The sequence below is a fragment of the Apteryx mantelli genome, chromosome 2, assembly GCF_036417845.1.
Source record: "Apteryx mantelli isolate bAptMan1 chromosome 2, bAptMan1.hap1, whole genome shotgun sequence".
Lineage (NCBI taxonomy): Eukaryota > Metazoa > Chordata > Aves > Apterygiformes > Apterygidae > Apteryx > Apteryx mantelli.
Window position 1 is genome coordinate 2,160,763 of NC_089979.1, and position 142,176 is coordinate 2,302,938.

A 142,176-nucleotide genomic window follows, 5' to 3' on the forward strand; every position below is an offset into this window, starting at 1 on the left:
GGCCCTTGTTTTCCCTCACTCAGGGCTTTTCCACCAGTGATACAGAGGGACCTATGCTACCTTCTGCTCTCCTTGAATAGTTTGGTCTTAAATTTCTTCCCTTTCTTTCTGAGATCAGAACAACATCCAGTGAATCAGTGACAACAAAAGATAATATGGATGCGTAAGATCAAAACAAGGTCTTTACTGGGACCAAAAAGCTTCTGGAAGCCATGGAAAATGGCAAAAGCAACCTTTTTTTCAGAAATAAATGCTGCTTTATCATCATTTAGTCAACTCATGGCTCCATTCTGAGGTCTATTTTAGTTTTCCCCAATTGTTAGCACATTTTCATTTTCCCAAATTGGTACTGATGGGATCACTCTACAGAGGTGCCTCAGTTCCCTGTATTTTTTTTACAATCTTACTTCCTACCCGGTGTCTCTGCCTGGCCTGTTGCTCCAGGCCCTCCTCCAAGACCACAGCCAGGATGCTTGTCAGCAGGAAACGCCCTTTTGACTCTGTCTGCTTAATTTTTGCTTCTGACTGTTCTGAGTTTTGTAATCTGTCCTATTGAGAAAGAAGGAATCACTGTGACCTAGTCACTGTGCTGCAAAATTAGCGCTCTTTTTAGATGCTGGGAAGAGGTCATGCTCCAGCATTACGCTACGTCTAGGTACTAACAAAGACTTTAATGTCCTGGGGACAACTTCCAAATAACTGTTTGAAATGGAGGAGCTGGTTTCGTACCTGAATTTCTCTCCTTACGCTCAGTATACATTTGTTGACAGTGCTGGGGGTGTTTCAGCCTCACTACTCTCTCAGAGCAGACTTGCAAGTTGGAGACCTGATGAAAGGACTGAGCCAATGCACCATTGCACCAAGGCCCATGTAGAAACAGTGGGTGCTGGAAAGGTCATCAAATGTGATGGGAGATATAGCAACAATTTGAGGCCTGTTTCCTTCATGGAGGAACAGGAATATACACAGTAGAAGTTATTGGGATAATTAATAGAACAAAAAAGGAAAAAATGGTGCTTCCTTTAACTCTAATTGCAAAACACCAGCAGGAGGAGACACCCACTAATTATGAAAGGCAACCTGTTTGTAACCCACTTGGGTTGTACACCCAATGGCCTCTGCAAAACAGAAGGGTCGATCTGATCATTGCTATGTCCCCTGCTGACCTCACACATCTCCAGACATAGGAGCGAGGATGTCCTTTTTCATATCGGGCTTGCATAACTGTGGAATTCACCACTGAATGATACCATTCCAGGAAAAGTTTTAGGAGGACCTAAAAAATACCAGCAACTCACATGGATAATGAAATCATACAGTGTTGAGAGGATTAATATTACACACAGACAGAAAGAAAACAACCCCTTGTGTTGCAAAGAACAAACAAACAAGTTACCGGTGGCTGCTACCAGGGAACCACCTGTTATGTTATTCCCTAGTTGCCAGCAAAGGGGTTTTTTGGCAACTTCCTCTTTTGCGTGTTCTGCTACCTGATGTCCAGGACTAACCTCAGCTTGGAGGAACTGTCATTCTGAGATGGCAGCTCGAACTCTTACAAGATGCATCTCCTATTAAGGTCTATTTCCCAGAACATCGTAACCAGAGTCATGCTCTCAGGTTTTAAGGGATTCAGAGGAGAGCAACATGGAGGAAGAGAGGAAAGGGACCGATTTAAGAGGAGAGATTGAAAGAGATACGTTTTAAAGGATGGCATTTTCAAAGTAGACTAGTAATTCCAGGATGCCAACTTGTGATATCTTAAATGGAGGTCTGATTTCCAGATGATGCTAGGCCTGGAGAAAAGCAGACCCTCTAATGGTTCCCTGAAATAGGAGCAAAACGTCATTAAATAAAATGTGTTTTGTACTTGAAAGGTATTTGAAAAGTACGACCAAGAGAGAAGGGAGAACAGAGATTATGTATGGGTAATGGAAAAGTGAAAAAGAAATGAAGACTGTCATGAAAATTTGAGGAAAATCTGTTTAACTAGCTATCAGCTAATTTCATACAGTGTAAAATACACTGACTTCACTGGAGCTAAACCAGTTTAGGCCAGTTGAGAATCTGGCCTTCTGATTATGTGGAACAATTAAACAAAAAGAACAGCACATCATGAACCCTGGTACCTCCACCATTAACTATCCAAAGGGGCTAGAAAAAATGCACTGCTAGGACTAATTCTCCATGCCTCCAGGCTCTGCTATTTCATCATGCAACTGCTGCTGCCAGAAAGACAGAAGGATGTAAAAGAAAAATCTCAGAGGACAGAAGAGCAGGCTCTCATTCCCCATTACTTATGAGACCGGAAGAGCAAGAATGTGGGGTTAGAAGGACTTTTCACAAAGGTGACCGTGATTTCCATGGGCTCCAGCATGGAGAACTCCCACATGTACCTTACACACCCTTGGGTTGATTTCATGTCCACCTGTGAGCCACCTGGAACCTGTATAACTGCTGCTGTTCAAAAGGTATATAACCTGCTTTCCAAACACCTTCCCAGTCCAGCTGAGAGGATCTGATGGAGATGAAGACTACTCTTGCCACCTTGCTGGCTGCTGTCCTGTGTGTGGAGCAAGGTGAGCCTCTATCGTTGCTACTAGTTAGAATGAGGTTTATAGAGAAGCTGGAGAAAACTTTGTGTTTCAAGAATTTAGAGGGTTATCACCAACTTTGCAGTATTGCAATGCTGCAGCCATGCTGCTGCTAACTTCCTTTCACACCTTGGTCAACACTGAGTTTTCCGTTTGTTGTAGAAATCAGACCAGTTTACAGAGCATGTCTGATAAAGTAAGTCTTCTTTCCAGCAGGCAGTACCAAGTGATTTAACTCTAATTGTACTTCACTGGATGATGGGTTATATCCATGCATTGGTCTATGACACCGTTCCAAATTATGCAAGTTAGAAGGGCCAGAGAACATAACAAAACATATTTTTTTTATCCATATCATTTTTGGGTATTTTACAGACTTTTCTGTACTGCTGCTTCCTCCACTGGAGTGAGCCATGTGGTTTACCACGTATCTTGCTTCCTAGGAAATGCAGCCAGTAAGAAGTTTTATAGATGAAATCAGAGACAGAGGTGAAAGAGCGTTTCCGTGCATATGTCACGTTAAAGGCATCCTTCCTCCCAAAGGGAAGTCTGAGGTACTTTAAATTAGTGTTTTCCTTCTGGGACTGATACATGTGCATTGCTACATTGCTACTTGCATGTAGGAATAAGGACTAGGTTGCCAGTCTTTCCCACGTGCCTGATAGTTTCCCAGAAACCATGATACATATCTAGCAGACGTTGAGAAAGAGACATCTAATTAATTCTTGCTCTCTGATGTATCAAACCCCTCCTCCTACATTTTTTGTACATATGGTTCTGCAGCCTGCCTGGAAGATCATAACCTTTGTGAATTTTGGGGGTGGGAGAAAGGGGTATACAACTGTACCAAAGAAAAGGGACTTTGTGTCCATAATTCCTGAATGAAGCAACACAGCATGGCCACTGGAGAGTAATTATCAAAGGCAACATCTTCAGTGTTCCCTAGGGTGAAGGGAAAGGCTAATGGAGATCCAAGACTCTGGCAGAAGACATTTATGGTGGGATATTTTATTCCTCTAGTAGGCTGATGACATTTTATATTGGCTTCAGCTTCCAAATGTACTTAAGGTCAATCTTTTATATAGCATCTTTCTGTAGCCCAGTCTAGATCAGAGAAAGTTAGAAATTCTAATAGCAAGGCTTCCACATTCAAATGTAAAAGATTGCAACCTCCTGGCCTAACACATGAAAAAAAGTAATCTTGAAAGCAACTGCTATTTGATTCTTCTCATGTATCTGGGATTCCATCCAAGACCCCAGTATGCAACCTTTTGATCAAAATTGTTAACACAGCCCACTTTAGAGGGTTTGTTGTCATTTCCTTCCCTGAACTCACCATTACAGAAATATCACGGCCAGAAGAAATCTTGAAAGGTCACGGTCCTTTTCCTTGCTCCAGTGCTGGACCAAATCAGGCAGATGTTTGTCTAATGTATTCTTAAAAGCTTCCAGCAAAGAAGATTCCATAGCCTGGAATTGCTCAGACACCCTTCTCTTTAGAAAGTTAGTCTTAATGTCTAACCCATCTCTTTTTCTGTACAGCTCTCCTGTGTTATCACCATAGAACATGACAAACTGTTTGTTACTTTCTTCTTTGCAGCTACTTGTCACTTGCTTGAAGAAGGCTACTGCATCTTTCTTCAGCCCTTTTGCATTTTGATTAAACAAATTAAATGCTTCCAACCTTTTCTAACAGGTTGTTGTATTTTCAAGATCTCTGACAACTTCTCCTGTGGTGTCTCTCCAAATGCTTCACATATTTTTTGAAGTGCTGCATACAGATCTGGATATCGGTGTTGCAACTGAGGCTTTGCCAAAGTGCAAAGGACATTTTGCATATCTTGCACATGACATTGTTGCTTGTGTTCCCTACAGTAATGCTTGTTTTTGTTGTTGTAGCATGACACTGTTGCCCTCCCTTCCCCTTCCCCTTCCCCTTCCCTTTCCCCTTCCCCTTCCCTTTCCCCTTCCCCCCCTTCCCCTTCCCCTTCCCCTTCCTCTTCCCCTGCATCAGGAACTTCTTATTTCATGGTCTCTCTGACCTACGTCGCCCTTCCACTTTCTTGCTTCCAACTTCTTATTGGGCAGAACTGAATTCATGAGAACAAGCCTGCCAGTTGCTTTCTGCACTTTCTGTACTGACAGATTGTCCCCAGACTTACCAGGAACTTAGCAAGCATTCTGTGTTGTGATTCCCTTTCCAAAAATGCCTGTGTTTTTAAAGTAACTCATCCCCTCTCTTACACAGACGTGCGTATTTTGCTCTGGATGATTTTTCTAGCTTGAAACCCAATCACCACCTCCAAACCCATAAGTCACTTAATTTCCCTAGTTAGGGGCTGTCCTGCACACACTTTGGTGTGTTTTTCATCCAGACTGTGTTCTTGCTCTTGTCCCTTTTCATCATTACTTTCCAGAGGCTTTCCAGAGGTTCATCCTACCTCCTTCTGGATTTCAGGGCAAGCATGTGCATTCTTGATAGAAAAGACAACTCACCTCTGCCTGTCTTTGTTGTCTGTCCTCTTCTTCATCTGTATTGCAGATGTATGAATTATCCCTTCAAATCCGTGTTTACCAGTTAAACCATAATTTTGGTTAAGACTTCCCATTTATTCTCTGTCTTACACAGTAGTATGAAGTTCAACAGAACATCTGACTAGTCTCCTCAGACTTCCTAGCACTGAGGTTAGGCCAGTTCAGTTAGTGGTGTTCAACCACAAGAAAAGATCCGTGACAGCACTCTCCAGGCCAGATGAAAGAGAGGTAGGACGCTGGGAATTGCCAACCTCCTTGAAACGCTCCAGGCCCCAGGAATCCTCAGGTCCTCTCTGATTATCCCTGTGTACTGCTTGCATAAGACAAGTGACTGTGCAGTAATTGGTAAGTCACGTGACAGGGCTCCCAGGACACAGAAGCTATTGCTAAGCAATAATCTCCCTCATAGAAGACCCCAAATCCTTGAATTCCACTCACATCTACTGCTGTCAGAGATTGCAAACAAATCGATAACTCTTCACAGTCTGAGGCACATGAGACAGAGAGGGATTTAACATTGCTACCGTGGGTCAAGGGGTAAAGAAAGTCACTGGTCATTCACACAAGCATTCACCAGGCTACAACTAGGAAAACGTAGCTATCAAGAGTGTAAGTATCACAGTTTCTAAACCATGAAATGTGCTCCTTTTGTTCCCTTCCCCCAGCCTATGCATTTATGTGCTACGTGTGCCAGGAACAGGAGTCCAACAAGAACTGTTTGACCATTTCCATGTGCACAAAGGAAGACAAATATTGTGTGACTGTCCGTAACAACGTTGGAACAAGTACGTTTCAGAACAACTCCTTGTTTGTGTTGTAGGACAGGAGCCCCAGTAGTGGGCCTGAGGAGTCAGGGGCAATGCCTGTACTATATATAGCAGCACCAGAGAGCGACCTCAAGCCTGAGACTGTATGCACTGCTTCACTGTTAGCTCCCACCCAGCTTTGCTCTGACCGCTCCAGCTAGCTCTCTCCATGACGGTACCTGAGCATAGTTCAGTAGCTCACTCCCAGGGTTGTTTTCAAAGAAATATGGACAAAACTGCACCACAGCTGATTCCCTCTGCCCTGCGCAATCCTTCACCTCTTTCCACTGGGGCTCTGCACCCTCAGACACCTCCATGTGCTCTCATGCTGAGTCCCGGGTCATGCAATACCTCCCCCTGGTTTTATGCTGCACGAAAACCATCCTGGTGGGCAGCAACCCAGACTGAGCATTGCCTCAGACAGTTTGAACTGAAACCCACATCCACATCCTAATTCTGTTTTAGGCGCAATCATAACATGGAGTCCAGGGGAGACCCAGCATCATGTTCCAGCAGTGTGGACATGACCAGACTGCTCTAGATGGGGCAGCTCCTGAGCAGAGGACGTATTTGCCTTGGGGACTGGTCCCTGTCCTTTCATTCAGCAGTGCATATTTAGTGAGGGAAATATTTTGACAATAATTCTTTCTTTTTGTTCTCTCTTTCTTTTTTTTTTTAATCTCTTCTGCATTAGAGCCCAACAAACCTAAGTATGTCTTCTCCAAGATGTGCTCTCCAACATGTCCAGCCACAAGTCAGCAACAAAACCAAACATATCAGAAGGTTTCTTGCTGTGAGAAACCATTATGCAATGTGAATGGAGTCAGCAGCAAGCAAAACAGCTATGGAGTGATGTCCCTGGGCATCCTAGCTAGTATCACTTATATCTGTACATACGGACTGTGACTGTTGAGGAAAAGCTCCACATGACAGCATTGTTTGAAATAAAAGTGTGTTGCTCTAGGACAATTCCTACCCTTAAAGAGTCATGCTTTGCAGACAAGCTCCCACTGGGTTTTTCAAGAGAGTTTAAATAAGTTAGGTGCTGAACTCCCATTGATTTCCTAAGCCTACTTGAATCCTAAGTATCCCCAGACATCCAAGTCACCTCAGAAAATACATAAAAGGCAGCCCTTTTGGCATGTTCAAGCTTCAAATCAGTATGGCTCTGAAGAAATCCTTGAAGACATATTTTTGTCTCTTTGTGTTTCAGAACACTGCAAGGAATAACAATCCACCCTCACAGAAACACAGGTTTCTCAATAGCTCAATAGCTCAATAGCTATGCCAGCACAGAGTTCGGTATCCTCCTCCATTCACGGCAGGTCAGTTATCACATGTCAGTGAAGCAATTCATAAACAAACATGTAGAGGTAAAGCTCATTTCCAGCAGTATTTTGGATACCTCTCCAGCTTTGGTGGGAAACAATTTCTGGCTCTTTGCTTTTGTAGCGGCATCTCATTTTGAAGTGAGTATCCTTCATCGCTCGGCTCCAATGGGTTGGCTGAGCTGGGGGAAAAGGCAGAGAGGACCAAATGTGGCTGAGAGAGGAAAGGCAACCACAGGTATCAGAGGGGAGACAGGAGGCAGCATGGTGGACACTGTCCTGGAAATTGGGCCCACACTGCCTTCCTCCTCACAGACCTTTTCCAGGCTGGAAAAGACAATGCTCCCACGTCTATTCCCCTGTTCTGCTGCAGGGCCAAACTACTGTGACAGCTGTTGCCAACTCCAGGCATTTAGAGATTGTGATGCTGGCGTAGAAATGATTGAGTCTGCTGGGCTTTATTTGGTTACGAGCTTCAGGCTCTTTGCTCCCTCCTTCCCCTGCAAGAACTGTTCAGCAGCTGTGGGGAGCCAAAAAAGCTCTGTAGGAGGCCTACGGGTGTCCATAGCAAAGTAAGAAGAATGGCAGGCAGCCAGAGACTAACACGCACCAATAGTTCAGAGCCTTTTGGTCATAGCCCCTGCCGAAAGCACACTTCTCAGGACAAAAAATAAAATAAAATTAAAAAAAAAAAAAAAGAGTTGGCAGCATCACTGGCTCCGTTGTGTTCTGGGGGAAAACAGATCTTGTCCAAATAATTCAAAGCCTTTTTTTTTTTTTTTTGATGAGACAATGTATTTGGTGGCTAATAGGACCTTAGGCTTGCCCAAAGCACTTGCCTTGGAAATCTGCCTTTTTTTTGGTTGCATCCATGGAAGGATGCACATTTGAGATGTTTCGTGCTGCCTGGATTAAAAAGCAACCAGTTTCCCAACAGGACGATCAGCAAAGTCGCCCCATCAACCCAGTGCATTTGTACCGTGATCCATGGAGTCTGATGCTTGGCTCATGCTTCAAACATTTTGTTTAAAGGGCAGGAGAGGAACGAAGCAAATGAACCAGGTGACACCAAGGTGCCGGGCAGGGACAAGAAGCCACTGACACCCGTTGGTCTGGGCATACTGGTGAGCTGGGCCTAGGGATGAAAGACACATCTCAAGAGAGCCAGAAGTGAACTTGCTTTCTGCTGGCAGAATTTACAGTTAATTTCTCACACCAAAGACAACCACAAAAGGGAAGGAGGGCTGTGGTGGAGAAGATGGAGGGAAAGATTGCTTAAACAGAAAGGAAGGAGGAGATGCCTGGCTGCTGAGTGGAAGGGGTTGGCAGCATCGACATGGGTTGTGGTAGTCGTGTTGCATCCCGCTGCCACGAACACGTGTTTTATGAATACCTGACACAAAGGGAACTCACTTCTTCCAACAGGCCCTGCAATATAGCGGATGCTTTCAAAAATCTCCAGGAAAGATGGGCTTCAGGCCAAAATCATTACTGTTTTTACCACCAGGCAAGTTGGCACAGGAAAGGGGAAGCAGAAGGAGCGATCTATATCTCAACCAGTTTCACTTGCTGTGAGAGGGCAGAGACTTGGTGGATGAGGCCAGCTGGAGGAGAGGGAAGGAGTCAAAGGCCAAGTCAAGTGCACTGAGGCTGGCGGCATGCAGAAGACCAGGCTGTGCAGAGCAAACGAAAGAGAGGAAACCGCAGTCAGATCTTTGGTTAGAGCAGCAGAGGGGGAGTTGCTGCAGGGTCCAGAGGGAGAGCAGGTCAGCTCAGAGCCCGGCAGCTGCTGCTGAGGACCATCATTCAGTGCTTTCTACTTCTGCGCTGGGATCCCTGGGAAGAGGAAGACCATCAGCAACCAGATGCTCTTGAAGGAAGCTGGTTGGTTCTGCTCACAGGGAGTGTTTCCCTCCTCTCTCCTCCTGGGAGATATCTGCACACATCGCTGCGTGTCTGCTTGCAGGCTGCTATTGCCTCCCCAGCACTTCCCTCCTCTTCACCACGCCAGTTTAAGGGCTGCCTGTTAATAACACCTAAATGGATGTTACTGCCAACAAAAAAAACGAATAGAAGGGTTTCAAGGTCTCCGTATCTAGATATTTACAGGCTTCCTTTTCTCCCCTGACATTTCCGAAAACCAGAGCACTTGCCTGACTGTACCAGGTTTACCCTGATTGCTTTTTTGGAGAAGAAGCACCTTAAGGTTTTCACTGTGTTTAAAAGGAATTTATTGGTTGCATTGCTAGTCATACTAGCACCTGCCTGGCTCCGGGAGTGAAACCCCACAGCCATGAATTAGGGGCTGAAGGTCTCCGAATAGTGCATGGATAGGATTTATGAATTGAATTTGTCAGAGCTGATGCTCTGAGTGGGAAGTCGCCGAATCTCTTTGATAAGAAATAAAGAAGGAAAGGGGAAACTTAAAGGCCTTCCTACTTGGATGGTGGTGAGCAACATGGCACATGCTGGTCCAGCTACTGAAAAGGCCACAGCTCCTTCTCCACACTTTACCTGCCTTCCCTGGGCTGGAGGAAGGTGCAGGTAGAAGATCAGGGTTCCTGTGGCCCAGGAGTTCGGGCACAGAGCTGCCTCCTCTTCAAAGGGAAGAATCCGTCACGTTTGCCTTTTCAAATGAATTTGCAGTGCGAGGAACAGTTGATGGTGCTCTCCAGGCTGAGCTGTGCTTGCTTGAGAGCAGGTGATGCTTGGAGGTGCCACTTCAGCGTTGAATTTGTTGTGCAATATCACAACAATTTTGAGTTGCACACCCAGAGTCAGAAGACGTGTTTTCTTTCCAGTTTGCAGGTACATGCACAGTAAAAGGAAACACAGGTACAGAGACATTAACCACATCTAACACATGAATAACAGAGCCATTTTGCTGCTGCAGATGTTAATAAGATTAACACGTTATTAGCCCACTAATACATCAAAAGCAAGAACATGAAAACGAAGCAGGGCACAGGTCTAAGCAAAGAAAAGGTGGTGTTTTCAACATAAATATGCACATCAGCAAGGGATATTAGCCAAACTAAGTAGAGTCCAGGCACAGAGGCATCAGGAAAACAAATATTTGGCATCACAGCTACCAAACGCAGCCTGTCTTACCTGCTCCTGGTTTCTTCACAGTGGGAAACATTAGGGATTTCAGAAGACTGCATACCATCAAACACAGCATCCACACTTATAAAGAGGATGTGGAAGTACAGAGCAGTCAGCCCAAGCCCCAGTCTTGGAAAAAAATCTGGAATAAATCAAACAATTTGCAATGATGTAGGGGATATTGAGGAGATGGGGATGAACAGTAAGAGCGTTGTATTGAATGAGTCAATCCCACCCGTGACAAGGTGGCAAAATCTGTAGTTAGGGTAAAAGCAGTACCTGTCACATATTTTGGTGCTAATAAAGCTGTTGGCACTGTATCACATGACAGTCTCCTATGCAAACTAAGAAAACACAGCCTAGATAAAATCACTGTAAAGCAGATATAAACTGACTGGATTGTGTTTTCTAGGAAATAACTGTCAATGGTTTGCTGTCAAACCGGAAGGATCTATTAAATGGGGCCCTTTGTGGCTTGCCATGATTCTGGCATGATGCAATATTTTAATTAATGGTTTGAATGACGGATTAGAGAATAAGTTCATTGAGCTTTCAGGCAACAATCTGGGAGAACCTGCAACTAGATGGGAGGTCAAGGTGAGAATTCTGAGTGATGAATAAAGCTAAGCGGTGGTCTGAAGATGAGGATGCAGTTTGGTGGGGAAAAACACAAGGCTCTACAGTTAGCGGGGGCCAGTCATCTGCACAAGTATAGGATGAAGAAACCTCTTCTGTAGCAATTTGGCTGAAAAAGAAGTTGCAGTGGGTGTTATACCAGATCACAAGATATGTCAAACCTGGGGGAGAAGGGAAAAAAGGCCTTGTTGGAACTTTGCAGTCCATTGCAAAATTGCACACATCACACTGGAAAGTGCAAACTGGCATGTGATGTGATGTGATCCTTCCAGTCTCTTCTCCAGTGGGAAAGTCTGGGCTGGTGTATTCTCCTTCCTTTTTGCTGTTGGGTTCACATGGCAGTAATGAAGCCTTTAGATAGGATCAGAAAGGTTTCCTAGCATCTAAGGGATGGTGAAGAGCTGGAGTCGACTGCCTGGAGAACAGCCTCCAGCAGCAGCAGCAGCAGCTTGAGCATCATCATCAAGACGCATTCAAGTATGAAAGAAAAATATCTTCCTCAACATCTGATTGGGTTCTCCATAAGGGCTGGAGAGCAAACTCAACTGCTGCTCCTGGTCCCCTCTAGTTCTCCTTTCTGTCATTCACATGTACCTGTTGTGGGTGCTGAGTCTCTTTCCTTCATTAGAGCATAACCGTAAAGCAAAGCTTAACTTTGATTTATACATGATGCTTATCATCAAACATGAACCAAAGATGCTCTTCATTGACATCTTGTAGGAATCTCATTCCAAAGGACTTTCAACCCCTGAAACACATCTTGAGTTCCCAGGATCTCAGTCAACAAGTATAAGCAATAGATGTGCTGAGCAGGTAAGTCAGCTCTGCATGATATGAATGACATATTACCCTCTTCAGCTCATTTCTCCGCTAGGCAAATTCCTTAACACCAAGCAACATGTTGTCACACAGGGAGGTGACAAAGGTTTCAATTTTACTTACCTGGTCCAGGAGGGCCAGGAAGCAGATGCTGATTTTGTGTCCAATGCTCAGAATAGCTCATTTGGGACCTGCCCCTGACTCCAAGGCCTGCCCAAGCGTTAGATGTTAATCAGCAATTAGATAACATGCAGATGCTGCCCCTGGGAACAAGAAACTCCCTTCTCCGGTCTAGAGGAAATGAGTGTAATAAAACTTAGTGCAAGATCTGCTGGAAGACGAAAGTGATTTTATTATACCAAATCTCCAAGCTAAACAATTTTGTCCTCTCACACTTGTTCTTGCAGAGTTCATTTAATCAGTCTCTCACATGCACCAAGATGCGTGTGCCCAGGTGATCTGGCCAGTGTCACTTGTGTGTGACATGTGGACAAGGGACTCCAATTATGTAGTCCTCATCATGCCTCTGGAGTTCTTCTCAGTAGAAGACAACAAACTGATTTTGGACTTGCCTTTTACAGCCTTTAGGAAAGAATGCTGTTACACTCTTTTGCCCCTTATTTTGCCCTTCTTAGGCAAATTCCCTGAACTTTACAGTTCCTTTGTTTTCCTTATCTGTTCTTCATCCTCCTGACTCCTTATCTTAGGTCAGTTTGTTCTTCCTCTTGATTTGAATGAAATCACAAACAGGTAGGTGCTCTAGAGCAATTAACACATACCTTTCCTTTTAACCCTTGTGCTGCTCTTTCTTCTAGGTGCTTTCACACACTCATACATTTCCATTCTTATTTCATTCATACCAAACAATGTTTCTATTACAAACATCCATAAGTCCTGAGCCCCTGTGCGGAGGGTTTGGACAGAGATCCCAGGTGAGGCTGGTCAGGGCAAGTAAGGCCTATGGGTGCACTCAGGAACTGACACCGTGGGTCCATTTATAGGGGAGCCAGTTTGCAATGCCAGAGGGCATCATTCTAGAGCAACCTTTCTTCGAAGACAGTTTATCTTTCAGCACATTCCCAGCAGCCTGGAGAGATCACGGCAGCAATCAGAGCTTAACTTTTTGATGGAGTAATGATCTCTGCTTGAAGTTTCACAATTCTTCTGTCAAAAGACTAGAATAAACAAGCAAGACAGGGTGAGTCATGCAGGCTCTGGAAGTGAGGAGGTGTGAGAGTACTGACTTCTCCAACACAGACTGAGCATGCACCAGCCAGCAAACTGCCTTCATATTAATGGCTCTGGGAAAGAAAGAAATCTGAAACATTGACACTAACCAGAAAAGAAAGTTCATATATTTGACAGAGCCTGACTGTGATTGCAGGCTGTGCTTTAAATGAGCAAATGAAGGTCCTATTCCAGTAGATACTGCAGCCCAAAGGTATGCCTGATTATGCACCCACATTTTCAGTAACCTCAGTAGCTAATTGCGAACTAGTTCAGGTCTGTCCTCGTGCGTTGCAGGAGAGACCAGCCTGTCAAGGTGATGGAGGGCAGGGAGCTGTTTGGCACTGTAGACAGCAAGGAAGCCTAAAAAAGCAGCACTTGGGGCGCTCAGACCTGCAAGCAAAGGCTGAATTATTTAGCACAGTGTTTTGCTGTGTGTTGCTCTGGAACAGAAAGCCCTGCCATCAGACACTTGCTGTGCTAGTTTCTCAATCTGCTCTATCACACCATAGTCTTGGTAAGGAAGTGAGAGATGCGGGTCTCGTCTGGCAAACATTTCAGAAGAGCTTCCTAACCTGGCACATCTTCCACGGTAGAGAAGTGGTCCCCAGTTGCTCTGTCCACTTGTTCTGTTTGTATCATCCCATAGTTAACGCTGCCCCTGCCCAGTCATTTCAGTAGTTCTGTGATGACTCTAGATCTTGTGGTGGGTTGTGTTCTGTCACTCTTAGGTCCTCTTTCTTCGTTCCTGGACACGGTCAGGGTCATCTCCAGGAAGCAGTGGAACTGCTACTGTTAAATTTGTGAGGGAGAAAAACAGAAAGCTGTAGACCTTTGTACACTTTTCTTGGGGATGGGGAGAGGGTACAAGACCATGAAGCAAGAGAGGAGCTGAAGGAATGTGCTATTCCTTCCCAATACCCAGAAATTAAATCTCGAATGATACACAGCAAAACTAAGAGACGTGCTGTGAGGTTGGTCACCTGTAGTTTAGAAAATGCCAGACTGACTGTTACAGACACAACTTGAATTTGGTCTTTGTGCACTGTATGACACAGGGGTCTTGTGAGTGCATCTGAATGACGGTGCACCGAGAGACTGAGTTACAGTTGCTCAGGCTACTGCAAAACTGAAACTTCCCAGATTTTGAGCATTTGATTTGCAAACCAGAAAATAAAACAGTCCCAGCAACCCACTCCAGTGGAAAACATTAGACCACAGAAACACAGTGTTCACAGCCAGTTCTTGCTAGAATAACTGGCAATGACAAATAGAATGAGCTGTGGGAGAGACCAGGGAAGCGGGGGTTTGCAAGCATGGATTTGTTTCCTGAGTAGAGGACTCTGAGTGCATTCCAACAAGAGAGGAGCTGGAATTTCTTCTGACAGACGTATTTGCCAGAAAATGCTGATTCTGCAGAATTAAACCCATCTGTGGCATAGAGAGTTTGTCAAACCTGACTGTTTCTTGCTGGCTCACCAGCCGTCTCTTCCATTTCCACGCTTCCTCCCCCAGTGCCCTCAGTTCAGCTAATTTGCTGGAGGCCTTTGCTATTTCTCTGTGACCTACTGAACCTGTGTTGCTCCTGCAAACCTTCCCAGCGGGCTCCCTCACGTAATGAAGCCCCATCCTGCTAAGCAGGTGAGGCTGCCCCATGCCTCCCCAGCTGCTGAGCCCTTGTGCCTTCAAGCTTTCCAACCCTGTATGTCTAACCCCATTTGGGCTCTGGGAAATGGCTCAGGGAGCTGAAAGCTACCTCCTTGGGACTGGGGTGCAAGGGACTATGCGCACAGTGGGGTTGTACAAAGTTGGTTGGGTATGAGGAGGGGTTGTGCATGCCAGGAGGTTTGTGCATACAGGGGGATTGTGCAGGCAGGAGCGTTGCAAATGCAGGAGTGTTGTGCATGAAAGGGGGGTTATGAATGCAGGGGTGTGTGTGCATGCAGAGGGTCTGTGCACGCCAGGGGAGGTGGGAGGGTCATGCATGCAGGGAGTTGTAGATGCAGGAGAACTGTGCATGTGCGGGGTGTGTGTGGGGGGGTGTTGCACATTTAGCTGGGTTGCGCTTGCAGGGGATTGGAGCATGAAGGGTGCCATGTGTGCCCAGGGGTTGCACATGAAGGGAGTCGTGCACGCAGGGTGATCGTGCATCAGGGGGGGTCCTGCATGCACGGGTTCCTCCTGCTCCTGGCTCTTCCCCCACGGAGATGAAGGGGCCCCAATGCGGAGGCACGGGGAGGGGAAAAAGAGCCTTTGGGCTGGCTCTGCTCCAGCGGGGCTGCCCAAACCCACAGCGGGCGGAGCGCAGGCGAACCGCGGCGCTCCAGGGGGCTGCGCCGCTTCCCGGCCCCGGGGCTCCGGAACGGGGAAACGAAACTAGGCGGGGCCGGGCAGGCGGCGGGGCGAGGCGGCGCGGGGCAGCAGCCCGGCCCGCGGGGCGGGGCCGACGGCCTTTCCCCACCCCCCGGCGCCCGGCCCTGCCGCCAGCCCTGCGCGCCGCCAGCCTCCCTGCGCAGCTCGCCGGCCCCACCGCCGCACCATGAAGGCTCTGCTGCTCGCCGTGCTGGCTGCGGTGCTGTGCGTGGAGAGAGGTAAGAGGAGGGGGGACACTCCCCCTCTCCTCCCCCCCCCTCCCTCCCCCCAGGCCACCACCATCTCTCCAAGGTCCTTCCACAGTTCCCGGTTTGGGAGCAAATTGAGGGGGAGGGAGCTGCGTCTTGCAGCGTGTGAGCTCTGGAAGTTGCGGGGGGGGGGGGGTGGGGGGATCGGGGTTGCAAAGGGGCTGGGGGAACAGGGTTGAGCCCTGCTTGGGGTCTGGTAGGGGCTCTTCCCAAGACCTGCCTCTCCGCAGTGTCCCTCTTGCAGCAGGAACTTCAGGGCTGCCGTGCCTGTATGTATAGGTGCATATCTCCAGCTGTACATATTTTGGAGCTGTTCCCAGTTGCAGCTCGAACAAAGACCAGGGCTGGTTCTGCTCCTCCCTTTCAGTACAGCTAGCCGGGATAACGACGCTGAAATGGGCTGGGATGCAGCGGAGGGGAAGGCGGATGGAGCCCAGCCCCGGCAATGGCTGATGGAGCCAATTCTGGGTAGAGCCACTTGTGGTCCTGGCTCCTGCGGTCCCTCAGCAACATTTAGGGGTTGCCAGCGCATGGGGAGGTGACCCCCAAGGGACAGGGCCCTGTGCAACATGTCCTGGGCTTGCCACTAAACCTGAGGAGAATGTGTTCCCTGTTGCTGAACGTTAAACTGCAAGTTGACCAAGTCGCAGATCTCTTATCTTGCCTCCCTGATGTCTCCATTTCTGGCTATCAAAACTCCATGGGGCCGTGCAAAACCCTGTATTGTTTCCATATGTCAATGCTAGGAAAAGCCAAACAAAGAGCAAACCGGAGAGTTCCCGGCCATCTGAGCGTCTGCTCAGAAAACACGGACCCTCCCTATCTCCTGAGAACATCAGTGAGAAGAAACTAGTTGTTTGCTGCCCATCCCATGCTCCCCCTCCCCGTGGGGTCCAAGGAGGCAACTGGCAATTAAAGCGCTGGGTCAGAGCCCAACTGGCACATGCTGTATTCAAGCCCAGAAGACGGGCTGTCCAGGCCCAGGCAGGAAGGGGTTTAACCTTCCCCCTCCCCCAAAAAGCTTTTAGCATTAGATCAAGTTCTCCTTAGCTGCGGAAAGGGGTTTGTTGCAGGTAGCTTTAACCCCAAACACTCCCATCGTGTCCAGGACTCTTTCCCTAAAAAAGCTTTACCCACTGTTGAAAGATCTGGCACAGGGTGTATAAGGCTCTTGTCTGAGAGCAATGGCAAAGAAAAGAGCATTTGGCATAGGGACTGAACGGAAGAGCTGCTGAAGCAACAGCATTTTTCACCAGTGCTGCTGAGCTTCAGAGCAGGCTTTTAAAGGCTTTTTTGTACATTGCTCCTTGCAAGAATGGACCCAACATGTCTTATCTAAGGAATTCCCCCAAACGATCTGCTCTCTTTCATGAGTTCTTTGTTCCTTCAAGGAGCTGAGCAGCAAACAAATAAACACATAAATACTTCCTGTAGAAGAATACTGCATTTTCTAGTTGGTGAAAACGAGGCCTCCCTTTTACATTGTTCAGTCTTGGTTCTTTTTTTTTTTTCTCTTTTGTAGCCTTGAGCTCCAACTCTTTGCTTTGTCTCCAACTGCGTAAAATAATTCTGCTCCCCTCTTGTGTCTTATGTCTAATTCAGCCTGTTTGCTCTGCAGTGATCTGTAGATTGGGTGGTTCAGTTATCTAATTTGCTGAAATAGGAAGTGACAGTACTTATAATTGAATATTTCCTCTCTTAAACTATGTTGAAAGACTCACCTTTCCTGCAGAGATTCAGTCCGTGTCTAGTATCTATTACAGGTGTTACAGGTTATAGGTGTGACAAAGAAAAGGATGGGGGCAGTTTGGAGACACAGTGGTAGGAACATAGATTTAGCCACGTCACAGAGAATTTCATGGCTAACAACACTTTTATGTGCACATGCAAATATTTCTGATGTTTTTATATCAGTAGTCTCTAAGGCTTAACGAATAGCACTGCACCACTCAGCTTGTGTGTTCAGTGTAGTGACATAATACGTGTGGGGTCATACGTGCTAGCATAATGCCCACAAGAAGCCTGTAATCCAGTTCATTCCTGGTTGCAGACAGTTTGGGTGAGATGGGGTGAGTCACTTTGCTTCTTCGTGCCTCAGTTTGCCCTCAGGGTGGTTGCAAGGAGAGGTGTTTGGGACAGGTCATCTGAGACTTGAGAGAAGAAACACATGGGGTAAGGGGACCAGGAGAGAGCTGGGCTTGAATCCAAGGTCTCAGGTTGACTTTGTGGCATTACCAGCGAGGTCAAAAATGCCACCCATGGAAACTGTGGGCTCAGCAAGGAACATGGACAGTCCTTTGACTCAATCGCTGGCTCAGTCCTCCTCTTCCTCTCCTAGATCCAGAGGCAAGGTCTACTGGTGGATATTTCTTGAGGCCTTTGACACAGCTGATGGCCATGTAATCCTGGGTGCTGTGTGTAGGTTGTAGCTGCTGTGTTAGCTTAGTCAGGTAACTTCTTTCTGTTGCAAGGATTGTTGGCAAATTGATGATACTTTGAAGTGGTATGAGCCGGTCCAGGAAATTCTTGCTAGGGAGTTGTGGTATTGGCTTTGTTTCCAAACCAAAGTCATCTGGGTGTCCTGATGTGACATTCTGGACCTCCCACTAACCTGCTTTATTCCATTTTCCTGAAAAATGCAGTTGTGCTTTTGTTTTCATCCTCTGCCTTGGCCGTGGCAGCTTGGAAGTCATTCCTCAGAGCACAATTGCTATTTTTTTCCAAATTTCCTGTAAAATGTTTTTTCTGAGAGAAACAGAATGGAGAAGAACCTCAAGAGGTTATGCAGGCCCATGGCGGAATGGGACAGATGCTGGCAGATATTTGTCCAAATAGCTCTTTAAAATAGGCCATGGCAGTGCCTGCTGAACCTGAACAACTTCTCCCAGAGCTTGGCTGACTTCCCCTTGTTTTGGAAAACTGTTTGTGATGAAGCCGAGAGGGGTAGGAGCAGGAATAACACTGCTGAGTCCCTAGCATCTCCCGTCCTGAATCGGATCCCCCTCTGCTTTGCATCGTGTAGACGCAGGAGAGACAGGCAGTGCCTCGTGGAAGGGTTTGCAGTCTGAGTGCTCAAAAATCAGAGCCCGTGAAGCACTGGGAACAGACCTGAGCTGTCTGCGTATGTAGGTCAACAATTGCAGCGTGGGTATGATGTACTTATATGTAAAATACAGAGAACACCATCCATCCATCGTGAAGTGCGTGTGTCCCTGCTGAGTCACTGGTCCAGGCTGTTTCTGTGATCGTTTCCCCCGGCTGAATGCCATTCCCCAATCTTTACCTTTTCTTGGGCAGAGCTAGAGGAAGCGCGATGCGAGCTACCTGGTGCAATCCATCCTGTTGGTGCAGCGTAGGCCATTTTAGGAGACCCACCGTGGAGGAAGGCATGCTTTTTCGCTAGTGCCAACACCCCCCACCCCAAATTAGAAAGGTTGGAAATGTGTGCTGCCCTCATAGTGCTATGAATCCCTGGACAGCAGGACTGTGTAAGTGTGTAAGATTGCTTCCTAGGAGCAGGTCCTGTGGCAGAGGTGCGTTGGGAGAAAGCAAAAGGCAGCTTGCTGACACCCCCTTCAGTGCAGGATGTTCAATTTTGACTTGAAAAAAAGAAGTGGTTATAAATGGGACCTTAGTCCATGAGCTCCTGCAACCCCCACAGGACTGCAAGGTGTAGGTGAATCGAGTGGTTTTAAATGTGGGTTGTTGTCTTGGGGTCACGGAGATGCTGTGGCCGGGGCTATGAGACAGGTGTGTTGCTGTAGCTGGACAGGTAGAAATCTTTGCTGCGTTGCTGAAGGAACTGAGTTCAGGTGCTGCCGAATACCCTGGGGCAGGAAAGGGCTGTCAGTGGGTATAGTAGGATGTGGGGGTGCAGGTTGCCAGACATGCTGCTGAGAAATGAGTCCCCTATCATCCCATCCCTTTTCTTTCCTTTGCCACTGACTAAAAAAATTATTACCAAGCATGCTTGGAAAACAAGAGCAAACCACCTGGTGTCCTGTCCCTCTGTAAATAACCCACGGGGTTACTCATGGCAACTTGTCCGGACTTCTATCTACACCTCCATCTCTCCATTGGCCTTGTCCTCTTCCTTGCAGGTCTTGCTACAATGCTGAGCTTACTCGAGCTGAGCAATTGTTTTTTCCACCGTGTGCGTTAGCTCAAGCGTCGTTTGAGCTTCGTGCCCTGCTGCCAAAGGCAGGTCACAGAAAGCTCAAACCTGTGTTCTTGCCTGGAACATTTCCCATCAGTGTCCATGGCAGCGGAGGTGAATTAGCGCAAATCTCCAACTCCAGCCTGCGGGTCTGAACTTGTCACCGTTGTTCAGTTTCAGGTTAGCAGCTGTTGCTTGACCCTACTCTTGGCGCAAACAGGCGCATGGTGACAAACATCAGGCTGACCTATGATGGCATTGAGGCTTTTGTCAGCAATTGGTCCTGCCCAGAGCTCTGTGGAAGATGTTCAAAATATAACCCATAGACTTGAACCCTTTACTTGGCCAAGCTTGGGGGGAAAAATCCTGTTGCAGGTTGACACAGCCTGAACAGCGAGCACCACGCTGCGACCGGATGCGATGCATGCAACGTGTCGGAGGTGGGGACTGCTGAGCGGGGACATCTCCTTGCCAGCTTCTAACGGAGGTGTGCCTTTCCCTTGCAGCCCACACGCTGATCTGCTTTTCGTGCTCGGATGCATCCTCCAACTGGGCCTGTCTGAAGCCTGTCAAGTGTGGGGAGAATGAAAACCACTGTGTGACGACGTACGTCGGAGTGGGAATTGGTGAGTGTTGACAGGACCTTCTTTCGTCCGTCCTAGTTGCTTTCCCTGATGAGCTGGAGAGGTGCAAGAAGGTTTTCCTTCCTTTGGCTGGAAGAAGGAGAAATTTCTGCTCGGCAGCTGTGTGTCAGACCATCCTAGTGTATTTTACAAGTGCTGCCAAATGGAGTCACGTTAAAGCCCACGTGCCTGCACCAAAGCCAGGAGTCCAAGGGGAATTTCAGGGTGGGGGGGGAAGTTGCTGATGAATCAGTGAAAGGGTGGCAGATGCTGCAGGCTTCCTTGACAGGAAAGCTTCAGGGTTACCCTTCCTGCTTTTACTCTGTGTTGGCTGATGTTTGGGTTGTTTATCCCTGACTCCTGCCTTTGCTGCTTCTCCCTCTGCGGATGCGGTGGGGATGCCAAGAAGGGAGATTTCCAGATTCCCTCCGTAAGTGCCTGCTTTTCTCAGAAGGGGGAGAAAGCGCCGAGAAAGATCTGGGGGCCTCTGCTTGTCAGCAGCGCTTCCCAGGAAAGCGGGCTCCTTTGCCGGGTCTCCTTGACGCACTGCAAAAACCCAACCTAGCCTGCCTTGCTGTTCCCTGCCCTCCCCCAACCCTGACCAGGCACCGGCGAAACCCTCCGCCTCTCTCTTGCGGGAGGGAGGGGTGTTGCATGCCTGAGTTGCACGGTCGGCAACGTGGGCGGACTGTGCATGCACAAATGGAGACCGGGAGCTTATATAAGCCTGTTGTCTTAGCACAATGCTAACGGCTTCCTATTTCCTGTGCTTGCTGCTAAATGCGTGCCGAGCCTCGCAGTCAAGGCTCGTAACACCGGCGCACGCTCGCGAGCCTCTCGCTGGTGCTCCGTACGCCCCGTGCTCCCCGTCTTGCTTGAAAAGTCCCAAGATCAAGCTCAGGTGGGATGTTTCAGGTTCTCCTCTTGAACCGTAGCAGCCAAATTTTGGCCAACAGCCTGAAAGAGATGTCCCCGGGATGCTATGCCATCTCTAGGAGCTGTGTGAAAGTCTTGCTGGGGCGTTCTTCGAGATGTGTGGGCTGGCTGAGATTCGTGTTGGAGCCTAATGCTGAGAAACGTTTTTACCCTCTCCTTGCTACCCTCCATAGGTCATGGTGGTTTAGCTATTTCAGTACTGTTATTTCCTTTGCAGAACAGCTGATCAGAATGCCGAGAAACACTTTAAACCTGTCCTCCTTCTGCTTTTCTCTCTCCTCTCTTTGCTCCCCCCCCACCCCACCCTACATTCAGGCAGCAAGTCTGGGCAGTCCATTTCCAAAGGATGCTCTCCAGTTTGTCCCAGTGCCGGGATTAACCTCGGCATAGCGGCTGCCTCCGTTTACTGCTGCGACTCCTTCCTGTGCAACATCAGTGGTTCCAGCAACGTGAAAGCCAGCTACATGGTCCTGGCCTTGGGGATCCTGGTCAGCTTCATCTACGTCCTCAGGGCTCGGGAGTGATGGGGCTGGGCGAGGAAGACCCGGCGCCCTGGGGATGTCGCAGGCTTCCCCCGGTGCGACGTCAGCAGCCCACCTCTGCAAAGCTGTGCTGTGACCGCCTGCGGTGCCCCGTCTTCCAAGTGCCATCTCAGATCTCATTAGCCAATATCTTCTCTGTCGCTGTCCACAAGGAGACCCTGTGCTTCTCAGCAGGCCTCAAAGATGATCGTTTCCCAGACTTTATGCTCTTTCGGCATCAGAGACCTGGGAGGTTGGGCTGAACAGTTCTCCTCCTTCTGTGGACATACCCCACTGCACTCTTACACCTCCTGGCAAAGGTGGATTGTTTTGGAAGGGTTTCTGCTTTTATACCTGTACCCCTGGTTTCTAAGAGTGATTAAAACAAGATTGGGACTCGCCAAGAAACAATTATCCACAAACATCACTAAATCAAGTATTTAGACGTTCCTGCCTCTCGCCTCTGCAGAGGTTTCTGGCACTGGCGTGCCCCAGCGCGAGGGTGGCCCGGGCACTGGGAATGCATGACCCAAAGGGGGACACATTCCCGGCCCCTGCAGCTGGAGTCTCTTTTTATAATTCGTGTCATTTCTTCCAATCCTGGGCTGACTTTTCTGGAAAACGAATGAAGTGTACCTTGTCCCTCTGAGCTCTGTAAGTGCCAGACCTGAATAAACATACTCCTGTTGTTACCTGAGCCGGGACGTGTGCTGTGTTGTGTGTTTCCTTGCTGAAGCCGGGGAGATTAGAAACGCCACTGCGGAAAACCCAAATTGTAGACCCAGCACGAGGGCCTCTTAGGCTCTTGAGCGGCTTTCGTGTGCTCCACCTTGGTAGTCCCTTCGGTTCACATTGTAGTGGCAACTCCAACTCCTCCCTGTTCCTCTCCCAGATAAACGTCCCTCTAGGTCCAGATAAGCTTCCCTTTGCCAGCTTGTTTCGTGTCTCTTGGGAAAGCCTTTTCCAGGTGCATTTTAGTGAAAAATGCTAGGGGTTAGGGTCTGATTCTGCTCTGTTGGACAAAAATCAGCTCTGTTGCTCCTAGCTGAGCAAGCACCCTGGGAGTAGGACCTGTAAAAATTAGTCTGCCTGTTACAGTGACTTGGTGCCTCAATCTCTCTGCTTACGAAATTGGAATAACGATAGACGATAACTTCAATACCTACGTGATCCAGGGTGACAAGTTGTGTTTGCAAAATCTAGTGAAGTTGCAGGCGAAGAGATCAGTACTCAGATATTTAAGTTCAAACTGTAATCTGCACCGGATGGGCTGACGGTGTTCCTGGACTACAGAAGGTGACTTCATCCCCAAACCTGCTGCTCCCACTGTCCCCCCAGATCCCCTGATTTCCCAGGTCTTTTGTGCTTCGCTCTCCTCCTCCCACCCTGGTGTCCCAAGACGGCCTCTCTTGTTGCAACGCTGCTGCAGACCTGCTAACCTCAAAGCAAGCCAAAACGGAGCCTTTAAACTGTTCGCTAAAAGCATGCTGTCACTCTGTTGACTGATCAGATGCTGCACTAGGCTTTTTTCTAGCAGCAAAAGACAGGGGTAGCTTTGGCACTCTAGCCTTGCCCTCCTCCTCTCCTCCTTTGCATGTATTTCTCTTATTTTGTGTCAAGGAACAAACAACAGCCTCCCAAGCTGCACAGACCATTTAATTATGCTTTTATCCCCTCTTAAACGAGTGATAAGGAGGTCCTTTTCTGTGAAAGATCTGTGCAGCTGTAGAGAAATAAGGGATATTTGCAACAAAAGCTTTTGCACGTTTTTTTCCCCCTCCTCCTTCTCCCCATCTTTTAATTAAAATTACGCAGATGTTAATAACAGCTATTAACAACAGGAGTCACTGGTCATCGTGACGTGGCCCGCAAGAATGCACAATGCGCCATTATCTCGTTGGGCCTGAGCCAAGCAATCCTCTGATTAGTACATCCTCCCTCGCCTCTCTGTGTTGGCAGGGCTTCATCCTTCTGGGAACGCGGGGCTCGAGGCACGACCCAGCATCCAGCCCTTTGCTATGCACGTTAAACAGCACAGGGCGATTTGGGGAAAACGTTATCAGAAGCGGGTGAGTTCATATTCCCTAGCTTCACTTTCGAGAGACTGTGCCTGAGCCTTCTTCCCGCAAGGGTTAGAAACCTCGTTCCCAGGGGGAATTCGCTCCAGGCCAGTGGCTGTGACTAGACACATTAGTTCTTGCGGGATTGCTGCAGATTGGAGGGATGAGAGTGGCCAAGACAGGACCCAGAGCCCTCCACTTTGCAAGCAATGAGACTGCGGCTCTTTTTTAGCCCCCTTGAAGGTAGGGTTTCTTGGTTCTGACCTCATTCACCCTCACAACACATCTGCTACGAGCAGGTTGGGTTTAGGAGCCGTCAGCGTAGTTGTGTCTTAAAACCTGTTCATGCCTTTGCAAGGCTGTCCTGAGAATGCCGCACTTGAGAATCCCATGGCTAAAGTCACAAGTGGGATTATAAAACCTGGTTGCCTGTTGCAATGGCCCTTTCCTTTGTATTTCTGGATTTTGGCGTTTACTCGTGCCAGGGACTTGATCATGCACGGGAGCAAAGGCTGGCAGAAAGAGCGTTCAACAGGCTACTTACCCTGTACAGATAACAAATAATATTAAGGGTATTGCCAAAGGACAGGATCTGAAGGTCAGTTCAGACATGTTTTGGAGCCTATAGGCAGGATGAATAGATTGCATACAGAAATCTTTTATTATTCACTATCTTTTTGTCTTTCTTTCCCTTCTCATGTACTATATTCTTGCATACTTGCTGCATAGAAGAAGAAATATTTGCAATTTTCCTTCTTCCATGTGTGGCAAAGATCTCCTTGCTAGATAAACGTGTATTTGAGAGACAGGGAAGGTATGACAGCCTGTCAAATGCAAGAGATGAAATTCAACTGTTTAATTGCAGGCATCATATGATCAGTTCTGCCACCTCTCACAATTTCTGGTCCTACTGTAAATACTTTTCCTGCAAATCTGCAACACCTGAAGTCATGTGAGAATTTCAGCTGTCATAAAGAGCAAGAGTGAAAGGCCAGAAAATGTGGAACTGTAGGAAAAAAAAAAAAAAAAAGAAAAAAGAAATAGCAGGCACTCAGCATTTGGAGAGCTTTAAAACTGGTGGCTTGTTAAACCAGAGAGCTGGAGCTGAAGGGCTGTGGTGGGACACTCCTTAAATGCTTTGAATGTGTTTACTTAGGCTGTGGAATTAAAAAGCTGAATCTCAGCAGAAAACTCATATATTCACATTCCCTGACAAGACAAGAGGTTAAGAGGGGAGGCAGCTTTGCTCTGTATAAGCATAAAACAGCCCAGTATGGTTTTCACTAGAAAATGAACAGCTTAGGTCAAAAAACGGCACACTTTGGAGTGTGCTAATGAGAAAATGGTTTCTGTGCTTCCGTCCTGGAAATGGCCGTGTTTCAACGGCAGCTGCTGCCGTCTACCACTACGTTAATGTCACAGGGGCTCCCATTTTTGTGTGTTGTCTGTACACGCTCAAAGCTTGCTGCAGCACTAGTCTTTTCAGCTCAGGGTCACTGTGTTTGCCGTTTCGCTGAAAGGAGGACTTAAAAACGAGCAAAGTCCACCCGCCAGTTTTTGAGACGCTTTTTTTGCGAAAGGGCAGAATTTCTCTTTTAGGAAAACATGGCTGTTATGTGACTTCCTTCCACGCACAGCCAGAACAAACAAGACTAGTTACTTAAGCGGGACTCGACATTGTTACTCAAACAATGTCCTTGCTTGGTTTTGCTTTACTCAAGTTACAGTTGTTAGAAATGGTTCTCCTCCCAGAGCCCCTCTTTGCAGTGAAGAAGGTCCCCCCACACGGGAAGCCTCGTAGCTCCGGTATGGGTGGCTCTGTCTCCGTGATGGAGTGAGGCATGGGTGTCCTCTTCACCCTTCTCTCGTGGAGGTAGAGTTCCCGGTCTGGATGCTCGGAGGCTTTGAGCACAGCTGGTGTTAACGGACCCTCCCCACCAAGGACCCGTGTCCCCAAGTCACGGATGTGGGACATGTGGCAGTGACATGCCTCAGGTGCAGAAGCTGCGAATCTCAAGATCTCTGCAGTGGAAGGGAGACAGGAATCGGGTCTCCAAGTGGAAACGGCTGGATGCACCACAGCAGGAACCTGCTGGCACAACCACCGCATTTGGTCCCCTGTCCCAAGTCCCTCTGTCCAGTGTTCCCAATGCTTTTACACCCTGAAGTGCCAGCAAAGCCAGTCCACCAGTGCTTCCTCACCTGGGCTATGCTTTTACCATTATCCTCAGTGTTGAGGTGCTGGAAGGGAAGGTCCTGGAGAGCCCTGAATCCTCCTTTGCTCCTGGCGGAGTTATTTGCCCCCTGGGAAGCTGGTGTCGGATGCTGTGAGGCCGGAATGGGGATAGTCATACCCAGCCTTGCACTGTGCTGGGAGCCTTCGCGGTGCAAGGGAAGCAAAGCGCTGGGTAGGTCCTGCCATCTACTGGCTTTTGCCAGACCTGGGAGAGATGTTTTAAAGCATCTCCTCATGGGTCAAGGAGAAACCCTTAACGCAGCTGTAACTGCAAGCACAGAGCCAAAGGCGTGCTACGAAGGGCAGGCTTTTAACCAGATAATTGCATGCAAAGTAGACAATCAGAGACATTAGAGACAAATTGAATGTGTTAATTTGTCCAGCTCTGCTCCATTAGAGTAAATTGAGAAATCAAAGGCATAACAGGTTTCCCAGGTCCAACGTTTTCCAAGGGAATGTTTTTCCAGACAATATCCTACTGTTTCATCAAAACCCAAAACATTTCATGGAAATATAATAAGCCCAATAAAGTGTTCCAGGAAAAAAAAAAAAGAAAAGAAAAGATTGAAACATTTTATTTCAGTATTGTTGAATAATCTCATTTCATTTGGACGGTTACATTGAAATATTCATTTTACTTATATATATGTGAGATTTGTAACTGTGCGTTACATAGATAGTAGCAGAATAAGCAGAATAAAGAAACATTGATTTCTTGAAATATATCAGTGTAAGTATAAGTACAGTGTATGCTACTTATTGTTTGATATTTAATAAAAAGTACATGGAATTAATAAAAAAGATACATTTGGAACAAAATTTTTGGACGGTTCTGAGTTACAGATATTACAAATATTACTTCTCACTTTGTGTAAAAGAAAGAGCTTGGATCTGAGTCAAAACCCAGGGCTGGGGGTTGCAGGCCCAGTCAGAAGAAGGACAGAGGGGAACAGATGTATGACCGAATATAGGGACAGTAAGGGAGGGATAAATCCATTCTTGCACTCTCAAGGCCATGGGAGTCTCTTCCTGTTGATGGATAAAGAACAGGGATTGTCTTTGCTTTCAATACCGCTGCTCATAAATATCTTGCACTTGCCCATGACCCCAGTGGGAGTGGATAGGCTTTGGTTTTTTTTGTGTCTGCGCTCTCTCTTGTTGGAGGAAACGGCTATTTTGGGCACATAATGGCCCCTGTGTGGCTATTCGTGGGCAGCTGCTGCTCTTTGCACTCCTTGGGCTGCAGGGGCTGCTCTGCCCCCTCCCCTGCCCCCGGGTGACGGAGCGGATGAATGAATGCACAGGCAGGGGGCTAACTGCTCTGGAGGCTCCCCCCCAGCTCTCCTGGAAGTGGGAGTGATCCTGCTTCTTTGCAAAGATGTGCAGTCATATATTTTTGTTTAAATCTTTGCTATTTTGGTGGGCCCAATAGGCTCGAATCCATGGGAGAAGGAGATTAGGATCCCAGGGGAATATAAGGTAAATGAAGAATAATAGCTATGGGCTCTGGGGAGTTTCTCAGGAATGACCACAGGCTGTTTGAAACAAGCAAATAAAAATATCCTTTCTTCTCTCATGACAGCTCCAGTCTGGACTATCTCCTTGGTGAGAAAGGGGTCTTCTCCACTGCGCTCCCTCTTTGCAATCAGTATTTTGCAGCTTTGCCTACATCCTTCTCTGGCTTCTGGGCAGAACGGGACAACTGGACCGAGCAGCCTGCAGTGACAGGGAGTGTTTTCCGGATGGGAGGGTGCTGTGCTGGCCGGACACTGCTTTGGGACAGAAGAAACCTGCTGCTGAAGAAGCTACGCCTCCCTCCTGCCAGGTGCCCCTCCATCCTTTCCACTCACATTGCCTTCCATGTCCCTGCTCCTGCTCATCCGTGGGTGGGGTCTCCCACTTTTCAGGAAGTTCAGGTAGATGGTGCTGCTTCTCCAGTCAGAGAGGGGACGCCCCTTCCAACCTCAACAATTCTGTGATTCTGTGATTAATGTTTTGTCTCGGAGGTATCAGAGATATTTCCTTCATTAAGGTCTACATTTCCAGGTGAACCTGGTTAAGAGATGCAGTGATACCAACGTCTGAAAGTACTTCTTGAAACAACACCACACCGGTTGCTCCCAGTGTTTCAGTTTCAGTTGGCTATGCAGGTGTTTCTCAGTGGTATCCCAAGAACGTGTTTATCATCTCAGGAAACAAGACACCGTGTACTAGAGAACAGGCCTGAAGCAGAAAAACTCCTGCCTCCCCATCCCTGCCCTTGTCTGTTCCTCCTCTGGATGAGAAACTCCGACCTCTGTTCTAGCCAGGGCAAATGCAGGTTTTGGGAGGAAGGAATAGCTCTGTGGCATCTCCAGAAACCAGGTTTATTTGCTAGCTCTGAGTCAAGATCCTCCTGAATCAAGATCCTCACCTTCCTGCCAGTGCTAACCTTCTCCACCTTTCTTTGCCCCCCTGGTTCCTTTAGTCTCCCTGGTTCACAGTTTGTGAATATAGTAGACCAAATCAGAGGCTGTGGGGAGCAAGGGGGAAGCTGGCACCCCAGGCTGGGATGCTGAGCCCATGACCTGAGCTGCAGCCACGATGGGAGGAAGCTGGAAAGATGGGAAGCACTTTGCAAGGCTATGGGAACTTGCTCCAATCCTTCTGCTTAACATATTCTGAGAAAAAGAGGTTAAAAGCCATGCATAATGTACCCTGGTCTCCCTGGTCTTGGCAGCCTGGTCTCTGGTGTGACATAGGGACACTTGGCTGTCAAAGCTGCTTCCTGCTTTTAGTATTTGTGACTGAGACTTCTGCTTTAATTTACAGCTCCAGCTAAGTTAACAAAGCTAGTTCTTCCTATAGCAAGAGTTAAACTAACACATCTAAAATGCAAAACATAAAGCACGAAACACGTGGAGAAAGAGGTGTGAGCAGAGTGCCTTCCTCTCCTTCTCCTTGCCAATTAACACAAACAGCCACCGGGTGTGTTGTGTTTCACACAGGTTCTTGTCGTGCCCCCATCACTGAGAGCACTGTTGTCCCTGAAAGCTGAGCACTCCTGCCTCTGCTTCTGTTTTCTGGTCGGTAAAATGTCAGGGATGCAATCATCCATTCTGTAAGAGAGTCTGAGCTTCATATGAAGGCCTCATCCTGAGCCTGGACCAGCTAAACCTGCTGGTTTCAGCAGAGTCACCCACTTAGTATCACAGCTACAATCAGGTCCAAACTGTTAGAGGAAAGATGGCAAAAAAACCAGTTGAAACAAATGCAAGCACTCAATAGGTGTGGGATTACGGCACCCTGAGCGTGACCACTTTGAATGCTCAGGAAGTTTATCAGGGCAAGGCATCTCTGCTCAGCAGTTGCATATTGGAGTTCAACTCCTGGTTTGTTCAAGGTAGCCTAGACAGGCTGGATTTTTCTCCCGTTTTATTTTCACAGGGATGCAACTCATCCTAAGGCTGGTTGGAACCAAATAAATATGAAACCCAGCTACTGGAAATAACCAGAATGGAAGGCGACAAAAAGAATCCTAAGAATTCCTCCCTCCCTCACTCCCTTCCTCCCTTCTTTTTTCCCTTCCTTTCCTGGGGAGATGGGATGGGACCAGGAATTTGCATTTTCTTCTCTTGCCAGAAGGTGGCAGTGGCAGGCCCCAGATCTGTCCTTAAACAGAGTCTGAGGCGGATGCCCTCGGATGGGTGTATTGATGTATCAGGGCAACAAGCCCCTCCTGCTAAGGGCCATGATGCAGCAAGAAGTTCATCTGGAACCTGGAGACGCCAGAAGAGGAACTGCATTAGCTCAGTGTAGTCTTCACTGCATCCGTAGCTCAGCTTTACTGTGGTTCTGTGGAACTATAAAGCACCGGTGAAGGTTACAATCCACCTACTGTCACTTAATCCATAGAAACCATCTCTGGCTGGTTTGGCCAGCTGATAGATCACTGATAGGTGCCTTCCATATCACTTCCTTAGAACCACCAAATAACTGGAGTTGGAAGGGAACTCTGGAGTCTCTAGTCAAAACCCTGCTCAGAGGGCTACAGTGCTAGATCAAACTGCTCAGAACCTTGTCCAGCTGAGTTTTGAATATCCCTAAGCTTGGAGACACCACAGTTTCTGTGCCTCATTCCAGTTTTTTAACATCCACATGGGTAAAAATTTTTCCTTATATCTGATCGGAATTTTTCTCCCTGCAACTTGTGCTCAACGTTGCTTGGCTTTTCCCTGTGCATCCCCAAGGAGAGCCTGGCTCAGCCTTCTCTTTGATCACCCTGAAGATCCCCTTCAGCCTTCTCTTCTCCAGGCTGAACCCCCCCCCAGCTCTCTTGTATCTGCTTGTATGTCCTGTGGTCCAGGCCCTGGCCAAAATACTTGCAAACTCGGGATCATGGAGATGTGGTGGGATAACTCACATGACTGGTGTGCTGTGATGGATGGATACAGGCTCTTTAGGAAGGACACGATGGCAAGGAGGAGGAGGAGGAGTTGCCCTTTACATGAGAAAGCAGTAGGAGTGCATGGAGATCTGCCTGCAGACAGAGGAGGGGTCAGCTGAGAGCTTATCACAAAGTCACACAATGGTTGAGGTTGGAAAGGATCTGTGGAGATCAGCTAGTCCAAACCCCCTGCTCAAGCAGGTCACCTAGAGCACATTGCACAAGATCATGTCCAGGCGGGTTTTGAATATCTCCAGAGAAGGAGACTCCACAACCTCTCTGCGCAACCTGTTCCAGTGCTCTCTCACCCTCACAGAGAAGAAGTTTTTCCTCATAGTCAGATGGAACTTCCTGTGTTTCAGTTGGTGTCTGTTGCCTCGTGTCCTGTCACTGGGCACCACTGAAAAGAGTCTGGCTCCATCCTCTTGACACCCTCCCTTCAGATACTTGTACACGTTGATAAGATCCCCTCTCAGCCTTCTCTTCTCCAGGCTAAACAGGCCCAGCTCTCTCAGCCTTTCCTCACAAGAGAGATGCTCCAGTCCCCCCATCATCTTTGTAGCCCTTCGCTGCACTTGCTCCAGTAGTGCCACATCCCTCTTGTACTGGGCAGCCCAGAACTGGACACACTGCTCCAGATGTGGCCTCACCAGCGCTGAGGAGAGGGGGAGAATCACCTCCCTCCACCTGCTGGCAACACTCTTCCTGATGCACCCCAGGATACCATTGGCCTTCTTGGCCACAAGGCCACATTGCTGCCTCATGCTTCACTTGGTGTCCACCAGCACTCCCAGATCCTTCTCTGCAGAGCTGCTTTCCAGCAGGGCAACCCACAACCTGTCCTGGTGCATGCCGTTACTCCTCCCTAGGTGCAGGACCCTGCACTTGCCTTTCTTCAGCTTCAGGAGGTTCCTCTCCGCCCACCTCTCCAGCCTGGCCAGGTCTCTCTCAATGGCAGCACAGCCTTCTGGTGTATCGGCCACTCCTCCCAGTTTTGCATCGTCAGCAAACTTGCTGAGGGTGCACTCTATCCGTTCATCCAGGTCATTGATGAAGAAGTTGAACAAGACTGCACCCACTACTGACCCCTGGGGGACACCGCTAGCTACAGGCCTCCAGCTAGACTCTGTGCCGCTGATGACGACCCTCCAAGCTCTGCCATTCAGCCACTTCTCAAGCCACCTCACTGGCCACTCATCTAAACCACACTTCCTCAGCTTGCCTAGGAGGATGTTATGGGAGACAGTGTCAAAAGCCTTGCTGAAGTCAAGGGAGACAACATCCACTGCTCTCCCCTCAACCAGCCAGCCACTCATTCCATCAGAGAAGGCTATCAGGTTGGTTAAGCATGAGTTCCCCTTGAGGAAGCCATGATGACTACTCCTGATCACCACCTTTTCCTCCACGTGCTTGCACAGGGCCTCCAGGATGAGCTGCTCCATCACCTCTCCAGGGATGCAGGTGAGCCTGACTGGCCTGTAGTTGCCTGGGTCCTCCTTCTTGCCCTTTTTGAAGACAGGGGTGACACTGGCTTTCTTCCAGTCTTCAGGCACCTCTTCTCTTCTCCATCACCTTTCAAAGATGGAGAGTGGCCAAGCAATAACATCCACCAGCTCCCTCAGCACTCGTGGGTGCATCCCATCGGGGCCCATGGATTTGTGGGTGTCAGCTTTGCCTAAATCATCTCTAACCCCATCCTCCTCAACCAAGGGAAAGTCTTCCATTCCCCACACTTTCTCTCTTGCCTCCAGGGTCTGCCATTCCTCATGGCTGGCCTGAGCAGGAAGCACTGAAGCAAAAGCGGCATTCAGCAACTCTGCCTTCTCTGCATCCTTCCTCACCAGGGCACCCGCCCCATCCAGCAGCGCGCCCACATTTTCCCTAGTCTTCCTTTTGCTGCTCATGTATTTGAAGAAGCCCTTCTTGTTGCCCTTGACATCTCTCACCACATTTAATTCCAAATGGGCCTTGGCCTTCCTCGGCGCATCCCTGCATACTCTGACAACGTTCCTATAGTCCTCCCAAGTGGCCCGTCCGCCTTTCCACATTCCCTATACTTCCTTCTTCTGTCTGAGTTTTGCCAGGAGCTCCTTGCTCATCCATGCAGGTCTCCTACCTCCTTTGCTTCACTTCCTACTCAGAGGGATGCTCCCATCTTGAGCTTGGAGGAAGTGATGCTTGAATATTAAACAACTCTCTTGGACACCCCTTCCTTCTAGGGCCCGAACCCATGCGATTCCTCCAAGTAGCTCCCTGAAGAGGACAAAGTTTGCTCTCCTGAAGTCAACGGTTGCGATCCTACTTAGTGCCCTGCCTCCTCCCCGCACCATCCGGAACTCCACCATCTCATGGTCACTGCAGCCAAGGCTGCCCCCAACCTTCACATCTTCAACCAGCCCTTCTTTGTTTGGTAGTACGAGGTCCAGCAGCACACCTCTCCTTGGTGCCTCCTCCAACACCTGTGTCAAGAAGTTGTCATCAACACTCTGCAGGAACCTCCAGGACTGTTTGTGCCTAGCTGTGTTGTCTCTCCAGCAGATATCAGGCTGGTTGAAGTCCCCCATGAGAACCAGGGCCTGGCATTGTGAGGCTACTTCCAGTTGTCTGTAGAAGGCCTCATTGACTTCCTCTTCCTCACCAGGATCCTCTCACATGGATGTTCCTTCACCTGCCTGCCAGGGTCATCAGTCAGGCTGACCTGCTCACCTGGCTGGGAAACATTGCACTGCCCCAGCAAAGGGCTATATCCCTCAACTTTACTAGGGAGGAAAGCTCCAGGAGCCAGAAGCATTGAGTTATGAGCATTTTCCTGAAATCTTCAGGCCTCTGGATGCTCCAGGGCCAAACCTCAGACATTTTTTGCAGCTGATGGGAGATGGGCTGAGCCTCTCACCAGGGCCATGGAGATATCTCCAAAAAACACTCAGATCTTGCTACTGATCCAGGCAGACATAGCCCTGAGGCACGCTCCTGCCAGGCCTCAGCCGGAGGTAGGCAGATGTTTCCAGCTTCAGTGCCAAGCAGTGCAGCATTGCATGGAGATGAAAGGGACCTGGAGGCAAAATTGCTTACTTTCAGTCAGGCCATTTACTAGCTTACATGCTTTGTCCTTGTTCTTCCCTTCTGGGTCAGCGAGAAGTGACTCAGATAGGAAAGTATCTCTTGTTCATTGGATTAAGACTTGAGGGAACGTAGGGAATAATTAAACCAAATGACAGCAAAGCTGGGCAAGTGATTTATGTTCCTGCATCATTAGCCATGCCTTGGAAAGCTGGTTGTAGCAAATGATCTTGAAATGAGTGATTCCTCCCTGAGTCAGTCTGGGCTGATGGGAAGGGATAAGTTACTAACTTAAAAACAACAAAAAAAGGAACCTAGAAAATTTTAAGAGAGAAAGAAGACAAATTCCCACCAACTATAAATACATGATAGAGTCTTCCCATGCACATTATAAACAGAGAAGGAGAACATACGTTGTTGGTTATTAACTCCTGGAAAATCCCTCATAGTAATACCATCTCCATATGCTGGCCACTGGCCAGACAAATGATAAATATGAAGGTCTCCACCCAGAAGGAATTAAGTGCTAAATAGCTATTAGTCTGAATAATAATCTAGGGGTAAGAGGTACCTGCATCAAGTTCAAAGCAAGAAAAAGCAAGTTGCAGGAAAAAAAAAAAGGTGAATGATTACATACAGGAAATAGGACTCCTTATAAATATAAATAAGCTGGTTCCCCTACCTCCGTACCCTGGTGCGTATGCAAAGCATCACTCATGCTGAGGCACAGTGCAAGATGCAGGCCTGGGACAGAGAGCATGAGCTATAAAGTTGAGATCCAGTAGGAATTTGGGAAGAGCAACAGAATTAGGGAAACTTTCCAGATCTGGGCTCCAGTGCCCTCTCTCTGCCCCAGGTTCATCACTGGAGCATCTGCATGATACAAACCCACCCATGGATCTTCTGTCCATGGTGTTTTCCTGAAGTTTACAAATGGAGTGAGTGGAAAAGGCCCCATCTGTCACAGCTGGGCCCAAGCCCAACCTTGCATCTACCTCCACATGGTCCATGCAGATGAGGCTGGTGCAAAGCTCTGGAGTAGCCCAACAGGAAAATGTCAGCAGGAGCTTAGGGCGGGCTGTTTATTGCATGGGTTGGATAGGCCCAGACAGAGCTGAGAATAACCTGTAGCTGTCCTAGAAGGCCACAGAGGGGCTGGAGGAGCGCTGCTTGGGTCTCCCCACGCTCGGCCCTGTGCTCCCACCAGTCTCACAGTGCCAGTATTCCCCATGCCCCAGTCCGGTACCAAGGTGGAAAACAGTGTGGAGAGAGCTGCTGAGCTTTGTTTTCCCATTTGCAGCTGCAGGCTATAGCAGACTCCATCTACTACTGGGTGTGAAAGCCACAGCTGCCTGCTCAGCACAATGCTCTGGGCTTACGGCACGTCAGGTTGAGGGGACACATGCCCTTTCCCCCACAGGCATGTGCCAATAACTCAGTTCCAGGAATCACCTGCCCTCTACATGCTTAATCGGCATGAGGCAGGGTGAAATGTCTTGCAAAGCTTTGCCAACATAATGGTTTTAAAGCCAGCCCTAGACACATTGGATCTTGGCCATACATTGTAGGGAATTGTAAAATCAATTAGTAGGAATAAGGCTGCTGTGACTAATGAGCTAATGAATGATGCCTGAGTGGAAATGGCTCCAAGAGAGCTGCAGGGTTGGAGTCCTGATGCATTATTCATAGGAATAGGGCAGATTCAGGCTTTGTGGTGTTTATTTTTTTTCTTTATTTCTCCAGGCTTCCCTTTAACTTTTAGAGTTGATTCCCATCACAGGAAGAAATAGAGGAAAGCAAAGGTGGCTTTTAAATTTCTTTCTTTCTCAGTGTGAGGAAGCTTCATTGTTATAGACTCCTGGTTTCTGGGAGAGGCAGATAGGGGAGATTATGCATCACAGGTGAAGTTCATGGTAATTTAATCCCTGGCACTCTGCACACCAGCAGGTTTACTGATTAGACCAACCCATCCATGCTGCTGGCTTCCTTAAGTGACCTTCATTAACTACATTATTTTGAAGTTACCGGGAGAAAACTATGAACTCTTTGAACAAATCTCCTTTTTAGCCTTTTTAATACATCACTTAAATAATAATTATGATTAACCTTACAACAGGCCCTAACAGTATTGAAGATGAGGAAAATGAGGGTCATTTTCCAAGGTCAGCTAGCAAATCAGTAATAAGGTTAAGAATAAACCTCTAAGTACCTGTCTCTAAGGCCTGTACTCACCCACGTTGCTTTTAGTAATTCGTGCATGTCCTCCCAGGGTTGCACAAAAATAGCAGAGGAGCACTGATAAGGAAGGAGCATTAACTAACAGTTAAACCATATGGAATACAAGTCTGGCTTCTGTTTCTGGTGTTGCTACCAACTTACTCCCTGAGCCTAACTAACCTCTCTGCGTCTCAGCTTCCTTATGTCTTAACTCAAGATAATAATGTTTACCCACCTTACAGGGATGTTGTCAGCTTTAATCTATTCATATGCATGCAACAAAAGCTTAGCGCTAGCATATAACAGCGTCACATCAGCACACCTCCAAAGCTACCTTTGAATCCACTTATAGCTTTTGTCCATACATCTTCCTGCTCTGGCAATCTGTGGGGTTCCTGCAGATATTTGCAGAATTGCTTAGAGTCAAGAGAAAAGAAGAGTTTCAAAATTATCAAGTCAAAAAGGCTCTGAATCGAAAGCAGTGCCTGTGCTTCCCTAAGCACACACTCACAGCCCGCAATCCTTAACCTCTGCCCTGGAATCAGGCAACAAAATACCTTGTGAACCAAAGCACTGTGCACATCTTAAGACTTTTCAGTGGGACCTACTCAGTCTGGTAATTAGGGAGTGCGAGCAAGACTTAGGAAGGTTATGGGATTTGGAGGCTTTTTCCAGCATGGATGCAACTTTTGCAGGATTTCTCACATCACATGAAAATGCCTCTGCCAGGAGAATGTCTCAGCTGGCCAGGTAGGAGAGTAGAGGGGCTTGGCCCAGGTTTCTTAGCCCAGAATTGAAAAATGGACTCAACATTTCCTTTTTTTTTACAATAACAAATTCCTCCAAGTACAGAGAAATCTTGTATGAGCTTGCATTTGAACACACAAACTAGAAAATATCTTTTTTTTTCAAAGCCATCTTGTGGGTTGGTGGGGAAGATTTATACAGTTTGCAGCTTTTTTTCTCTTTAGTTAATAGAAAACTCCCAACACAATAAGCTGTAATTACCCACAAAAGAAGAAAAGGAGTTCGATGAAACGCTGTTAGGATGTTCCTATTAGTTCTTGTTATTTCTTTGGTGGCTTGCCAAAACTGCAAAGCAATTGCATAAGGTGTGCATAAAAGAGCAAACATTTCAGGTGATGCTTATAGACATGCATAAGATCAACTGAAATGACAAACAAATGAAGTATGTTATTCATCCCCCCAAACAACCCTCCAAACTGATGAAGTTCAGCAGGGTGTCAGCATTATAAAGATCCTTCCATCCAAAAACCTGTAAAGTAATGAAGATCATGTTTCAGTAGTGCATGTGAAACCAATCATCTAGCATGCATTGTTCAAGGCCACTTAATACCAGAAAACCAGAAACCACACCCCTTTCTGTGTTTAGGCTTTTCCTAATAACAAAACAAACACAATCAACATATTTGCCCTTTCTTAACAGCATTATAAAAGTCTCCGCTGACCATGAAGAATGTCAGGCAAAGAAAACACCAAAATGTTTTTCCCTAGATAATTAAGAGCTGGAAATAACTGTATAACTCTCATAGACAATATAATGAGTATTATGAAGCCAACAGGAGAATGGTGGGTCCCAACTTGTGAGAGTGTAGATCACCCAGAAGTGTCGTTAGTAAGTGAGGCTAGACTTGTTAAAATTATGAGATTGTGATCGGAACTTTAGGTTATGACAGATGAGGACTGGATTCTTTATTTGAGAGTAACAGAAAACCTTTTACTTTTGCTGTTTCAAGAATTTGAGTGATACTAACCCTGAATAAAGTTCCTCCTGATGGTGGGACAAATAATAAAGACCGTGGGAATGTCTCCAAGAACATCTTCATTTCAGATTTCCCATTTCTTTCCTTATTAAAAGTAGGGGGCATCCGCATAGTCACGGAAAGGTGCGTCCTGACTGGTTGCTGCAATCCCACATTAAAATATGTACGTCACTCTTAGTAGAAGATAAGGTTAATTAACACAGGGGGTGACTTGAGGCACAGGTGAAACAGGCAGATGTCTGGGACAGCAGAGTTTGGGGATGGGAAAGCCAAGGTGTTCTGCAAGCAAAGAAGTTGTGGGCTTGCCACGGTGCTTGGCGAGGGTTGGCTCAGTGCGGAGCCGAAGTGTCTTGCTTCTCCAGGCATCATCTCCCCCCCCTTGGCCCAATCTTCTCTGGCTGGGCCCTGTTGTCTTCCCAGTGCACCCAGTTCTGCTCCCACCACCTGGGAGGAAGGAAGACATCCACCCCCTGCACCCCCAAAACCCCACTTAAAGCTTGGGGAGAGGCATTGCAACACCAAAACCCCCAAACGTACCATTTCCACTGAGTAAAGGATTGGAAGTCAGTGTTTCCCTTCTCCTTGCAGTATGAAACTCTGGTCCCTGCTGAGGGTTAAAAATGCAGATGGGAAAAGGCCATGGGATTTAGCCCCTTGCTGCAGATTCTTCTTACCAAACTGAGCAGAAACCAACGATCTCTCTTCTAACCACTACAAAAAAAGAAGAAATATCAACAAGCTGCAGGGCAAGGCAGAAACAGTGGAATTATTTAATCCTGCAGGCTTGCACGTCATGCCTAGATACAAGGAACCTGGTTTAAACAACCTCAGCTTTTGTCCACCATGCAAAACCTCATTTTCTTCTCCAAGGAACATGAAAAGAAACAAATGGTAGGAGGCGGGGACTGTTTGGTAGATTGTTCAGTCCATTTATAGCTCAATCGGACTTGTTTTTCCAGTAAAATTGGATCTTGGGTCAAAATCAGTGTATGGTAAGCCACCAGGAGGCGTGTTGATAAAGCCAGCAGTGAAGGCAGTGACAGACCAGTGAGCAGACGAGGGTCCGTTCAAGATGAAGCTGTTTCTGGCTCTTCTGTTTGTTGCTGTCGCTGGTGTGGAGTTTGGTAAGGTTCTGCTCTGACTTATCCAAACTCCTGCAGGGGATGGAGAGTGATGGGATGGGCTGTGTCCTGCTCCCAGTGAAGTCCATGTCTTTCACTTTGAGCAATTTTAGGCAAAGATCTGTCTTTGGGATATTTCCAACCTGTTGGATGTTAAGGATCACTGTCGTATAGCTGGGATTGTTACTTTAGGCTCTTTAGGAAGTGTTACAAGATGAAATGTGATTATATGGTATCATTTCTTTAATCCAAGCTTCAACTCTCACTTTTAACATGTTTTCTTGCTTAATCTGACTCTCCTCTTCTGTCTTTTTAACTTTCTGTTCTGCTTGTGAGACAAAGCGAGCTAGCCTGTTTGATGCATTGTGTGTAACGGCTCTCTCTAATTATATGTTGCATATGTAAAGATCAGCCATTAGAAGTGAGAAAGATGGGCTAGGACACAAAGCTGGTGTCCTAGGTACTGCAGGTCTGATTTTTCCAGTCCATCATGGTCTGAGTGGAGCCAAGGACAATTTCAGCAGTCCACCTGTGAAAACATCAAGGGTGAAGTGTTTTGGAGTGTTTCCTCATTCACAGGTGGATTTGGGATGTTGTGCTGGAGTTTGCCACTATGGGGAGTGACCCCCTACCATCCTCCTGCCTCCTTTCTGTTCCGATTGGGCAACCCACCATCTCACTGGAGGGGGTGGGCTTGAAGCACACCATCAAGTGGGCAGACCAACAGCAGCCTAGCATTGGGGGTGACTCTTCTGGGACGTGGAGGAAGGGAACAAGCCCCATGAGCCCTGTCTGCTCAGGGATACCACACAGACCCGATCCCTTCATTTCCATCAATGGGATTCAATTGATTCTCTTCCATTACCAGGTCCATGAGTCCAGGTACGGTAGGGTCTTTGGGATATGGGTGTTTTCTTTCCCAAGGCAATAGGGAGTCTCTGCATTGCAGGCAGCCCAATATGAGCAGTGATGCCATAGCCGTAGCCTCTAATGGTGAAGGGTGACTCACAGAAGGAAAGGACATCCTGGCACAGACTCCCCCCTCCCCCTGCTTCCATCAGTGTTGCCACCAGGTTACCTTCTTGCCCAATAACACTTTTTACACCACTGAACCTAAGCTTAGAGCTGGGGTTGGCCTGGGGCTTCAAGGGAAGTCCTATGCAGGATAAATACAGGTCTCCAGAGAAGCTGTGGATCTTATTGGGATATTTGCATGCTCTAAACATTTTCTTCAGGTCCAGCCAGTGCAGGGTCTCATTTTATCACTGCCTGTTTGAGACTAGGAGCTATGTAAGGATTGCCCATCTGAAGTCACCCACAGAGAGCGGGTGCAGATCCATTAGAGAGAAGGACAGTGCATGATTCCTCTGAGAGGCTGCTATACTGTAGGACATTGGATGCTCTGGAATCAGAAGAGATAGCTATTGTATTTCTTTTTTTATGTGCCTTTCCTCCTCCAGAGAAGGTCTGTCCTGCTCTGATCATTGGTAGTCCAAAGCCTCTATGGGCTTGTGTTGTGCAAAGAGCAATGGGTGCCTCATGCTCACCAGAGCTGCTGCAGCAGAGACCAGTCATCAACAGTCTCCAGAGCAGGAGATATTTTCTTTCATCACTGCATCCTATTTATTCTGGTGTGTTTGTTCTTCAATGGAGAGACAACAATTCAGAGAGGAACATCACTAATCAGTAGAGGATGGCTTGGAGAGAAAGGACTCTGTGGTCAGATCTCCCTAAGACTAGGGAAAGGATCATCTAGAAGGAAGAATGGACAACGATGGGGTGGGACACAAATTTGGTCTAGGATTCACTCACCAGCTTAGCTTTGCCAATCTGTCTAATGAGAGCGTGACAAAAGTTGAGCAACTGGGGAGCAGAAGCTCCTGCTGTGGCCCAGTGCTGCCACATTTCTCTCTCCTGTCCTGTCCCACCTCCCTGTCCCATTCAGGTAGTCATGGACAGGACAGATGCTCTGATTTGTCAGGCAAATGCTAGCAAAACTTGGAAAATGCAGAGTGGATTCTGCAGAACAAAATTTTTCTTTTACACACTCTCACCTCTGCAAAGCTGGGATAAAACTTTGACATATCCACAATTCCTTCAAGCTTTCTCCTGGGCATGAACAGAATCTGTGTAATTTTGGCATTTTCTAGAGGGACAGTCAGAGGTGAAGGATGAAAGATCTGACAATATCCAAGTGAAGCTGGTAAAATCTTCTCTAAGAAATTCTGCTAATTTATCGTCCCTCTGCTTTCAGCTCCCCTAAAAGGATGTGCTGTCACTAAATTGAAATACTTTAGCCTTTTACATTTCCCTCTTCTTTTAAAGAAGCCTCACAATTTGTCTCAATCCATTTTCATACTGTGATTTCCTTTTTAATCTGTTGCACGTCTGCTTGTCTATGTGTAAGTTCATAAGTTCTTAAAACGAGAAGGAACCACTAAGTCTGTTATCTAACTCCCTTCACAAATAGGCCAGATAGATAGATTTTCCTGAGCTTGCTTAAAACAAGGCTTTTAGACACCACGTCTTAAAGTGTCCAAGTCACAGTGTCTCCTCCCTGCTCTCTGAGATGCCATGTAAACTTTGCTTCTGGAGAGCTGCATCACTTGCAAAAGTAAAGTTGTTCCATTCCGGCTTATTGTGTTAAACATTTCTCTATTTGATATCTTTTCCATTTCTAAAGAAAGCTATTCTTATGACTATAGCTACTATTAAATGTATTTAACAATGTCTGAGTAAGGTCAATGAAAATATCTGGTTTGCACATGTTGGGGTCAATGCTTTATTTATTTAAGGTTCCTTGGTGCATATTCTTTGGTATTGACTTTGACTTGTCCGATGTTGATTATCAAGAAATGAGAATAATGACAAAGCTTCCTCCCTAAAGCTGTATTTAACAGCTGTCAGATGCAGAATTAAACTGTAAGCAAAACATCAGACCACAATGAGGAAAGCAGAATAATCAGGCAAGCTTTGAATAAAGGCAGGAGAATTGCTGGGTCTATTTATATAAGGACTCCTTCTGACTTACTAATTGGGATGAAGTTGCAGGTGGTGTCTATTTACATAAGGTGGATTGCTTGGCTCTGCCTGCTGTTATAACACCCTACTTTAGCTGGGCTGAGCTAGGCTGAATTTTTGGTGGGGTTTAAAGTGATGTCATCAGGGCTGTTGCACAGATGGAGTGAGAAGGATTTTTCAGACAGGACCATATGTGACAAACAAGGGGCTGCCAGCCTGCGATGGTACCAAAAATGCCTTGTTATGTCTGCAATGCCTGACACTGAGGTGTCCAGTTGGGGCTGGAATTGAGGACCTAGACCAAGTGTTGGGTTCCTCAGCAAGACATGTGGAGAGTAAAGTGCTCTAGAAAGTTTGTCCAAAAAAGGCTTCTGTTGGCTGGGAATCTTTGAGCTGTGTGACAAGAAATACGAATCACTCCTTTGACTTGAGATCCTTAGCCTGGAGCAATCTTGGAAGGTCAGGAATGCTCTGGAAATACTCACTGCACCACAAGGCTCTGAGGTCTTCAGTGTATCTTTCTCAAATCTGTCCATCCCAAAATGCTTTAGGCACTAAGGGACTCAAGCTGAGGTTGTTCTGCACATGTAGGAGCCAGTTGGCACCTGCAGCCTTGCAGGGGCCTTTGCAGCCCAGCTGGGAGGTGATAAAGGGCATCTAGGAGCTGGTGAGGGATAAGGCAGTGTGAGCTACCTTGGACTGGATTTTGGGACTTTGGCACCAAAGTCTTCTGGCCTCTTTCTATAGCACAGTGGGCCTGTGTCTTCCCATGTGATCTATTATTATGTCCACAGTCTTCTTTTTCAAATAAGTTTTTGCGCATTCTTTTCTTGAAACCAGTATCTCAGCACAGGGTAAGTGGTAGTGCTTTATTTGCTCTCATGGCTCAGCAAATTTGATGGAGACAGTTCCTCCTCTCTGGAATGATCTCCTGCCTGACAGTTCCCACCCTTGGGACCTGGGAAAGGGTTGATGGTGTGGTCAGCAGATACTGCTGTCCTTGTTGTAACTGACATTCAAGTCTGACTTCTCTGTTCATCCAGATTGCTTTCCAATGCTCTGTTAAAACAAAGACAAGGAGGAAAGCCGTTGCAGAGTAAGACAGAGTTGGGGTAAACTAGCCACAAGTGTGTTTACTTTCCTGTGGGAATAAGGCAGACACAAGGAACCTGGGGGTGTGGTTGGTTGGCAAGCAGAAAGCTTAGACACTTGGCATAAACATGTGAAGCAGGGCCTATTAGCTAACCGTGATAATGATTAAAAGAAAAACATCTTGCAAATTGCACAATTGAAGAATTGGACTTCTCCGCGGTCCCTGCATGTCTTAGCTGGTTGCTGGCATCTGGGCCTAGAACTTCAAAGAATTCAGGCATTGAAATGTTGCATTTTGCAATGCCCATCTTCTTGGCATCCAGCCACCCTGCAGAATAGTCAGCTCTGTCTTAGGTAATCCAATTGCTCCCATGGTGATAAGGGAGAAGCAGGTGGGTCAAGCAGCTCCTCCTCTGTCTTTTTGTGAATGTAGTCCTGATTTTTTTCTTTTTATCATCATCATTTTTGTTATTTAGAGTTGGAATGCCCCACCATATTCAGCACATATTTACTGCGTGCTCCAGGGTGCGTAACCAAAAATTAAGTAAAATCCTCCCTTCTTAAACCCTTTTTTTCAGACTACTTAAAACCTATCTGCAAAAAAATACCAAAACTACCAAAAACCCTGATAACAAAGCAAGAGCAGAAGGAGCATCTTTTTGCCCCAAACATTCAGCAACCTAGTGTTGATGGGACTTTCCTGTATTTTGGGGCCCCTTGATTTTGACTCTGTCATGCCTGACTTGTTATGGGGGGAGCTGAACCCACATCTAAGGCTGTGATTTGAGCACCACACTACTGTATTTCTCATTTGCCTTCTTACAAATACCTTCTACTATTCCACCCCTATTCCCAGTATGAGTATTGTGGAGAGATACCTTTTGCAGAGGTACCTGGAGGGGGATTGACAGCACCACACTAATGCCAGCCCCATGTTGCTCCTCTTTGCAGCCAAAGCCTTGAAATGCTACACTTGCTATGAACCTACCACCAGTCCAAACTGCCTGAGGGTTCAAAACTGCACTGAGAATGAAACCATGTGCAAGACAACCATGTATTCCGTGGAGGAAGGTAAGGAAGAGACTCCCAGAGGAAGAAATATCTGTTCAAATTTATGGCAGAGCGGGGAAATCCTTCCAGGTCTCACAGTAGGAGAAGAGTGGGGGAGCATGATAGGCCAGCAGCAACCTTCCATACTGCAAAGGCTAGGAGGATTCTAGTCTGCTAGTCTTGCCTTTGTTAGTAGCCCAGTTTGACTTAAGCTCGGGAAGTAATTTTATCCCATTACTCTGGCTGCAAAATGGGAGCATAACACTCTTTATTCATATTTGTAACATGAATTGGTGTCTGCCCGGGGAAGACTGCTGGCATGGGGAGCAGTGCATTTCCTCGCTTAAAAAATGTAAGCCTGGAAGAGAGCTCTTGAGGGCCAGAGAGCAGTCCCCTGTTGTCACTGAAAGCAGCTTTCACAGGAGTGAGCACTTAGTGAATGCAAGCTAATAGCCACCATTCAGCCTTGAGTGTGTTTAGGGAAAATGTGTTGGCATGATTGTATTCTGATGTTCAGGTAGCTTTCTCAACTAGAGTCACAGAGCTAGAGAGAATTCTGGCTCTGCAGACCATTTACGTGATTCACACAATGGGTATGGGTTTAACAGTGCTCTCCTGACTCCGAAACTGTTTATGAAAGCTGGGTGGAGAAGACATAGCAGTAGAGATGAGCAAACCTTAGTGTGGTGGAAGGCCAACTTCTGATCACCTGGAAGCAAGCAGAAATGCCCTTGAATTCTCTAGAGCTCTCAGGAAGACTTTGTCAGTCTGATTGGTGACATACTGGTCATAATCTGCCAAAAATAAGAGACATGGTGTTTGAACCGGACCTATGACCTTAGTGTTGAGTGTAGCTAGTGATTCCCCTAGGGACAGGGAGCTTTTCTCCTCCATTCCTCCTATTCCTAATTGTTCCTTCTGTCTTGCTTTCCAATGCTGTAGTGTATCCCTTCGTGGGAGTCTCGACTGTCACCAGGATGTGTGCTTCCGTCTGCATCCCATCTGACGTGGACGGGATCGGCCTGACGCGTCCTGTCTCCTGCTGTTATTCTGACTTCTGTAACGTCGATGGTGCAGCCAGTCTGAGGATAGGCTTTGTACCGGTTGGGATACTGGCAAGTTCCCTTTGCATCCTCTTCTGGACTAGAATGTGAGGAGCTGTGGGGGAGGTCTTTCCTACCGAAGAACCCACCTAAGAGGAGAAATAACCCCTACCAGCCCAGCCTTCCATTTGGGTGCCTCATGGACAACCTTCAACAGCTCCCAGAAATTGCTTTTTCAGTGCCTGCCCTCCTGCCATGACCAAGAGAGAAGCAAAGCTCAAGAAGCCCTCTCTAATCTTTGGGTTGACTTGCCCACAGCTCCCACAAAACTTACTCTGGAGTTCCTTTGTTGTGCTGGTCTGGATGGTTTTGAACTTAAAATTCTGCTGTACAGGATATATTTAAAGTAAAAATCCTGGAGCTAAGAGCCTTCCACACCACCTTAGACCATTTTTTCCCCCCAGGTGTTGGCCAACAGAATAGCTGAATTGACCAGTCTTCTCAGTTGAAATTCATTTTTATGTGATGGGTCCTCTCCACCCCACAGTTTTGTGCTGGGCCTTTGTGCTGTCTAAATTTCCCTCTTAGCGCATAAGAAGTTAAGGAGACACTTCTCTGCTTCCAAAATATGAGGCAGGAGACTAAACTTCCCATGCCATTGATTCGATCCAAGGAGGCTGAACTGTCTTTTGTTTTCTGTACCCTTTTGACTTGAATAAAAACAATATTGAATTAAGTCTGTAGTGATTGCTGAAGTTATGTATGATGCACCCATCCTGTGAGGAAATCTATGACATTTTATTTTATTTTATTTTATTTTATTTTAATTATTTATTTTCAAACTCCAGCTCCACCTTTCAATATCTGTTACTTGGTGGGGTGAGTTAGGTTCCGTGGTCAGTCTTGCAGCAGATTTGTAAGACAGGCCCCATTATCCCCCACTGCCAGTGTGAGCAATCACACCAGAACATTTCATGACAATACTGGAGGGGGTTTGCTGTGAGACCATGCACTGGATCACAGAACTGCTGTCCATGATACACAGTCCTGTGTTCTGCCACTGGGCTTTTTTTGCTGTTGATGCCTATACTGTACTGTTGCTCTTCTGCACTTCTCCTTCTTCTGGCCATCCTCAATTCTCTGCTCTCCAGACTTCTGCACAAACCAGGATATCTGTCCTTTCATCAACACATCTGTCACCAACTCCACTGGCATGAACTTGCCCTTACTGGGGAGACTGGGTGACTTGTCTAAGGGTTTATTCAATCCTGGCCTGAATTTGGAATTCTGTGGAATAACTTCTCCCTTTGCTTCAGTCCTCCAGAGCCTCATCTGCAAGTCCTTGTGCGTTGCTAAGGGCTCCTGCATTTTAATGTTACTCATCCTGGTTCAGTTCTTCATGCTCCTATAATCCCCTTTACTGGCAAAAATGTCCTCAATTGTCACTCTCCTTATGATCTTTCAAATCACCCCAAAAGATGGGATTTAAGGTCTTCCACGTAGCATCTGCATTGGAACAGGTTTCCAGGAGAGGTGCTGCAGTTTTTATCCTTGGAGGTTTTCAAGACCTGTATGATGCCCTGAGCAACCTGGGCTGATCTCAGAGCTGACCCTCTTTTGATCAGGAAGTTGGACTGGAGACCTCCTGATGTCCCTTCCAACCTGAATCATCCTGTGATCTTTTGATGTGAATTTGCACACGCTGAGGTCACCAGAGCACAAACACCACTGTTTCAGGTACTCTGCAAAGTCTAGCACACATTTCTGCAATGGTTTTCCCACATTTCTTCCCATCACCAGACTGAGAGCAAGTTTGGACGAACTGCAATTCTGGATCCGTACATAGCTCCCAAGTGGCTCAAATGTGGTTTCTTCGCTGGAACGACTTCATGTAAATAGCCAAGGTGCTGCACTAGCATGGACGTGACTGTATGAGCCAAATCCCCGGTGGTAGGAAGACTTTGAAACCAGTCGCGGGCTTGCACTACCTGGCAATGTTTCCTTCATGGCGTCCTCTGCCTGTGAACCATGCCCAGAGCTTGGTTCCCAGAGGTGTGCAGTATGATTGCGGCTTTCTGCTGTACAAAGATGGTACATGGGGCTTCTCCCTTTATATCTGCCAGCTCTGGCAATCAGTGGTCTCAGGCTTCGCTGGCCCAGGGGCTGCATCGGGAGCTCTGTGTATAGTAGCCAGCAGTGAACCACCCTCAATATGTCTTGTCCCATGTTGAGTTTATTCACACTCCCAACCTTCACAGCACCCTGTTAGCATTAGTGACACCGTTTCTTTAAAGGTAATTTGAAAAATGACTTCTTTCTTCTTTTATTCTTCTTTTATTTTTCTTTTTAACCCTCTGCCTCAGAATTTCATTCAGTCCCCTCGTTCCTGCAGCATGAGCGGTAGCGAGATTGCTCTGTCTACCATTTCTGCATCATATATGTTGTACAACCCTCTGCCCCATGTCCTGCCTGTTAGCTCTTGTTCAAGCTGAAGAGCCCTTGTCTAAATCCACTTTTCACTCATGAATGCATTCTTTGCCCTTTACTTGCTGAAGTAAATATGTACCCCAGGTGCTCGGGTGCAACTGAGAGAGGACTGCTTTTCACCATATCACGGAACTAAGTTCTTTTTATCCAAAACCCCAGGGCACCTTGCCAAGGCAGTAATGCCTGATAAATTTCTTCTATAGTCTGAAGAAATTGAGGTATGCCTGAAAGGAAAGCTATAGCCCAGACATATGGATAAGTATTTCAGCATCTTTGTTCCTAGGCATTTGTGAAGAACCTTATTTTATGTTCTGTCTCCAAGAAAAACACAAGAAATGCCACATTTATTTTGCATTCTTATAAAAAGAGGGTTTATTAGAACATAGTCAGAATATCTAGTTACCGCCTGACGTGTCAGGGCTAGAAAGACTGTTAGACATTTCCCATTCACTGGCCATAAGTGTATCTCAGCACTTCTGCTCATGATATCAATGAGTATGTGCTAGTATAACTCGAAGATAGCCTGCTCCCCTTATTTGTTTTCCACTGCACAGTACTGGTCTTTCTCAGAAATAAATTACCATGCTCACTCTACCTTGTCCGTATCCTGCATTGGTTGATAAGCAATGAAGCCATGCCCCAGAACATTGCAAAAGTATCACATCAAGGAGCATTTAAAAACAAATACATCAGGAGCCAGATTATTATATTATGTTGTCATCTCAGTGAACACCACTAAAAATATCACTGCAGTCATGGGCACTGGAAGAGTGAATCATGGGTACAAGATACTGAAAATGCTTGAAACCAAGCCACTGCTGGCCTTGGGAAGGTGAACCGAGGAACCAGGACTTCACATGTAGCTGAGGAAACTAAAGTTATGTTACCAGAAAGCTGCACAGAAAAAAACATTGGCTCTCAATTGAAAGAGATGAAGATATAGCCCTGTAGCCCAGTAAATACGTTACTGCCATTGTTAGTAATAGCCCACAGTCTTTTTACTGAGTTTGCAAGGCCTCAGGGCTGAGGCTTGGTAGACTTGCTGTGTCTGAACTTGCCTTTACCTGCCCAAAGCTTTGTTTTTACCTTGTTTAGCTCTAACAGCATTTTTTTTTCTAATTGACTAGGCAGCTATGGCTAATTTGCTTTACTTTTGTTTATCTGGGTCTGGTACAACCATAGTTTTATATAGATAGCTGTAACAAGCAGTTACTCTATGTAAAATGAGATATTTACCACTCTAACAGAGCAGACAGCATAGGATGCTGCATAGAGGAGTCCTTGCATGGGATGGTAAGAGATGGAGCACAGGCTTGGCACTGGAGATCCCATGGATTTAAACAATTCACCAATGGTCAGTCAAAAAAATGCAGACCAGGAGCTGAGCAAAACTGGCTTTGTGGATAACAAAAAGAACAAAGAACTTGCATAAAATGCATCATAACTTAGTAAATTCAGATGTAAGATGGACTTGCAGACCAGTGAAGAAAGAGCAAGGTGAAAAAGTGCTTTAGCAAACAATATCAAAATGACCCCAAGTGGATCTTAGATTGAGGAAGAAGACTGCATCTCTACCAGCATCGTGCTCCTCCCGGTGAAGGTCTCGGGATGCTGGTGATTGACTGGAGTTACTGCACCCCCATAGAACGAAAGCCGCCAGCATAAGGACCCAAATGGGCAGTGGAAGACCGAGCACCAGGAAAAGGGCTCGAAACTAGGAAGTATGTGTATAACAGTTTTAACTGTATTGTTATTACTGAAACTTTTTCTGTAATAATACTAATTTTTTTCTTTTTTTCTGTAAAAATTAGAATTTTACAACTAGTAATTCTTTGATTACACTGTTAAGATTTCAATAAAGTCTTATCTTTAAGTATGAGATGTATTTTCCTTTTGCCCACAACAAGGTTTTGAGCATAGCAAAAATACAGAGATTCCCAGCAGGTTATGGAGAGATGACTAGGTATACCGACATTTATGTAGGCCTCATTTCCAGTACTGCAGTCTTGCTTGGTCTAATTGAGAATGGGGTGCATGTAGACATCTACACCAGAACTGTTCCTCCTGTCTCCCCTGAGAATCAATGGAAAGACAGAGGGACTTCCAGGGCACAATTAATTTGTCCTGTTGTTAACATCTACTCCATAATGGAGTAGGCTGGAAAGGGCTATTTATTACTGGTGTCAGTACAAGAAGCTTGAGTGACTAGCTCTGGTGGAGATTCCCGCGTTAAAAATATCCAAGACATGGTGTGGTGGGCCTCACAATCAATGTCTTTTCTGACAGGTCTCCAGTTCAAAGAAAAATGAACTCTTGAGGTCTGTGCTATAATGAAGATCAGCTTAGACCGGAATGGATGGGAAAGAGAAGTGTTGCTTGGCTTAAGTCTCCCAAGCTCTTGCGAGAAATAATACGGAGAAAGACACTATTTTGGAGGTTGCAGAGCAACTTTGTCCCTTTATTTACTAAGGGGAGAGCTGAGAGAGACTCTTCTCCTGAAGGGCATTTTAGCTAAGTGCTTTCAGTTTGGCGGTTTTGGCAGATCGGGGTTGAGATGAAGCTCGCTCCCATTCCTGTACTGTTGGTCATTATACTGTATTCCTAGCAATGAACCTGGGCCTTTAGGAGCTCTCATATTGCCCAAATGTGGTCATTTCCTTACTCTCTTATGGCCACATCTGAACGCCTGTAATGTCAATAGGAAGACCTATATTCTGTTTGGCAGCTTTGGGTGAGGTTCACTGGAGAAGCCTTAAGCACTGTGCAGTGCAGTTTGTTCTTGGGAAGTTTCCTTGGGCAGCTGGCCAAAAAACATTCATTGCTCGTACACTTGGGTGATGGGCAACTTCCTCTGAACTGTAACGATTTCAGACTGTTATTTCTATCAATAATCCTTTTATGGCAAGAAATAATTCTGGCCAGGGTGGCTCATACCTTGATAACAGTAAGGTCCATCCCCACCAGAGCTTTCTGAGTCTTATTTTCCTCGTTAGCTAAGCGTGGATGGTGCATGTGTGAGTACCAAGCCTGGCATCACAACGCACCAGAACAGGAGGTGGGGATTTCTCTGGCTACCCTAAAGCTGCAGAGACAGGCATGTGGCAAACTGGGCTGAGCACAAAAGGTGGCACCTGGGAGAAAGTTAAAATGTCTCAAAACCCTGACTGTCCTGTGATTTCATTTGTGAGGTAAATGGTGAGAATTCATTGTACAGCTGTGTGCTTCAGCCCTCCCTTTTATGATGCAGTTGAAGCAAGATTTTTCGAGATCCTCATCAGCTAAAAAACATTAGACACAGCTGATTGCAGCCTCCTTCTCAGTGCTCATGCTCCTCGACTTTAATTTGTGCATCCATGTAGCTGTCATCACTTTGACAAGCCACAAGCGGAGGAGACTTATCTTCCTCTCCCTTCATTGGCCATGGATGTTTCACCTCTTTGATCTCTGGCCAGTTTGTCAACATATTTTCTGTATTTCAGCTGTTATGGCAGGGATCACAGCTCCTGGATGAGATCTAGTCTGAAAAGCATAAAATCTGTGCGGGTGAGGCACTGTGTCCCACAACTGCACCCCAGGCCCCAGAACAGGGCCTGGACCTCTGAAACTACAGGGTAGTGCTCAAACCTGAGCCTCTCCTGTGAGGAGCAGGTAGCACAGTACGCAGAACTAGTTAATGTAGCTCTGTTCCCACAAGTCTGGTGTAAAAGCTGGCTGCTCCCAGGCTGCTCCTGCAAATGCCATCTCTGCGCATAAATCACCCAAAGAAAGACTCAACAGAGTCTTTTTCTTATTTTGCAAACTCCTGTCTAAAATATAGTTCCCTCCTCATGCGGATCCATCTGTTTTTCTCTCGTTCTTCTCACTCTCAGAGGCTGTTTGAGATTTATGGTCTCCCTGAAGCTTTATATTCATTTAAGACTGAGTCTTTTGCCCATGGCCTCTGTTCATAAGATCTCCTGATATCTTGTGTCTGCTGCCTCTTATTCTATTCCTGTGCACCTTCAAGAAGAGTCCAGTTCCGTATTCTCTATACCCTCCCATCAGGTAATTTTAGACTCATAGCAATGAGGTCTCGCCTTCACCTTCTCTTCTTCAGGGTGAAGAAATCCAGTTCACCCAGCTTCTTCTTGAACCTTCTGTGCTCCAGCCTCCTGAATAGCTTTGCAGGACTCACTCTGGTATGTTGACATCTTTTTGGTCCTGGGCTCCCAAAATAGAGGTATTTGTTCTGATTTTCTTAATACTGCAACTCCTGTTGTTATAGCCAAAAAAGCTAAATGATATTTTTCCCTTGGTTTATTTTCTTTCTCTCTCCTTTGAGCCCTGCTCTGAAGATAGGAGAGTACATGGGCATGCACCACATCATCCATCTCTCCATCACAGCACCCACCCTTGCCGTCCAGCAGTGCCTAACTTAAGCCCCACATGATGAATTGTGATTAACAACATTTCTAGAATTACCATGAAACCCAGAGGCAGCAACACGAACCACGTGAGCTAATACCACAGCAAACATGCCCTTTGGTTTCCCACAGCACTAGGTGCTTAAACTGGGAAAGAAATTTTATCAGGGCAGGAATGTAATAACATTTGCTTTGCAGTGACAAGGTAGAGTCACCCAAACTCAGACAATAGCAATAGCAGCCTATCTGCTTACATGTTACTGCTTCACGATCCCATATGGTTTTTCCTGCACAACAGCTTGTAGTTTGAGATGAGCGGAAAGAAGAGTTTTGTTTCATGTAATTACCCATCAATCTGATTTTTTCCATTCCCCTAAAAAGATTTCGAACCCTCCCCTGCTGATATTTTGGGTAATATTTTCCACAGTAATTCCTAGCAATATAGTCAGACTTTGATTGTCATTTTTGAATAGAAAAGTGAAAGTTTTCCAACTTTTCCCAACAGAGAAAAATAATATATATATTTTTTTGTTTAGAAGGTCTTCTCAGTAAAAGCCAGGAACTTTTGATTCTGGAAATAGCAAAGAACAGCCCAACAGATCTCATATCTGAACACTATATAAATACTTCATGCGGCTGCTTTGCCAACACTTTTCAATACTGGCAAAAGTGAAAGAAGGGCTGTTTATTTTAAAAAAAGAAAAAGCTAAGTAAAATATCTTAGCAAAGGTTTTGCAATGCTGGGAGGGACAACAGCTCCCTTTTGCAGACAGGGAGCAAAGGTATGGAGAATGTTAGGGAGAGATGGATAACTTGACCTGTCCGAAAGCTGTGAGGAAATCAGATAGGATATTTCCTTCATCAGTGGAGGGAGACTGGCTCCGCCACTTGCATTGGGCTGTGATGAGCTGTGGTCTGATTTTCTGGTGATGTGAATCTCTCCCAAAGTGATCCGCATTCTTTTTCTAGCTCAGCTCCGCTATGAATTTTAGCAGATCAGCTTGGCCTTAGCTCCATGTTTCAGCTGCCAGCCCATGAGCCCTTCCTCTGGGACTCGGTGATGTCTGAGACAAGCTGCCCTGGAGAGGAGGAGGCATCTAATTTGACTCTTGAGAAACACATCACCCTACTCAGAGCTTAGCTACCTACCGGATAACAAACTATGCCCCTGCATAAGCATGCACCATTCTGCTGCTGGCATCATGGGTCACCGTCTGCAGTTCGAGCCATGCCAGTGCTGTCCCCTCTGGAACAGCATCGCTCTTGGGCTGAATTCCCTGTTGTCCACAGAGTTACGCAGTGGGGATCTAGTCTGATCTGCTGTTTATTTATTATTCACGGCTCTTCTTATTTACTGTGTTTCCCCATGCACCTTTCTGATCAAGCTGGAGAGACAGACCTTCAGCAGCGTTGCACGAAGTTATCCTCCTGGAGAAACTAGATGGTTGTACCCAGAATGAGCTCCACAGTTTGCAAGCAGATACGCCTGTGTGCACAGGCGAGTTGTGTATGTCTGTAAAATCCAGGAAGTACTTTATAAAACTTATTTTTAAAACAAATCTAGCTGACTTAATTTAATCATAGAAGAATATCTGGGATTATGTAACAAGAAGATTATCTTTCACTTAATGCATAGGCAAAGATGACTCATGCCCTTAAGGGTAAGGTTATGTCGTCACCAGTGAATGGTCATGTACTTACAAATCCTTGCTTCCTATGTCAACTTTGCCTTCGCCTTTGCAGGCAAACTGTGAAGGACTTGGATAGAGCACAGCCAGATGTGGGCACAGTACAGCACAGCCACTGCTGTAGCCCTCAAAAGAGGCAGAAAGGTAAGTTATTGCTGACATTCAAAAAGACATCCAGCTATAGATGACAGCAACTGGTATACAGTGAGAAGTGTTTTGAGCGTAAAGCAGAAAATAAGGAGTTTCCCGCCAGGATGGATCCAGACTGCAGAATTATAAAACATCTGTGGCTGGAAGGGAACCCCCTCGATGTCTCTGGTTCAGACCCCTGCACAAAGCAAGGTCAGCTTTGAGGACAGATCCAACTAAGCTCTTCATCGGCTGCTGCCATGTCACCCAGGAGCAGACCACGTGTGAAAGCAGATCCATCCTCTCCTTCCCCAGACTCAAGAGAGCTGCATGAGCTGTGGCATTTCCTCGTTCCACAAATGAACAGCTGGGAAACGCGTAGGTTAAAGTCCTGATCCAAAGCCCACATCAAATTATAGAGGTTGAGAGACTTCCCCCAGGCTACAGTGGCACGGGGGTGGGATGGGAGCTAAACACCCTTCGGAGCTGTCCTGAATCGTCATCTCACCGTTACTGATTAGTGGACAATACTTCTTGCAAACAAAACTGTTTCTGTTATTTGAGATGTATTTGTAACTTGCTTTCAGATTTTCTTTGGAGTAATTTGTCATTTGAAACTGTTCTCAAACCACACAAAGTCTCTGTTCTTTATTTTTGCAACGGACTTTGGCTTCAGTACCCTGTCTAGGGACAAGGATTTAAAGCACAGCTTCTCTGGCTGCAAAATGGGGAGAATATTTATCACCTAGCTTTGGTGTTCAGCCTCTGAGATCCTCAGACAGGCAGATGTTATAGAGCTTCAAAGCACTGTTTTTACAATTTGTTAGGTTGGTAATGAGTCATTAACTGTGCTCCCACTGTGATTTACATCCAGGGAGCTTAGGACACTTTCCAGATGCAAAGGAATATGTTTTCCTGAGATAGAGAAAGGCTACTTTCATAGGGTGAAATAATCCCTGTAAAGGTCTTACAGAAAGTTTGAAGCTTGGCTGGAAATGTTGCAGTCTTCATCTCCTAAAACCAAGGTCTAGCTGCCCAACACATCCTTGTCCTAGTTAGCAGACTCAATTAGAATACGTGGCTATTTATAATGGAAACCCAACCTACATCTCAGCACTGAAAATAGAGGGGAATAAAATCCCATGAGGAATTAAAAAAAAAATAGAAATAACACCGCCGAATTTCAAGAGCTGCAAATATCTCTTGGACCTGGCTTCTTTAAAAGCTGTTTACCCCTGTGGTGGCTTATTCTGCTGCATCTTTCCAGGCCTCCCCTCATGGCAGGATTCAGCCCACCTTTGGGCCTTGGGCAGCTATTGAATTTCACTAAAAGAAGTGGTGCTATGAAGTGAGGAATGGGAGCAATTTCCCCTACTCCTCCTTCTTTTGAGAAGGAAAAAGGTGAGCCCACCCTGTGCTGAAACTACCTGGGCTGGAGAAAGGGTTAATGCACCACATGCATTAACCTGCAACCATCAATCAATCACTGTGGGACACTTAGTCCCTCATGAGCAGGTGCACCCAGGACACGGAGACACCTTTCCCAGGGCTCTTTCTGCCTGAGTGTTGGGGCTGGGAGGAAGGAACCCGTGTTCACATTTTCTCCCTGAAAATATAATTAAAAAACAAAAACAAAAAACCCAAGTGTCCTGGAGACAGGCAACTGCAGACTTCTGGGGATGTGTAGGTAACACTGACAGCTAGTTGGTGCCTGAGTATAAACGAAGCATCTTCTAAATCCCTCATTAGTCTTAGATGCACCTACTCCCCTTTAGTAAAACAATCATGTTGTCACATGTCATTTCAAGCTTTGCCTAATTACAGGATACCATAAAACCTATTAACTCTCCCATGGCCTCAAGGGCTGTCCAGATCATGCCAAAGAAAACAAGCCAGATTATTGAGCAATGAGGGAGAAACAATAACACAGGTGCATCCATCCACCCACGTGTACAGTCCCACATTCACGTGCTCCAGCCATCCTGGCCATTCCAAAGTCCACCACAACACCCCCACACAGCTCTTGACCCAGGCACTGCTCCACAGCAGCAGCACTGCCAAGGATCAGAGGCTGGAAGGAAGACTGTGCCTTCCCCGGATGGATCCCACCTCCCTTGCTCTGGTCTCAGTGACTCCTCAGCTAGGTGGCTGCTTGGAGAGGTCCTCCATGTCTTCCCACTGTGCTCCCACAGGTTCTCCCAGTTTGCACCCAGTTGGGATGGGCTCCTTGCTGGGTGACTGACTGCTGGTTGGCTTTGGGTGCCACGTGTGAAGCCCGACCTACCCTATGCATGGGCTGTGTGAGGATCAGCTCCACTGCTCCCTGGTCTTTTCTCTCAGCAGCACTCACTGCAGCCAGCTGCTTTCAGCTGTAGGATCAGGATGGGCTGCAGAGGGTGGGCCTGATGTGGTCTCAGGACTCCCCAGCAGATCTCAGGAGCCAGTTTCAGCCTCTTCTTTGCAAGTTGAGATAGCAACTGTGGTGGGATAGCCTCCACTGCAGGCTTTGCAGAGGGGGGTATTTCCAAGTGTTTTGATGCTAACAGGTAGTTCCCAAGATCAGTGTTGTCTCCTGGCAGCCTTGGGATCCCCTGAGCAACATCTGTGGGCACAGCTCAGACCTCATGGCTTGCTGAAACAGCAGTCAGTCAGCAATTATATTTTATTACCTGCGAAAAAGGTTCCATGTCTGCCAACCTTTTCCCAAGGAGTTTTAGAGGATTTTCATGAGAAATCCTGAATGCCAAAACTCAGCCATGTGCTGAGGTGATGAAGGGATGGTACTGCATGTACATGTGTGCTCTGAATAGATAACAGAAATGTCTGCACATCACCATTTTCCATTTGATAAAAAAATACTTTCTTTGCCTGCCTCACTCAGGAGAACTGACACAACAAAAGGACTCCAGCGAGACCTTCAGCTGTATATCTCCATCAGATAATGACTCATGAACTGCCTTCCTAAAGGGGTAACATTGTAATCCAGCAATTGCCTACCTAAAACACCTCTCAGCTCCTTTAGCCATCCCAGCCTTGCCCCGTGAGAAAGGTGGAACAAGAGACCCTCTAAGGATCTGCTTTGTGAATCTCTTCTAGCTCACGTGATCTTTCACATCGTTTGGGCTGCCCAGCAAAAACTTGGTTTGAAACTGGCACAGACACAATTTATGAAAATGATTGTGATTAGAGAGTTGATCTTCCAAGAGAAGACTAGTACAGGATGACTTATTTAGCCTCACTGGCCCGTGAGATCTTTGTGCAGAGGTGGCACGCCAAAAGGCAGCTTGCACAAAACCCTGTCTTGATGTGAAAACATCAGCAGATGGACAGTTTCCTAGTTGCTTGTTCCAAAGGTTAAATGCTCTGAAAGGTAACACGGTGTGTCCCACAGAGGAGATAAAGATAGACTAGACCCCTTCCTCAAGCTGGCCACGGCTGGTGGCTTATAGCAGTTTTGTTTAAAATCACTTCTTTTACCTGGGTTGAAGTCAGATCTCTTGGTATTAACTTTCCTCTCCTCACCAGGACAGCTTTCCTCCTCTGCTGTAAGTGCATCACAGTCTGTTACTATCTCCTGTGTGTTTGCTTCCTGTTCAGATTTGGATGTCATCCCCAAAAAGAGACAGGTGTCTTTACACTGAAGAAACACCTTTTCCCCTGTGTCCTCTCTCTCCAGGGCAAATACCCTGCACAACAGCCAGGAAAGATAAAAACAAATTCTGGCTTGTTTTTAGGCTGGCTTTATAAGGACAAGGTTTATTTGATAATGGATTTGTGCATGCAGAGGCAACAACATATAGCTGCTAGTTTGAATTTGTTGCTCAGAGTTGCAAAGACCCTGTAGGTTTCAGCAACACAGATATTCAGATGGAAGAGACTCTGCCGGAGCCTTCGCTGGGACTGAAGACTGAGCTCAGCCCTCTTTAAGACTTCAGAGGATCCACAAAAAAGAGCTACATCAAAGCACTATGGTATTAAACGAGGCTTTGCTGTTCTGCCGCTCACAGAAGCACCCGGTGAGGCGAACGTGTCCTAGTGCCACCGGGAACCCCGTTCCCGCTGCCTGCTAGGGCCGGTTCGCCTCAGCGTGAGTGGTGGCATGTCCTTCTGCAAGCATGTCCCATCATTTACCCATCGCTGCCTCAAATCAGATCTGAGCCCTCCGAAATCCTGCCCCTGCCCCGGGGAGAGTTTCGGCTGGCAAAGCGCCATCCGCCTCCGCGATTTCACGCTGGCAAGTGGAAAAGTGCTGTGCCACAGCCTGCGTTTGTGTCTCCTCTGGGGAATCAGCTGAGCATCAAACCTGCGTGCACAGCAGCAGGGCACGAAGAGGGAGCAAATCCTCTTTGGACCGTCAGGGCGCTCCTCACCCAGCTCCTGGCCTTGCTACAAACACGTTCATGGCAAGTCCAACGGTAAAGCAGGAGCAGATACACCAACAAGAGCACGTGGACATCAGTCCCCCTCCTCTTCCTGCAGCTTTTTGTCTCCCACTCTCAGATTAGCAGGCAAAAGTAGTTTCTTTTGCAAGGAGACAGAGGGATGCACATGCATCCGCAGTCCAACCCGCCAATCCCCACCACAGCCGGTAACGAGGCAGGAGTGAGAACTCTTGCTTCACGCACCAGTGAGTCGAGGGCGAGGCTTTGTGCATTGAAACAAGGGCTGGGCATTGCCTCAGCGCTGGTGTGCTACCTCTGGTGGGACTGCCAGTCTTGAGGCACCTGGGGCTTTACTTAAAGCCCCAGTTCGTGGAGTCACATGAACAACAGCTGTTACCTCTTAAAAATCACACAGCGCTCACAGCACAAATGTCTAACCCTCGCAATGGGGAGGAAGCACCTGAAAAGATGAACCACATTCACGCTTTAAATGACCAAGGGGACCCTGAAGTGTTCAGGTGTCTGGGTTAGGTTCTGGGACTCTGACTCTGGGGTTTCAAATACTGGTACCTTCAATTACCTGTAAGGTTATGGATCTTCTAGGATTTCAGCAATACACTTGAGAAGGACTAGTGCAAAATCAGATCCCCCACCACCACCAGGCACGATGTCCCTCCCCAAGTTTACTAAGAGTATTCACAAGCTTCAAGCTCAGCGCACGCTAAAAGTGGGTCACAGGACCAGGCCGCTTGTGTAATAGTGTCCAGATCTCCAGCTCATGGGCCTGTAGGTCTCTCTTCAAGGCCACCCTCTGCTCTGAGCTTCTTGTTCCTGATGTCATGGTGGTGGATATAGAGCTGTACATCATCTCGGAGGTCCCCCTGGAAGGGTACAGGGAAGCAGGATGGACTGCTCAGGGCATAGACAGATTATTCTATACACCTTGTATTTTTTAAAACCTCATCCCAAACTTCAGGGCAGAGTCCCAGGGAGGGGGGGGTGAAGGCACATCAGGAAGCCCCTTAATGCAGATGCAGCCCTTCTGTCTCATCCTTTCCCAATACTCTGAGTATCCTTGTCCCAGTTTGGGGACAAGGGTGGCCGTGCAGCTGGGAAGCTCTCCCCAGGGACATCAACATTCACATGCTTTGGGTGCCCATAAATGATCTTGCTAAATTGAGATCTGAACCATGGTGCTCCATTTGCCTCTGAGTCCCCTCAACATACCTGCTTCAGACACCCAAAAGTTTTCCTTCACCTCATTTTTAGGGGATTTGCCTCGTTTTCAGACATAGGACTGTACTGAGTGAACAGACTCTGGCTTTACACTCCCTGGGAATTAGGGATGTGAGAGCCTTGCAGGACAGTGATGAAGACATCTGAAAGAGGACATGTCTGTGTGTCAGAAGCAGCCATTCCAAGTCTTCCCAGGCCTAATATGGCAAAATAGATCTATTTTAAGAAGGAAAAAAAAATTGCACATGATAGGTTTTAGATGAGAAATAATTTTGGAGTGATATTGAGAATGATATCACTCCTGCTGCACTTCATTCCTGCCAAGTGCTTTCTATAATTAATAACTACCTCAGTTGAAGTGACTTTCTTTTGAATGTGAAATATTAAACATTAAAATCCCTATCTGTAAATATAAGACTACAGCAGATATCTCCATAAGCCTTGCAGCTAGATGATAATATGTATTTATATTTTATATAGACATTTTTAGTAAGAAGTACAAGTTCGTTCTGTATTTGATTACATCAGAGTTCCATTTCACACTAAATGTCTGAACTGAGGAGATATCACCTTCTTTTTTCTTCTCTTGCTAGAGTTTTGCATTAATTTCTGCCCTGGCCTCCTCTCTTTTTCTCTCATGCCCCCCTGGATCAATGCACCTTCCATGAGGACTGTATGTATCTTTTTTTCCCCTCCCTCCCTCGCAAAGAAGACAAAATACACAAAATGAGAAGAAATCAAGCAGCAACACAGCTCCTGGTGTTTCCCACCTTGCAGCTTGAGCCAGCCTGTAATCAGGGCACACCAGGATAACAACCACCACCAGTCAGGTCTACACATGATGTGACCAGTGTCCAGCTGCTACTGGTGGAAAGTTACTGGCAGTGATCCCTGCTGGAAACTCAGATCCTGTGAGCGTTAGTCACAATGTTTGTTTTGACGTGTAGCTTTCATCCACTCCCCTAACCTCACAGCATTGGCGATGCCGCTGCGGGAACCTTGAGTCAAACCAGGAGGATTGAACTGGGTCCAAATTTGAACTCGCGCAAGACATTGGAATGGTTTCTCTTGTAGCTTTTTCCAGCAATGGGCAGAATTAACAGCCTTTTCTAGCTAATATTGCACAGTCTGGGTCTGAACCACTGTCCTCTCCCTGTGGTTTTGGCGCTAAGACCTGCAGAAACAGGTGACTCATCTGTTTTCCTGATCCAGCCCAAGCCAAGGCTGGACGTGCATTGTGTTTCCAGAGGAAGGAGATATCTTTGGAAATATGCACTCCACTCTATTTTCCTTTAAGACGCAGGAAGCCCACAAGGAAAGGTCATGCAAGGCAGACCCATCACCCTCGTGGTGGGCTAGAAGTGGGACTCAAGCAGGGAAAAAACACAGCGGTGATTCCCACCGAGGCTGCACACCTGACATAGCCCCATACTCTGAACAGCCCCAATGTCACCATGTATAAAACCCCAAATCCTCTAGCTGTCCTGGCCCAAGGCATCACGAAGGAGCAGCTAGCAAGACAGGCTTCATCCTCCCAAAACGCTACAGCTCACAGAGCTGCCTTCTCCTGAAAGGGGTGGGGAAGGCGATGCAGAATGACAGGCTGCAGGTTAAACACTCACCAGCTCGGTATTCAAACCCCTCCCCAAAACTAAAGTCTCTGCTGGGCTTTGATCTTCCAGTTCTAGGCAGAGGATGGCTCTGCCTTCAGATGTGCAACTGAACACAGGTGATGCTCTGTGCTCTGGAGCAGAGCCAAAGACCTAGATTTGCTCTTCTCTGATCCTGCACTGAGTGTTACACTGTAGATATGCACACAGAGGAAAGAAAAAAGTCACAAAGCTTTACGCGGGCAACAGCGCAAATTGCTGTACTAGCTGCAAGTCACCGGGCAAATCAGGGTTATGATTTGTAGATCAGGGCCGCACACCTGCAGGGCTGCCCCACATTTGCAGAAGGGCTGGAAGGTGAGTAAAAAGGCAACTGCTAGGCCAGATAAAGCATTAGGCACTGAGGAGTGCCTTCAGCTCCAGAGGGAAAACTTCTGGCCCTGCAGAGTGACTGCTGGGATGAACAAGCCTCCAGAAGGGCAGCTAAAATCCTGCGATGCAGCAACAAGCAGCACTTGCTGCTGCCTGCTACAGAGCCTAATCTTGCAGGGCCTAGAGACTGCAAAGCTTTTTATGGCCCTTTGGAGACACATCTCTCTGGTCTACTCTATCCAGTCTATATTTAAACATCTCTTTATATATGTCCATGCTACCCTGTCATGCAAAAGTCTGCAAAGCTTTTGAATCACCTGGCAGCGTTCTGCGTTTGCTGCGGCAGTGGTGCTCACTGGGGCTGCTATGGACCAAACAGCAAGAATAAATAAAAGCAATAACAGAAGCAGCATCCAGAGCAGTCTGGTGCACCCAGGAGAATCAAACTTTGCAAGGACTCTCAGGGATGACTGTTCAGTTTGCAGCTTAGGAATAATACTGTGTATACAAATGACTATTAATGCAAAAGTATGTTTTGCACCCCTAACACACTATGTTAAGGGCTTTTCACCTTGCATAGTCCAGGAACACTTTACAAATGCTTGAGGATAGGCTCTGCCTTTTGCTCTGCATTGGCTAAAGTAGATGTTCATTGCTCCACATTAACAGGGGAGTCAGAGGTGACAGGACACCTACAGCACCGTGGGATGCTGGATGCTCACAGCCAGTACCAGGCACCAAGCAACACAAACAGAGTGGCGGTCCCCACCAGTGGCATCTTTGCAGCGCAGAGCAGATGCCTGCGCAAACACCAAGTGGCTGCTCCCAGCTGCCTGCTCGCCTTGCAATGCTGAGTTCGGCTGCTTTCTCTTTGCCTGCTGCAAGAAAGGTGCCCCAGTTCTCACTGTGCGTGCACCAGATGAGTCTCCCATACCACCCCTTGGCAGTCACTGGACAGTCCTTTCCATTTTGCCCTGCTTCTCCCCCTTCTCCTGCAGTGGGGATTGCCTTTATTCTAGCTCTTGCAAGGATGATTTTTGAACTCCCTTGCCTGCCTCCTGAAGCTTTCACAGCTTTTCCCCTCTCTGCCACTTTCCTCCTCTTCTGGAGACATTCAGGAGCTCGGTGGGCTGGAAACCAACCAGATACATCCTCTTCTTGCAGCCTGTGCTGCCCCCTGCACCTTCCCTGGGTGAAGGATGAGCACACAAGAAAGACGTTGCAGGCTGAGGACTGGAGGATCCAACTTTATTCACCAGATTCTCACCCAGGAAGAAGCCCCCACATGACCCCTTCCTATCCAACCCTGCCTCATCACCGTCTGTGCAATAGATGGAGGAAAGTTCAGCCCATCTCAGCACAGCACAGGACCCTTGACCCGGAGTGGAAAGGCCCATGGGGATAGTTCCTTCCTCCAGACCTTGAACGTGGAATGGGAAAGGGGATCTGACCTAAGAATGACAGGGACAGTGGCCTGCTTTGGGCCTGGCACTCTTTTCCAAGTGGGGAAGGAGGGAATGGATGAGAAAACAGAGGCTGAAGCTTTAGCACCTGCATCTGCAACATGGGATACCAGCACTGCAGTAACTCCTAAAGTTTATCCTCTCAATGGCATTTTTTCCCTGGAGATCCCAACTTTCCCAGGATGTCTCAGGGCAGCTGCCTCTGTTTTACTGAAGCGTGGAGCACTTCACCTCCAGGATGAAGGTCTACTTGTTCCTCACGTCTGTCTGCTCCCCAAGCTTGCACTGGGCCCTCCTCAAAGGAACGTGATACCACACCAAGGTTTTCTTGCAAACGGTACCGAGACAGACCTTGAGAAACAATTACCTCTGCGAAAGCAAGAAGAAGAAACCCTTTCTTATTCCTTATTATTTCTTATTCTTATTCTTATTTTGCCGCAGAAGAGGTTGCAGGGACGGCACTAACGTACGGTTAATGAGGATGACACCTGTCCTGCCCTACGCCCTGGATCTCGCAGGTTGCCCGCTGCTTCCCTGAATGTGCCCTGGCAATAAGAACAAAGCAAAGTTCAAATCCTCCTTAGAGAGTGCAGAGAGCCAGGAATGCCTGGCTCGTTTGGATCCGGTTTCACTCCTTCTACTTTTACAGCGGACAGGGGAGAAAATCAATCTTACAGCTGCTCCAAGACAGAACGGAGCAAATCCTCCGCTGGGGCCCAGCAGCACTGTTGCACCGGCCTGAGTGGAGCCATTCGCCTTTCCCAGAGCCGCGGGTCTGCGATAGGCATTAGTTTTCCTTTTCTCTGGCCTCTGCTGTTAAGGGATGGGGGAGGGCAGAGTAACGGAAGAAGTTGCTTGAAACTGGCTATGAAACATCTGGAAATGGAAAGCCAGGGGCTCAGGCTGTAACCTGAACTCAAGCAAAGGGTGATAAAGTTTTGGGCTAGCCAGACTCCGGAATCTGCTTTCGCAGGTCTAATCTGCCCTGCCCTGTTAATCCTGGGCATCTTCGGAGCTTTCCAGAAATACACCCATCTCAGTGTGACAAGGCTGAGCCTTTCTGAACTCATTCCTTAGCTTATTCTGAGCAGAATTAAACTTCAGGTTTCTGCAATTGCAAACAGCACTTTGCTGAGCAGGTCTCAAGAGGGGAATAACACCCTTCCCCTGCATTGACTCAGGAAACAGCACTGGAAGAGGAAAGAAAATAAGCCAAGCTTCTGATGGACAGTCGCAGGTTTTCGGGGTGGTACACGGGGAAATGGTAAAGGCACATGTGCACAGGTTGTGTGGGAGCTGAGGGACGTCTGGAAAGACATCACCATCCCTGCCCAGGATGCCTATACAGCCTCTGCCCTTGCTGGAGAACGTCCCAGAGCACCAGCCTTGACAGTGCTGCCCAGTCCCTCCTGCCACCCAGAGCAGCTACTCTTCACCCACTATTGTGCCCTGGCAAGGAAAACTAGGGGGTGAGGACATGGGTCCTGGTAACCAGATGCAGCTCAAGGTCAAGAACATCTGCTTAGAAGCTGGAATCTGGAAATCCAAGGGTTTCAGGGCTCAGTGCCCCAATTCTTAGCTATCCATTTGAATTCACAGCTTTAAAGACGGGTGAAGCCATAGTTGAGTGAAGAAGGCATTCTTAAGGCGTCTACAAGTTCATGAGGCAGCTTGGCAGAGAGAGGAGAGGAGATGCTTCATTTGGGGCCTGGGAGCCCAAAGCGTTACAAAGTAGGCTTGAAGAACATGATGAGGACCACGGCTGTGATGCCCAGTGCTGCAAAGCTGGTTCTCAGACCCGGGCTGCCGTTGGAGCTGTCGTCATTGCAGAGGTCACTGTAGCAGCACAACGTGGGACGGTTCGCTCCTATCCCGTTAGAGGCAATGCAATTCTCCGAGCAGGATTTGATCACGGTGATGTTGCCGAAAAAGGGGTAGCCTAAAATGGACAGAAGGAAGAAAAGGGAGAGGGAGAAGAGAGAGAAAGAAACAGTGAAGGAAAGTTTAGATACCTGGCATCAAGCAACATGGGCTTTGTGCTGGTGCAGTGAAGGGGGACTTAATAAAAAGTGTTTAAAGGTAAATAAAGGCAATTATATAAGGAGCTGAGCATCTGTAATCCATTGGGGCCTGTAATCCAGACTGCTCTTTGTAGGTACAGGTCCCCTGGATCCCTCCCTCTCACCCTCCTGATTCTTCCAAATTTTTTCTAGTGCAGACAAGAGACACAAGTCCCTGCATATTTTGTTAAGGTGAGCTGCTCCTGCACTGGCTCCGTGTACGAGGTTCCAGCCCAGGCTGCACGAAACGCGCTGGCATAACGCTGGCATGGTCACGTTGTTTTTCTCCCGTGTTACACAGGCAGTGCTAGGTGAAAGCATCTGTGCACACAAACAAGGAGAGAGTCCCTGGGTTTCTGTGGTATGCTTGCATGTATCTGTAGGTTCAGGTTCCCTAGGAACGGTGTAGGGATAGGAAGGGCAAAAGAGACTAAGTGGGATCCTGCACGCTTCGCTATTAGGCTGTGAGTCTAATGGATTCCTCCTCTTCTCACCCTAATTTTGGACAACTCCACCTGAATTCCTATAGGGAAGTTAAAGGGTAATCCATGATGGGTACTGGGAAGGGGAGAGGGCAGCATGGGAAAAGTTCATGGGATAATTTGGTGCATGAAGGTTGCATCCCTTGCCATGACTCTTCCCAACAAGCAATGAGACTTACCTGAGTCTACGGAGAGCAGTGTTGTTGTGCATGCAGTAGCTTTCAGTGGGCACAGGGTGACTCTTTTGCACAGAGAAATGTCTGTGGGTTCTTTGCACGTGTAGCATCGTAAGGACTGGGCTGCAGAGGGGAACAGAAAAATGGGCCTGAGTTGGTCATCGCAGCAAAGACGGACAGCAAGTCTGCAGCTTTTCTGCTCTGTGGTGGGGAATATGTGCTGGACAGTGCGCCATCCCTCCGACAGAGATGCAGTGACCCTGGAAACTAAGCACAGCTGGAGACAGCAGCAAAGCTTTGAAACCTCGGAGGGAAAGAGGCAAACCCCAACACTCAAAGGATGGAGCTGATGTTGCACAGGGCTTGGTGTGCCCACTACCTTAGGGTTTAGCAGCCTAAAAAGTGTGGAGATATAGAGGGATCTGTTGCTTGAGCAGGTTTAGTAGGATCTTTGGAGGATCCCAGCCGCTGAGATTACCTGTCCCATCAGCAGTTCAGTGATCAGTCTGAGATTGTTCAGGTGCGTTATAGCTGCAGCTGTTTGCTGTTCTGCAGACTCAAAGACCAAACCGATACAGTTTTCTAAGCTGAATTCAATTTTTGATTTAGGGAACCAACCTGACCAGAATTAGTAAACTCCTGTGTTTTCTGTGTCCTCTGTAAAAGATGTTCAAATGTGTCAGCGTGAGACCTGTCCATCCACAGTTGGGGGATATGGAGCGTGCGTATTGATTTGAACTGTGCTGGTGTGACTCGAGGACTGAAACCAGCCCGGTATGATGTTTTCTACCCCATGCCTCTTCCACCACCTCCCCACAATGCAGCAGCTGAAGAGCAACCCAAATGTGTCCACTGCCATCTATTGGTAAAACCGCAGAAAGACGATGCTTTCTTGTTACTAATTCTGTGGCATCAGAGAAACCTCTGGGACTTTGCGATAAGGACAAATATTTTTGAAGGCAGCTGTTGGAACGTCTGACTCTGGAATTCATTTCCAGGGCATCTATTTCTCTTAGCACTTTCTTTGGAAAATTCAGCCTTAAGCTGTACAAGGGAATCCACAATGATGCAAGAGCATTTTCCATCCTCTTTGCTGAGGTAGGAAGAGCTTTTTAATTTGAGAAGTAGTGAGGAGCCAGGCTGGTTGCAGCCGTATCCTTTGTAAACAGGATCAGTGGAGCTGTCCCAGTTTGAGTTGAGTATCTCAATAGATCACTTCCAACTGACCCACAGGAGATGGCTTTACATTTTAATATGTAGCACACACAGGGAGAAAAATCACAGAGCTATCAGTCTGGGAAACATAAGGATTATTTTTTGAATGTGTAGGACCAGCTTGTGTATGAATGCAGTGCTGATTGTTTAAGGCATTTGAGAAACTGGTCTGTAACCTTTGAGCTGAGCTCATTTCTAACCTCACCATTTTTGCAGGAGAGCGGGGCAGCGCCGTGAACTCCAGTGGAGTCACTTCCAGTTAAGAGCAGTTTTAAGCAAGACAGCCATCAGATCCCCCTTATATTTCACTAACTCTAGGTGGGGCACTCTGTTTTCTTGGGAAGGGTGCAGTGAAAGAGGAAAGTCTGAAATGGTAAGGACTGTAGAAGAAGAGAAGAACTGAACACAGAGGACAGTGCTGTGTCCTGACATGAGGCCAATAACTGCAGTCCACCACTGTCTGACAGCACTTTTTACCCCTTGATTTAAAAACTCTGGAAGATGAATGGTATTCTTTGAGCCCCAGACATATTTATGAGCTATAAGAGCTGTTCCTTGCCTAGCTGCCTCCTGCTGCATCATCCCAGAAAAGCTGTTTCCCTTATCTCTGCCTCAATCTTAACTATAAAACAGAGGGTGCTGATGCCTATCTGTTTCTGCAAAGCAGTCTGAGACCTGTGGGTGGAAATCTGTTCTGTCAGGTCCTCAGCAAACCCATTAAATCCAGGACAGGGTTAGACCCAGAGGTAGGCAAAGAAACAGACATAATAAGACAACTATGAAGTGTCTGAAAGAAAAAAACCCCAGGCACTGAAGTGGTACAGATTGTAGTAGCTGTATGGAAGTAACTGCAGCTGTCCTCTTTCATCCCGGAGTCTGTAAGGAAATGGTCAGCGAGCAGTTGGATTTGCTTCAGAGATGGGTGGAAGGAGAAATGAGGGTAGGCAAATAAAAAAACAATGCAGCCTTAAGAAGACAAGACCCAAGGCACTTGTGCACATAAGGATTTGCAAGGTATTCTCCTTTTAGCCTTCTTCCATTTGCAACCCTCTGAACTCCAGGTAGACAGGACTCTGGATGGAGGTGTAACACCCCTGCCCAGGCTGCCTTTTCTTCAAGATTTTTCAGAAACCCCTTAAAGCAGTGTGCAGATTTCTGGAACTGAATCCATGAACTGCAGGTTAGAAACCACTGGGTTGGTGTCACCTCAAGGATGACTCTTCCAGGCCAAGGAAGCATTTGCAGCTGGTCCCAAATAGACACAGTAAGAACACAACAATGACGGGATCCCACCACCAGCTTGCCTAAGACCCTGATCCTGTAAGGACCAAACCCAGGCAGAACCAAGGAAAATTCCCCATCTCTTTCTATGTCCTAACCAATAGTGTAAACCACAGAGCTGGTGGTTTAATGAATTTTCCAAAAGTCCCTGGAATTTTTTCCCATACCCTCATCTATATCTGTCCCTAAGTTTTGTCCTCTGCTTTTTAGCACTTTCTGCAGCCAACCATGGGAAACATTGGAGGGATGGCAAAAGCTCAGAATGAACATATTCCATCCCAGCCCTGAAGGGACATGTTGTCAACCTAGGTAGAGCCTGTTGGCTCAGATCTTTGTCCGGACTTGTGCTGCCTTGCGCCATGTGGCTGTCATTCACACCTTTGCCTTATGAAGCAGTGTGTCGGTCCCCTCTGTCCCAGCCAGTGCTGGGGTGGCGTGTGAGCAAGGACAGGGTGACAGGTGAACACCCGTAGGGCTGAACAGCTGCTACACTGTGCACCACTCTCCGCTAGGCGTCACAGCTCTTCCCACCAGGAATATGTATCCCCTTTCCCCACTCACCCACCCCTCAGGACTTTCTGCTCCATTGGTCTTCCTAAATACATAAAAGCACCATTTTGCCTACCTTGGGAATACCAGGTATTTCTACTTTGAAGTCTTTCCCCTCACCTCCCAGGGATTTCCCGGGGATCCCTGCAGTGGTCTTACCCAACTCCACATATGTCAGGCCAAGCAGCAAACCAACCAGAAGAGTCTTCATGTTGAGAGCAGAACCGTGCACCCCGGACAATAAAGAAGAGCTGTGCCTGGGTAGCTTTATATGTCCTTCACCCTCCACCTTCTTTTGATCCTGTGGGCGGATTCCCTTGGGTTGATCAGGGGAGAGCCCATCTCCAGGCTGGATTGGGAATTGTAGTGAAACAAGTTCCCTGTCTGTGGAGGAGATGATGTCACTTCGACAAGCAGTCTCCTGCCATACCTCATCTCTCCTCTTCAGGTTTATGTCCTGGGGCTGCTTTCACGCAAAGGGCAAAACAATGTCTTGCAATGCAAGGGGTGGCCCTGTGCCGGTTCTTGGATGGGGAATGTGACAAGGTATGTTTGTTTCTTCAAGTCTGGCTTTGCGAGCCAAAAACTGGATTACATCATGTGTGTGTTGTGTTGGGCAACACCAGGCAAAATGCAAGTGGCAGCAGGCTGGGCTTCCACCTGCATTGTCTCAGCCCCACCAAAGCCTGTGCCATGCCTTTACATCCACTGCTGCCTGGGTTGGCAGGTGGAAAGCTGGTTGCAGTTGAATCTGTGCAAAGCATGTCTATATTCCCATTTCCAGTGCAGTTATAACTAGACTGGGGCCCATTTGCCTTAATAAATTTAAGAAAACTTCACATTGCTGCACACCAGGATGGCTTTTCATCATAAGCCCATGATAATAAGAAGCATTTCCTGGACCCTCCACCTCTCTGTGCCGGCTAGCAGTTGGACATCTAACTTATCTGAGACTTAGGAGTCTCAGATAAGTGGGCAGCGAGGGGTTCATCCCCCCTTCAGCCCTAAATTAAGGGAGTGTGATAATACAGATTATCCAGCAGCCAGGGTGCGAATGTGTAATGGGCTTGCTTCAAGGGTGCAGCGTAGGGGACTCGAGCAGAAGCAAGGCCAGTTTCTGGATCTTGGGGGGTTCCTTGTGAAAAGTTTCCCTTTATGTGTTGCGAGGCAACCCTTTCACACCTACATTTTTTCATACCTTACACAATATTTGTAGAAACGTCTTAAAAAGTTTGGAATTATGGAAAATGCTTGGCTGCTCCATTTTGACTAAGTCAATGACATCTTGTATTCACAGGAAAAGGTAATTTGGTGTTGTTGCTGTTCTTGTTCCGATACAGAATGGAAAGCTCCAGCATTAGGTAATTTCCTATAAAACAACCAAATAAGTCACACACACACACAAAAAAGTTTGTGAATCACTGTGAAGCACTCAGAGACTTGAGGGATGGGGACAACATTAGTGTACAAGCTGGTTTTATAACTGTGGGTTTGTTTGTCACAGGCCCATTACAGCTGTGCATGTGGCTTTTACAAGCGCTGTCATGAGTCTATCCCTTTTCCTAGTTTGAGAGGGGGACATTTTGGGAGAGTGCTGCTTTCTCAAGAACTCGCAGTAACTCAAGAAGCATTGCTAATGAAAATTTCCACAGTCACGGAGGACACAAAGCTGATCAGGCTGGGGTGCTGGGACTGATACAGTGCTGTGGGAAAGGGAGGTGAACACATGCACCCGTGTGCTCGCTTTCTTTCCTAGTGGGGCTCCAGAGGGAGAAGGAAACCAGCTCTGAGAGTGAAAACCATCATTTATCTTTAATTTATTTTGCTGGGCCACCAGACACCAGAAGCATAAAGAAAATCAGCACAAACATACCTTCCTAATTGTTTAGAAAAGGCTCTGCTCGCTGAAAGCCACCAGACCTGGTTACATCCAGATCCTTTCTTGTAACTGAGGACTTCAAGCCACATTTGAGCAATATCTTAAATAACACTCATGAAATTGGAGAAGAGCCAGCACTCCAAGCATTCAAGGTAGTTATGTCTTAATAGGCAAGCACAGCAGAGTTGACAAACCAGCATTCACACCACTGAAAGTCTACTTGACAGACTATGTGTAGCTGAGGAAGAGAAGATGTCCACATAGCACGTCAGCATTATCTGCCTGTGCAAGAAAGCGGTGGAATAACTCAGCGTGGTAGAAGGAATAGTGACATAAATACTGAACTAAATGAGTCTGTCCAGCTTGGTGGAGGTTTTACATTGCTGTGGTGTCTGAACATGGGACATGTAGGATTGTTTGTTTCTGGCCAGAATGAAGCCACTACACTCTGCCTAATGGCTTCAAAGGGTTTGGGATTTGGCTGTAAAGGAGAGAGCCGAGAAGCCACCAGAGCTGGAGCTGTTAAAACCCTTGCAGACTGGCTGAGTAGGTGGGAATGCAAAACTGCAGGGACAGAGAAGTTGGGAGTGTGCCAGTAAAAATGCCGAGGAAAGGGAAGACCTACAGTTATTAGTTGATCTAAAGGTAACTGTGACCTCTGGTGAGATGGAGCCCTGAAAACCAAATGAACACAGGTTATCAAGCTGTGCATTAGGCTGTAAGGAAGGATGTTAGCAGGACAATTAGGGAAGTGCTAATGCTGTCATACGAGGCTCTGCTGACTTTTCACCTGGAATTTTATTGTCTTGTTAGAGAAAAATGGGGTCCTGGTGAAAGAAATGCAGGTGGGAACTAATGGGAAGACTGGGGGAATGAGATCAACCACAAAAGACCACACAAGAGGATACTGGCCCCATTTAGCTTGGCAGAACAGAGGTTGAGAGGATGAATGTTTTGTTACCCATAAATATGCTGCAAGCAGCAAAAACAGAACTACAGAAGGAAAAACTACTTAAGTTAAAAGATCACATTGGACTAGATGTGAGTTCAGACTAGCATGAGTTATTGAGTTAGACAATCAGAACGAGGCTTTTAATGCTCAGAAAACTTGGGTCCCTTCTAAAAGCAAAGGCAAGTTACAAATACCACCTGCTTTAAAATGGAGCTTGATAAATACGTGAGACAAACAGGCAGTAGGACAGCCTTAGACAGCTCGTAGGACTCAGGAGGACCTAGATTCCCAACCGTCTTTGTCAGGAGTGGAATAAACCCTGGGCAAATTTTTGAATGCTATCTATCTGACAGGAGCCATAAGGGATTCCAGTTGAAACTTCATTGCAGGTCTGAAGATCTGAGGATATGAATGAGACATGGTATGCAGAGAAAAGGGTTTGTGTGCCCAAAAGCTTGTCTGATTTTTCAGTGGTATCAATCCAATATCACTACAAGTTTCTTGCTGTGGGACTGACCTTATTTATAAGGTAATTGAGGTAGATATAATTGCTCTCTGCTTATCACATATGTGAGGAAAGGCAGATGACATTAGCTCAGTGTTCATAAGGCAAGAAGACCGTGCTTTTTATAACTATCTGATCTGACCTTCTTTACAGCTAATTCTTGTTCGGATGAAAAAGAAACTCAGTTTTTTAGACATGTCCCATGATAGCCTACTACAAGCTTTGATAAGCTGTTCCAGTGGTCAGTTATCAGTGGTGTGCAAAATAAGCCCTGTATTTCTAGTGTGAAGCACAGTTTCCTCAGCCAGTGGCTCTTGTCACACCTCTGCTAGACTTAGTAACCCACCATTGCAATTTCCCTCTTCCCCATGGAGGAGCATTTCAACCGGGATACCCCTTTGATGGTGGTATCACTTGGTGGGCTCTTGGACTCCTTCCCCGGAAGACCTCTCTTCTAGTGCCTTAATCCTTCCTGCGGTTCTTCTCTAAACCACCTCTGATTTACTAACTTCACTCCTGCATTGCCCACCCAAGAGCTTGACACTGTCTTGCAGCAAGAGCCACACCAGTTCCAGATGCAAGCAGAACAGATCCTTCTGGCCTGAGATGTACATCAAACAACTGTCTTTTAGCCCCTGTGGCTATGGCACTGTAGCAAGAACTCAGTTTTGGGTGGCAATCTACCTGGCGTCAATGTCTTTCTTGGGAGCTGTATCTGGAGTCTGCCATCAGGTTCCCAGATATCGTAGTGATGGCCGAGATATGGCAAACTAGAGACACTACTGATTAGTAGACTGAGCCAGCTATTTGTTTAGCTCTTGTGATGCAGGGATGGTATATTTTTGTTGGGCCCCATTAGGATGACTGTGGGCTCTACTGTCCTCGTGGGTGACTCAGCAGCGGGAAACCACACTTTCCGTGACCATGGCTGCAGTGATGCTCAATGATATGTTCAGCCAGCTGAAGCTTCTGCCTCCCAAGGGCGTGCGCTAATAACAAGACTACAGGCTTGTTTGGGTGGAGCTGCTCCCCACCCTCCTGATGAAACCGTGCCAATGGGCAGAAAGGAATGCAGGCTTCATTGGGCCGGAGAGATGGCGAAAGTGTGAGCATGACTTGGTGAACACAATTCTCCTAGGTGCTCTTTCGGTCTTTCTTCCAGTGTTTTTTTGATATAAAACACAGGTTTCTCCACTTGGGGGAGTATCAAAGCATTAAGAGAATGTCATACTCCTGGCTCTGATCCAGAGCTCTTATCCGCTTCTGCCCAAGCACATTCTTCATTTTGGTGGTTTGCATACCCTGAATGAAGGCATGAACAGGAAATCAAACCTTTTCAGGCAGAGAAGGAAATTGTACTCACATCTCCCACATGTTGGCTTATGCACGCTAGCCACTAGACTAAAAAACAGGTGCATGTATGCAAATGGGAGGAACTCCTTCACCCCTGCTGTGTTTTTAGGAAGGGAAGTGAGGTCTGGTGCTGAGAGCAAAAAGTACAGTCCAAGGATATGGACTTCATGTGCCTGCAGGTGCATCTTTGTGCTCCTGCAGAAGGTGTCTGAGGAGTGAAGTTTATCCCTCACCCCTATTCTCAGCACTTTCTTTGCTTCTAGCTGCAGGGATGAGAGCAATCTCTTCAGGCATCACTTTGCCAACTGTGTTTCATCAGCGCTAGGAGGGACATAAGTCTCCCAGGCATTTGTAGAGGCGACGTAAGTGCCCAACATGTGGTTTTGAATTCTACCCCAGAGGGATGGATATCTAGAAGTCAGGCATTATAAGGGTCCTTTTGGCTATATCTGTCCTACCATGATAAACAGATCATGGAGCTTAGCATTGCCTAGGGGATGTAGTGGTTAGCACCCTCCCTGGCACTGTTACAGCCTGAACCCACTGGCTGCACCCCAGGCAGCGTCCAGGCACACTTTGAAGCGCCACATGGGCCAAGGATGTTTCCCAGCATGACTGAGGCCATTCCGTTTGGGGGATAAGGGACCTTAGGCATATGGGCATGGCATAGACATAGCCTGGATGTCTTTCCAGATAAGTACCTCTTGGATTCTCTTTCACCAATGAGGCTGTGATTCTCCTTTCTATCCTGGTGACAGCTGGTGCAAACCCTGTGTGAAAGCCTTTGCTGTGTGACCCAGAACTGCATGCTCTGGCATGTGAGAAGATCAGGTGAGCATATGATTTTTCTGTCTAAAAGCTGGATGCTTTAGAGCCAAGCGTGAAGGGTCCTGGGTGTGCTCACTGGGGCTGCTGCTGGCTGGGAATCTCAGATGCCGTGGCTCACCCTCAGCTGATGGCACTGTTGTTCGCTGCACAACCCTCTGCAGCAGTTCAGGAGTGGACAACATGCAAAGACCAGCTAGGATGCAGGGCCTGATACCTCCCTCACCTTAGCAGAGAGCTCCTCCTCTTTATTTACTGGGCGTTGGGTGTACAGAGAACAGGAGAAAGGAAATTGAATTCTCCCATTTAACTTAAGGCATTGCTTACCTTTGTCAAAAGTAGTGACTGTCACTGAATTTGTGGCTGTGCACTGAACCCACATGGCTTTGTTGCAACTACATTAACAGCATCAGTGCCTTTGACTGGCAAGTCTGACACCAGGAAGCCTGGTCCTCACACCACTGCTTGTGCATCTCCTGTGTTGGCAGCGATGTCTGTCACCTGACAGGGGCCTGGATGCCTTGCTCTAAGTTAGTCTAAATAGTGAGCCTTGCTAAATAATGGAAACAACTTATTGTGCCTATCGGCATGGATATTTAGTACAATAATGGGAACAGCATAGCAAAGAAGCCAGTCCTCATTATTGGGATCTATGTGGCCAGAGCCACATAGCCATAGGGCCAGAAGTTGTGGGAGGACCAATTAACAGAAAATGAGGAAGCGAATATCCTTCAGAAATTTGCACAGTCAAAAACAGATTGAAGCAGGCCGCGGAATCCTGAGTGGGAGTTATCTGACTTAACTATAGCCTTCTACAAAGTAGATGAATCACGATAAATGTTTTTTACAGTCAGGTAGACACAGGCACAATTCATCTGATCTGCTTTAGACAATTGCCTCATGAACAATTGAATGGCACCCCGGATTACTTGTTTCCCTTCACTGGCTTTGAAAGGCACCTGGAGGACTAGCTCACCTGGAGACTTCTACATGGTAAATGCGTGCATTTTGTCAGATGCATCCCACCCCAGTGTCTGTAGTCTTGGAAGGCACAAAGTCAATTCTCCTCACAAAACATCACTATCAGACAAGTTGCTGAGTGGCCAGGGGTACAAGAAAAAAAGTCCATTTATCAGCCACTAGGAAACAGGGTTTAGAAAGAATGTGAAGAGGAAGGTCTCAAGGAGAGCTGCTCATCCCAGATGTCTTTGAAATTACACTCAAGATCTAGACAGGACACTTCATTGACTTAGACACTTCTGTCAGACTGCAGTCTCCTGGAGGCTGCTACTCTCAGAGTATCTTCAAACTTTGAGCATCTATTGACCTCTGAGAATGTGGATAGAGATGAATATTGTTATCTTATAGCCTGGGACACTAGTCTGTGGGACTGTGAAACTATTTTGCAGGTAAAACAATAATAATAGTTCATGTCACTGTGTTGGAAAATTCCACTGGCCTCTTTCTATATACATTCCCAGTATTGCTGTCAGGGTGGAGCTGCACTAGGAAAATGACAGATGGAAGGAGCTTGTTTTAGGCCCTGGTGGAGGAGCTTTTGTGTAGGCTCAGGCTACATGGGTGGGACTGGTGCTTCATTTTCCCAGCCACTAGAAAGATTGTCCTGCTAGCAAACAAAATTATATTCACGCAACATAATTGGTAGGGATCTCCTGGCCGTGTTCCCAGTGTGTGGCTTCCTTTTGCCTAACATCAAGACATTGCTGAGTTGAATGCGTGATTGTTTATAACCCTGTTGGACATTTTTTTGTATGGGCTACTTCCATGGTTAGCTTAGAAGAAAAAAAGATTTGGTAAAGACAGAAGTACAAGGGACTTTGGAGGCTGCTATTGCATGAGTAACAGTGAATAAATACGGTTATGGAATAGGTTGGATGGAGCATCAGCAAGACTTCTTTGCTACAGACAGCAGAGAACAATTTAAAAGCACTCAGGGACAGAGCTCTCAATTCCCACCCTGGCATGAAAGAAACTTACAGCACAGTAATCTGCTGTGAATTTAATAATGAAGGATCAGCCATTAAAGATCTGTCCACTTGGCCATGAGCAAAGCTATGGATGCTCTTGGATTTGTAAGATAAGAATGGCTCTGGTGCGTGGTGTTCAGTCTTCCCAGTAATGAATATTCTCCATCCTTCTCTCGTGCTTAATGAAGAGCCTACAGACGACATCTGCATAGGACAATGTGTTCCAACTGGGTCTTTGTCATTAATCTCTTCTTTGCCATCCCTGCCCTTGAGTCAGTGTCTTGAATGAGAGGACATTCTCACTCAAACTGGAGAAGGAAATGCCGTCCCAATATGGTGTTGTGCATGCCATGCCAGTCCTTCCCAGTAGGACCAGGCTCTTTCCTTATTCATCCATGATTTTGCAATTGAAATGACTAAGCCAGTGGTCTCTCCCTTTGCATTCTCTACATGTGTGTCCTTTGGGCATCCCACATGTTTCCAGAGCTCAGCTGCCTGCCCAGAGCTCAACTGTTAAGATTCATTTTGATCTACTTTAGCTTAAGCTCCATTTAGCTGCCTATAGCACAGACCATTCATCTCTTCCATTCCTTGCCCATTTATCCACTCCTCGCAGAGATGTTTTTGAGATGCTGTACTCTGATGGATGGGCTCAGCAGTCCAACACACTTGGAAAGATATTCTCTCCTAATATAACTGATTGTTGAATTGATTCAGTTTAAACTAAACAGATACTAAAGATAAACTCTGCTAAATTATGGTGCTAAATTATGTTAAAAATCCTTCAGATGCATTTGTCTGACCTCAGCAGCATGCCAGGATTAAGAACACATTTTGAAGGAGAGGATAATGAAAGACATAGAAGGACACAGAAAATAGAATGAAATGAAAGTTGGGCACATGGCTACTCTTCCATGATTTAACACATCTGATTTTCAAGAGTTCGGCAAAGTAATGATGCAGTGTCACATAGGAATATTTATTAAGCTGCAAATGGTGGAAATTAACTAAAAAAATTATAGAGAGTTAGAACTTCTTAAAGGATTGAAAGTGGAAGGGCTGGAAGTTTTTAAAGCGTTGGGAGGAAGAACATCAGTCTGGAGGAACACCAGTCCTTGGGAACTGGTCTTGGAGCACTCCTCTTTAATATTTTCCATAATGATCTTGAGAGATGCTAAACAGGATGGGATTAATGAAATTTGCTGATGACGCAAATTTAGGAGGCATCAGCAGTGCAGAGAAGGATCAGGATGTTGTAAGGAACCAGGTGACTTTGGATGCAAGTCATATACTAATAACAGCATATAATATAGTATAATAAGAACTTTTGCTATAAACTAGGAGGTCAGCTGTAAATGACTGGAGAGATGAAAGAGATGGGAGTACTGGTGGATCACAGGCTGTGTATGACGTACACACCTCCGATGAGGCTATGAAGAAGATTGCCATGACTGGGGGCTTTATCAGTCAGGACAGTACAATGTTAAGGTCACTGTGCAAGTCACTGACAAGACCATGCTTGCAGTGCTGTGTGCGTTTTCTGACCACCCGTGGCCAGGGAAGCTGAAACTGCATACAGAAAAAGGCTAGTATGAAGAAAGGAATGGACAGCACATCAGATTAAAAGAGCTGGGTTTTCTTCACACAAGGAGAAATGATTGCTGACTATGGACCTATTCAACAGCAGACAGCTCAGAAGGGAAGACCTGTCTGGAGTAAGAAAGATGGTGGCACAGCTCATGTGGGTGGGATCTGGCCGTGAAAAAATCAAGGATGGAAATTAGATACAGGTCCCTAAGAAATGAATTAGTCTTCTCCCAGCAGACAAGGAAGAGAACAAACAGCTTGATTTTAAGGTGGAGTTTGAACAGAGTATGACCTGATGATCTAGAGTATGATCTATTGATCAGACTATTGTCCAGATGATGTGTTTGGTAGGGCACAGAAATAAATTCAGTGACCTGAGAGTTCTTTTCTGATATCTATTTCCCTTCTGAGTAACAGTAACTCCAGTGTTTTTAGAGCGCGGCACTGATTTGAACTGTCAGAGGATGCTTATTGGAGAGATGGACAGTCCAGTTAGCATAATTTGGCTCTAGATCTTGGACAAATTCAGCTAGGCAGGCCTTTGGTTTACCATTTACATTTATTTAATGTCCTGAGTCTGATTTCAACTTGGGAGCTGCTCAAGGCTAGAACAACACTAGATGTGTGAGCGCATGAGACTGACTAATTGACACTGAGACACAGAGCGAAAGGCTGCTGCGGACTAAATGAGAGAAAGAATCTTGTCCGACACTTGAGCACAGGGGCTTTACAGCCTTCCCAGCAGCAGATTTCCAGGAAGCATTAATCTCCTCAGGCTTCAATTCCCCACCTACTCAGTAGCCTAATGTTACTGCCCTGTCATACCAGCATGTTGGGTAGACGCATCTTTTGGGATTCTAGGTGTGCAAACTGCTCCCTTAGATACATGTAATGGTGCATGGACAGGAATAATGCCCAGCTGTGGGCACAGATGAAACAAGCTGTTTCATAGGCCAAGGCCTTGTCTACACTTTGCCTGTGCCAGAGCCCTGGTAATCCATGCTGGGGTAACCCAAAGGGTTTGGAGTATGTTGAGTGATAGAAGAATGTGATGGAGGAAGAAGCAATCAGGCAACATCTCTGATGGACTGGAGGGAAGTTAGGTAGTTTTACAAGTTATCCTCCACCCACACTTTGCTTCTGCCTAAGCCACTGAAAAGCCTAATATTATTATTTTTTTTTTCCATAATTTCACTATTGGGCATTAGCTATACTATTGGAGAGATGTGAGTAGAAGGATACAGGTGATAGAAGTGGAACATTCACTTGGTTGTGATATGTGGGGTCTATTTTGGGACAGCGGTGTGTTATTCCTGAATTCTGCCTTGGCCTTAGCATTCTGCTCTAGATATAGGTGGAGTGGATGAGACCTTTCTTCTTCACCTAGAAGATGGTACTAAGAGAGAGCAGGATCTCATTTATTGCCACCCCTTCAGAGCCAGGCTGATTAGTCCGTGTAACTAGAAAAGAAGTATTTACTTTGAAGAGACTCAAATGAGTTCAGGTTGTCATGACCAGATATGAAAGCTAGAGGGACTTCTTAGGCTTTCCTTGGACAGCCAGCCTCATTATTTGAGGTAGGCTGGAACACCCCCCCCCCCCCCCAAACCATCCATCCATCTTCAGAGAGTGTCTGCCTACCTATTTTGTCCCCTATACTGTTGATTTTCTTCTTGATGGTGTCTACTTTTTATCGCTCCATTCAATAGGAAAAAAGGCAGCGCCATGTTCTACTTTATCCTGGACATTTTGGACTTGTTGACATCAATGTCTTAATCCTGAAACCAGAAGCATGGAAGCAAAAATTTCTGTGATGCAAAGGTATCCAAATGAACAATTGTTTTTTACTTCAGCATGAATCACCAGGGTGGTGATGGCAGGGAATTTCCCATACAGCATTGCAGATTTGCTTTCCGTGTAATTCTGCTACACCCTTTGCTTTCCGGGAATCCTTACGGGAAGTGTGGTGGAACATGTGCAGGAAAATAACCAGCAGTTCTATTCCACATCTGGGGAATAGACACCTATCTCAGACTCCAGGTCCTCTTTTTCTGTTCTTTCCCTCTTTTCTGCTCTCTACAGGATGGTCTCTGTAGATGAGATGCTCTCTAGAACGTGTTGCTGGAAATCAAGGGGATACAGTGTCATGTGTGGTTGCTCCTGGCCTCCCTCAACACCACAAACACACAGGTTTGGAAGTCCACCTTTACAGATAAGCCAGAGGGTGCAGTCAAGGCATTAACTGTGCCTACCGAGGAAGGAGAACACAGATGTGCAGCTCTAGACCTGAGGACCTTGCATGGACAAGCAAAAGAGGTGACTGTTGTGCAGACCCTGACCAGGCTTGAGGAGCTGACTGACTGAAAACATCTTCCTAAGTATCTGGGAAGACCTGGTCTGGGAGAGAATAGTTCAGTCCGAGAACTCCCAGGTCTGTTTGGAAGAAGGGTTTTCTTCATCAGGATACTTATCACCTAGCAGTTGCTATTAATTAATGACAAATCAGTCTAGCTTGGGCAAATTGGTGCTGTAGCAATAGAGACTTACACCAGCTTTTGGGTCGTGCTAACCATCCTTTCTACACAACTGTTTCTATCTCCTGCCTCAGAAATCCCACAGTTCCATGATACCACTTTTTCCTCCCCAAACAATGTATTTGCATCCAAACTGCCTCCTAGAAATGCTCACTGGCTTGTGTTAACTCCTCTGTCATTCCCAACAATTGCCCAGAAAAGTTCCCTGGCTGGGTTTAATTTATTAGCATAGTTGTACTTGTGGACCTGGAACTTCCTGGTCCCCACCCTGAAAGGTTAGAAATGCAGCAAGTTGTTGTTTGTTGTTTTGTTTCCATGACCTCAAAAATAATGCTTTTCTCATCCTGTAGTGCTGAAAACACTTTCTAAAACCTGTTCCCTGGAGGTGACAAGACATTTTCTGCTGTACCCATCAGCAGGTGGGTATATCCCACCTCCAGAGCTTGTTAAGCAGGATTTGAGCAGGTTGTATAGTGGGTTGCATGGCTCCTTGTTGCTGGGCTTGATTTATCACTAACTTGGCCTGGGAACCTACATAATAATATTGAAAGAGCATCACAAAGGGAAGAGGCATTGTGTTGGAGACTGAGATAATGACTAAATTTGTCTTTTTTCTGGTAATTCGAGCATCCATAGATGCATCCTTAGTCACTACTTATGATGGAAAAGTACATACCTGTCTGCAAAAGCAGTGGGGACTCTTGCTTGCTAGGTGGTTGCTGATAGTAGGATGTTGCCTCCAGAAACTATATGTGACTGGAAGGACATCACCAAGTCTTCAAAGAAGCCTGCCCTGTGTACCCCATGCCCTGCACTTTTTGTGTGTGCAATTCTATTTTCTCTCCCCTGCAGAGGTGCTTAAAATTCACTGCACTACCGAGAGCATGCTGCAGTGAGTAACAGTGCTCAGAGGAGTGTAGGACTATTTTGACAGATTCTCTGCTCTAGGATTGCCTGCCTGCCTTCCTGAGTTTGGGAGAACATATGTACAGGACTCATGAATTCCTGACTCTCATGGTTGTGGGTGTCACTGACATAAACCCTGTAAGAACTTATGTTTTTGCTTAGGGTGCATCTCTGCATCTTTTTATTAAGCTTTCTGCAGAAATGAGACCGTAGCAGTTTTTATAGTAGCCAGGCAATTTCCTGGGCTAGCTGTAATCCCCTATGACTAACCCTCAATTATAAGCTACTTGTGTACTTTATTGGAGAGCTGGACAGGGCTCAGTGCTCGGCAAACACTCACGTATGTGAATGAAACGTTTTTTGGTTATTTCTTAACATCTTTTCCTTCAGCTATCACACTGTTTGCATACATACATGTCCACTTAATGCCAACTGAATGTGCCTCCCAGAACTTTTGACCCGTTATTTTATTATTTATTTATTATTTAATTATTATTTAAATATTTTTTAATATTTCTAGATAATTTTTGTAAAAAACAAGTGTTGGGGTAGAAAAGAGTGCTATTCTCGTTGTGCATAGTGACCTCAGCTCCTTCTAGACACTAGGGGAAGGCACAGAAAAGACTGTGCTCCAGACGTGAATCTATACAAAAACAAGTCACAGAAGTAGTTGTTGAAGCTGGTGTAGCTGGAATATGGGTGAGACGAGAGGAAGGTAGGAGGAGTGCACAGCCTGGGTGAGGGAAGGCTGCTGGTTTTCTGATACTCAGAAAAACGTCTCTGTTCTCTGCTGCTTTTAATGCCAATACCTGGTGTCAGCCAGCAAAACAAATGCCGTATCTCCCATGCCCCACATCTGCTTACCCTTTTCTCCAGGTGTGCCGCTTGCAACTTCCATGCTCACAGGGGACTGAGGCCAGCAATGAGGTTTCTATGCTGGCTTCTCTGGAATCCTGTTGGGTTCTTGACTTGGGCCCCCCACAATTTCCAGGGCTTTGGGACCGCAAGACTTTCTGCGCTGTAGCATGGTGAGTAAGGGCTGTCCTCAGACTTCCAGAATGAGAAATTTGGGATGATTTTCCACTTGCCTTGCAGGTGTGCCTGCTCTCCACTGTGAATGGCTCCTGACCATTGGATACTTCTTCTTGCCAGGATTATTCTGCTTCATCATCTTGGTGCCAAGTACTAGTGCCACTAGCTTGAGTCGTCTGCATATCTTCACTTCTTGAATAGCTTGAGGAGCAGCTCTCATGGCACTCCTGACTTGGACACACTTGTAGCTAACTTGAAACTCCTTGCCTCCAGTGGACACTGGAAGATACCACGTCAATGGGTCCCCATGGCCATTGCAATGACTGCAATTCCCCATCCTCCTGGAGATACAGGTGAGAGCTGCTGCATTTGAAGAGCACCCGGCAGCAGAGCATTTACTGCAAAACAAGGAAAGAAGACAAATTCAGTGCATGGGATTATGAAGGGCAGGGAAACAGCTTTCTTTGATAGTACATGGGTGTGAGAACTGTTGTGAAATGCTCTGCCGTTTTACCATCAGGCAATTGGAGCTGGTCCAGAAGCCTTGACTGCATATCAGCTCTCAGCAAAAGACTGACATTCTGTACTTCATAGCATGCAGAGAAGAGCAGGGAGTATTTCTTAATTGTTTTCTTTTAAATGCTCACTTTTAATCTTAGAATGATCAAATTCTAACATCAAGTCTAACATTCCTTTATTCCTCTACAGCTCATTTTATGTGTAGAGGAACGGAATTGGTCAGATATATTCAAATTATCACATTTCAAATGACTATTTGAATCTTTAGCCAAGCCTTCCTCACTTCAGAATATTTTTTAATCACTGCAGTTAAACAAGAATCGAAAAAGCCAGTTCCTTCCTCAATCTCAATATCTTAAGCAGGGTGGGAACCTTTCTCTTGACTACAGAATCATTGGACGTTACAGCTGGAGCCTGCACCATTTCCCCTTGAACGTGTCTGTGAGAGTGGTCAAACATTTTCCCTTGAATACATTGCAGAGAGCAAGCTTGAAGGACGCAGCTGCGTACACATCCATAATAGAAGACAGTAGTGTGGACAGGAGGCATCCATGCGTGTGGCTGTTACTCCACACTGCAGATACATCCCTTTGCAGCCATCCAGGAAGGCAGGTGGGTTCCTGCAAAAAGCTCAAAGTGTAGGGTCACCCCCGATTAAAATGAGTCCCCTCCCTCGCCGTCACTCTGCTTTCACTCTCGTGCCCTGGGTGAAGTTCTCATTCCACAAATTCCCTAGAGACCAGATTGAATCTCTAATGAAAATAACAATTAGGGAGGGAAAAAAACATTCTCCTTTCCATACCAGACATCTTTATCAGTCCTCAAGCACCAAAGCGGGGCAGAGACCCCGTGTTTCTGACTCTGCTGCGGCACAGGTGTATGGATGCAGTCAAATTATCCTGGTCACGGGGGACCAGCCACAGAGCTGCATATGGGCCCAGCACTGGGGGTCACAGTGTGTCTAAGTGGTTAGCTTGAGGAAGCACTGGCATACATAGGCACGTGCCTGTGACGGGCACAGAGGCTGTTTCAGTGTGGGTGGTGAACATGGCTATTTGCTGGGGCACGCAAATTCTGGTACAGGCATGTAGTCAGAGGAGTTTTAATGAGTTAGTGACTTTATAAGGTGCTGTCCACATAACAGAGGCTTGTTGTAGGCTCGAAATCAGCTGAGCTGTCTAGGGAAGAGGTCAGAGCTTCAATAAAAGCTGTGGATCAAGAGCATCAGCAGAATAGGAATGGGTGCAGCAACTGGTTTTCAAGGAGTCCTGCGATTTAGTATTAGCAGAGCTGAAGGAAGGCCAGAACTGAGCTAGTGAGGGGTCACATGGGTCAAGAGAGCATAGTCTTGGCAGAGCTGTGAGGCAAAGCTTGTAGGGACAGTGCCTTGCTCCAGCCCTGTGAGCTCCCTCTGCCCTCCCAAATGATCCTGCCACTTAGAGCTGTTGAGTGACAGGATGGGAGTTGGCTGAGCTGAGATGGCATGGAGTGAGCCTGGCTTCGCCAGCCTTGCTCATCCAGCCTTGCCCAGGGTGAGCGGCGGGTGCAGTTACTTTAAGGAGGTTCTGTAATCAAAGGGAAGGTATTTTAATTGCTTTTAGTGACTTTTCGGTGACTTAATGCCTGGCAGAGCAGAGCTAACTGCAGGCTCTCTCCCTGCCTGTTTCAAGGTTGAAAAGCCTCATTGCACAACGCAGTATGTGTGTGTGCACACAAGACAGAGCAGGAATGTGGCTGTGCAGGGTGGGTGGGTAGCGGGTAATCCTTCTCCAGCTCTGTTACACTAGCTGCCTGTCTTCCAGCTTAGTCTTCACCTCCCTAAGTCTCTCCCCTGGCCCCATTAAAGGCACTATCTGAGCATCTCTCAATATATTAGACCTGATAACATCTTTATGTGGCAGAGGCATGGAGACCCCGTGTAGCTGGCCCCGGGTCACTAAGGAAGCGCAAAGCACAGCAAGGAGCTGCTGGTCCTTCAACACCAGCTCATGTGGCCTCTCTGTGCTAGTGCTGTTCTCCAGCATGGTCAAAAGTTTTTAGCCAGCAGCAGCAAATCAGGTTGAATTCAGGGGACCTTGATGACCTTTTCAGACCAGTTAGGGACACCGGGTATAATTCCTGCTGGGCCATAGGCAATGCTGTATGCCCTAATCCCTACCCACAGAGATAATAAATACAGTCTCATACTATCAGTAGCAAATACAATACTATAGCAATAATACAAGCAAAGCTTTTTTTTTTTCTTTAAACTCTGGACATAAGTCCATAATGTTTCCTACCTTAAAAATCATAGAAAAACAGTTACTCTGGACCTGAGTTGCTTTAGTTTCCCCATCTGTAAGACATAAACTTGCTTGAGAACTGTTATGTTTAAATTCAGTCCATAAGGCATCTGCAGCCCTTGCAAAAAAGGAAACCATCCATTTAAACTGTCCAACTATTTATTATTTACAAATGAACCACAGTTGGATCCTGGAGGTACAGAAATCTCTTGTGTACATGATGGGCTGAGTTGTTTAAAGAGACTGTTCTTGATTTTAAGCCTTTTGAAAAGTGTAGAAAAAGATATGACAAAGAACTGATAAAACTGATCAGCCAACAATGTTAAGAAACAACTTGCCAGAGGGCGGTGGAAAGAAAAGCCTTGCTTGTCAAATGAATGTTGTGCTTGTGTCTGACCCGTCAAACAACTCTCAGCCCGTTTGCTTGGGTGCTTGGAGAGTAAATTGACCTTCAGAAAGCATTTGCTTATTTGCGTGGTGCCAGATCACCTGCACTTACCAAGGATGCTCCTGAGAGAAGGTGCTGAGAAGAGCAGGAGGGACTAAGTCCTGTTTGTGTTTTCTTAGGGGTTTACGAGGCAGGAGGGGAAGCCAGCCTTTTCATCAAGGTGCAGTCACAGCACGTAGGAAAACAGTCCTCTTCCTGGTCCTGCCCTGGCCCAGCCCTGGTTCTGACCCACAGCTGAGTCATCTATCCACCTCGGTTTGCCACCTCCTAACCCTTCCCAGAATTTGGAGGGATGTTTTTGAGTTTGTCTATCAGTGACCTGAATGGGGAGCGTCAGGTTAGGCTATTGCAAGTGCTATGCTCTTCACTTGTTGAGTGGCGGCAGGTGCCACAGGTTCACTCCACACCACGCATGTCGGTGCTTCCTGCCGTGCTCTTCCCTGTGTCTGTCCCAGTCGTGGCCTTTCACAATTTCATCTTCTCCAGACTAAACTATCTAATCCTTCCCCACCTCACTGCATGCAAAAACATCTCCAGATAGATCAAGAGAGGGAAAAGTAAGTCGGCAGTGGATTGTGAAATCCCTCCAGAATATGTAGGGAAGAGGAAACAATCCACAGCAAATCTATGGCAAAGCAGATGAATTTTCACTCTGAACAAAGCATAACCTCAAAGCTTTAGCACCAGGTACATGGTGCTGTCTCAGCTTTCTTGCACTGCAGCCTCCCCTCACTTGGGAGGAGGAACTGGCCCTTTGGTGTGCAGGTCCAGACATCAGGTGTCAGCCACCAGAGCACAGAAATTCACCTGTCAGCTCCAGCAAGGAATTCTAAACTTCTCTGTGCTCCAGCCTCCAGACATCAGTGTTACATGGGGTCAAAATGCTGTAACAGGTAAACTGCAACAACCCCTTCATGCTATAGACTTTTGACATCTTTCTTATTTTCAGGGCTGAATATGTTTGATCTCTAGCTCGAAGTTGAAGGCAGAGGCTGTGTCTCATCAAACATCACTGGGGACCTCTCTGGCTCTGAGGCTGGCTAACATGTTTTGGCCTTTTCTGAGCAGCTGAACTTCCAGGCTCCAGACAGGGTCATTGTAACCAACCTGCCTGTTGGGAATGGTCACTGAAGGTGCTAGTACCTGACTGCCTGGGAAATGACTGAGAAAGTGGGCACAGAGCAGTGGTGTGTCAAGAATCTTCTTACATTGCAAGAATACAGTTGACAGCGTTCCAGTGCCCAGTGCTGACTCATTTAATAGTATAGACATAGTCAGAAGGCCTGATTTGGAGGAGTTATATCATGATATCTCCTCATTATACCCATGAGAGGTAATAGTGTTCATATTCCTATCCCCTCAGCTAAGGACACATTGTTCGTAGAGTGTCAACTTGATGAAGATCTCAGAGCTTGGGGGAGACTGCTGCTTGATATTTGTTCTCTTCTCATCCTTCTAAATGTGGATATGGACAGAGTCTTCTGGGTCTGAATCTGAGAAAAAATGAGGTGGGAGAGGAGAAGGAGAGGTTCTCTACAAAAGGCAGCATATGGAAAGAGGAACCAGATGGTTTAGCTCCAGGGAAAGGGAACAACAGACAGAGGGCTGGGTAGCATGGATTTCCACCATGTAAGCAGCAATTTTGGGTTGAAATGCTACAGACAGCACTGTCTGTGAGAAAGAAAGTGAAGCAGCAGCAAAACATGCTGGAGGTAAGTGATAAGAAACACTACTGTGATATCTACTGCTATTTTAAAGAATGAGGTTGACCCACCAACCCACCCAGCTCAGTTCCTAACCCCTTTCTGCACACTTCTCAAGCTTCACTGTGTTTGTCATGCAGTATAGCACCCTGCCTAATGGGTTCATGGTGTAGGGGAAGAGCTCTTTTTTTCAGCTGTGGCTAGCCTGGATGTCTTCTAGGAAGGGTTCCCACAAGGTATCACAGCACAACGCTGCAGTCCTGCCATGTCTCATGTTCAAAGTGCACTAGATTTGTAGTGTACAGATCAGCTTGGACTGGAGGGGTCATGCAGCTTGTTGTCCATGCATAAAATGACCTAACTGTGAGGAATACAGCTGTATGAGCTCCTCTTTCAGTGACTGAGACTCAACAGATTTGCAAGAGCTGGAATAGATTGCCCCCCAGGTCCCATACCCTCCCTCTGCCAATAACCAGACTGACTGCATATGAGTTGGTTCATTCTGAATTTCCCTCTGGGAGAACCCCTTCCCTGCATCCTGCAATTAGCAGCTCATTAATGCCTTGTATCCCAAGCGTTTACATACTTTTATGTTTCACAATAGCAGACAGGGTCATTACCCTCTGACATCTGACTGACTTCTCCCAAAATGTGAAGCTAGGCCTTGTCCCATGGCTGTGGATCCCCCAGGTTACTCATCTGCATGAGAAAAATGGTTCTTTGTGATTTCAGCCTTTGGCTTTTCATATCCTTTGCAGGTCCATGAGTCCTTAGAGTATGAAAAGGGGAAAAGGTGGCACCTGGCTGACCTCCCTCCCCTTTCGCTCCTCCACCCACTTCTGTCCTGACTTTACAGCCCTTAGCTAACAGTCAGGAGTCCAGCCTGTTTCATCATCCTGCCAGGGGCGCTCCCAGGCCCATCTCTACCCTCTCCTGATACCAGCCTTATCTCCTATTGTTGTATATTGGGAGGATACACATGTAGCATGGTGGCCTTTTCCAGAATGTTTTCTATGTTGCTTTTCAGATATCTTCGTATGTATGTTGCTTTTGTATGTGCGTTGCTGTCTCTTTTAAAAACTCTCTTTGAGAGTTTCTTGAAGGAAGCTTCAATTGGTACTTTTTCTGTTGCCTTTGCCAACCATTGCTCAGGATCTCCCAGTGCAAGGTGGGAATGCCTAAGCTCATATCCATGGAATAAACTATTCAGAGAGGATGAGCACCACCTTGCATGAAGACATCTCATTGGTACCAGCGGCTGAGAGGACTGGGAAAGGTTTCCCAGATATTCTGAGCTTTCCTTTACAGCCCACCATGGTGTTGGTGCTCCAGGTACCTGATTGTGCAGTCCTGCCCTCCATCGCAAGATATGCTACAGCTTCAAGGAAGGCAATATGGAAAGAATGGATTTCATGTGTAGCAGGAAAAATGAGCATTGCTCATCTTGCGTGATAGCTAACAAGATGCAGGATCCCAGAATCTCTTGGTAACAGTCAAGTTCTCCTGCAGGTACAATTGCTTTTTGGGGTATGTCCCCACCAGAGTTTGCCATATATCAGAGCCCCTCAAGCTTTAGAGGTACAGTTGCTGCTACTGTTCTGCTCTGCCATGGGGTCTGTCAGCACACAACATTGCGAGACATCAATGACCAAGACTGAACTTTGACCAGATGTGCAGCATACCCATCTACGGATGATGCTGATTTCAGGAACACAAAACTGAGTATATATAGGCAACATGCACACATGTGATTCAGAAATAATTGTATTAGGTTTTATGCAGATAACGCACACACACACTCTCTTATTTAGCAGCAATACAGAAATAAAATAACAGTCACAAAGAAGCTATCATAAGGCAAAGATCTGCCATCAGCTCCAAGTATTCTGTGTGCCCAAGACACCAAATTGCTCCAGGCTACAATTTCTGCTATAACAGGAGTGCTCCAAGGCTTTCTATGGCCATGGGAGTCTCCTCTGCTTCTCACAGTCTGTTGTTCAGGAAGGTCCAGAGCATGCTGGCTGATATCACTGCTACCATCCCATAACTGCACCTCACACTGCCCGCTGCATTGATGTTGCAGAGGTCGTTGCTGCAGCAGGAGACATTCCTGTTTCCCACAGTTAGGTCTTGATAAGATGGCTCACATGATGAAGCACAGCCCTTACTGATGATGTTGAAGACACCTATGACCCCTGGAAGGAAGGCAGGACCATTACTCCAAGGATGCAATGCAATATTACCCAATCCAAGGCTCACAGAATTGAATAACGAAACACTATTCCTAACTGAGGTCATTGCAGAGAAAATATGAGTGTTTCCAAACAGCTGCTTTACTGTCGCATGTTGTATTTTTGGGGTGTCAGTTTGTCAGGGAGGGAAGGGGTCCAGTCCCCAGTTGCTTGGTTAAGGCAGTGTATTCACACTTCTAGGTGATTTCTAGAACAGCATCAACTAACAGTAATGATAATAATAATATATTTAATAACTAAAGTAACCATTAACAGCCCTGTGTGGGACCCTAGGCTACTTCATGATGAGGAACAAGAATGCGAGGGAATCTTTGCTCCTATCTTATACACCTTTGTTGCACAGAGCCATTCAACACCCAGGGCTGTTACAGAAACACAGTTAGTCCCATTTCACAGATGACAAAGTTACTGTTTGGTTTCTTTCTGAGAGGCCTGCTTTTTTGTTGTTAGTTGCTAGTCAGTGGCTGCTGGTCAGATTAAGGTAGGTCTGATGAGTTTTTCATGGGATTTACTGGTCTTGCACAATTTAATCAGGGCACCAAGTCTTTGACACGTGCAACTTTACTGTACAGGGCCAGCAGGTTGTAAGATGTATTGACTCTCCTCTTTGTGAATGCATGACCATGGGTCTGCACACTGCAATGTGTGCAAGGACGCCTACGGGAGGTACTGCATTCACTGCACCACGGAGATCAGTTTGAACATGGATGCCACCGATGGTCTCTGTGCCTCAGGTCTAAGAGCAGCTGAGCTGTCACTACAGATCTGCAGAAGGTGAACAATCATTTTCTGGGAGGAAGTTTTTTTTTTTTTTACCATATCCAGGATGAGAGAATTAAATCATAGCCCCTTAGAGGAGTTTACCTAGAGACACACAGTTGGCTGCATTCAGAACTGATTGTAGATGGACTTGGGTGAATTTCTATCTTGTCCATTGAATGCCCTAGAGTCAGCTCTGTCATTCAATGCTCCTTCTAACCTCATGACTAGATTTTACCAGGCTCAACCCCTCACAGCGGTTAGCATTATGTCTGGCTGTCACCTACAGCCAAGTTGCCCTGTGGGAAATGCTACATTCATTTTAACCCATATTTCTACCTTTACAAAGGTACCAGCTCAGCTCTTGCCCTTGTAAGCAAAACATCCTTGGTGTTATGGAAGAGAGATAAACCTATTTTTGTGTAGGTGAGAGACATTGGTATGTATTATTCAAAACATCAAGGGCTTAAGAACTAACACCCTGCTGTGCTAGGTGTTGTACAAAGCAGCTGCACCCTGTCCAGATTTGTTCCAGGCACTGGCACTGCATGTCCATACTGCTCAATAGTTAGCACGATCTCTTGGCAAATGCTGAGGACTTTGTAAGGTACAGCATGCATGGCGCTAATGCATTGTAATCTCAATCTCATGGCCAATGTGGGGAGAGGACTTGGTGATGGCCAGCACCACTACCAAGGGGCTAACCATCACCGAGTGTTAAACTTTGTTCTTCAGCCTTTCTTAATCAAACCAAAAACCATCTATAAGGGTTTTTTTGTTGTTTTTTTGGTCACCTTTTCTTCCCAGATGGCTTTTCTCTTTCTGTGGCACATTGAGCTTTGCTGGCCTCAGCTCTGGCACACACCAGCTGGTGTACCTAGTGTAGCTGGGGTTGGCTTGGACATCTGTGGCTGGGGCCATGCCTGCTTCCAACACCGCAGCTAAGACATTGCCCATCCACACCTTGCCTTACCGATCACATCTGTCTTGCACGTTTCCGAATCCTTACAGTTCACAGGCATCTTACAGTTGGAATTGCTGACCTGCGCCGTGCAGCTGTAACATTTCAAAGAAGAACCTGCAAGAGGCCAAGAGAGGTTACAAGGCAAATCCATCTGGACTGCTGTGGTTAACCAAGATATCTAGTGATTATGCTGGGACCCAGGACCCATTGTGTGGATCCTCAAAAGAAGCTAGCACCTCTGTTATTTGGAAACCAGTGGTCTTTCCATTTTCAGTGGAGAACGGTGTACTCACTTGGGGTGAGAGATGGGCAAATTTTACAAGTACTGGAGCTCTTTCAGATTTAGGTGGCGCAATGAGGGAGCAAGGATCACACACTTTCCTTGGCATTTGAGAGGTGTCTGGCTCAATACAGTTCCTGTCTGGATAGGGACTTTTTAGATATTCCCATTTCCTTGTGAACTGAGAAGGAATGGAAGGATGAAGTCATCAAAAGAGTGTGTTGATATTGTTTATCTGCCTCTACAGACAGGGGAGTGGTACCAATATTGTGCTTGTGAGCCTTAGCTGAGTCATTGTGCTCCATTCTGGATGAAATGGGGAAAACCCAAAGGAGAGAGAGGGTTGCGGGGGGGTGGAACAGGTGATTTGCAAGATCTCTTCTGGCCCACGTTCTCTGTTTGACCAACTTGTGACACCTGCTTTCCAACATGCCCTCTTAGAAAGCAAAGTGCAAATAAAGTTTTTGCCTCCTTCTGAAAACCACACCATCAGGTGTTCCCACACCCTCACAGCCATGCTGGTCCGTGCGGGACGCAAGTCAGAACGTTAACATCCATTGTGTCGTTAAGTATGCCAAGCGAAGGTTGGGATACCAGCATAGGCATTGCAGCTTACAAGCTCTGATGAAAAACAGTCCCCCAAGAAGAGAGAGCATGGCACAATTCCCTTTTCCTATTACCTACCCGTGACCCGGGACATCACTGGAGCCTCACAGCCCTGGAAAGTGTTTAGGAAGGTGTGTGTGTGCGAATGTGCATAAGTATTTTAATCAACTGACCACCAGGCTTGTCTCATGACACCCTTGGACCAAAACCCTAATGCCTAAAATACTCTTTTTACATAGACAAGCCCTAACTAGAAACCGAGGTGTTATTGTGAGCAGGAGTAAGAAGGGATTTGAACCACTCGGTCTCCCTCTGTCCGAGCCATTTTGTTTTACATAAATGACTGATACAGCCGTAGAGGCAATAAGCAAACCCCCAGTTTGTCTGTAGTGAAGCATTCTGCTCTCTTGAATATCTGACTTCTAATGCAACACAAATCAAATTTCAGCGAACCCTGATGATGGACAGTTGGATCATTTGCTGGAAGCTGGCAGAGGAGAGGGTCTGGGCAGGGCTGTACAAGCCCCTTCTCATCTTAGCCCTTAAATATCTTCTGCTGTTTGAGACAAGTTTCTGCTCAGATCTGGGTCTTCTGTTCTCCGGTAACATGGAAGAGCTAGTTTTAAATCGTATTTTCCCAATCAGCCAAAAGAGAGTTACAGATTTGCACTGTCCAAATTCTACCTGTTCAATCTAGAAAATCATACGTCTCAAAAAATCAGCTGAAAATCAGCGCTCTCCCCACTTTTCTTCCTTTTAGAAAGCAGATAAACTTTGCAGACTGAGAGGCCACTTTTCAAATGAGGAGTCAAAGAATATGTCAGAACAAAACTTGCCTTTGCAGAAATGTTGAAATGAGCCATTTTGTTAGCCCAGGAAAAAGAAAAATAAACCTCCCCTCCTCTCTTATTAAGAGAAAAACCTACGCTGTCTGACATAAATAATTTTGATCCCCATGAAATTCACTTTTTTTAGGAGTTATCCAGGACTTTTCCAGGACTTATCTTTCCTGGAAGCTGCTCTACCCAGTGCTAGTATCACGCCATCAGCACGGTGAGACTACCTATTTTTCCATGCAACGCCCAGATCGCCCCATCAGAAAGCGAACATGGCACATACAACAACTACTTCAGCATCTCTTCCTTCACTGCAAAATCCCCTGATGGGTCTTTCCTCCCAGCTGAGGACCTTGCTGGAGAGGACACAGGGCAGACTGTCCATGCTGTCTTACCTGAGTCCATGCACAGGGCTGCTCCCAGGAGCAGGACAAGCAAAGCCTTCATTTTGGGATGGCTTCTCTCTCTCGCAGTGTACAGGTTGTCTCCTTTCGGGGCACGTTATATACTGTGGGAGGCAGCTCTCATGCACGCCTGGAAGGTTTCCCCGTGAAGGCACCTGAGCGAGGTGCACACTGGACCGAGGGAGGGGCTGATTCGTGATGCTGATACTTGCGTTATGGGCATCTCTTATCTGATTGTGATTCTTAGTCACTGAGTTGCCAGCGGCTCCCTCCCGACCCCCCCGCCTTCCCTCCTACCCTCGGGCAAAGTGTTCACATGACTGGAAAAAAAGCACAAATTCTTCAGAACAAGGCTGGTCTTATGTGTCTCCTCAGGGCTGCGGTTGCACCCTGTGAACAGAGCTCTCTACCCTCCCCTTGCTACCTTGAGAGGTGCTGTTGTGTTTAAATCGAGCATAAAATGTTCTTTAATAAACACCTCCAGCTATTCCACCTGTGTGTCCGCCTCTGCGTGGCACTTGTGGCATGCGGTAGTAAGATATTTGAGGAAACTGCAGTATGTAGGCTTCTTCCGTGTGTCCATGTGCTCCTATGCATTTATTTGTGTGTATTCTCTGTAGTGCAGTACAATACAACGCCCAGTTCAGGTCTTTAATGTGTGTTGAAGCCAAAGGGACTATTTGATTGCTTTGTCCAGTATTTCAATCTCCACGTTATATACACTGTGGCATGCATCTGTTTGTCTTTCAGTCTCTCTATCTTGCATAGGCTGGGTACGGTTTTGATATCTGAATTCACATCAGTGTGTAAATAACTTGGGCTTGTTAAGGAAATGCCATTTCCAATCGCAGGTGAAGGTGAGTTTAGCCGCAGTCCGGGCTGAAGCTAATACACTTGCTTTGGTGGGTTGGCTGGAGAGCTCTCCCATCCCTCACATCCTTTTACCACTTCTCAGTACACACCAGTGTAGAAGAAAACAGGCCTTCCTGCTAAATTCAATTTACTGTGGTTTCTTGCTTTATTTAGGGTTCTTCTTTAAAACTCAGGAACATAGCACTTTGCAGTGATAGCCTTTGGAGACTTGTTCTCTCACAGTTTAGCTCTTAGGACAAATTGAAGGGAAGGTGCGTCAGTGTGTTGGTGGGTATTAGCTCTTGATCAGCGGCTGCAGCGTGAGTCACGGAAGGTCAGCTGGCATATCTCTGAAGTTAGTGACACTGTGCTGATTTACACCAGCGGAGAATCTGGTGTGGGGGATGTTTTTCCACATACTATTTCCTCTGGGGGAACTTAAGTGCTCCTCCTTGGACACTGGAAGTTCTGTTCAAGGCTCAGTTCCTTGGTTTAAATAAAAGTCCTCCTTTCTGTGTCTATTACCCTTTGCTCTACCTTCTTTTTTTCAGACCGTCCCATTTATAGCCATCTTGTCTGGAATAGCCAGAAGTAGCTGTGGGAGCACTTCTGGAATAGCTAGAAAAAGAGCTCTGGCTCTGGCGATCCTTATTCAGAGATATAAGGTTATTTATTATTATTTTTTTAAATCCTTATGCTTGTCCCTGCAGGGCCTGGTTCCTCGTTTCAGGGAAGAATAGGACCAAGGGGAGAGGACAACCTGGCCCCCATCAGATCCACCCAGGCCTTGAATTAAATGTTTCTTCCTTTAAGCAACTCACTGGTAAGCAAGAGGGAGTGTGACTTGCATCCCCAGCAGCCTGACTTGCTGCCAGTATAACTCTCCCAGTACTGTCATTTCTTTGTATTTTTTTTTTCTAATAGTCCCAGGGCTGCCGCAAAGAACAGGACTCGTGGTACTCTAAAAGAGACACCTGCAGCTCATCAGCTGCCTTGACCCAGTCCTGGGTGGCTACAGCTAGAGGCTGCGTGAGAACCCAGTAATTCCTGTATCCTGACATTGATTGCTGCTTCCCACTGCTTTTTGAAAGTGTATGTGCAGTTCCTGCTCCGCTCCTGAAGATGGCAAGCGTGCCCCGTTATAGTTGCATACATACATTAATATGCACTTGTCCATAGGACTGTGTGTACAAGTTTTTTCCATTATTTTCCTGGTGTCGTAAAATCCCAGTTTCATCTAACCGTGCATGAAAAGACCATCCATTTCTTTCCCCTGCTGATCTAAGGATGCCTACAAATCACTTGGGCTTTCTTTATGCTGGTTTAAGTGTCACTGCAGAGTCTTGATAGACATAGCTCTGGAGCTTTCTGCTGAGGAGGGAGGGAAAGGGAATTTGATTATTTGCTGGATCCAGGTTCACCTGCCTGGTGTCAGGCTGAGAAAGTGGTGCTGGGCTGCGCTTCAGAGCGTGGTGCCCCTGGTAACATTGAGCAGGGGTATAACATCACTAGATGTGAGCTGAAAATTTGAGGACAAGAAAGGCTATTGGTGAGACGGTGCCTGGGAAATCTGGGCAGTGATGCTGAGCATCTCTAAAGGCAAAAGAAAGTTGCTCTGATATCCTGAACTGTGGCAACCATTTGGCTAGGTGGTTTGAAGAAGCTGTAACAAAGCCTGCCAGATGGCACAGATAATGTGTTTGAGACTTCAAGAGCAGACTGTCTTTTTTTTTGTGGGGATGTCTTTCAAGTGCAGAAGAAAAGAATAAAAAATCCCAGCAAAGAGGAAACTGCAAATTAAGTTCCACACGCTCATCCGAGCATCTGGATGAATTGCAGCCCTTGAAAGAGCAGAAACATCAGGGGATCCTGCAGAGTTGGCCCAGCCTCAGAGCTCAGGCCTGTGGTGCCCTCTTAGATGTCTTCATCCAAGACATCAATGCCAGGACAAGAAGAACTGTGGTCGGAGGCCACCTGGCCCTGCAGAGAGGTCACTGCATTGCTCAGAGTCTGCCTGGCCAGGAACTGCTTTTCCCACTGGTCACCTGAGCTACCTGGGGACTCTGTTGAATTTTACTGCTCTGCTGTGTTGTCTGAACAGCATCCCTGAAATGACGTTCATCTCACCTTGTTCATCATCTAGCCTCAGCCAGGCATCCTGCTGCTACCCACAGTCAGCGGAAACAGGTCGGACCTCCAGAGTCGAGTGTGCTGTGAGTGAGCTGGTGCTGTCTGCACATCATGGTCCATCATGGTCCATCCTCAGGCTTTGCCACACAGCTGAGGCTGAGGATAATGGCACAAAAAAGAGGCTATGAGGTTCCTTGTTCTGAGAATTTCTTTGATGTCTGAAGGCTTACTCAGTCTGTGCTAAAAGAGGACATGTAGAGATGGATTTTAGTGGCCCATTTTAGGCATCAAAATGGGAATTTCTAACTGCTGCACAATTGCATTCCTTGGAATGCAGGTGGCTTCAGAAGCAAGAGCAGTGAACTGTCCAAAAGCCAGAACAGACGGAGAACAAATTATATTGAATCACTAGATGGCAGTAAGGCAAATCGCATTACACACTTGTCCGTAAGGAGGGAAGTGTGGATCCTAAATGAGGCATATGATTGGATAGACAGGAAGACATATGGATAGACAAGGGGAGAGACGGATTTAAAAATAAGTAGAGGTACAGACGTCCACAGAGACGAATGGAGAGCTAGCTGTCAGGAGGAGCTAGACGAGCTGGTTCTCTGCGCCCTCTTCTATCAGCATGTGTGATAACAGGCACCTTCATTTTCAGTCCTTGCTCTGCTTGTGACAGAAGGCCACCATCCATGCCCTGCCTCATCCCAGGGTATTTCTTGCCAAGCTCCCAGCTATTTTCCCCTCTCCGATGCACATGCCTTGGGGTGGAGAGGCAGGATGCTGGCCTGGCAGCAGTAAACACAATTCCTGCTGCTCCTGGGCTGCCCATGACTGTGAACAGAGAGAGGATCCAGCTACTACATTTGTAGATGTCTACCACTGTTTCACATTGTTTTAACTCATACTACAGGGCCTGATGTCTAGGTTTGTTGTTCAAGTAAGCTTCAGAGCACATGGAGGCAATGCTAGGCTGCCTGAGTGACATCTTACCGAGACCAGCAAAGTGGACTGGAGATGCTGTTTTGGGCAGCACTGAGCCAAGACAGGGGTTTTCGGGGTCTCTGTCACTGGCCTGCTGAGGGACCTTCGACATGTCCCTTCTCTTCTTTGTGCTTCTTCTTCCTCTAACAGCAGATAGGGCTAATGACACCTGTATCCCTGGTGAAGTGCTTTGAGATCTGTGGGTGCAAACAAGTGCCAACTGCTGAGCATTACAAGGGCTTGAGAAGAGAGGAACCTGTTTGACCTTGAGGGTTTCTACAAGGGACCAGGCACAGACTGAAATGCCCAGCTGGTCCCATTTGAGATTTCAGATTTTGGAGGCTAGCCTGACCAGTCTTGGAGAAAAACTTCCCTTTCAAATCACATCACACATCTTGCTGACAACTGTGAAAGCAATGCATTGCTGCAAAATAATACCACCATGGTGGTAATCTTGCTTGCAGAGCAAACTGTAGATGGGCCTGATTTCCGAGGGCTGTAGGGGTTGGACTTCCCCATGCGGTGGTGCTGTTGCCACGCTGCTGGCACACAAAACTCTTGGTGTGTGGGAGCAGCCCAGACTGTTTGTTTAAAATCTCAGCAACTTCAGAGCATCAAAAATGCATTTGACATTTTTTTTGTTATTTTGCTAATTGCTAAGCTCTTTTGGTTGTAAAAGATTCGGAGTGTGAGATCCCTGCCAGCTTCTGCTGGAGATGCCTTGTGCATTTTCGAGTGGTCAGGAAAGACAAGTACTTTTTTGCTGTGTCTAGGCTTTGGAGGTGGGGGTGAAGTGTGAGGGGAGAAGCCCGTGTTAGGACCACGAAGCAGTTCTGTGGTTGCACTGTAATCACAAAACACTTTCTTACCCCCTTGTATGTCAAGCTTTGCAGCTTTCTTTGGACAGAAGTAGCAAAGGTAATTTGAAATAGAGGCAGAAGACATGACTTTCCTGAGATCATGCAACAGGGCTGCATCAGAGCTGAGCCCAGGACCAGCAAGTACAGGTGCCTCCTAGTCTGTGGCCTGTTCCTTCCATCAGGAAAATGATTTAATTGTTCTGGCCCCTACAGAAAGCCACAACCAGGATAGACTCTGTGGGAAGGAACCAGGTTCTCAGTCCAGCTGCTGAAGGAGCAAAGGGTAGACCTGATGGCTGGACCACCAAGCACCATTTGGGGCCATCAGGGGTGATTGCTCCCTGTGTGGAAGGGGCTGCACTGAACGTCTGGCCACTTATGGTCCCTCCTCCTTCCTTCTTGCCCACATTTTGAGGCCAGTGCTGTGGGGCGGTGCAGGTTACCCTACTTTAATGCAGCAAAGGGAAGAAACTTTGGCACCAGAGGTCAGTTCATGACATTACGTATGAGGAAAGTATTATCCTGAAGGAACAGATTTGTCAGGGCTGTTTTGGGACTTGGTTGGGAACTTGTTGACAAAGTGTTTTTTGGGTTGGAAAATACAGTTTTGTTGACAAAGAAATCCTCTGCAGAAATAATAAAGCTATTTTAAGCCTAGGATAGATTTTACAGTCAAAACCAGGTAGAGAGAGCAAGATCAATCTAGAATAGTCAGTCTCTGCTGGTTGGGACTTGCAATTACGATGAGGAAGATATGGGATCAGTCCTTTTAAGTCATGTTCCCTTTTGCTTGAGCAGATGCTCTATCCACAGATACTGGAATTCAGATTGTACTTGTCTTTTTCCCTCCTCTTAAAACTGTTCCACTCTGTGTTAACTAATTATATACTAATTGGGCCGGAGAGATGCAGTGTCATGAAGCAATTTGATTTTGATGAATTGGCAAACTCTGACAAAAAAAAAAAGTTTCATTAAAAAAGCTTTTCTCTGGCTGCCTTATCAAATGCTCCAATGCTTAGGATAGCAGAAGACGAGCTTTATAAACCAGGAGAGATAATGGGAATTCTGATTAATATCTGTCATTTCCTCCTGTTTAACTGTTTAGCTGGAAAACTGATTTTAAAAATCAATCCACCATTTCTTAGAGTCATTAGGAAAAGAGAGTTTTTTTTTTTCTTTTTTGCTAAGTCAGGTGCATTTGAATAGCTCTAAACAGAGTGCTTCATTCTAGTTTTGTATCCTATTTTAAGCACTGGCTAGGAGGCCCAGGCCACTTTCCCATTGGCAAGCCGCACCAGGGAAATGAAATTGTTTCTAACTATGAACATTGCCCTGCTCTCATCCTAACAGCATGTAAGTAGCCAAAGCAATCAATAATGATTAGAAAAAATGATCATCACTTTATAGTTTCCTTGCTACTCATGTCTGTATCCTCAAAGCTTTCTTCTGCCCATCATCAGATTACCAGTTTTTAACTGCCTGTATCAATTTCAGATTCAGTGATGCTCTGCGTTTCTTCCCACATCAGGCATTAAAGATGAGCTTGCCTGATCTAGGTGGGGTGTCACCTCTAAACATACTTTCCAGGCTGCTCTCTACCCTCAGGGCAGATCTGGTCAAGGAAGCTTAAGGCATCATCCAACTTATGCTAAAACAGGCATCTGCATTTGACCAGACAAATTCCCCAGCTCCATTGGCTTCCTTGGCTAAATCTCCACTGACTGTGATGGAAGCTTGGACACCCAGCCCTAAGGTGTGCCACTACGTTGAGGCCATCCTTATGTGTTGTCTGATGTTCACCAACAAACACACACATAGAAGAAAAAAAGTTAGTTGTTGTTGTTATGAAGTGACTCTTAGCTGTTCCCACAGCTACATTTTTGGTTCTGTTGCTGGATTGAAAACCTTCCTTTATACATCCCTAGACAGGAGTCGGAGATCCCTTCCCCTACTTGACCTTTACAAATTGCATATCCTGCTTCGCTGTAACCTTTTCAGAGGTGCCACAGGCCCCAAACATAGATGTTTGCAATCGATACCATATCCCCGCGCTGAGCTCAGGGTTTGATAACTGCATTCTAAGTTTCTCCAACAAAAGCTGTGATGTCAAAGGATGCAGACAGGAGTGTGCCTGGGATTAAAAGGGAGACTTGGTTGGACCCAGACACAGAACAAAGACTGGCACTGATGTCATGAGGCCCAGACAACACCCACTACAGCTTGAGTGCAGCAAAGAGAGGTGTATTTTAAACGAACAAAATTTTCTGATCAGCAGCAAAACTAGTGAAGTTTGGTTTCCCATGCATGAGTATCCTCTGCCCCCTAACCTCCCAATTCCCTGTTCATATATTGCCATCTTCCTTCCAGCTTGTCCTATGACTGCTTCTCTTCCACTGGGCAAATGGCAGCCTGCTCAGAGGTATGAATGTGCTGACGGGCCAGCCATGACCCATGTGCTGACGGATCAGCTGGCTGCTGCCCCTGGGAGCAGCTAAGGAGCTGAGGTGCCTTCGGTGGGAACACTCATTTGAGTGTTTCTCCTCTACTTGACCGATTTTCACAAAACATCTCTAGACCTTTGGACCGTTTCACTCTGATAAATTTGTTAGGACTTAGGCAAACCGATGGCCACCCAGGCAGACAGTTTGGGAGACAAGCGGACTGATCAAGGGATAGACAGGCAGTGCTAGTGCATAAGCCATGTTTCCACTGGATACCAGGTTAAGACCTACCTATCTATAAGAATAGCACCCGGAGAAGAAAAAGAAAAGATAAAAGCACCAGCAAATAAAATTTCATGCAACCACAGATGATAAAAAGTTATTCCTTGCCTGGAAATATGTTGAGAGGTAATAGGGAAGGGAATGGGTGTCATTCCTTTCTTGTGGATCATAAATCCTTGTGGAAAAAGAGAGTCAGGAGTCCAGGAACAGCCTGTTTCTGCCATTTTGATAGTTCACATTGGATGGACCTTGGCTAATTCTTCTTCACTGCATAAAACAAGCTCATACACTCTCAAGGGCATAGCAGCCTGGCTTGAATTAATTTTATATTAATTACTGGAATGAATTTAGCATGAATAAGCAGTGGCTATTTTTAGCAGCAAGTCTGATTAGTCGTTGGAGCGAACTACCCAGGGAAGTCGTGGGGCACCTGCTGCTTAGGAAGGGGAGAACAACTGCCCTGACTGGACCAAAGCATCCATCTGGTCTGCATGCTGCCTCTGACAGTGACACATAAGGGTTGCACAGGGAAAGATTATAAAAGACAAAGCTGGAATACACTGCTTTTTCACACCATAGCCCCTTTTTCTGACAACCTGTGGCTCTGTGGCTTCATGAGCAGAGGTGACAATGTTTCTTTCTGAAAGACATGTGCTTCATGAATTTGTCCTGCCTGTTTCTGAGCCATTTACTTTTTTTGCCTCAACAATATCCTCTTGAAGACATTTACTTACATCTTCTCTTGCCTAGACTAAATAACTTTTCTTCTTTCCTCCCTGGCTATGTTTTCTAGACCTCAGCTGACCATCTTTGCTTCCCTCCAGCTCCAATAGACACATCTTCTTGTTGAGGCCTTCAGCTCAAGGCCGGAAGCCTTTTGGAAGAGTGAATTTGATGATAAACATAAATTATTGCTCTTAGTGCCTGTGAGATTAATGTAAATTCTGCAGGAATTGAGATAATGTGGTCTAATGTTCTCTTCTGGCCATTTATTCTCTGAATCCATAGCAACCCTTTTAAAACTTCCAAAGATAAAGTGACAAACATATGCTTTGAAAAACAATGGCTACATTTCTCTTAGTAAATTAAATATTCCTGTGGGAATATTTAGTATTATTATTCTGATTGTTATGTTTATAAATTATGCTACTTGTAAGTTTGAACTACTTATGATTTTTTTCATACACCAGTGCATTGCACTGTTTTGATTGGTTTGCAATTTATGTTTTAAGAAGCATCTTTCAAAATCAATTCTTTCAGTTCCCTGTTTGTTTGTTTTTCCCTCAAACTGGCAGAGTGCTGGTTGACCTGGGCTAAAAGAATCCCAGGGTAAGGATAGGTGCTCTTCAGTAGAGGGCACATCCCTGGGCATGGTTTAATTTACTAGCACAAAAGTAGCTAGTGTTCTCCAAAGCAAGGTTGCTCTTAGAGCAAACTGAGCCTTGAAAGCACCAATTAAAGTCCACAAATTACAGTAACTCCTGGTTCCGTAACAAATCTGGCTGCAGTTACAGCAGCCAGGCTGTTTGTCCATCCTTTCAGACAAGAGGAACTTGGCACACTAGTTTATCACCCCACACCGCAAAACAGGAATAATAAGCAATGGAACATGATCGTTGCTTGCCATATCTTGTTACCCCTTTAACACAGCAGCTGCCTGCTTTACCTGTGCTTGAAGTCAGCTCTGGCTGGTCTCCTCAGGGTGTTTAAGAAAAAGAAATCCTATTGCTAAGAACGATGCCTGTGGCATACACATTAAACTTTGTGATCTTTGGCCTCATCTGGCCCTGGCCCTTCATTTTGTGTTGCCCAGAGTGTGTTGTGTTGTCGAGATCAGGAGTGAAATGGCCAGCGGCAATGAGAAAGAGACACGGAGGCTGCCAGAGATGTCTTTGATGGGTTTGTTTCTCACTTGCATCCACAGAAGTGAAGCAACGAAGCAGTCCTGCAGAAAACACATCTGCGACTAACCTGGAGGAGTGTTTTGCATTTGTGTCAGCCTTGTAGTCTGCAGGCTTTCAAAGCACTTTGCAGAAATTACCTCCTTGACAGCAGCATGATCCAGGTGAGGTTAGGATCGGGTCCATTTGCAAAGAAAGAATTGCTTGAGCAAATTATTTGCTCTACACCATCCACTAAATAACATCATTTTAAAACACCAGCCTTTGAAGACATCCGCTGGGAAGGAAAACAAAGAATTGGTCAATCTCTGAATTGAATTAGTCTTCTCGGGCAGACCATAGCTTTAAAGAGAAGCCTGCAGAATCACAACATAAAGAAATTACATGCTGATCTGTCTAATGGGACACCATTGGCTGAATTACTGAGCCTATCAGGAATACAATATCAGCTACTCACTGCAAAGTCTGCCTTGCAGCCAGGGTTCACCATGTGTAACATATGCAGCAATTCACAGAATCACAGAATGGTTGAGGTTGGAAGGGACCTCTGGAGATCAGCTAGTCCAACCCCCCTGCTCAAGCAGGGTCACCTAGAGCACGTTGCGCAGGATCGCGTCCAGGCAGGATTTGAATATCTCCAGAGAAGGAGACTCCACAACCTCTCTGGGCAACCTGTTCCAGTGCTCTGTCACCCTCACAGTGAAAAAGTTTTTCTTCATGTTCAGACGGAACTTCCTGTGTTTCATTTTGTGCCTGTTGCCTCTCATCCTATCACTGAGCACTGCTGAAAAGAGCCTGGTCCCATCCTCTTTAGACCCTCCCTTCAGATACTTATACACATTGATAAGATCCTTCTCTTCTCCAGGCTGAATAGACCCAGCTCTCTCAGCCTTTCCTCAGAAGAGAGATGCTCCAGTCCCCTAATCATCTTTGTGGCCCTTCGCTGCACTTGCTCCAGTAGTGCCACATCCCTCTTGTACTGGGCAGCCCAGAACTGGACGCAGTACTCCAGATGTGGCCTCACCAGGGCTGAGTAGAGGGGGAGAATCACCTCCCTCGATCTGCTGGCAACACTCTTCCTGATGCACCCCAGCAGACCATTGGCCTTCTTGGCCACAAGGGCACATTGCTGCCTCATGCTTAACTTGGTGTCCACCAGCACTCCCAGGTCCTTCTCTGCAGAGCTGCTTTCCAGCAGGGCAACCCACAACCTGTCCTGGTGCATGGGGTTATTCCTCCCTAGGTGCAGGACCCTACACTTGCCTTTCTTGAACTTCAAGAGGTTCCTCTCCGCCCACCTCTCCAGCCTGGCCAGGTCTCTCTGAATGGCAGCACATCCTTCTAGGGCATCAGCCACTCCTCCCAGTTTAGTATCACCAGGAAACCTGCTGAGGGTGCCCTCTGCCCCTTCATCCACATCACTGATGAATAAGTCAAAACCATCCTGGACCCAGTACTGACCCCTGGGGGACGCCGCTAGCCCAGGTCTCCAACTAGACTTTGCACCACTGATCACAACCCTCTGAGCTCTGCCATTCAGCCCATTCTCAATCTACCTCACTGTCTGCTCATCTAGCCCACACTTCCTGAGCTTACCTATGAGGATGTTATGGGAGACATTGTCAAAAGCCTTGCTGAAGTCAAGTAGACAACATCCACTGATTCCTTTTCCTCTGTGCTGAAATGCAGCCACCCCTGGGGTGAAATGAGAAGGTTGTTTAACAGCGCGTAGGAATCCTGTCTGGCCAGTACCATATCAGTTACGATCATCAGGGGATTTATGGTTGGCAGGAGGCGTTCATCTGGCCTGGAGCTTGGCCAAGACACACCATTGACTCATCCTACAAATACCTCTGGTGGGGAGCCCCACAGATGGCAGCTCTGATAAAACAGCCCCGGCACTCCCCTGATACGGTGTTTCAAAAGCGGCTTTTTAATTACCTCGGGTTCATGCTTGGCAAAACATTTAAGCATGTACTTAACCTTAAATGTATACATAAGTTCCATTTGCATTGGCTGAGTGTCTTAAAAAAATGTCGACAAACAAAGAATGTGGATGTCCTCCATACCCCTGTGGCATGTTATTGCTGTTATTTATTCCCACTAACACAGGTATTTCTTGCTTTCTTTGGTCATCCTGCCCTGTCATAGCATGCCTGTGGCTCTGTATAAAGAGAGTTGAGACACTAGTTTGGATTGAAAATCACTTGCTTTTATGTATGTGCTTGTAAATTTCTGTTTTATTTTTTCCTCCTTTTTTTTCCCTATCTTTTTAACAGCTCTGTTTTCAGGCACCCAAGCTGTCTGGTAATTATACTGTCTTTGATAAATATTTTTGCTAACCACAATTTGTAAATACCTTGCCTGCTCTAACTGCATACAATTTATCATAATGGCTTGGGAAGCCTTCACTTTCCCTCTTCTGTGTGAAATGAAGGGAAACAAGGAAGTAAATTCAAAGCTTTATTTTCAGTATGCTATTAAGAATGGGGCTAAGCTCTGCAGACGTCTTTTTGGCACGAGTGTGACTGCTCAGACTTCCATTAGCAGTGATAGTATATTTTGTCTCCAGGCTTTTGTACCTATCCCCAAATCTCCACACAGTTTTCAAGGCTCTTGAAGACGTATTTAACACAGTTTTTAGTCCTTTTGATCCCTGTTCCATAAACCATGCCAGGTTTGAGGCTGGAAGAAAACTCCAAGCCCCATGGACTTGTGTGATGCAGAGTGAGACCATCTATGCTCTCATCCAGCGAACACATCTCCAAGTCTTTGCATTTAGTTGCACAAAAGTCACTGGGACTGTCCCAAAGGTTAGGCACTGTCATGCGGCACTGTCAGCAGGACTGGGGTGGTAAATACATGCCCTACATTTCTGGTTCATGTTTAAGCCCTGTATCAGCCAATAAATGCAAGTGTGTGCTGAGACTGAGACCCACATCTCAGTGCTCTGCTGAACAGGGGTGAAATCATGCATAAGCTTCAAAAGGCAAATCCCAGATACTGGTGAGCAGGAAATGCCAGATGAGATAAAATGCCTGACTAGGTCATTTGAGCATACCAACAACCTCTCCCTGGCCCTACAGCTGTCTCCCACTCACTTTCATTTACTGACTTCTTCTCCCTGCCAGGGAGACACAAGTGCTGACATACACTTTTCAGATGGCAAATTGCTCCCAAGAGGTGCATGGAAGTGTGGCAAATCTTTTTTAAGTGTCTGAGGTCAAATAATGGGCATCCAGAAGCCTTTCCCTCAGTGACAGCTGTGGAGGGCAGAGTGCCAAAAAGTTGCTTATCTTCCGAAAATACCTCAGCACAGGAGATGTTGAGGAGCTGTTTAAGGTCATCAGCCAAACAGATTTTAATAGGTACATTATTATTGACTTTGTTAAATGCAGCTGATGATGTATAATAGTAATACTCTCCCCAGCTCCATTTCCTGGCTCCATGAAGCCAGCTCTTCTGGTTGCTGAAGTTTCCATCTTTTTGAGAGGGACTAATGACTTGTGGTACTTGAAGGTCCTTGAGCTCCCATCTGCTGGAAAACTAGCATTTCTAAAACATCTCGGATTGGGTAATTATTAATGAAGACATTAAGAGCTAGTAGTAAAGCCCACTTTCGCAAATGTTGCCTTTTCTCTCCTGAATTTTCATATTTAAGTGTAAGATGCTTCTTCCATATTTGAATGATCTTCTGAATAAAGTTGTTAGAAAGACCATGGTCACCCAGTGTTCTGGGCTCTTTATTCTCCTTTGCTTTAAGCTTGTGCAATACAAAGTGTATCTGATGCTCTATTGTCTGAATGGTTCTCTTCTATCCTGACTTTGTTCTCACATTCCCCAGATATCAGCGTTGCAACAAAGAGCAGATCTAAACCTCACCGTCTTCAGATCTCTATGGCTCTGAAGGTAGTAGAAGACCTCTGTGGTGGAGGAGAGTGGGGGTCAGAGAAAACAGCCCAGAACATTATTCCTAAGAGCTGGTGTGGAGTGATCTGTAGCTAAATAACAGGGTGCAATTACAGTACCTGCTCTGTGCTTTTCTTCCTTCAGCTGGATATTGCTTTGGACATTTTCCCCAACTTCTTTCAGTCCTGCCCAAGAAACAGATCTCTTTAAGGCAATCTCATGGAGGCATGGGAACCAGAGGTTGTTTTAGAGCTTAGCTTTCCTTAGGAGTCCCTTCTATTGTTGTTCCCCTCCAATAACCCATGTTTCAACTTTTTGGTATCTCTAGCCTTGGCTCTTCTTAGATATATCCTTAATAGTTTAAGGCTCAGACTTAATAGCTGCTGCTGGCAATGCATGTGCCTTTTCTTATCTGTGGCTAGCATAATTCTTGAGCCAGGGTTAGAGCTCTTTTCAAATGGGCACTTTCTATGTCTGGAAAGCAGAGAAGAGGAGGAGCTTTCAAAGGAGTGTTGGGCAACAAATCTCAGAGGATTTCTACCACCAGTCTGGTAACCAAACCCTCATAGAGATCCATCTAAACCTCCCACAGGATCCAGCAGGCTGCACAGAACGTGGTGCACAAACTATGCCTTGGCTTATCTTCTTGGCCTCTCTACCTGATGATCCTTCCAGCAGTACATTGCCCAAAGACAAATGCTGACCCCCTTTCCTGTCTGATGAGGCTGATACCCACCTTTTGCTCATGGCAAGGCTGCAGTGCAGCTACAGTCTGTCCTGTTCAGAGTGCTCCTTCCTGTATAAAACACTTGAAAGATGCAGGGCTAACAAGATAGAGAATGCGATTCTGTAGTTTCCAAGGATTGCACTCATGAAGCTCCATGTTACACAGATTTCCCCTGAGTTAATCTACACTTCTTAGCTCTTCCTGCACACCTGGGAAAGATGGTTTTTCTCTCCTTAGTTATCCGCTTTTGATTTTTCTTCAGTTTATTTCTGTGTGTTTTTTTTTGTTGTTGTTGTTACTGTTGCTTTCTCATGAAGCACTAAGGTATGTCCTGAACAGCAAACAGGCTCTGGAACGGGAGGTGTCAGATTCCTGTTAATATTGGTCATGACTGTTGTACTACTATTGGTCCCATGACTACTGTATGGGGTCAAGAAAGGATTCCTCTTGGGAAAGATTGCAAGAGTTAGAGCCCAGGCTCATATTGGGAGAATTAGCCGTTTTTCCCCCACTTTCTCCAGAAGTTCAGGGTGTTATTTGCTTCCCCAGGGTCCTTTTGGATCTAAGGGATTCCCTGCTGTTGTAGGCGTGCAAGCACTACCAGTGCCCTTCACATCTCTTTGTTCTCTTCCCCTACCACACTTTACTTGTGCCTTTTGGCTTTTTACTAAAAAGCTTAAGTTTGCTATAGACTGCTGGGGCAGGGGAAGAGGTGGCCTGGAGAGTGGGGTGGGTGATCTGTGGATCACTCCGGACTGAGTACCTCTTTCATGGTGCCTTTGACTGTGCGGGACTTGGATTAGCAGCTCAGGTGATCCCTTCCAGACCAACGCCTCTAACCGTGACCCTCCCTGGAAGATAAAAAGTGCTGTATGAAGTCCCTCATATCCTGAAGACTCCTTGTGGAGAATCTGGCCCCAGGCATGTGCCAGGTGATTTATGCTGACAGTGCTGTTGCTTTTCTTTAAGCCCCCATGTGGATTCAAGGCTGCAGCTGGGAGCATGTGTCCTCCCTAAATCATAGCTGTGAGCTATAAACCTGTTGGCAGGATTGCGGGCTCTTTAGAGATGGTAGCCAGCTCTCTACTTTTCAGGCAGCAGGTATTAATTAAAGGCAGAGTGATGAGTGTGCTCCCTGCCAGACTGCTTTAACAGAGGAGGGGAAGAGCATGTTTGTCTGCATGTCTGTCCATGCATGAAGAACTGGTACGGAGGGCGGTGTCGACAGTGGCATTCATAGGGCTGAAGGAAGTAAGACTGGTGGGATTTCTGTTCTAAACAGATCCCCCTTGAGCTATGCCAGAAAGCTAGCAGGGTGCAGTGGGGCTGTGGCGTGGGGAAAGTCTTGCTGGACTGCACCTAGGTTATCCATCCCATACCCACAGAGACGACGAGCAATGGTGTAATTAAGCTGTTACACTGCTGTGAACCTCGATGTGTTCCTGTAATGGTACTTTGTGCCAGTAGTGCAGGCAGAGCCCTACGGAAAAACTTCAGAATGCTATTTTGCACTTTTTTTTTTTTAATCTGGGTGTGAGGTCACTTTCTATCTCACTCTTATTTCTAGGATTCAGTGTCTGAATGGACAGTGAAGGCAGCACATGCATCCTCTGTGTGTGTGGCCCAGCAGATGTAAGAGTCACTGCTTTTTTGACAAATGTGTTTGTCTTAGTAGCTGGCAAAAGAGCAATCCAAGCTGTTTTTCACACTGGTGTACCAGAGGGGCTGAAAAATCTACTTGCTTTTGGCTCTGGTTCCACAGAGGCTGTGGAGCTGAAGGGAGCTGAGCATGAGGATGAGGATGGCTGGGCAGAGCAGGGAGGTCAGGCAGAGCACAGTCCATGCCATGCATTTGGTGCCAAAACAGTTGCCTGTGCAGTGGAGAGGACAGCCTGAAGGAGCATCTTTTGCCCAAAGGAAATGGGTGGAAAGGCACTTTGCAGCGACTAATTGCACTCCTACGCACAGAATATGTTTCCCCTTGAAGCCTCCTTGGGGACTGCAGCACTCAGCACACACTTTGCTGCGGACTAAAAGCTGTTGCTCCTTTGAGGTAGGAGCTCTTTCACCCTCCAACAAGGCAGGTAAGTGTTTGAAAGCACATTTCAGGTTGCACTGCCTTTGATTGCCTCCTATTCTGGCTCCTGAATTCGGCAGGGGCAGTTCGGATCTCACCAGCCACGTGACACTAGGAGGGAGGCCCAGGGGAACACGGACGGCAGAGATCGGGTAGGGATTTGGAAATATCCTCCCACCAGATGCCAAGCAGAGGCTCAGGGAGCCCCCTGGCAGATGTCACAGGAATTCATAACAGAGGTATGAATATTTTTCACCCATGGTAGGACTTTGCTTTTGCTCTAGTGACAGTATCAGAAAGCAGTCAGTAGCTTTGCGCTAAACACAACTTTGTTTCCACCTGCTCTCCTTCCTTTCCTTCTGGTACAACCTCTGCTCTCTCCCTTTGCATTGCAATTACTGCCAGGCTGGGGCAATATATATGATATATTTATAGAGATGAGGCGGGAGTCCAAGAGGGGATCAGAGCTACAGTGAATTGTTACATTTTCTCCTGATAGAATCAGCAGGAAAATAAATCCAGAAGCAACTTTCTGGAGAAAAAAGGGACTGGGCATTGAATGGAACAGCCAAAAAAACCATCTGCAAATGCGTCACAGTTTCCACCATGTCTCTTCATCTGAAATGATTCACCGAGTGTCTATTGCACTAGTAGCTCACAAATTATTGGTGGAGAGTATTTCTATGAGTGTTGGAGTTGCCAGCTTTTCTACCTTGACCGCGCTTCTTAATCACACGGAATGGATCCCAGGGCTGACTGGAGAGCCACCCCTCTTGCTTTGTCAGCATGCTTCTTTCTGTCAGTTGGGTGAGCACAATCTCTCATTTTAGAGTCTCCAGGGTAAATCCAGACAATTCACCCATTTGCAAATGATCTTCTCTGAGTCTTTTAGCAGAGCTGTTCTTGCCAATGCTCCTGACAATGAAGACATTCACTAGAGGTGTTAAAAAAGAGCAAAGGCATAACAACAGCAATATCTTAACATAGAAAGATTTGCAAATCAGTCAGGTGGATTATTTACCCATATTTTTTGCCCTTTTTTTCTTCAATTGCTTAAATACTGCTAGATGTTCTGGGATCTGACAGGTTAAAACACAGGTTCCAGCCTGCTCAATGCCTGATTCACCTGAACAAAATCTACTAGATGGACCTGAACAAAATCTACTAGATGGAGCAGTGGATACTCTACCATCTTGAGGTAAGACATTCTTGGTGTTCTCAAGTATGTCGAATGGTTGGGACTCGCTTGAGCTGTACCATAAGGATCAGACTTGACGTGATACTTAAAATTGCAATTTTCCTAGGTATCCTAAGAGCTGAATGACCTAAGAGCTGAATGGGTGGGGACCATTCCAGACTCACCCTAACCCACAGGAGAAAGGCTTAGAGAGCAAGAAAAAATGTCCAGAGGGGACATAGCATGTAGGAATCACTCTGGAACAGCTTTAGCAGAGTCAGGATGTACAGAATAGAAGAAGTAAGAGTGAGAAGGGACAATCTCATGTGGTTTGTGACCCTCTCTCATTCTTCGTGACCTGAGCTATCAAATGTGTCTGCAAAAACCTCAGTCAAACCACCAGGCATGTAGATTATAGGTCAGCTGCAAAAGGCTGTGTAATCATAGCTAGTCCTTATTTAGCATTCTTCAGTAGTTTATCCTGAAGTATTTTAGTGAGGATACAAGGTTCACAGGGGGAGGAAAAATTGTTTATGAGACCAACAGATGCAGCTGGAGCACACCGTTGAGCTTTCAGGCACAGGAGCCCCTCATCAGATCTGAAACAGAAGCAGCAGGCTTGAACGAAGGTACAGCTGAGAACAAAATTGCTCTAGGCTATCTTGATGGTGTTAATTGGTGAGATAATTTGAGAGGAAATGCATCTTGTACTTGTGGAGCACACAGGTGTGTTGGTAGGGCTGGGAAGCGGTAAGGTCATTACCCTGCAGGACAGAGAGACAGAAGAGAAGCAAATCTAAGATTATTATCCTTCATTGTATACACTGGGAAACTGTGGAACAGAGAGGTGAAATAATTTTCCTAAGGTTTTCCCACTGGCAGTGACAAATCTGAGAGTAAAATTCAGGGTCTTGAGGCTCAATCCATTGCTTCTGGGATTTCCCTGCTACGGAAGTGCAATAATTGTAGCACAGTCACCCTCAGTGCGAACAAGAGACCAGCAAAGGATCTTTTGGCCCCCAGACTTCTGACCTTCACACTTGGATATCTGAGGAGGTTCGCTATGCACAGCCAGGACAATTGCTGTAGAGGCCTCCCCTGCATGTCCTGGTAAATCCCAGTTACAGAAACTAGTAAGGTAACACAGGCTAGGACTCAAAGATATTGGAATAGTTAGCATAGCAGGGCATGCTGGGCCATACAGGAGAGGGGTATCAGGCGCTGCAGCAGGGAATGTTGTCCTCTGTCAGGGCTCCTTTGGTCTAGTGCTTCTGAGGTGGAAACAATTTCCTAAGTCGTGCTAATTTATGAGTTGTTGGACGTTTTCTGAGCAGCGAATGAGGGTCTGAATCTAGGGCTCCTTCTTACATTTGTCATTCAGCGCAATCTTCTCTCCTTCACACTCAGGCCTCTGCTGGGCCCTCTCAGCTCCTGGTGTGGCCAACATTTGGCCAACACTGTCATTGCTAGCCCAGTGCAGTAGACTTCTACCTTCCTTATCTTCAGTGTGCTTCACCCATACTGTCCATCAGTAGACTCATAGCTGACCGTGCTTTGAGCAGGAGGTTGGACTAGATGCCCCCTGAGGTCCCTTCCAAACTGAATTATCCTATGATCCTACGGTCACTCTGCAGCATAGCTTCTTGGAACCAAAAAAGACTTACAGGGCATGTTCAGCAGCAGGGTCAGTCAGTCGAAAAGAGTGTGTTTGTCTTCTGGCTTTTGCTGTCAGTATTTTCAGGGCAGGTGTCTTGTGATCTGATTCTGGAGTCAGTATCATCTGTCCTGTTGACTTTCATCCAGGCCTGAATCAGGGAGCATTTCCATGTTGGCCCAGTGAGAGTAAGCGCTGTTACTCTCAGATGAAAATCTAGGGAGATGAATAGTGAGAAAGAGAGAACTTCCCTCTTGTCCTTGACTCGGGGGGCTTAGGGTAGAAATGTGGGTATGCTCACTATGAACCTTGCTTTGCAGCTGTCCTTTAATACCACTCTTCATAAGCTTCCATCATGAGTCAGTCCTAATTTGGCTTTTAGAGAGAGATCTGCTGCCAGTCAAATAATTAATTGTACCGGAGGCCTTTAACAACCTGTGCATTAATGAGCCAGAATTCAGATATTCATGACTTAATGAAAACTGCAGTAGGACTGGCCCTGGGCTTCAAGCAGTTCTACACTGAAGGGAGGAAGCATTTGTTCCTAGTTAGGACATCGGTACAGGGAGGATAGAGCAGAGTGGCTTGTCACCATCTGTCAGTTCGAACTGGAACACAGCCAGGAGAGCTAGGCAGTTAATTAGAAATAAGAGCTGCTTCCTTTCACACATATATATATGTTTATATATAGGCATATGTGTATTGCCATTAGTGGAAGTATCTCTCTCTTTCCTAATTAGATGAGCCAGCCAAAATTTTACTGGATGATATTAGCTCTGGAGAACTTGCTTAGCCACATCAATCTGCCTTAGCTTTTTATTTCTCTTCATGAGCTCCAGGACAAACCTAGGGAAACACAGCCCTACAGCAAGGGATGATGTAACACCCAGGTAACTTACTCTTTGAATGGACTTGAAGAGAGTGGCATCGGACTCAAGGAGGAAAACCCTGCCATTTGTGTTGTAGGGGTTATTCTGCTTGCTGGCATCAACAGTAGACTGCTGGCATCTCCTGAAGTGTCCTGTAAGCAGTGATTGCGAGCATGCCTTGCTAGCAAATATCATCAGCTTCTCCCATATGTGCGTATTGTGTCCAACCAGCCACCTAGGATGGCTGCTCCTGGAAGGAAAAGAGCTCCTTCTCAGGCCATTAGGATTCAGATGATGAATACAGACGTGCTGTGAAACTTTGAATAACCAGATGTCTAGCAGGACTGACCAAACTTTGCAGACCTAGGGCAAGTTTTCTGTTATCCTACGAATGTGTGGGTCCTGACAGAAGTCTTCTTGTGAATTTTGAAGCAAAAGCTTATAGTGTTACTGTTTCTGCCTCTCCATCCAGCTCTGAGAGGGATGACAGAACAGAACATGCACCTGCCCAGCAACAACTCCGTTTTGATGTCTGCAATTATTAGTTAAAACCAGACATGAAGGTGGATTTGCTTTTATGCTGTGAGTAGGTCTACATGGTCTTTAAGATCCTCAACAGGATTTTCCAGAGTCCGTTAGCTTGATTTCTGCTGTCCTTTGTATGTGTCACCACAGGAAACTTTCCAGTCTCCTGCAGAAGTCTCAGATGCCTTTGGGAATCTCATGTTGCACAAGATGTCAGTGAAAGATCTGTTTAGCAAAAAGTCTTAGGCTCCTTTGACCAAGCCCAGTTCTGCACAGTTGTGGGATAGTCTCTGAGAGGAGAGAAGGAAGACAGCAGCTGTCCTCAGAAGATTTCTTCTTGTTCCTGAAGAATGGCCTCATCTCTTCTTTCTCAGACCTCAGCCAAACCTTGGAGAGTGTAAATCTTTCCACTCCCTCTGTGCACTCAACCATATCTCTGTGTCCCTAGGACTGAGATTCCCCACATTCCTGCCCCATCCTCACTCCTAGTTGATGCTTTGCTCTTTCTCTGTTTTGCAATGACTTCCTTTCTGCACCAAGAACTTTCCAGTGGACCTCTCCCAACTGGTTCCTAGGTACATCCTTGTCAGAAAACCTTCTTTGTCTTTTGGGAAGCGACTCCCAAAGGAAATATGACATGAAGAAGACTGTCTCTGAGGCCTCTTTGTGATCTGTGAAGTCTAAAGGTTCTGTTTTTCTAACAAGCAGATGAAAGACTGGACAGATGTTTAGCATTCAAATGAAGAAAGTCTCCATCCCTCTGCTTCTTACAGACATCAGTGTGCATGTGTAGATAAGAGATGAGCTAAGGTTTCACAGCTCACTTGTGGAATGACTCGTCCCTTTAATTACATCCCTTTAATTATAAATTAGCCTCCCTGACCTTTTCTTCTTGCTTTCTCTTGAGTGCCACAGCACAGTGTGATCTCCGTGCTGCCGAGAGCAGAAGCAAGCAATGTCTATTGGCAGAAATGCTGTTTGAGCTGTGGCCACACAGTCATCTCCCATAATTTGATGAGGTATTCCAAAGATACCCCTTCTTCTTGAAAAGGTCTTTGTGATTTAGAGAGGGCTGGCAAACACAATGTCCAAATCAACATGTGAACCTGCGGAAAGAAGAAAAAGAAATCTAACAAATTAGGATACTTAGATTTGAGCATAAGAACTCTAAAGGCTGGCGAAAGTGAAGAGCCAGAGTCAAGAGTTCCTAGACTGATTCACTGCTATGCTCTCTCCATTTTGAGGTCCTTGTAAGTTTATTGAAAGCAGTGATGTTACTTTGATGCAGAGCTGGAAAAATGTAAGGCTTATTCATCATGAATATTCCAGCAAAAAAATGCTTCTTGGCAAGAGCAAATATGAAATCCAACCAGGAAACCTCCAGAAGAGAATGAAGAAAAATTTCTAAAACTGGCAGTTCCTTGGCAGAAATGAATACAGGAAGTAAAGATTACCTGTGAATTTCCTTTACATTAGAGCATCAAAGTCTTCAGGAACAGAACATCCTAAAATGGAAAAACATTATTTGAGGCCACTTGCCTTTTATTCATCAGTGAATTTTGAAATTTTCTACCCTGTTAAAGTGTTTGGAATAACACCAGATTCGCCCACTCTGTGCTGACATTTATCTCATCCCGTTATATGTATTACGTCGCCACTCCAGCTTTAGCTAGGATATAATGTAAGGGACATATACACAGTTTTAGAAGAATATAGAGTCATATACACTTATTTATAACTGTATATACATTTATAATTATCTTAATTGGGAAGAAAGTTAAGTATACAGTAGACCAATAATGACTTCCTCTCCTCTGTAAAAATGCCACGAAAATCTCTTTCCTCCTCAGTGAAGAATGCAGATTTGTGTGGACACCTAATTAGGCTGGCAAATTTTCTTTTTTTTTTTTTTTCAAATAAAAAATAAAAAAGCTGAAAAAAAAAGACATGTTTTGTTTCTAGGAATTTATTTTTAGTGAAGATTCCATTTTAAAGTTATTTTTTCTTTCATTACAAAAAATTGAGAAGAAGGTGTGAGGCTTCCTATAGTGTTAAATGAAATGCATTGGTTGGCTGAGTTTTAATTTTAGTTAGGCTTTTCAGTTCAGCCCTTGCCCTTCCCCCTCCCCACAATTTCCAAAATGAATTATTTTTCTAAATTCCCTTAGAAAACCCAAAACATTGAATATCAAATGACTCACCGGCGTCTCTTGCTTGAAAGCAGTGCTTAGCTTCCCAGGTGGGGTAAAGCCCCTAGTATGTGGTCACTTTTAAGAGCGGCAGCGCTTATCTCTTCCTCAACCAGCCTGAAGCACAATGCAAGAAGCAGAACAGGGGGCTGGGAAGGGTGCAGAGGCCCAGGCAGGGGGTGATGAATTTTCTCTTGAGATGCTCTTCCAGCATCTGATTCCTGACATCTAAACCCACAGTTGCAGAGCAGCGGGTAGTGAGACTTGGGGCAGGCCTGGCCAGTCAGTCCTGAGTGGATAGTAGTGGTGGGCTGGCATCACCATCACAGGTTTTGTGCTTAATTAGGGTAGGAGCAGTGCTGCTCACCAAAAGATGGGCAGCTGGATTGAGGAGCAACATCTGAGAACAGCCAAACTAAGAAGGGATCGCCCGAAGGTGACGAGAAGAAAGACAAGGCTATTTGGAAGGAGCTGCTTTGGGAGGAAAGGTGAAGGGTGCTGGAGGGTGAGAGGTTGGAATGAGAGACAAAGATCCTACCTGGGGAGGATGATCAGAGGGGAAAGTGGGAGAAGGTTTCAGAGGGTCAGACCACATCATGCTGCAGGTTGTCCCACGATGAGAGCTGAGTGATATGAACAAACTTCCCTGGGCTTTCTCTTTGGTGAATCATCACGCTCTGCTGTTTGCAAATGTTCTCACTGTCAGGATGCGCAAGAAATTCAGGTGTGGTTGGCTAACACAACTGAAAACGTCTTGCACTACATACCAAGTGGAAGGGAAATCACTCAGTGTTTACCAGGAAGCAAGTGGGAAATTCCACCTTACATAAGAGGACTTTTGCTGTCCTCCAGAGAGCTCTGTATGACCTAATTTCCTCAGGATTTTCATTGGAACTATTCAAAAAACTTCATATACATGTCTTGATTTACAAGTCGAGAAGAAAAGAATAGAAACCTTGCTTTCTTCCTTACTGCACATTGCATAAGGCTTTAATAGCAAGCAATAGCTTACATGGGTTTGATTTTATTACACTTAAATGGGTAATTCTTGTGTCTCCAACTGTGCCCAAGAGGACTGAATAGAACAGAAGTGACTGTACTGCAGTACAAACGGGTCTTTGAATTCCTCTTAGAATCCCACAGCCTGGATTGTATTTAATAAGTCATGCACAGTAAATACGACCAAGAGGCGTGAGGAGATTCATTAATATTTGCAAGATGCTCAGGTGCCACTTTCACAAATGCCATAGGAGAACATTGCAGACAGAAGAGAAGATGGGGAAAAATGCCCTGTTTATGTCTCTGTCCCTCCTCTTGCTCATTAGTGAAGAATGTTCTTTACCACAAGAAATCCCCAGACATAGCTAATAAACTAAATAAAGCCATTTCTAATTTTATCCCTGCCCTCTTGTGACAAGGAGACATAAAGTTGTATCTGAAAGCCCATGTCCCTAGCCCTGCCTTTGAGGATGGTTTGTACCGTCACAGTGTCTGCTGGTTGCAGGGCAGGGACTTCTTGCAGTGTGCCACAAGCCTTGCCACAACGGGCAAATTAAGCAGCAGGATGGTGTGAATGCTTTGGTGGGTAGGTGGGCTTGTTCAGGTGGCTTTTAGACACCGTTGTGCCAGTCTGGTGGCTGAGACAGCCTGGGACTCTTGCATCCCATAGCCATCCTGAAGCTATTTTCACTCTGCTGCTCCCTTCCCAGGTGATGATGAGCATAGATATCTTTCCAGTGAATATCTCCTGTTCTTTTCCCTTTCCTGCTGCATCACGTTTTAATTTCTTGTTAATCTTCTCACAATTCAGCCAATTTCCACCCCTACTTCTTAATCTGTCCTTACTGAACTTAAAGCCTTGCACAACCTCTACTTCCAGTGAAGGTAGCCTTCTCCTCCCCTTCGCCATGGTCACTCAGCAAGCCAGCTCCATACACCTTCATGAAGTGATAGGCTACATGCAGTGTCCCTATGGTCTCGGCAAAATCTCCAAATAACCTGCCTCAGTCAACCCTGGTTTCTTATTGTGCCTTTTTTCTCAGACAGAGGATGCTGGGTTAGGCAGGCAATTGGCCTGAGATAGGAGATCTGGCTTGACGGGACCTTTCCACAGCAAGATAATTTGTGCAGCTGGGCTTTGATGAGACTGCTACAGTTGCTTAAGGTCAGATATTGGATCCTTTGCAGTCAGTTTAGCAATGCAGAAAAGGAATTACAGCGTATCTTTTAAAACTCTGTAAAAGAGTTAATATTTCACTGTTCACAGTTTAATAAATAGTTAACTAATATGCAAATCAGCATGTCTCCTAGGGCCATCTGAAAAACCTTGTCTCAAGGTGTTTATAATGCATGATGCGCACTTTAATATTTGCAATATGTTTCATACCAGTAATCGTTTGCTCACCCTTAATAAAGGGAGCTGTTGTTAAACCGTGACCTGTTTCATGCTGGCTATGTCTACAATAGTTAATTAAAAAGTGTGAGGGGGGCGTTGCTGGGTACCAGAACTGGATTGGTTATGCTGTTGGGCTGCTAGCAGGCACCTGGCCTGCTCTTGGGTGAAACAGCACACTCCTCAGAAATTTCTGAGCACAAGCAGGGAGTTAGCTGGTGTCAGGGACTGAATGCAGCAGCAGTTTGGAAGTGCTTCTCCACCTTGTTTTGGAGGGTAGGAGAGTGATAGTATGGAAATGGATTGTTCCATGCTTGGTGATCTCAATGCCAGAAAATATTCTGAATATGAGGAAAAACTTCTTTACTGTGAGTGTGACAGAGCACTGGAACAGGTTGCCCAGAGAGGCTGTGGAGTCTCCTTCTCTGGAGATATTCGAAACCTGCCTGGACGCGATCCTGTACAATGTGCTCTAGGTGACCCTGCTTGAGCAGAGGGGTTGGACTAGATGATCTCCAGAGGTCCCTTCCAACCTCAACCATTCTGTGATTCTGTGATTCCCCTAATACATTTAATTTACAAGTACAGATATAGTATTGACTATCAAGTAACAGTTAAATGGAGGGAGTTGGGGGTAATAAGTAAAGGACCTGGATCAGATTCAAAGGTGTGACCAAGATGCCAAATGTTCTATTTTTCTGATAATGACCCATTCTTAACCATCAATCAGGCACTTCTCACAGGCTACATCCTTTCCCATCTTTTTTCTTTTGCTTTCAGTTCCCTGACTGGCAGTGTCAGCTACAGAGAGCACTGCTATATCTAACTATATCCAACATCTCCTGATCTGATTACTTCTGCTCCTCTCACAGGGCTTCCGGGGGCTTTGAGCTGTTAAACTGGAAATATCTCCAAATTAAAATCAATGCAGCTCCTAGTGCAAAGAGTGCCTTACTTACTATTATTTGTAATTTTAAACCTTAGAGTGACAAGGACAGACAGGAAAAAAAAAAAGGAAAAAAAAGAAAGATCATAAATCCCATATAGAAGCCTGTCAACAAAAATCTAGTTCTAACCAATGTCCTTTCCTCCCTTGCCATTTAGGATTTCATTGAGTCCCATGGAGCCAATATTCCCATGTGTCCCACAGAGCTTGGGATGGTACTTCAGGGAGATGGAAGAGCTGAGTTAATGTTGCTAATACCCTAGTTTACAAAACAACAAGAGATTCACCCCTGCTACTTTTCCTTTGATATCTTGCCTCTCCTGCAAGTTTGGCTCTGGTCTAAGAAGGCTAGTAGTCCTTAAGCACTTGTGTAAGTTAACCTACCTGAACAAGTGAGGTTGAAAAATACTCTCAGATGAAGCAAATCTGTCACTGTTCACTTTCCACAGCTGAAAGAGCCATTGGGAAGAAAGACGCTCCCCTAAAATGGACCCAGATTCAGCCAGTTCAACTTTACTGATGCCTACAGATCCTCTAAACTCCTGCTGCCAGGGTCTTATTCTTGTAAATGTTATAAGACAGAGTGGAAAATGAATCACAGTTTCATGAAAAGAGATGGCCAGCTTAGCCTAAAGTTATTTTTATAGACAGAAAGAATTGTATGAATGATGGATGTAAGTCAGTTTTCACATTTGCCAGGGGCATGTCTCCTCTGATTATTTTAGCACTTGCATCCTTGGTATGTTCTATTTGGTTTCTTTTTTTAGACTTGGAGGTAGCAATTTTATTTATTTTATCAGGCGAAGGTATTAAGAGGCTTAGAAACTGCAAATCAAACAATATACACATAAAACTGGGCCTTCCTGGAGGGTTTCAGATCTTGGTCATAGTGCTGGCAGTGTATGCTTGAAAGGAGTGTCTACCTCTGCATGTAGTTCTCAGTTGTTGCAATTGTGAGAGTATAAATAAGCAATGAAAAAGCATCTCATTGTTACTAATAATAATATGGAAAGTGTGTCACTGAATCTTGACCGTGAGAACTGCAGCCACCATAACATAACCCTTCCTTACCGTTGTCAAACGCCTTCTTAAAATGGATGTGGTTCCTCTACAATCTCCTGAATGTCAATTATTAATGTTGAACAAAGACCCTGCACACTTGGATGTTTCATCTAAAGCTCTGATGGTACCTTATAAAACTTATTACTTGGTTACATCTCAATGTGCTGGTCAGGCCTATGAAATCTTACTGTCAGACCTCGGTCTCATTTGGAGACATTGAATACTAGCAAATTACAAATAATGAATAATGTTCCATCCCAGAGGGTTACATTATATTGATGGATGGAGTGATTCCATCCCATTTTGGACCAAGCCCTAGAGCTTTTATCTACTTTTACTCAGGCTCTTATTGAAGTCAATCTGTCAAACTTGAGGTTATTAGTGGTTAATCATTTTTTATTTCAGTCTCCTTTTGATTAAAAAAGGACAAGACAGGGTGGAACAATGTTAAACTTCCCCTGGCCAGGGGTAAGATAACAGCCATCAGTTTTTCAGTGGGATCTTGCCTCTGGGTAAGCCACACGTCCTAGATCCACTGTGTCCCCAGATGCCATGTCTCCCAGATCCAATCCCATGTGCCATCAGTTTTTGCCCCCTACCAAAAGTGATTGTTGACTGGGATTTCAGAAAGAGCAGCTTTGCTACCAGACCATTTCTGATCCTCAGCAAGTCTCTTTTCTTCCAATTTATGCTCTGTGAGGTGGAGGGAGTGTTGCGCCATCAAGCAGATTCATGAGGATAAAAAGCCATTAATGACCATGGAGACTTCAGGCAGTCTCATAATGAGCCGCATGAGTCCCTAGATAGGCTAACAAAAACAAAATCATATTCCACAACCACGAATCTCACGCTACTTCCTATCAGTTAATCACCGGCAAGTTGTCTCTTTGAGAAACAGTTTTTCCTGCTGACTGCTGATTTTCTACCCATATGCCCCATTTCTTTTTAGGAAAGAAAAATTCAGTCCGGCTCCCTGCCAATTGCATGCAGTCAGTCTCGACACTGGACAGTTTTTCCTGCCTTACCTGCATTAACATATTTCTTCCAACTCTTCTGGCTTTTGCAGCATTCAAACTAGGTCTGGTACCATAGACAGAGCCACATAAAAACAGACTTTTTTTTTTTTTTGGTCCTGCAAAAGCTGTTTGGATTTGAGAAGCTTAATTTGAGTTTTGGGAAGCACAAGCTCATGCTCAAAGGAGTGGGGAGAAGATACCGGGGGAGTGGAAAGGAGGACAGCCTGGTACAAAGCAACTCTCACCCTTGCTGAAACAGGAAGGCATAAGTTTGTGAGACCCTTTTGGCCTAAAGGATGTGCTGTTTCCCACTGAAAAGAACATGTCGGTAGATACTGATGAACTCTACCTGAAGATCAATCAAACCACAGATGGAAACACCTATTTACATGCACTCTCTTTATCCATCTGTCAGTTCAGTCTCTTTCTAAAGCCTGTTCCTGCTGCCTTTTAGGGATGGATGAAGTCCTCTGTACCAGCTCCTGTGGCGTCTGGCAAATTGTCCGAGCGTCACACTGCTGACTACAACACTGACGTGGCTAACAGGGAGCAATAGCTCTGGTACCACCTGTTAATGCTTTAGAGACTTTCTGGGTTCCCATCAGCTTGGGGAAGGAAACAAAAAGCTGGTTGAATTTATTTTCTGGCTCTCCATGGTGCAGAATCTCCCTAGGTTGCCACTGCAATAAATCTGAAAGCTATTTGTCTAATTTCTGCTATTTTTTTAAATGGAATTGTGTTTAATCACTATTTAATTTGCTTCTTGATCAAAAGGATGGCAGAAATTCCCAGTAGCTGTATTTTTTTTTTTTTTGTCTATATACCTTACAAGAAACCCTCTGCAATTACCTTCAGGGTGTATAATGACCCTTCTTGGAGCAATGGCAGGCTCCCACCATCAGCCTGAAGGATGTCGGGTCAAGCCTTAGGCAGCTACTCTCCTTTTCCCTATAATCTCATCAATCTTCATCATCACTGTCTGTGTAAAGCTACACAGTGCTTATGTTATGTTGCATTCATGCAAACAGAGATGTGTCCTGCTTGGAGTTGGGCCCACTTCTTGCTTTGCCTCTGTCACACTGTGCTACCTCCTGGTATGCCAGCAATAGTTATTCTGATGCTAGTGAAATGGTCAGGCTGATCACCTGGGTTTCAGTTCGCAGCTGCTTTCCAGCACCATCCCCAAGCAGAGGAAGACCAGTTCTCTCCTTGTCAAGCCTTCTAGTTTGGTGAACCCTGCTGTGACCTCAGGTCCTCTCTCTGAATCAAGGAACCTTGTCTCTCAAGAAGAAAAGTGCTTCACAGAGGACTTTGCAAGGTTTCTTCAGCGGTAAGAACGTGAAGAATCGAACTCCAGCCTGGGCTAGGCACTCTGCCAGCATTTAAAAGACCAGAGTATAATCCAGTGTCTGCTTTAATTCTAAGCATGAAGTTTGAACTAGAATGGTCTACTGGACAAGCTCTGTAACCATGGCTTTGCGAATCTATCTCTTTATTTCCTTTCCTGCCCTTTTATTGCCTGTTTCAAGTAAGCATTTTCATTTGTACCAAGTAAAACAGAACAGATTCACATACACGTTTTTAATTAAAAAAAAAAACAAACCAGTATTTTGAATTCATCTGAGCTGAGACTTGTTGGGTAAGGGGAGAGGAAACTTTTCTTCAAATTCGTTTGCTGCTGAACCAAAAAGTCCTTCCTTCTCAGATGTTTAGACAGCCTTAAACCACCACTTCAGTGAAAGTGGAGAAGGTGTTTGAACGTAAATTTTCCACTCCAGAGATCATTGTTCTACTTTCTGGGTAGGAGTGGCGTAAAGTAACTGAGGATCATAGTACACATTGGTGAGTAATCTCATTACTAAAAAGAATAGATGTTTCTGCTTCCACGGCTCCTGTGCATCATACCTGCAAGTGTGACTGAATTCTTTTGAGATCTGTCACCTGGAAGTGGCTTCTGACTAATCCTCCCACAACACAGTCACAGTTTGCGTAATGGAACTAGCCAAGATGCAGTTCCCCCTTCCCTGATGGTACCCTGATCACGAGGATAACCTCTTCTTGAGGTTTTACTCCCACCCAAGGTGGCTGGTTGCTTTCAGGTTCCAAGAGATGCTGGAAGAAAATGGTAGAGAGGTACCACTTTCTCCTCTAATCCACCCTAAGTGGATTTTCCTTTTCTTCTGCTATCAAAGTCTCTGTCAAGAGAGAAAACCCTAGGTCACTTGGAGTGATGGAAATGGTACCTGCAAAGGAGAGAAGAAACAGAAGCTGCTACCAGTGTAAGTATGAAAGCCAAGGAAGTCTCTAAAACCAAAAAATGACCAAAAAACCACCCCATCCCCACCCCAACTTGCTGCCTGCTTTTTATGCAGAAGGAATCTGCCTAAATTTACAGTTATCACATACCACAGGTGTGGGGATCCTACAGGCAGTAGCATGGACTTGTGTTGGTGAGAAAGACTAACAAGCAGAATTTTTGGGGCTCCTTCTGTCTCTCCAGCCTTGCTTCGTCTGTGATGACAGCTCAGCATCATCGTAGCCCCTCTATCTGCACACAGCAGAGAGAGTTTATGTTATTTATAGTCCATATGTATGTTATTTATAGTCCATATGTATATATACGTATCTCCTGAAGGAAGGCAAAGGGACAGCAAACAACTGGACCAGTGGGAATAGCACTGGGTGTAAATGCAAGAGACTTGGATTCAAAGATCAGTGAAGCAAGCCACTGACTTTCTGAGTTACCTTCAGTGTAACTTCATGTAATTTTGTCTTTTTTTCAATTCCTTTCTGTGAGGTAAGGAGATAGATCACAGTTTCTAAAGGTGCCTCAAGGCTTAGCTTTATAAAAGACTATGAGACATGTGGAGATTGGGGTGCAAGGAGAGAGTTTAAACATCTACCATCAACCCTCACTTATCCAGGGTTATGGGTTGGTATAAATGGGCAAGAGCGAGGGACACGTGCTTGATGGAGATGGGCCTCAAAGGGAGAGGTCAGAGGAAGGTGGGACCTGCTTAATGCAACCTAGATGGCAGGGGAGGAGAGCAAAAGGCAGATGGTATATTGGTATCTGAGGACAGAGCAGATGTATTTGCTAGAAGAGAGAGGGAAGTCAGCACAACATATCTGCCAGAGATATAACCCAGGGAGTACCACTGTAAGTGGTAAGGGAATGGAAGGGAATGTTAAATAATTTGTTTTATCAGTGCTGTGCAGGAGGCCTTTGTGTGGAGTGCCACACTTACTTTCCAGGACACTCATCATCCGAGGCAGCAGCAGCTAGGTCCCTGAGCTGAATCCATGCCAGCTATGTCTGGAGCGGGATGCAGTAGACTGCATCAATGGGAAATGATTCCTGGGCATAACGGCACACCGAGAGTAAAGCCAGCTTCCCTCAGCAGGCACACTGAGCCTCAGGGATGTCCCAGCCAGCTCAGAGATGGTTCATGAGATTGGTCTCCATCCAGGAAGATTCCCAAAGAAACTGGCTGAGTTAGTTATCACTTCTGTGTCTGTAGACAGAGGCTCCTGTCCTCTACTTTGCAATGCAGTCACCTTCGGCATAACCTGTGACTTCGGAGTCGCGTCTCTCCCTGTTCAAAAAAAATGACACTAGTCTACCTTTTCCTCCACGCTACTGATTTCTACAGCCAGCCCAATGGACTTTGACACCACAACACTGGAGACCAGACTGAAGACCAAATTGCTCTCTGAACCAGTTCTGATGGATCATGTTGTTGAGAAGAGTCATATGAGCAAGATGGGCTAAAATCCACTGAAGTCAATCAGAACTCAGTCCATCATAAATATATTATTTTAGTTTCTTGATTGAGTGACTGTGCATGTCTACAGTGGTCACAAACTGAAGCCCCCCCCCCCCCAAGGCTTTAAAGGCAAAATCTGGAAGGTAAAAAACAGCAGCTGTTATCCAATGTGCTGTTATACAGTACAATTAGAGTATGGGTAGGATACTCCAATTCACAGTGTTTCTTTGGTCCTCTGCTTCACTTGTTTCCTTAAAAAAGGGTGCTAGAAAGTGGAAACCAATGTAAAAAATATCATGGCTGTTATAAAGGGAACTTTCAGTATTTTAAAACATGAAATCCCATTCTGCTTTTAGGGATAGCTATAAATAAGTAAATAGAAATTATATATGTCTTTGGAATTTTCTTTTCTGTTTGAACTTTATTCTGTGATCAGCTTTACTTATTGAGTGGGTGACTAGCAAATTCACATGCATTTTCTACAGACTATTAGAATAATGTTTCAGAGAGCCACTGCTTCAGAATTGCCCTCTTTTCAATTCATTGTTAATCCTGCCGTAAGATTTCATTAAGGTTCAGAAAATACCTGCTTTCAGTCCGTTTCTCTTCAGCTCCCGGCTGGCTGTGAAAGAAGAGCAAAAGAAACCATCACAAGCTTTTTGTTAGTCATGAGAGAAGTTATTTTATAAATTCAACCCAAACTGATGAGTTTGGTGCACAAGGGAAATTATTTCTCCTTTGAATATTGTTGCAGTCATTTTTTCCCCATCTGATCTCTCGGTTGTAAAGGTTGAGGTCCCTTCTTTCAGCTGAACCTTATGGGGGATAAAATAATATGCAAAGACAGCTCAGATGTTAAGGTTTTCAAGCTAAAAAGTTATTCAGGCAGAAAAATACTTAACCTAATACAGACTGGCTCAATTGATTAAAAAGTCAAACTTAGTATCATTATACACACACACACAGAGAACATGAAAAAATCAATGCTGTATTTATGACTTTTCCTTCTGTTATTATTGTTGTTTGCTAATTTCACCTCAATTTTTTCTGTCTTCCTTTCTCACACTGTGTCCTTCTCTTAACTCTCCTTGAGGATGTACTCTCCTGTTGCTCGTTTCTGGCTGTCTGGTCATTACATTTCACCACTGACTGTCCTCTGGAGAGTAGAAGGTCAGAGGAGAAGCCCTCAGACACTCCTGGGCTTTTCTGACAGGGAACTATATTTTGAGATTAAGCTCTAAGTAAGGTCTCAAAACCAATTCCTTAATTTCAGCTTCACTTGCTAAAAGTACTAGATTTGCCCTAAATGTATGTTTTCTCCCCCCCACCCCCCACCCCCATAATGGTGATTTATACTTCAGGCAACATTTTCTGTTCCAAGAATGAAGTACATGAATTTGACTTCCTTTCTCTAATACAAGTACTCAGGAATAGACATATTAAAGAAAATCCAACCAAATCAACACTCCAATTCACGTGCTTTTTCCCAGGGAAGAGGGTAAGAAAGCAAAGCACCGTGAGAGACACTGTCTATATTTTTAATGCAAAGGACTGTGTTCAAAGCACTAAATACTATGGTATGTAGTGTGCTATATTATATATATACACATAGGCAAAATTCAGGTAACTAAAAGCAGTATATTCTCCTGGGATACTGATATGGGAGATAGCCGTTAGTGGACTAGCCAGTTGCTGATAATTTTGTTTCTTAATTTGAAAAATTAAAAAGTTGATTATTAAATAATACCATTTATTTCAAAGTCTACATACCTACTACTTTCCTTTCGTGGTCTGTCGTATGATCCTTTGAGTCTGAGCAGTGTTAATCCCAAGGGTCTATCACAAATAACCCCTTAAGAGATTTCTGCAGTGTGCTATTTAATTAACAGTGATGTCTAATATATTATTATTGTACTTCTTGTATTTCATTAAGAATTAAAAGCCCCTAAAATAAGGACAGGCCCACATGGGCAGATGCAGCCACTCAACGGCAGGAAGAAATACAGATTCTCAGGGCTTCTCAAAGCGCACTTCTTTGGGTGATAGTATCTCTAGACTTTTATTGTTCAGTCTCTTTTCACCTTTATACATCTCTCACATTCAGCAGCTGCACAAACCCCTTGAAAATCCATCAGCCTGAAAGGTTAAAGGTTTGGTTTCAAGAATCAAAAAGGAAAAAGGAGGGGTGGGAAGTACGTTGCTAGAGATTCACCACCATGAGGAACTAAGCAATTAAGAGAACACAAGTGACAAGAAAAATAGACATGAAGAGCTGGGAGGAAAATTAACAAAGGTTAGGGAGTTTTCTAAGTCAGCCTGGAGAAGAGGTTTTGTGAGATCTGAATGCATCAGCATGACCTTTCGGTCCTGTGCTCTGCCTAACCTTTTCCAGTCCGCGGTCCTGACACCTGTAGGAATGAAACAGCAGGTCCAAGCATCCTTCTTTTGATGTCAGTGATTGGTATGGATAATCCTGGTTTGCTCTACTGATGAGGGAAGGGATGGTCGAGTCACTAAGGACTGATACCTGTAGGGACAAGTGACACTGTAGAGATTTTGGAGAGAGGGTGGTTCCTTGCAATCCATGAAATATGGATGAGTGGCAGGAAGACAAGGCTTCAGGCACTTTCTCGTCCTCTTTAAAACCTTTTTCTGAAGATATAGCATGCATGCCCTTTTACAGAAGAACACATCCTGACTTTGCGAAGAAAGGTCATGTTATGTAGAGGTGTGAGATTCCTTTCATCACTTCATCTCAGCCTATAGTGGATGACCAAACAAGGTCAGACGAAATGTGCCTCAGAAGTGCTTCTTTTCCTCTGCTGACCATAAAGTGAGTCTGAGGTGATAGGCTGAGATGTAGATATCTGCTCTCTGGTAGGTGAGATGGATGCTGTCCTGAATGTCTGAGTACTGCTGAGCACAGTGGATCCCTCACCCCGGCTAAGGTCATTCAGTACTATCATATTGCAAATAATAATGACTTGTTTTGGGGTCTCCGTTAGCTAATGACTAATCTGCTTTCCCTGGAAGGCCAGGATGAATTAATGTCAGTAAATACTCCAGAGGGCTGGGGAGAAGATAAGATGAAGAAGGAATGAACAGCTAGACAGGAGTCAATATTAGCGACAGAAAATAGTATAACGGGCTGGTGCTGGACTCCAAACCTTCTTCAGTCCTTTGCAAAGGCACAACAGTGCACTGTCTTTGCTTTTCCTGGCCTGGAGCTCTCATCAGGACAGGAACATTCATATGTCATATACCATTCAATGTTCCCTAACTTCCAGAATACAGCAGCCTTTCTTTCTTCTCAGTTCTTTCAGTGTAAACTTAGGAGGAAAAAGAAGAATTCATGCAATGCCCCCCGCCGCCCAAATCTACAGTTGTCTGTTAGCCTGTGGCCAAGCTCAGTAGAGGATTTTGGCATCTGAAGTGCTATTTAAGTACAATTTAGATATCTAAATCCAAACTGTTTGTATAATGATCAAAAATTATCACACAACTAACATTGGGGGCACCTAAATGCCATAGGTACTGTCCTGCTTTTTGTTAGTACTTTCCAGTAGCCAAAAGCTTGTACATCCGTGCATGTCCTGAATTGGACTGGGAGTGGAAGATCCGAGCAGGAAAGTGCCAAGCCCTGACTGGGATCGAGAAACAAGGGAAACACAAATAATCTGAAGGGCTGATCCAATAACCACCAAGAGGTTCAGGCATCAAACATCAGTCTTGAGTTTCCTCTAAAAATTGCTGGAACAAGACATCCTGTTGCACCTGGCTTGTGTAAGCACTTTCCAAGGGAGTGGGAGACACAGATTTGAATCCCTTCTTTGACTTCAGATTCAAATCTCCATCGTTCATATGATTGTTGCAATCGGTAAGGTGGGGCAAAAGAATATTTGTCACCCTACCTGTTCAAATTGTGTTATTGTACAGGAAATAATTAACCTGGGCCAGAAAAACAGGGAATATGGCTTCATGAGCAGATTACTCAGCCACTCCCATGATAGGGAAGACCACAGGTTTGTGTTTCATTTGTTCCAGTTCAGCCTAAAGTTAAATAGCCCAGGCAACACCAAAACACCAACATGCCCAACTGTACCATCTCCAGGGATGTGAGAAAAATCACCAAGAACTTTGGTAACAGAAGTTACATCTATGTTAGTAAATTAAACCATGTCAGACAATGTTCCTGAGCACTGAAATTAGGTTTTCTATGCTGCTGAATTGTAGGAATGGTGCTTGGTGTGATTTTGGTTCATACCAGCACTCTCTCAAACACATCTTGGACACGGTTCAGGAGTTAGAAGGGGTCAGGGACCCTTCTTAGCAGACAATGTGGACGCCATCCTGCTTTGGAGGGTAAGAGAGTTTAATAGCACTGATAAGGGCTGTCCCATGCTGGTTGTCCTCAGTGCCAGACATTTCATCTACTAGCCTAGGCACAGTTGCAGATTTTGGAGAACAGGTTCCTCCTTCTCCATGTAATCCTTTCTTGGGAAAGGCTCATATTGATACAGCAAGGGATTGGCTTTCCCGTGACTAGCCTGACTCCTCAGTGAGACAGGCTGGAGGAGGCCCATGTACATCTCAGCTGGCGGTGCCCTTTTGGAGAGGTGGTATCGCTATGAGGCAGACCAAGAGCTTGTATCATTAGTCCTTCAGCATGCGTGCGCTCTGCCTCATTAACCCCATTAAAGAGCTATGCTTAGTCCAACTCCTGGCTTGTTAAGCAGTGTGGTTGAGTCACGCTATAGAGGAACAGGATTCTGTAAAATGACTCTGTTGTTGTCAGCTGAATGGCTTTTCTGAAGGTCTGAAGATCTTCTTGCCTGTGGGATCGGGAGCGCTGGAATAGCTGGACTGTACTACATCTAACCAACCTATTAACTTCTGTCTAGCAACGGGGTCAGACCTATTTTTTACTAAGTAGCTAGCTCTGTCTTTTACCATATTTCAGGCTTGTACTTTTCCAATGTCACTTTAAATTCTTAGCTGCCTTTGTCAGTGGCTTTCTTAGCTGGTACAAGAAGTTACTTTATGAAAAATTAGGGTCCTGCCTACCTGACTATGCGGTCATTTTGTTTTTAAAATCAACAGGAAATTCTTAAAACCACCAAGAATAAATTGAAAGGGAAGTGAATAGAAATAAAGGATTTCAAGAGCAAAGACCTTTATAGCTCCAAGATAGGGTATTATTTAGGGTATATGTTGTGGAAAGAAATGGGCTCAAAAGTTTTTTGATAATTATTTCCTTGCTCCTAGAGGGGCAAAAGGAGGACAGACACCTTCAGCTCCGTCCACAAGGGGAGAAGGAGAAAGATACATTTCCTGATCTTCTGATATTGAAAAGGGACCGGGTGTCAAAGGAAAGGGCTGGGATGAGCAATGTGGAGAATGAGCAGAGTAATGCAGGGACATAAAGCCACAAATCACTCCAGAGATGTTCAAGACAAAAGAAACCTGCTCCTAGACTGACAGAGAACAACTGCTTGCGTCGTGTTATTGCCGCAATTTCTCTTAATTTTCAGTTGTAGAAACGTGAGGTGTTTTCTACCTTAAATGGCTTGGGTTTCAAAACAGCTCCCTCAGCACATTCTGTTCTGGAAAGTTGTTTTTTCCAAGTGTGCAGATGCTGATGAATCCCTCTGCCTCCCCACAGTCTCTTTCCTCTAATTTTTGTTTGTTTACCTGTTTATCTGAGACTCATCTTCAGTAAAAGCATCACTTCCGAGATCTTATTAATCACCACCTGAGAACACAACAGGCTGGCATTCATCTGCCAGCATCCTAGACTGAGGGAAATATTCCTTCCTCAGAGCTGGCGCGTTCCTGGAAACATCTCACATTTCGATGAACTGGTGTTGCATAATTTAAAAACAAAACAAAAAAATGACATAGGAATTTTCCCAGTTGGCCCATGGGAGCTGGATCACATCTGCCAATGGCATGACATATGATGGTGCTGCTGGGGGAGCATTCTGGCCAGGTATCCCCCCCACTGTCCTCCTGGGAGCCTCTTAAAATGCCCATTTCTCTCCAGTAAGTTCAGAGTTACTGATCTGCGTGAAGACAGATAAGGCTTTTAACAACCTGATCTCCCTTTAAAGTCAGCCCAGTTTTGAGCAGAGGGTTGGACCAGAGACCTCCACAGGTCCCCTCCTACCTATTGTATGTTCACATATGCCAGACATAACAGGGATGTCTGCATTTATTTGAGATATAGACACAAACAGTACATTTTGGCCTTATATTCAAGCCCAACCTCCGATTTTATTTATTTATTTATTTTTGCTGTGTCTCTCCCCTCCCCAGCTAATCTTCACAAGCATTGGGAACCAGTGCCCAGTTTACACGGGAGGATGTTTTAGCTCTTCTGCACATGCTGTGTCTCCCTTCCCTCCCCTGGTTGCAAGCTGGATTTTTCCTGATGTTTTCAACTGAAGAACAGCTGGGCGTAGCCATAGTGGGAACTTAACAGCTTTGATTCTTTACTACAGGCACTTTTTGAGACAAGACTCACCTGATGACAAACTCCAAGGTTTGTCCATCTCAAACGGAACCGGCTGTACGTGAGGCGATGTGTCCATCAGTAATTTCTATGTTTTTCCTTCTGCTTCTGTCGATGGGGAATGTTAAATTTTCTTTTTCTTTCTTTTTTTTTTTTAATGACTCATCCTCTGTAGGTGTGAAAAGGAGCATTATGCACTGTCGGGAGATATAATTTGTGACTCATGTAACCGTGGGCTATATGCTTTTGGAGTGATAATTAAAAGGAGGGGGTTGGAGCTGCCCGGGGGCTAGGTAAGTATGAGGTGGAATAAAGAGCCTTATCCTTTCCGTTCAGCAACTGACTGATAGAGTGAAGAAAGGCTGAATATGTAAGAATGCTGGTTGAACTAAAGGTAGGCTTTGAACTTTAAAACAGTGCCTGCCTCTCACTGGGCTTGCTGCATTCTATCTAGAATGCCCAATTACATGCACTAATTAAGTCTACAGGTCCAGCAATCACTAAAACTATATGAAAAGGGTCTGATGTGGAAGAAAGGGACTAGGTTTCCAGTAAAACTCTTTCAGCCATTCTCCAGACCTGAAACTAAGCCAGAGGCTGACTTGAACCCAGATGTCCTATTCACAGCAAAATCAGCCGGTGGCATGAATATCAATTAGTTTGCTCTAGGCACAATATGTTCAAGGTCCCTGCTCAGATAGGAACTATAAATATAATTTGCTCAGCTTGGCAATACAGGGAAGCTTTCCCTTTTCCTGGTGGTCTCTTTTCTTGTTAAAAATGTAGACCTAGTGAGTTCATAGCAGATACTCACAGCGACTGAAATTCACGGATCATACAGAGCCTGCAGAAATGTCTCCAAACTCTGTTGGCTACTGTTAATTGTGTTTTCCCAGGAAGAAAGACAGAAGCAAAAGCATTCATTTCCATCTCTTCCTGTTAAATTCGATACTGTTCTTCACATCATCCACTTCTTTGCCAAGTCTCCTTATCTGCAGTGTGGCCCAGGGATTTTCTCAAATTACTCACCTACAAGGAAACCACCTTTGGTAAGGGAAGTCTGACCCGTCTTGCCATGGATGATACTGCAGTGCTGGGATTTGGATGCTTTATTGGCATCTGGGAGATCTGGAATCTGTTACAGACATTCTGTGTAACCTTAAACGCTACTAAAGGTGAGATTCACATCACTAATCTGAGGATTAGGTGGGTTTATGACTGCAGCTAAGGCATCTCGTCTCAGATATTTGTTTAGGCTTCCTCTGCAGATAGATCATGGGGAAGGTTAGACACTTCTAGGATGTGATACTTTCAGTCTAATTCATAACCTTATTGAGAATAATACAGTGACAACTGTGCTTGGGACAGTCTGAATTTGTAAGTCAAGCTACATACTCCAGCAGAACACTTCATGAAGATATCAGCTTGAGCCCATAAACCAAATAACTGTGTTAGCATGACAGGCTTCTGAGGTAATCATGTCTTTGACCACAGTTTATCATCTCCAGGTGACGTGTTGATGTTACTTTACCGCTTCAGGTTCCACAACTCACACGGTCTCATATCCAATGGATATAGAAACAGGTGCTATATGGAAATTGCTCAGATATAGGTGGAGGTTCAGGGCTCATGGCTGAAAACTCTAAGCTAGGGAGAAAATACTTACCTGCATAGAGAACTCTGGAGAGTCAAGAGGGCCTAAAAAAAGAGCCTGAACACAGGCAGACCTTTTCTCCAGTTTCAGCTTTCCATTCCTCATTACTAACCCTTAGATCATCTAAATGTCGTTTCTCTTTTTCATCTGTGCATAGCTCATCAACAGGAACTAAACCCAAAAAACTTTCAGCTCAAAAAATACAAGCATCTCCCACCTGAATGTTAAATCCTGACCTATCAGAAGAGACTCTTTGCTATCACAAGAAAAAATACAAGGCACCTCTAATTCATACTTTTATTTCAAACCGGAAACAGTCGCAAGAGTCTTTGCTGTTTACAGGCCAGGGACTCTCAAGATATGAGGTTGTTTTGGGGGTTTTCAATCTTTTGTAAGAAAGTCTTACACCATTATGGAGTTCTGGGTTTTCTGTAGTTCAAGGAATGTGGACTTTTCTGGAAAAAAACATCTGGTATTACACTGTTGCCCACATTTTGGGAGGAATTGGTCTTGATGACTTATGCCTGGAAACAGAACTCTTCTCTCACCTGAATGGGGCAAACAATAAGTAAATCTACGAAGTAGAACCCAAACCAGACAAGTGATCTAATTATTATTGAAGATCTTTTAATCTAATATGAAATTTCCTGGCTCTCCAGTACCTTCATATAAAAAACAAAACAAAACAAAACAACAAAACAAAGCACAATGACTTTCAGTGCAAGCAGATGAACTCTAAGTCGGTAAGTATATCCCAGTGGAGAACAACTAATTCTCTCATCAGAGCACTCAGTGATTGCATCAGCTCAGAAAAATGTTTCAAGCTCATTTTAATGTTGCAGCATATTGAAAAATGCATTAAAGCTTTGAATTAATACTTGGCTTGGGCTTTGAAGCCAGCTTGAGATACCCAGCTCAGATACTGTGATGACAAGTGTGGTTTAAAAAACCTAGAAAGAGATGAGATATGCGAGTAGAACCTTCTAACGTTGCTTGAATTTGGCTTCTCATCACCTTCACTATAAAAAGCTGAAGAGGACAGAGTGGATTTTCTTTCCACTTGACAGAACGTACTCCAGTAAAATTTTCTGTTGATGTTAAGGTTATTGAAAAGGATTTGAATGGTAGGTGTTGCTATACCCCCATAAAGGTAGGCAGTTTCTCTCCCATATGACATGCATGAAGGCATTTAGGTGTTCACACACGCACACATGTGCAGCTTAACACAGATAATTCCCATTCTAGTGGTTCTTCAGACTACAAGACTCTTCGGCAAATTACTGTGTTAAAAGTGAATTGCACATTGGGTGAGCTTTGGTAATTTGTTCTCTGTATACTCAGGGAGGAGGGGAGGGTGTCTTACCATCCATGAGTAGTGGCTCATCACGGATTAATAAATTTGGTTGCCAGAAATGCAGGCTTCTGTCCAAGAGCAAGTCACCACATCTAGAGTTCCTTCTCTACTGGCCTGCTGGGAATGATCTTTGGCCTGTACTAACTCTCGACCCATGACTGAGAACTGCATAGGAGAACAAGTTTTTGGCATGGGCTATTCTAACAACTGAATGGTGCAGAAGCCAGTGACTGGGGCTGCTCATAGCACTGTGTAGTTTACTAATATAGATATATCTCCAGGGTTTGACCCTTTTTTTTAATGATGGGATTTGACCCCACACCATCCATCCATTATGAGGGCTCTGTACCCCTCCAAGTTGCAGGATATGAAGCAGGGGAAAAGAGTCATCTCAGCTTTGTGTGCTCCTACTGCTCCTTTAATCCCTCTGTGCCTGGAGAGGAACCTCACAGCTCTCCCATATGCTGGATCCAGAGGAAATGCACATGCATGCGGCAAAAGAGAATCTCTATATAAAAAGCAGTGTCTTGAGAAATGGGGCTGACTAAAACTGCTGTGAAAAAGTGGAAAAAAAAAGACCAAAAAAACATTTGCTCCTGCGTCTGTATCAAGGCCTCAGCTTTAACCTGACAGGAAAAAGCTCATTCTCTCACACTGACTACAATTATATTTTCGTTTCTTCTGACTCAGTTCTGACCTGTTCTTGCTTAAAGTGAAGTCAGGGTGGTGAAAAATCGATAAAGCCATATGAGAGTGGCTTTTGCCTGCTTTTTCTCCAGAGAATGCGCTGACTCTTAACCCTGCTGCCTCCCACCTGAAATGCCTCTAATCCACCATCCCCTCTGATAGATTTCCCCATAATAACCGTGTCCTGTTCACTCTGTGGCTCTTTGACCAGCAGCTGTTTGGGAGGGGACCTAAAATTCTTTGATCCTTTTCATTTCAAGCGATTTTTTAATGGTAATTCTTTCTGGCACACATCAGGAGAGAGCAGCAATCTCTCTAGCCCAGCATCCTTTGCCTAGGCTGGTGCTTTAGAGGAAGGTGGAAGATACCTAGCTGAGGGATAAGCTGTCCTCTGAAAAAGTTTTCTCTGGATTCCTGTACTTACAGTCTGGATCCCTCCATAAACCTGGAACCCCTTACAGGACAGTTAGGCACTTTTTAACCTTGTCTGCAGTACTTCTGTCTGTCCTGGAGAACCAATTTAATGTCCAGACCTTTTTTTGTTTAAGCTTCTGATGCCAATCAGCTATTTTTGTCACACCCATTACTGGAAAAAGTATCTAGCATCCCGTTATAAGCTGTGGGGAAAAGGTGGCCTAGGAGAAAAAGGAGATAACACAGATTTAAGTCAAGAAGAGGCATGGATGCTTTAGAAAAGGAGGGGAGCACTTGCTGGGAAATTATCACTAAACTCTTAGTTAGCACATAATTTATCTGTGCCTCATTTTTCCCATACAAAAAAAATGATAATTGTGCAAACTTTTTAGAATTTTTGAGAGTTAGACATGAATAATCTCATTAAAAATTTAGACAGCCCACTAATTATTGATACTATGGAATAAGACATGCATCATATACCAGCAAAAAATAAAGTTAAACTGAAACTCAGAATTCTGAGAGAATTTTCCCAAAGAGAGTCTTCCTCAGAAATCCTGTTTTGTAGAAGTGCATTTTAACATCCATTCCTGCTCTGATTTACAGCAAAACCTGTTCTTAAAATGTTGACATTCCTCACAAAACAGCATTTTGATGTTTCAACCAAGTCTAATTATAGCACTTACATTACTTTGAATGGGGTATGAGGATAAATATTCTAATAAATAGAACATACTGTGTCACTCCAGTGATAGGGGCCAGAAAAATATCTGAAACAAGCAGACTTTTATAACAGCACAATGCTGCTGAATTTAGCTGTTTTCATGTTCCCAGCGCACCCAGGCCCAGATTCAACCCACCTGATTTTAAGCACTGAAATGAAGTACCTACATTATGGGCCTATTCAGCTTCAATCAATGAATGATGAGCGCCTTCCAGGGACAATTCAGCTAGTAGGTGTCCTGACTTGCCATCTGGAGGTCCCTGCTTCTCATTATCGATTTCAGCAGGACTAGCATAAATGTTGGTGCTAAGATCCTACATTTGGACAGGATGAGTGTAAATCTCTGCTTGGATAAAACCATCACTCTGGCATGAATCAGCTGCTCTCTAACTTACAAATAATACTACAGCCTTTTGCTGGTAGCCATGCAGACTTCTTATGGGTTGAAGCTGGTTTTGGTAATAGTTTGCCTTGGCTTCCTAGCAGATTGGTCATTACTGTGATTGATACTGATGTCACATCATCAGAGCTAACTTAGCTAGGCTATTAAAACTAATTGCTGGTCAGGCTGAGCCAGAAACAATTAACAAGAGACATGGATCGTGTCAGAGGGGATTTATCCTTCTATCTGCTCAAAAGACATCACGGCTTCCAACTCTTCTGGCACCTCGTTTGAGAGACAGCCAAACTGAAGGCTGGGCAAAGAACTTAAGGCAATCCAGCATAATAATAAAGTCAAATGAGCAAGCTGGTTATATCTGTCCATATTTATTTAGTTAATTTTATTCTTCACTAGAATTTGGACTGGGAAAGAATGCTGGGAAAAAAACCCACTGTTAAACAGAGGGAAGAAGGGAAGGGATTGTTTGGGAATACTTAGGTAATGTCTCGGAGGAGTGGCGTGTCCATATGGCTGCATAAAGGTTTGGTCTGATGAGCTCATAGAAAGTAACCGGGAATAAAAATTGCATTGTGTTCTTCCAAGAAATTGCTATCAGAAAAAGGGGGATTTCCTTGAGGAACTTTTCCAGATCAATGCTAAAATGACCCTACAGTGATGCAGTTGGTGATGGAATGACAGATTTTTCCCAGCTGGATACAATATTGAGGCCTTGACCAATTGCAGGTATTACAAGATCATAATATACTTTCCCCAGCACATTAGGTGTATTAGCCATTAGACAGCTGCTAAATTCAATCTGGGGCTACTACATTTTGCCTATATTTGGATTTTGCAGCACTCCGCAGTAAAACCAGGAAGAATTGGTGGTCTAAGCTCTGGAGCAGGTTCATCTGCCGTTAGAGGTGGACAGTCTTTCATGCACAGAAAATGTTCCATGAGGGCAAATTAGGAACCTAGAAATAGCATTGGTATCCTGGTGGGCTACATCTGGTGCCCTGCTGGCAAGGGCAACTATGACTCCAAATCCCTTTTTAGATAAACAAGCTTCCTCTTTAACATAAATAGTGTTTGCCCCTATTTCTCCAAATGGAAGGCTGTTCTAATCAGCTGCAACCTCCTTCTAATTTCTCTCCTGTATTTATGCATGGCTAATTTACATCTATTTGTTCTTTTGCCAGTAATGTCCTTTAGTTCAAATAGTTCTCCTTCCTTGGTGCTCCCCTTCCCATGCTCAGCTTTGTTTTGTTCAGCTACATGAACTCAGCTCACCTAGTCCTCTCTCATTAAATAGAAGTTATCCTTTCCCCAGTAACTCTCACAGCCTTCATTGCACATAGTCATGTTGGAATTTGTTCTTTGTGAATGTGGCTGGTGGGAGCTGCACATGATGTTCCACATAAGATTGTACTTGAGCCTTGAAAAAATTACATTCATTCTTTATCTCCTTTCAAAATATCTTATAGGTTGCTTCCTAGAGCTGCATTTGTCACATTACTCTGACTAACTGTGAGTAACTACAGTGGAGGCATCTATCTTGGAGCAAGTTACTCTAACCTCCCTTGACTCAAAAGAGTGAGTCAATAACGTCAGTGGAGTTTAAGGTGCTATATATTCTTCCCATCCAGAAGAAGACATTAGCATTTGGTCAAATTATTCATGTTCTTAATGCTATCAATATATTAAGCAGATCTTTATTGACTAAAAAGAGAACCGATTGAAAAGACAGTGATTGTCTCAGGTGTGACCACCTGTGTTGTAGACACCTAATTTTAGGTGAGGGAGATTTCACCCCACTGAGTTTGATTAACTCCCTCAGAACTTTCTTCTCCACCTTTTCCAGGTGACTAGCTCTGTCCCTAGTGCATGTGTTCTTGCTGCTGGTCCTTCCAGTTCCTACTGATAAATTTCATCCTGTTTCAAATACTGTGGTCCTCAAGGTCACTTGTTTCTCTTTGTGGTATCTTGATCCTTCTAGCAAGAGGAAAATACCTTCTAAATTTATGTGTCAAGCTAAAAACCCTCCTGCTTTTTGCATCATCGTCATTAATGAAAATATTCGGTAAATTCAATCCCAGAATTTTGAGTGAATTCACTAGCAACCCTTTTCCAGCCTGATACTTCTCCGACAGTAATATTTTTCTTTCATTATGGCCTCCTACCTTTTATGCTACTTGCGTTAGTCTTGATCTCCTGGAATAAACAGCTAACGGGAGGGTCTGTCTTCCTTAGTGGTAATACCCTTGAGCCATTTTAAACTACTTGAGGAACTACACTGGAAAACTCAGACACAATTTAAGCTGCAAGTGCTTAGATTTTGCTCTCTCTGTCTCTGATCCTTCTCTTTCTCCTTCTTTATCCACTTCCTCATTGTCTCAGTGCGGTCCAGAAGGGAGAATGCAATGTCCTGTCATGGAGCATTTTGGCCTGTTCCAGGCTGAAGATCAAATGAAATGAGGATGATAGCAGAACAACAATACTTGGGGCTGGAAGGAAAGTGTGGAGGTCTGGTCCAACTGCCTGCTCAGTGCATGGCCAGCTGGAGGTTACTTTCATCTTCAGCATCAGATCTGGTTGCTCAGGACCTTGTCTAGTCGAGTTTGGAATTAGCAAGGATGGAGATCACACAATCTCTCTGGGCACCTGCTCCAATGTTTGCCCACCCTTGTGGTGAATTTTTTTCCATAATACCAAATGAGAATTTCCCTTGTTGGACCTTCTGTCTGTGGCTGTTTGTCCCTTTGCTCCACACCTCTGAGAAGAGCCTGGCTCTCTCTGTCTTCCATTTAAGCTCCCGTTAGGTAGTGAAAGGCAGTGAATGATGGTTCTCTCTAGGCCTGGCATGTATTAATGCAGTTTAAGTACTGGTCTGGAAAGGTGGAGACCAATTCTTATGGAAGGAGGGCTTCTGTAGAGCTGTGGGCCAGAAACATAGCTTGAACATTACCTGTGAATTTCTTGGTCTGCATAAAGGGCTTCATGTCCATGTCAAAGTCCTGATGCTGCTCACACGCTTCACTTATGTTGCTTTAAATGTAAAGCATCACAATTCCCATCCATAGCTGACTTCATCCAAAGTTGTCTGCAAACAGAAGGAGACTGAGCAGTGGTCGGCAAAAAGGACTTTGGTTGTTCACACCATGCTTATTCCCACCCCTCATTTTAGGGAAAGATATAATAAGGGCATCCAAAAATGGGGATAGTTGTGAGACACTACAGCTCAGAGAGGGAAGGTTGTGAGTGAGAACAGAACAATTTTCTTAAATTCATCATTTGATTAGAATTTCTTTTTAGCAGTATGATTTATTCCTTCTTTAGAAAATCCTGAATTTAAAAAAATGCATATTTTCCCTTCTTTCTTCTCTATTTTCCTGTCTTTTTTCCCCCATTATTTTCTTCATTTTCTTCCTAGAAGAAGGATACAAACAGAAAATAAAGGTGGGAAAGAGAGAAAAAAAATAAAAACCTTCTATTTTTAACTGAATTTGAGAAAAGAAAATTCTGTGTAAGCTATCCTTTCCCTAAAAAGAAACAAAAATAGCTTTAGGACTTCCTCATGAAAAATATTTTTCCTATCAGCAGCAGAGTCAGTGTGGCTGTCTGCTACAGACAGACCAACTCTTATTTCCAGCTGCACCTCTTTCCTTAAGTTTTTGTTATAAGGTCTTTACTGGTGCTCTGTTTTGTATTTGTGTTCTCTTGATCTTGAGAGGCACCTTTACTCTTCCAGCTCAAGGCCAAAGTCTGAGTTAGGCAATAGAGAAAAAAACTCTGAAAAAAGAGGGAAGAAGATTCAGAAATGATGGAAACAGTTTTATGTCTAATATATGGAATAAATTTCTTTTTTTATTATTTTGTTTATTTCTCTGCTATTCTTTTTAATTAGAGTGCCAATTGATTTTCCATTGTCAAGAATAACTAGGTTCCAATCAGCAGAGAGTCTGGAATATTAAGCAGGCTTAATTTTTTTATATGGAACCCATAATAATGTTAATATTAAAATGTCATCAGTCTCACAGAGATACATAATGAGCATGAAACGGACATTTTTTTAAATCCCCCTCCTTTTGCAGATCCAATTTAAATTACAAATGTTCCTGATAAAAATTGCACAGACTAATTCTGCTATCACAGACAATTATTTCCAGTTTGGTGAGGAAAAAAAAAAACAAAAAACCCTCAGTGTTTTTGGAGAGAAGTTTGAAACCAAGTGTGATGGGTCCATCATGAGGGGCAGTTTCAAAAGACTACCTGCTCTTCCCTGTGAAAGGACTTATTTCTCTGAGGAGCCAATCCAGAGTAGTTTATCTATCTTCTTCAATTCTTCCTGTAGATATATATATTATGGAACAAAACAGCCTTGTTTCAAACAAACTTAATCCATTTCAGAGATTCATTTGTTATATGACTTGTTTACTCTGGAACAATAGCGTCCACAATGTGTATTAATTAAGAGTGATTTTTTTCTCTATTAAATTAACATCCTGACTCAGTCTAAATGAACTTTGATGTGTAGATTCTGTATGCTGTGAACGAACTTTGCTGTACCTTTCCTAATGCAAAGGAATGCATTTCATTCCAGCTTGATGGGTTTTTGAAAACCCATGGCAACGGGGTTACTTGAGGTCTGCTACGCTGAGAGTGGTATTGTCACTGTGCAGAGATGAAATAGTACTACTTCTTACGTGGATACGGTTATACCTTTAGAGAAATACTTACACCCATACAGGTAATGCCTTCAGAGCAGGGAGAAAAACAGGACAAGAAGCTAATAAACCAGTCCAAACACTTTCCAAGAGGCCGTCTGCAGTTATCAGTTTGCAATAAAAAAAATACATGCCCAATTGTAATAGTTATACCTATAATTAAAGTAGGTATTAGATGATCATTTCTTCATGGCAGGGTCTGTCTTTTTATTAGCTGATCATATAAGCTAATTTACATATGCTTATTATGTAGCACCCAGGACAATAAGGGAAATGATTCATAACTAGCTACTGCAATAAGTAAAAGCTATTAAAAGACTTCATGGTAGCAGAGCTAATAGACCCAAACCATCCAAAGGATGGAACATTTCATGGCAAATGAGGAGAACTGGAAGTAATTTCTGTTACTTCCTTCCTGGGTGTGTTCCTCCTCCCTTCTAGGCTTCAGTTTGGTTGTAAAGGGAGACGCGATGTCATCTAAGGTGGGTTTCGTCTCATCTAACTTTAGTTGTTGATAGTATAGAGGTCTCTATCTGAGACTCCTATTCTTGTCATCAGAGAATTATTTAGGAGAACTGGTGGAGTTCAGGGCATGACTCAGTCAACCAAAGGCAGTGACATGCCCGAAATGCCGTTGACTCCTCCATTGGTGTTTGCTGTGGCTCTGCATGGGAGTCCAGACTGCATCAAGGCTCTCCAGAGCGAAGAGCACGAGATTTTTCCCTGGAAACTCATGGGTCAATACAGGACTGTGGTTAGGATGCTGCAAAAAACAGGAATAATCATACTAACTTGAAACTTT

At 45.5% G+C, this 142,176-nt stretch overlaps 5 protein-coding genes across 5 annotated transcripts; 3 read left to right on the forward strand and 2 right to left on the reverse strand.

Annotated features, from left to right (window-relative positions):
- The first annotated feature begins 2,524 nt into the window (after nucleotides 1–2,524).
- LOC106486331 (lymphocyte antigen 6E-like) lies at nucleotides 2,525–6,838 on the forward strand. The gene is made up of 3 exons (XM_013944907.2): nucleotides 2,525–2,576; nucleotides 5,792–5,911; nucleotides 6,627–6,838. The coding sequence occupies exons 1-3, from the start codon at nucleotides 2,525–2,527 to the stop codon at nucleotides 6,836–6,838; spliced, it is 384 nt and encodes a 127-aa protein (XP_013800361.1).
- An 8,667-nt stretch (nucleotides 6,839–15,505) lies between these two features.
- LOC106486296 (lymphocyte antigen 6E) lies at nucleotides 15,506–22,601 on the forward strand. The gene is made up of 3 exons (XM_067290106.1): nucleotides 15,506–15,638; nucleotides 20,331–20,450; nucleotides 21,699–22,601. Exons 1-3 carry the CDS (start codon nucleotides 15,587–15,589, stop codon nucleotides 21,905–21,907), a joined length of 381 nt encoding a protein of 126 aa, XP_067146207.1. The 5' UTR covers nucleotides 15,506–15,586; the 3' UTR covers nucleotides 21,908–22,601.
- A 16,148-nt stretch (nucleotides 22,602–38,749) lies between these two features.
- On the forward strand, nucleotides 38,750–45,695 carry LOC106486316 (ly6/PLAUR domain-containing protein 2-like). The gene is made up of 3 exons (XM_013944883.2): nucleotides 38,750–38,811; nucleotides 43,873–43,992; nucleotides 44,914–45,695. Exons 1-3 carry the CDS (start codon nucleotides 38,760–38,762, stop codon nucleotides 45,123–45,125), a joined length of 384 nt encoding a protein of 127 aa, XP_013800337.1. The 5' UTR covers nucleotides 38,750–38,759; the 3' UTR covers nucleotides 45,126–45,695.
- Nucleotides 45,696–64,508: 18,813 nt separating this feature from the next.
- On the reverse strand, nucleotides 64,509–68,758 carry LOC106486308 (secreted Ly-6/uPAR-related protein 1-like). Its single transcript, XM_013944871.2, has 3 exons — nucleotides 68,707–68,758; nucleotides 65,506–65,625; nucleotides 64,509–64,723 (listed from the first exon to the last, which is right to left on the reverse strand). The coding sequence occupies exons 1-3, from the start codon at nucleotides 68,756–68,758 to the stop codon at nucleotides 64,509–64,511; spliced, it is 387 nt and encodes a 128-aa protein (XP_013800325.2).
- A 20,050-nt stretch (nucleotides 68,759–88,808) lies between these two features.
- Nucleotides 88,809–93,343, reverse strand: PSCA (prostate stem cell antigen). Its single transcript, XM_013944897.2, has 3 exons — nucleotides 93,153–93,343; nucleotides 91,045–91,149; nucleotides 88,809–89,255 (listed from the first exon to the last, which is right to left on the reverse strand). The coding sequence occupies exons 1-3, from the start codon at nucleotides 93,202–93,204 to the stop codon at nucleotides 89,044–89,046; spliced, it is 369 nt and encodes a 122-aa protein (XP_013800351.1). The 5' UTR covers nucleotides 93,205–93,343; the 3' UTR covers nucleotides 88,809–89,043.
- Nucleotides 93,344–142,176: the final 48,833 nt, after the last annotated feature.

Bases quoted from the DNA above. Each gene is read 5' to 3' on its own strand.
- LOC106486331 (XM_013944907.2), top strand. From the start codon at position 2,525: ATGAAGACTACTCTTGCCACCTTGCTGGCTGCTGTCCTGTGTGTGGAG. The intron at 2,577-5,791 runs GTGAGCCTCTAT...CCCTTCCCCCAG, and splicing joins TGTCCTGTGTGTGGAGCAAG to CCTATGCATTTATGTGCTAC. The intron at 5,912-6,626 runs GTACGTTTCAGA...CTTCTGCATTAG, and splicing joins CCGTAACAACGTTGGAACAA to AGCCCAACAAACCTAAGTAT.
- LOC106486296 (XM_067290106.1), top strand. From the start codon at position 15,587: ATGAAGGCTCTGCTGCTCGCCGTGCTGGCTGCGGTGCTGTGCGTGGAG. The intron at 15,639-20,330 runs GTAAGAGGAGGG...TTTCCCTTGCAG, and splicing joins GGTGCTGTGCGTGGAGAGAG to CCCACACGCTGATCTGCTTT. The intron at 20,451-21,698 runs GTGAGTGTTGAC...CCCTACATTCAG, and splicing joins GTACGTCGGAGTGGGAATTG to GCAGCAAGTCTGGGCAGTCC.
- LOC106486316 (XM_013944883.2), top strand. From the start codon at position 38,760: ATGAAGCTGTTTCTGGCTCTTCTGTTTGTTGCTGTCGCTGGTGTGGAG. The intron at 38,812-43,872 runs GTAAGGTTCTGC...TCCTCTTTGCAG, and splicing joins TGTCGCTGGTGTGGAGTTTG to CCAAAGCCTTGAAATGCTAC. The intron at 43,993-44,913 runs GTAAGGAAGAGA...CCAATGCTGTAG, and splicing joins CATGTATTCCGTGGAGGAAG to TGTATCCCTTCGTGGGAGTC.
- LOC106486308 (XM_013944871.2), bottom strand. From the start codon at position 68,758: ATGAAGACTCTTCTGGTTGGTTTGCTGCTTGGCCTGACATATGTGGAG. The intron at 65,626-68,706 runs GTAAGACCACTG...TCCCCTCTGCAG, and splicing joins CCTGACATATGTGGAGTTGG to CCCAGTCCTTACGATGCTAC. The intron at 64,724-65,505 runs GTAAGTCTCATT...TGTCCATTTTAG, and splicing joins ACTGCTCTCCGTAGACTCAG to GCTACCCCTTTTTCGGCAAC.
- PSCA (XM_013944897.2), bottom strand. From the start codon at position 93,204: ATGAAGGCTTTGCTTGTCCTGCTCCTGGGAGCAGCCCTGTGCATGGAC. The intron at 91,150-93,152 runs GTAAGACAGCAT...GGCCTCTTGCAG, and splicing joins AGCCCTGTGCATGGACTCAG to GTTCTTCTTTGAAATGTTAC. The intron at 89,256-91,044 runs GTAAGGCAAGGT...CCTTCCTTCCAG, and splicing joins GTGCAAGACAGATGTGATCG to GGGTCATAGGTGTCTTCAAC.